At 47.6% G+C, this 117,633-nt stretch overlaps 1 protein-coding gene across 1 annotated transcript; it reads right to left on the bottom strand.

Moving 5' to 3' along the window:
• Positions 1–34,551: 34,551 nt before the first annotated feature.
• UCK2 (uridine-cytidine kinase 2) lies at positions 34,552–103,471 on the bottom strand. The gene is made up of 7 exons (XM_026517267.4): positions 103,090–103,471; positions 54,418–54,577; positions 53,283–53,379; positions 48,158–48,300; positions 42,184–42,281; positions 39,994–40,042; positions 34,552–38,761 (listed from the first exon to the last, which is right to left on the bottom strand). Exons 1-7 carry the CDS (start codon positions 103,186–103,188, stop codon positions 38,622–38,624), a joined length of 786 nt encoding a protein of 261 aa, XP_026373052.1. The 5' UTR covers positions 103,189–103,471; the 3' UTR covers positions 34,552–38,621.
• Positions 103,472–117,633: the final 14,162 nt, after the last annotated feature.

The following is a 117,633-nucleotide window of genomic DNA, read 5'->3' on the forward strand; positions in this document are numbered from 1 at the left end:
AGACTCTGCCTCGGCAGCACCACAGATCGCCACACCCCATGGACCTCCAGGTTGCTCCAGAATTGCTGGAACTGTAAGTGATAAATACTGTAATTCCCACCTTGCAGGGTTCTTGTGAGGATCAGAGACTAGTCTGGGCAATGCCTGGTACACAACAGGTAATCAAGTGACAAGTGACAGCCATTGTTGTTACAAGGTAGCCTCCATCGGGCCATACGTGGACACACAAGTGCCCTAACCTAGTCGCCATGGTGGGATCTAAGGGATGATCAGTAAGGCCTCTGCCTTCTCACCATGCCCCTCTAGCCCTGGCACTCGCTCTCACTCGCTCGCTCGCTCTCTCTCCTCTCTCTCACACACGCACACACACACACACACACACTCACATGCTAGTTGCCCCCACTCCCCGTATAGCGTCTGAAATTCCAACACTAGAAATTCTATACTTTATGTTTGGAAATATTATATTTGTCCAAGAAAGGCCCCAAGGAAATGAAAAAAACTTTATATGACAAGGTAAGCCTTCATCGCCTAATATCTAATAGAAGATTTGTAGCCAGAAGCAAACCTAGGAAATGGGGCATAGGATTAGGCCCACTATCCCTTTGAGAGGATAATGGGGAGACCCAGAAATATGCAAAGAGAATCAATTAGCCTTTAGACCTCAAAGAGGATGGTTGACCTTAGAAGTCCTTTAAGTCAACCTTCCATCATGTATATGAGGACGCTGTGTCCCAGGGATGTGAAAGAACTTGTCCACAGTCCCAGATCCATTAACAAGAATGTGGATTCCCTGTTCAAGACTTCCTGACCCCATTTATTGCTCTTCCTATACCATGCATCTCCTGGAGACTGAGATGGAAGGCCCCAAAGGCCATTTTTCTGGGGCCCACCCTGCACCACCATCCCTATCTCCTTCTCTCCCTGCCCTGGATGTTCTCATCCTACAAAAGTTCACACGCCCACAGCAATCTCCTTTCCTATATTATCATCATTGACAGAAAATTCTAGTAATTCAAAAAGGAAAGAAAGTTGGTGGAGAGTGGAGAAGAATGAAAAAGGGGCATCCCGCATGTACAAAGCCCTGGCAGGCCCCAAGGAAATATACAGCGGCTCTCACTTTCTGATTTGAGCTATTAGCAGGAATTCCAGAAATTCAGCTGCTAACAGCAGCAGAGGAAGTCTTGTCTGCTCAGCCTCCCACATCTGCTCCCAGGCTCCAGAAGGGGGAGACGAGCCCAGCCCAGGAGGCCTCCGAGCAGATGGTAGCTCTGCACCCTGCGGATGACTTCACCGGGGTAATTACGACTGATGAGGGTGTTGGGAAGCCTCCTTGCTGAGGATAATTAGTCAGGATAAATAAACTGTGCCCTGTTCAGAAGCCTGGGAGAGCATAAAATATTAATAGTAGTACCTACTGGTTACGGAGCACCTACTAAGCACAGGTACTTTACAAACCTTTTTTTGGTTAATCCTACCTACAACCCCATGAAGTGTAGGTTCTGTGACCCCCATTTTACATGAGGAAAAAAAACAAAAGCCTAGAAAATACTAAAGCAACATGCCCGGGATCACACAAGCAGTAGATAACAGCTTCAAGGTTCAAACCTGAGTCTGACCAAAGGGGGAGCCCATGGGTTTTCTGGGGTGCCAAACACATACCATGCTGCCATGGTGGTCTAACAACGTCTCTTTAACCAACACAAATCTAGTCGTTGTTCTGTGACAGACACTAAAATGGCCCTGAGCATCCAAAGACAAATAAGACACCATCCCTCTCCCAGGGGCTCACAGTCTAGAGGAAATATAAGAACAAAGACATCAAGAGTAATTGTACCAAGTGGGAGATTCCTTCACAGAGGTGGGTAGTTCTTTTCAATGTCCTCAAGATTCTAAAGCACCACAGAATGTTGATTAAATGTTGATAAATAATCAAATGTTTTTGAGACAAAGGAAGAAAGTCATAATAAACGCAGGAAAGAAAAAAGAGAAAAGGGAATTCTATATCTATGTGTGAGCACAGGAATCCCCAAACTAAGCTTAGAGGATATAAGAGGGCACTAGTCACAGCCACTCAGGTCCTGGGAGAATTGGCTACAATAACCAGGGGTTCCTGCCATAGCTCAAAAACATTTATGGCATATAAAACATAACTCTGCCTCCCTTATTTGACAAAAGACCCTACGGCTTAACTCATGTCTTCCTACCATTAGCCTCAAAAAGTCCTTAAGTCTCCCCATTGCAATAATCTTTCCCCTGAAAAGTAGGAAGCAGAACAAATTCATACTCTTGCCAGCTCCTAGAAAGATCTGCAAAGGTTGGATGGTCATCTTCCAGGATGGGACAGGCGGCTTCCTGCACTGAACAAGTCCAAGGATTAAGTAATCTATAAGGTTCCGTTACACTCTGAGGGTCCTGTGCTATGTAAGGTGATCCCAGGCAAAGAAAAAGATGACAAAAACCCAATCAAGGCTTTGCAGTTATTGGAAGATGACAAAGGACCGAAAAAGAAAAGGTCAAGAATGTAATAAGCCAATTGCACCTGTGAATCTATTTACTGAGGACCCATCATTTACCAGTCAGCAGTTTTTAGGAGCAGTGACCAGTAGAGACCAGAAATAGTCACCATTAAGGCACGTGCATTTTAATGGAAGGAGATAGACAATTAGCACATAACCAAACAAAAAAAAATGCAATAAAGTAATTTCAGGCACCACTAAATCCCAAGAAGAAAATAAAATAGAATAATATAGAGGCATTGAGAAGCTGCCTAACCAGAAAGCTCAGGAATCCATTCTCTAAAAGGTGACATTTGAGTTGGGTTATGACCGCTGAGAAAGAGGTAGCTCAGAAAAGATTTGCAGGGAGAATATGGCACAGGACAGAGGTAAATTAGTATGTTTAAAACCAATGCTGCTGGGGCACCTGAGTGGCTCAGTTGGTTAAGCATCTGCCTTCAGCTCAGGTCATGACCTCAGGGTTCCTGGTTTGAGCCCCGCATCAGTCTCCCTGCTCAGTGGGGAGTGTGCTTCTCACTCTCACTCTGCCTCTCCCCCTGCTTGCGCTCTCTCTCTCTAAAAAAAAAACAAAAACAAAAACTACTGCTGACCTAGGAAACAAGGGGGGAATGTGGAGAGACAGTTAGGTGGGAGTTGAATAATAAATGGTCTTACAGGTCAAGATAGAGTTTTATTTTATTCCCATTACAATGGAATGCTAGAAGTGTTTAAGCAGGAGAGCGACATGATGTGACTTATGCTATAGAAAGATAATTCTGGCTGTTTTGTGCAGTTTGGACCTCAAGAGCAGAGCCAGGAGGAAAAATTAAAATATTATAAAGGGGACTTAGTACGTTAAAAAATAATCCTCAATAATAAAGCAAAGTTTATCCCATAAACATAAAGAGAGTCCAACATTAAGAAACCTATGATTATATCATATCACCAGTTATACATGACAAAGGTGTGAAAAGGGCATTTGATAAAATTTGAATGCATTCTAAATAAACATTCTAAGATGTGATACTAGATGTGTTGTTCCTCAATATGATAAAAAGATCCTATTTCCAACTGACATAATTGTTGTGTATAAAATGTTAGAAGCCCTAAACAAAGAGGCCCACCATTTTCATTAGTTTATTATTTTGTTCATAAACTTCTAGACAATTCGATAAGACATGAAACAAATAAAAAGCATCCATTTGAAAAGAAGAAATTCATCATTATTGATAGACAGTGTATTTATTCTCCTGCTGAGAATCTATGCCTTGACAGAAGTCTATGTTCCAGGTGCTTCTGATATTTGACCTCTCTGACTCCAGCATATTAGGCGTGACATCTTTCTTCACATAGGTAAAGATAAGTAACCTTCCTCACTATGAAGCAGGGAAACTGAGATTTGAGCTTAAGTCTGTAATTACAAGGTCTGTATTCTTACACTTTGTTGCCAAAACATAAAAAGATAAAGCCAGAAGCTGCCAGAACTTTCTCTTTCCTGTGGTTCCCAGAGCTGTGAAAATTTCAGCTCACCTGCAGAATCAAGGTAGGGGCTAGAGCTCACCAGCAACTCAGAAGTCTTAGTGCCAGAGGAAGATGATATAGCTGGCAGTTACTTCCTTCCCTGCATCCCATGGGGCATTCCAACTGGGAAGAGGCCCCAGAACTTCAGCTGCTAAGTATAAATAATGCTGAGGAACTTCATTTAAGTGTGAGTCTCGGCCTTTCCAGGAAATATTTAAATTTTAAAGGAAGAACATTTTTTACCCAGATGAATCTATAATTGGTTGAACTGTGTGAACAATATTTTAACCGGGGAGGGAGGGGCACGGAGGCAGGTATCAGGGGTCTTTGTAGTTTCTACTGCCTCCTCCACATGGCTGCCAAAGTCACTTCCCTCCTACACTGGAAGAGGGAATAACCTTGACCCCCAACTTCGGAAGTGTGCCAACCCTGCCCAGAAGTCACATGTTCAAGGTGACTTGAAGAAAGAGCCCAGGTCCTTGAGCCTTGACTGTACAACCTGATTGGTCTCTTCACACCCCATAGAGATTCAACCCAACACTTAGGGATGCTAAGAGTTGTCTTAAACCAAGGTCCTGCCAGGACCACAGAACTTTCTCTTTCTATTTCTGATGACATCAGAGTAAAGTATATCTCTTCATATTTTCAAATGAAAACCTCAATTTAAGGAAGTGAGTCCTAGTGAATGGACTGACAGCTCTACATTTTTCTCATTTCTCATGAAATGCCAGTGTCAGGGGCAATGGGCATTCTACCAACTGCCTCATATCTGCTTGAATCCAAAATTGGCAAGCCCAAACTGGCCTCTTCCCAGTTGCCACTTTGAAGCTTTTCAATTTCTTTTGGATGTTTTCTTTTTTCCCCACCCTGAACAACACAATACCCACCTGCAGGCAGCTGCTTGGCCCTTCTCCCATTTCAGCCCTCCAGCATGTAGCAGGTGTGAAGCTTGGATATGGTAAAAAGGAGATGGAAGGAACAGATAGGGCATGTGGAGGGGGAGGGGAAAAGAGGAGAAAGGGAGAGGAGGAGTATCTGGAGAAGGGCCAAGAGGGCACCAACAGAAGACTCTGAATCCACAGTGTGGTGGTGGCACGTGGTATCAGCTGTGTCTTAGAAGCACAGGTCGTAGAAGTTTCTTGCCGTAGCCTAAAAAAGCACCTGTTGCTGTACCATGAGGGCCAAGCTGTTGCCAGTTGTCTCAATTCATATTCCAACCAAGCAGCTGAGCACTGCAGAATGTGGTACTTTACGGTCCTGGAATCTAAGGAAATCTGGCCTCCAGGAGGGCTCCCATTTCCTCCTGAACAAATCTTGCTGGGCACCCTGGAAGGAAGGCCCGGGGTGCCTGAGCAGCTCCTGTCCACCCCATCCAGTACCTTGGACAGCTCCCTGCCACCATGCGGCCCATTCCTTTCAGATTTCCAACAAAGCTAGGCAGTTTGCTTCTCTTTGAGTCCAGTCACATAAACAATAAAGACAGACAGACTTTAAAAAATAATTTGGGGCCACCTAATCCACAGGCAGTGTTGGTTATTCTGCAGAACAAGTCTCTTTAAACATGGCTCCCACGTCCCCCTCGAGTTGCCCCGTTTATCATTTATGACAAGATATTTATTAGCGGCACAGCAGTAAACAGTGACTGAACATCTGAAAACAGAGCTATAAAATCCTGTATATCACAACTCTGTGCAGGCAGCCAGCAGCACTGGGACGACCCTTCCCTCCCTGGCTCCAGAAACCACAGCAGACCTCCATCTGTACTGGAGTCCTTTACCCTGCTCAGGTGCTGAGTGGTATGATGTGGATGGCTCTTTCCTAGGTGGATTGACTTTGTCTCCTCCTCACTTTGTTTGCAGAGTCCCTACTCTGCATCAGATGCTGCACTCAGGGTCAGGACCTGAAAATGGCCCCAGCTTTCTAGGAGCTAATCAATCATAAGCAAGAGGCAGAAAGCCAATACCACAGTTGTATCCTTTGCTCTCAGAGGGAGCCAGCCCCTGCTTCTTTCTGTTTCCCATCAACCACCATGTCCCCTTCATCAGCACGGGCAACTGGGCCCACCACTGCAGCTGCTTCTAGTCTTCCAAGTTGCTCCAGGCTTGGTATGGCAGTGTCGCTCATGTCCCATGCCTCCTGCACCCCAGCCCCCCCACGCTGCAGGACCCACTGAGTCTCGCTGAGCCACTTTGTATACACACTGGCTGGCCCACAGGCTTCTTCTACAGGCAGGCAGGGAGGGAAGGTATGCCGCTGGCTCACACCACAACCACCTATATCATGGGCTCTGGCTTCCCCAGTAGCTGCCCACAGGGGCAGGTAACACCACCTGAGAATACAAAGGAATTAAGGTCTCATGGAGGAACGTTGATTGATAGCAGGATAACAGGAAGGAGACATTGGATCAATTCTTCTCCTTTCCTCCTCCCAACAGACTACTACCAGATTCAGTATTTCTTTTTTATTATATTTTTAAAGATTGATTGATCTATTTATCTATCTATCTATCTATCTATCTATCTATCTATCTATCTATCTATTTATGAGAGATGGGGAGGGCCGGGGGACAAGCAGACTCCTCTTTCAGCACAGAGCCTGACACAGGGCTCAATCCCAGGACTCTGAGATCATGACCTGAGCCAAAATCAAGAGTCAGATCCTCAACCAACTGTGCCACCCAGGCGCCCCAGACTTAGTATTTCTTTTTTTTTTCTTAAAGATTTTATTTATTTATTTGACAGTGATAGAGACAGCCAGCGAGAGAGGGAACACAAGCAGGGGGAGTGGGAGAGAAAGAAGCAGGCTCCCAGCGGAGGAGCCTGATGTGGGGCTCGATCCCAGAGCACCGGGATCACGCCCTGAGCTGAAGGCAGACGCTTAACGACTGCGCCACCCAGGCGCCCCCAGACTTAGTATTTCTGTACAACCCCTCCAGGGGTCTCCCATTTGATGGATCAATAGTGATGCTTCTTGGTTAAACGGTAGCCAGTTTGGTAACACTCCTCCTCCTGTTTGCCTTCCCTTCCTCCTTGTATCATTTCACTTTCCCCTCACTCTAACTTCCCTGGGGTTGCATTCCTGTGCCCCTGTGAGCGTTAGCTCATAAGTTTTGCCTCGGGCTCTGTTTCCTAGGGAACTCAGGCCAAAATCCTTCTCAATCATAAATGACCAAAAATAACTTCCTGACAACCTCCTCGCTGCCCTGCTCAGCCTGTCTCCACAAAGCCTGCTTCAGACTTTGTCTCAGAGTCAGCTCCCTGCTACAGGGTAGAAAGGAAACCAGGAACTTTTCAAATGGAGTCACAATGGAAGGTGAAGAAAGTTTACTCTTTGATAAATAGAATAAGAGCCTTTATCAGCCTGGTAGGCCAGGCTCCTCATGTCCCGAACTAGGAAAGCTAGCTTATGACTTACACACAAATTATCTTAAGTTCTCAGGGAGGATGATGGTACGTATCGGGGGAGAAGGCAGGGAAGCTATAAGGTTTCCTTCAATTTAGAGCACCGTGAGAAGCCACTTCCCAGCTGGCCTCTGATGGAGAAGCACTTGCATTAGTGGGTCCTTGTGACACGCTTGGCCCTTTACTGAAGATACAACAGTAAGATTGTTCCTGATTTTTAGGAGCTTACATTTCAGTAGAGTGCATCAGACTTCAAAATTAGCTATCCTTTGCATACAACCCCAAAACCTTATCAAAACTGATTCAGATCCATAGTCCTTCAAGTTCCTCTTGTGATAAATGGCATGCTTTTGCAATACAACAGTCCAAGATATAAGGTGAAGAGCTTGTCCACAAAATGGCCCATTGACTGAGGTAAGGTAAAGGCCATATTTGCAATGTGAACCTATTTTTAAAACATGTATTCTGTGCTTACTATATATCAGCCCTCTAGAGGCTAAAAACTACCATGATAAATAAGACAGAGATCCTGACTTCAAAAAGTTTAAGTCTGGGGGCACCTGGGTGGCTCAGTCAGTTAAGCATCTGCCTTCGGCTCAGGTCATGATCCCAGGGTCCTGGGATCGAGCCCCACATTGGCCTCCCTGGTCTGCAGGGAGTCTGCTTCCTCTCACTCTCCCCCTCCCCCTGCTCATGCACTCACTTTCTCTCGCTCACTCTCTCTCTTAAATAAATAAAATCTTTAAATTAAAAAAAAAGTTTAAGTCTGTTCCAGGGCACCAACACATTCAGTTTTAGTATGATATGTTATCATAATGGAAATGCATATTGGGAGCAAAAAGGAGGCTCTCTGGTCTAATCAGGAATGTTGAGCTAAGTCTTGAGGGATATATAAAAGGCAGTCTGATAAGAGGTGGTGCAGGACAAAGGAATGGTATATGAAAAGGCTTGGAAGAATTAAACCATTCCGGAGTCTCCTACCAAACATTGCTCCCCATGTTCCCCATTCAGGAGCCCCTTGCTGCGGCTGCCAGTGCTGTTACTACCCTACCACCAGTCACACCCTACGATGACTCATCTGCCAAATCTATTAGGGACACCACTTACCTCTGGCCATTTCTCCCAAAGCCTTCATGAGTATTTACTCTACTTGTACATGGAATAGTGGACAGGTTAGGCAGATAACGTAAGTGGCCTCCCACATTCCCATCTGCAACACTGGCTCCTCTGGGCAGTGACTGCCAGCCTCAGGGGGGAAGGGGATAAGGCAAGATACTGCAGCCTGTGACATATAAAAAAAATCTGAGAGAGCTTACTGGGAAGGACATGAGGGAACTGCTGGGAAGATAGAAAAGTTCTATATCACGATAAGGATGGGGGTTACAGGGGCATATCGATCTGTCAAAATTGAACTGGTAAAATTTATGCCTTTTGATGTATATAAATGTTATAACTGTAAAAGGATAATAAAATGGAGTGTAAGTTGAGGAGCAGGTAGAGGGATAGATGAAACAAGGGTGGCAAAGTGTTGATAATTTTTGACACTAGATGATGGGCACATATACTATTTTGTTTACTGTGTATATGTCAAGACTATATTCTCTGTCATGTGTGGCTATTGACATCTGTTCTGTTGGCTTAGTGCCTAGCTAGTGATTTGAGAGAGATGTCCTTAAACATCTGGAGGCAAAAAAGTAAAGTAAAAAAAAATTGTCTGCAGGGCATCTGGGTGGCTCAGTCAGTTAAACGTTCAGCTCTTGATTTTGGCTCAGGTCATGATCTCAGAGTCATGAGACTGAGCCCCACATTGAGGTCCGTGCTCAGTGTGGAGTCTGCTTGAGATTCTCTCCCTCTCCCTCTGCCCCCCCAACTCATGTGTGTGTGCACACGTGCGCTCTCTCTCTCAAATGAATTAATGAATGAATGAATGAATGAATGAATGAATATTTTTTTTAATTATCCTGATTTTTACATACTGGCTGTGTGTTACTCCTTCTGTACTTAGCCAGGCATTTACAACTCTGCCTTAGCCTTCTCTTCCTATAGGATGGAACCTAAAGGTTACCCAGAGGTGAAAGCTTAGAGTCTTCTCAGGTCTTTTCTGAGCATGTGTCTAACCCTGGGCATGCGTGTGGCCTTCTAGGTACCCTGGCAGTCAGGAACTTTTCAAAGCCCTTATTCTGTATCTCCTTTCCCAGCCTTTTCCTTTCTGGGATTTCCTATCTCTCCCTGCCTGCCCTCACTGGCATCTCTTGCAGTAGGTAGCTATAGCTAGTATATTTGCCTTTCAGTGCTTTCAACAAACACCACCCAGGGAAGCTGCTTCAGCCCTGAGAAAGCTTGAAAGCAGGAGAAACAAAAGCAAGCCATTCAGCCTATCTTCAGGAAGCCACCAGACAGGTCAAAACACACACCACAACCCTTTGAAAATAAGGTCTGCAGGGGCAACTGGGTGGCAGAGTTGGTTGAGCATCCAAATCTTGGCTTCAGCTCAGGTCATGATCTCAGGGTCATGAGACTGAGTCCTGAGTCAGGCTCTGCACTAAGCAGGTATCCTGCTTGAGATTCTCTCTCCCTCTCCCTCAGCCCCTCCTGTTCATGCTCTCTCTCGCTCTCTCTCAAATAAATACATATAGAAAGGAAAGGAAAGGAAAGGAAAGGAAAGGAAAGGAAAGGAGGAAGGAAGGAAGGAAGGAAGGAAGGAAGGAAGGAAGGAAAGAAAAGAAAAGAAAAGAAAAGAAAAGAAAAGAAAAGAAAAGAAAAGAAAAGAAAAGAAAAGAAGTTGGTCTGCACTGCTCCCTCTAGTACCAGCAGCCCAGTTGAGAAGTGGGGGTTGGGAAGTGGTTAACTTAACATAGAGCAGTGCTCTCTTCCTGAAATTCAGTAGCTTCTTTCTTCATTAAGTACTCCCCTAGTCATTGTAAGTTTTTTATTAGGGTTCCAGAGTTCTGAAAAAGTTGATTCTGACAGTTTCTGCCTGCTTAATCATTGCTTTAGTCAAGAAACAGTGTTTGAGTTCCCCATTCTGTCATTTTTGATGATGTCACTCCTGTTTATTCTGTAGGTGTTTCCGTTTTTCTATAATAAAAGGTTTTTTTGTAAAACCTTCAGGTAACTGATGAATTATAACCACTTCCCCTCATCCAAGCTTTCAAAACTCAGTAGTTTAAATGAATCCTGACTTCCTCTTTTTTGGTTTGAGCAACTTTAACTCAGTGCCCCACTGTGATTATTTGGGGTTAAAGAACCCTAGAACCACCAGTCATCAGCGTCCCCCCCAAGTCTCCAGGCACCTCATGCTGTCCTCTGGGTGGCCCAGGACACCCTAGGTGAGCCAGCTCTGTCAGCTCGTCTTCAGCTCCAGACCATCCGAAGTGACCAGGCATTATACAGAGCCCACAGACCAGGACAGATGGCTGGGGCCGGTTTTCTTCCCTCCCAACACCCCAGATTCAGCCCTCCTCTGCCCTTCTGTCTTTCTTCTCTTGTGAGAAGAAGCACACAAGAGGAAAATGAGGAAACTGTCCTACGGTAGCACATCTGCAAGCCCAAGGACTATTCATGGCTAAACAGTGTATAGATTTTGTTATTTTGTTTGGGTTTCAATCAGTGTGGATGTTACTCACTCCCACTTCTCAGAATCCCCACCAGACCCTTGGCAGATAGGCACCGAAGGAATCAGGCATTTCTCCTCTTGAACACATTCAGAAGGAACCTTTTCTAACAGCCACAAACAGTGCTAAGCAGCTGAGTACTTTTGAATGCATTCTCTCTCTTTCTTTCTTTTTTTTTAAATTTCCTTTTTCATTGAACCATTATAGGGGCTGTTTCTGGCCACCTAGAGGGAACTCTGGAACAAACAGCTCTCCATGTGCTTGCTTTTCCGAAGCCAGATGCATGCAGCACCTGGCAGCTGCGTGAATTGGGGAAAACAGCTTCTCGTCACACCTCTCTGCACTCCGCAGCCCAGGGAATCATGAGGGATTTCCGAAATGGTGGCACGGAGCTTGGCTTGGCCACCTCTTCCTTTTCATGGAACTATGAGGAATGTGAAATGCTGCCATCCTTTTCCTTCTGTACAGCTTCTTGGTTTCATCTCAGAACAAGATGGAAGTACGTTCCTTTTCACTTGTTAATTAACATATAACTCTATGTATCATGCGACTGTGTGCTCAAAAGAAACTTCAATGCCACCCCATTGCCAGCAAATTCAATCCAACATCTTTTCAGGTCTCAAACAAGCTGAACCTGACCTATTTTTCTGGTTCCGTTTCACGTTGCCTAGGGTGTTGTGATCCAGACAAAATCAAACATCGTCCATTTTCTGAAGTTGCCTTTACTATCCCTCCTGAGCAGTTCTGCTCGTGCCAGCCCCTCTGCCTCAGGTACCCTCAAGTACCCACTGTGCCTACTGAGCATCTAGCCATTCTTCTGGAGGTGGCGCTAACCCCAACCAGGCCAAAGCTCACCTCCACCTGACCTCCATAGCACTTTGGGGTAGGGGGTGGGGGTGCTCGCTTACTGACCTCCACATCCCGTTTCACAGTGCAGTGACTAAGCAGTCTATCTGGATCTTTCACTGTGTTAAAAGTTCCTACCAGTTAGGGAAGGCAGTAGGGCCTCTTTCATTACCGACATCACCTTGCATGTACTAGACACTCAAAACTGTTCTCGCAAATGAATAAATGTTCAGCAAAAAGAAAATGAAAGAGCACGTCCGTTGTCTCTCTTGGGCATCAAGCAGCACCCTCCCCAGGTAAAACTACACGAATATCTGCCTCCTTGCAGTAATGTATTTAGTGCCTGAGAAGCTGCTGACTTTAGTTCCCCATCCAGGTCCTGACCAGCCAGTGTAGTGCTCACAGAATTGACTGATCAATGCCTAAGGGACTAGAAAAACTCCTTTCCAGATGCACTGCCTCCTCTCTTGCTAATTATCTTCAGTGTCTCCTGAACAAATTGCTCCCTAATCAGTAACTTCATCCTCTGCAGAGAGGGAGCCTGGGTCTAACTTAAGATGTCTGAAAACCAGCTCTGTCCTTTCCCACCTCCACCAAGGACAGGGGAGCAGTCAATAGCCCCAAGAACGGGGCCTCGGCACTACGTGGGCTGGGCACACAGAAAGGAAGGCTACAAGAGCCCACAGGGAGCTCGGAGACTATCCAGCCCGATGCTCTCTTTTTAGGCACAAGGAAAATGAAGGTGGAGACTAGGGGTGGAGGGGCCCTTCCCCAGGGCCACGTGGCTCCATAGGGGTGGAAATGGGACCAACCAGCACCCTGGAGTCCTGATTCCTGGGACTGCTCTTGCCAATCACTATACCAGCATTCTCCCAAATCCGTGTGGCACACAAATCACCCAGCACTTTTGTTAAGAAGAAAGAATCATCAAAACTTTGTTACCACCAAGTTATGGATGATAAAGAATGCAGGCTGAAAAGTGACGGAGGTTTCATGCTTAGGCGACTGGAAAAGAAGAGGGCTTTAAACACAGAACAGGAAACCACAGGCTGACTCTGAATTGCGGAGGGGAGCAGAGAGGAGCTCAGTGTTGGACACGCTGGCAGTTGCCAACCAAGCCCCAAGCTGAACACTGCAGCAACACAAAAGGGCAGCAAAATGTTTTATGATCTAATTGTTAAAAACTAGACGAGGGAATGCCACGCCAGTGTTTCGGAGCAAAGCACTCCTGACGTTTGGAGGAGAAGAAACGAGCATGCTTACTGAATAATTAGCAAAGGCTTCTTGGAGGAGGAGGCAACGCTTGAGAGAGACTTTGGAGGAAGAGCATGTTGCAGGGGTGCGGCGGGAGTGAGGAGCTGGAGCAGTGGGCATCTGAGATAAGCCATCACCAACTAGCAGTCAGGGAGACTTGAGAAAAATGCTAGAGTGCTTCTCTTCTAATCGTCTCATCCCTCCCCTCCTCATGGTACTGCTTACACAGCCCCACACATTGGCTTTCCCCCACCCGTGGCACCCAGTGCCTGCTCTCAACAATGCCCCACTTGCACCTGTCCTGCCCTGGACAATACCTGTATTCCAACCTTCTTAGTCCTTCTTCCACATAAACCAGACCCACTCCACTTCTGATCACCACCTGGCCTTTCCAAATGGCTGGCTGATAAAACTAACACCAATGTGTCAATGGTAGAGAGTAACTCAATATTCCAATAATAACTAGTTAACAGTTACTGAGGGCTTCCTATGCGCCAGGGCCTGTGCCAAACAAAGGACATATAGGATCTAATTTAGAACTCACAATTTAGGGGGCGACTGGATGGCTCGGTCAGTTAAGTGTCCAACTCTTGATTTACACTCAGGTCATGATCTCAGGGTCATGAGATCAAGCCCCACATCAGGCTCCGTGCTGGCTGTGGAGCCTGCTTGGGATTCTTTGTCTCTCCCTCTGCCTCTCCTGCCTCCCTCTCTAAAAACAAAGAAAGAGGGCTGCCTAAGTGGCTCATTCAGTTAAGCATCTGCTTTTGGCTCAGGTCATGATCTCAGGGTCCTAGGATTGAACCCCATATTGGGATCCCTGCTCAGGAGGGAGTCTGCTTCTCCCTCTCCCTCTGCTGCTCCCCCTGCTTGTGCTCTCTCTCAAATAAATAAAATCTTAAAGAAAAAAAGAAAGAACTCACAATTTAGCACTTATAATAAATATTATTATTATTGCTGTTAAACAGAAGAATAAGTCAGGTGTGGTAGCCCAAAGAACGCCCCAAAGATGCCCACATCCCAATCCCCAGCACATATGAATCTGCTACCTTGCCTGACAGAAAGGGCTTTGCAGATGTAACTAGGTATCTTGGGATGGGGTGATTATCCTGGATTTGTTGAGTGGGCTCAGGGTAATCACAAGTGTCCTAACAAGAATGAGGTAGAAACATCCAAGTCAGGGAGGAGATGTGATGGTAGAAATAGGGACAGGAATAGTACACCTTGAACATGGAGGAAGAGGCCGTGAGCCAAGGAATGCAGGCAGCCCTAGACGCTGAAAAGGCAAAGAATTTGATTCTCTTCGAACACCAGAAGGATCGAAGAAGCCCCACGGACACCCTGATTTGGCCCCATCAGACCCATTTCAGACTTCTGACCTCCAGACTATAATGATAATAAATTTGCATACTTTTAAGCTACTAGGTGTGTACGACTTTGTTACAGCAGCAACAGAAAACTGATACACTAGAGTTTACACAACATTTGCACTTGAACAGAAATCTTTACTATCTTAGTGGCATTTCTTCCAACAGAGGAAATTTTTGTCAAATCTGTCAGGCCAGTAGGGGAGATGTGTGTGTCTGGTATCTGTCTTGTGGGTGTGAGCAGGAGGGTGTTGTAAGGAGGGGCTGTTGGAGTACTTGGCTATTCATCGAAATGGCAGCAGTCTGTTCTGCTGGAGAGAATTCCCCAGAGTGGCTAACACGGCACCCAGGATGCGATTCTGACCCCAGCACCTAAGGAGACCAGGCCAGAATGTCCCACGCAGAGACCTCACCCCTCACGGGGCTTTCTGGTCCTCTCACTGCCTTTCTACGGGAACCGGCCACTGCTGTCTTTGTTCTCCCAGAGCCTCTGTCAACCTGCCTAATTAGGATGGTGCAGGGATCAGAAACAGGAAGCATAAAAGGAAAATTGCCAAGCAGCTGGCTGCTCATTAGAGAAGGGCTGTGCCTATCACTCCCCATTAATGAATGAAAGGTGGGACTTGGTGTCAAACCTCAGCCCTAACAGTGCCTGGCTGCTTTCATTGGCCATGGGAAGCTCTGGGCAGAAGATGCTGGAACACTGCAAAAGCACTTTATTATACAAGATTCGCTTTGCATCCAACAAAGCAAAGTAAAGTTGCTCTGCTGGTGGGTAGCTGTGGGGGGAGGGGGGACAGGTACCTGAGCATTTTGCTTTTTGGAAAATATAATCAGTTACTGGGAAAAAGAAGTAAAATCTACCATATGACATGATGAGAGGTAAGTGATTCTTTACCTCTGTGGTTTCCCTTCAAACCCATATCCCAGTCCAATCATGAGAAAAACATCAGACAAATCTCGATTGAGGGACAGTCTACAAAGTATCTAACCAGGTCTCAAAATTGCTGTATGTACCGGCCGCTACAGCCACTGCCGTGAGAAAGCTCTGGCTCACAGCTAGAGGTCCCTCTGCACCCAAGGCCTCCAAAAACTGTGGTCTCAGGATCCAGGCAGGCAGTTCTCCTAACTTCAGAAATAACCAAAGAAAATGAGCACCTAGACATGACCTTGGAGACATGACCTTGAGGAGGTCGTTCCCTTTAGAGTGCCATCTCCCATCTGTAAAATGAGGCAGTCAGCTTAGGTCAGTGCTTGTCAATCTCTAACTGCAGATGAGTCACCTGAGGACCTTGTTCAAGGCAGATTCTGATTCAGGATATCGGGTGGGGGGGGGGGCTGCGTCTTTGTTTCTACCAAGTTCCTAGACGAGGCCAATGTTACTGGGCCACTGGCCACATTTTGAGAAGCAAGGGTCTGGGTCCCCCATAGTTCTCAAAGGGACAATTTTGCCTCATAGGGGACATTTGGTCATCACAACTGGAAGGTGGGTACTGCTGGCATCAGGTGGGGAGAGGCCAGGGATCCTACAACGCACAGAATAGCCCCCACAACCAGGAATTGTCTGCCCGACGTGTCAGTAGTGCTGATGTCGAGACACCCTGGTCTAGATCAGCGTGGTCCAGATCAAGCTTCATGTGCGCAAGTCCGCCCTATGACACGGAGGACTTGTCAAAACAGAGAACTGGGCCCTCCCCAGGGTTTCGGATTCGGCAAGCCGGGAGTGGGACCTGAGACTCTGCCTCTAGAACAAGTTTCCAGGTGGTGTCGACGCTGCTGGTCTCAGGAGGCACCTTGAGAACCACTGGCCCGAGCTCCTTGCAGCAACGCCAGGCCTTGCTTCTCTCCGGCCTCACACGGGAGGCAGCGACCCCTTATCTACAACGCCCCAACACCATCAGAACGTGATTACCAGGTAGGAATGGGCACAGTGCCCCGAGACAGCGTTAGCTCCCAAGGGAAGGCCAACTCCATCTTGAAGACTATTTCTGATGTATCCGGCCTCATGTCTAGGTAGGTCCACTTTTGAAAGAAACTCAGGACAGTCCTTCTCCTCAGGCTACAAACCAAGTATTGGAGGCCTATCTACCCCCAATTTTACTGCTCCCTCCAGTTTTGTTCCCCACAAGTGGACCATTAAATGTCAGAAACGTGCGCAGGGATTCGGCTAATCAGCAGAGTTGGCTGACCCTCGTTTACAGTCTGTGACTGAGAATGACACAAATCCTTCGGAGGGCCATGGTGGGGACCAGCATCTGAGGCAACATGTTACCGATACCTACTACGTGCCAGCACCACTGTCAGCATTGGTGCCACAGCCATGAACAAAACAGACAAAATTCCTGCCGGGCTGGCCCAATGGAGGCCCTCAAAAGTTTTCTGTTGAATTTACCCAAGGAAAATAAATGGGGGCATTAAGAGATCCACCAAACTCGGCCTCCAATCCACTCAAAGTAAAGCTCCAACAGGAGAGGCAGCTAACGCAGAGAAAATGGAGCCCAGCGAGGCCTTCTCTGGGATGATTTATTTTTAGTTCCATATGGTACAGGGCTATGGCTCTCTGAGCTTTAAATATTCAGGGTTCTGTGATGACTATTTCATTACCCCAAAGCAGTACATTGTAAGAGACAAGTGGCTCGGTGTGACCGAGGCAGGAGGTGAGGCTGGCTGGGGTGGGAAGCCTGGTCCTGCTGGGACCTGTCGAGAGCTCCTGGAGGGCAGGGCCGAGTCTGGCTCTTCCGGGCAATCACATGGAGCAGGACCCACTTTGTGCTAGGCACTGCTGGGTTCTGGGAACACGGGGTACTCTGGGAACGGGTGCTGAGTGACCAGCTCTGCAGCAGACTCCCAGAACTGCCCCAGGACCACCGATAGCCAGAGTCCTTTCTGGATGAAGTCTTCTAGAATATGGCTGTGAGCTTCTGGCCGGTCACCACAGCAGATTGGTCCGCAGTCTCTGCAGGCCCAACATCATGGGTTCAGTTCATGGGGCCAGCAGCCCTAAGCCAACCCTGGCCCTTGTCTGCCTCTGGTCCTCCATCACCACTCCCCTTCCAGAGCTTCACCAGGCCCCACCACACTGCTCCTCCATTACCTCTTTCTCCCAAGGTAAGACTTCTCCCACGTTCCGGGCCTTTCTAGCCACATCTTTTGATGCTTACTCAGCCTGCGTCTTTCTCTCTGTCCCCTCCCTGCTGTCTTTAGCTAACTAGGTGGGATCCGCTATCCCCAGGGCTGCAGTCAGTGGATGCAGGTTACCAGCGCAGCCCCTCCTTGCGACACTGACGCAGTAAACACAGAGAGCACTAAACCATAGATCTTCTGGAGATGATTTCTGAACCCAAGGAAACAACAAATGTGAAAATTTGCAGCACCATGTAAGAAACGTAGGAGGAATAAAGGCAGGAGAGGGGTGGGCGGCTGGAGAAGCATATGGGGGGGGCCTGGAGATGCAGGATATGGGGGAGGGGAGATGCGAATCTGCCCCAACTCTGCCACTGAACTCACTTCCGCTCCTAGACCCCGAAGCCATATTCTGTGGGTTTGGGCTGAAGCAGTCAGAGGAAGAGGAGAAGCAGGGAGGCAGGTGCTCTCTGCCAGGAACTGCAGCCCACATCCAGGGAGCGACCTCATCTGAGAGCTCACAGGGTCCAAACCAAACCCAACTAGGACAGCTGGCCCTCTGGAGTGCTCCTCCCCCCCCAGCCCTGGAGGCCTGCCGGAGTGCCATGGGCAGCTGAAGCTGGTCTCGGCCTCACAGCTGTCAGTGGCTGGAAATATCAGCCCTCCTGGGTCAGAGTGGTATCTTTGCAGCCATCCTCACGTTGCCACACTAGGGAAACGGGGACATATTTGAGAGAGAAGCAGGGCCTCTCCTACACCCAGCAAAGTTTTTGACTCCCCAAGTGCTCTTTTTCTGTTTCTTCCACAAGACTTCCCACTAAGGCCGCCTCTCATTTCTTTCCCGTTGGCGGTGGGAAGGGCTGGCTGGCTGCAGGGCCCCCTGCCTGTCTCTTTTCAGCGAGGCAGCTTAGCCTCAGCTGGGGCTCCAGCTAATGGGCTCCCCTGGCTCTTTCCCCAGCCCGAGCTGAAAGGCTGGGAGGTGTCCCTAGTGCCCTTTCTGCTGCCTCCCTCCCCCTAACTCTGGCCACCCTCCTCCACCCCGGCACCGGCACCGCGTCACTCCTCCCCAAACCGGATTTCTGTGACTTGCTCATTGTGTGAGCTTAGTTTAGCTACCAGATCTTTGGGCCTTCATCCCCTCGTCAGTAACTCACGCCAGTCACACCTGCCTCCGGGCTGGTCAGGGATGCTCAGAGACAGAAATGGCATGTCCCCGGCCACTCACGGATTCCTTCCACCTTCACATCTCATTCAGGAGGGACATAGTAGGGATAGAGTAGGGCCCCCACTCTTGGTCATAAATTCAGTCCATATTCTCCAACTCAGCTCTTCCAATAAATCTGATTTAAAACAAAACTATTTCATCTTCATTAGTTCTGAACTCAGGAGGGGCATCATTTACTTGCCCCCTAATGCATATCTTGTTGGACCTTCACAGCACCTCTGTGAGATAGGAAGGTATTAGTGTCCTCCCCCTTTCTCAGATGAGTACACTGAGGCTTAGGGATGGCGTGTCCTGAGTCAGGTCTCACAGTTAACCAGTGGCAGAGCTGGGAGTCACACCTGAACCAGCTAGCTCTGAGCCCTAGGCCGTTTCCATTTTGCCACCAACATGTGTGGGTAACATGCGGTCATCACACGCGTCCGGGGAGAACACAGTGGAGGACAGGCTCGGCAGGTCTGCTCTGGTGCTGGCTGGGGCACAGTTGTCAAAGGCACTGGGTCTGAGACACACAAATCCAGACTTCACTGGCCCTGGAGGCAGAGGCGTGGACAGCAACCCCAACCAAGGGGCAACACTTCACTTTTTGAGGCAATTTCACATGCAGTCCCCTTCCATTCATTCAGCCACTCAGGAAATACGTACTGAGCATGGCCATGTGCCAGACAATCTTCCCGACTCAGAGGACATAGCAGGAAACCAGACGAAGGCCCTGCGCACAAAACTTCGTGCGAGGGAAGACAAAGACCCAACGAATTATCCACACAGAAGGAAAGGTAGGCAGATGGAGTGAGACCTGTACATAGAGACCATCTCAGTTTAAAAATGAGACCAGGGCTGGAGACAGGCTGAGCGGTCAAGGACAGCTGCTCAGAGCACCATCTCCAGCAAAGACCCAAACGACGTCAGGAAATGTGACCCTCGGGGAAGAACATTCCAGGCAGCAGGGAACTGCCAATGCAAAGTCCCCAAGAAGGAAGCAATGCAGGGATCTAGTAGGAGCAAGTAAGACATTATGGCTGAAAACCAGCAAGGAGGGTGGCAGGAGGTGAGATCTTACAGCTGGGGGGCAGCGGGATGAGCCATGGGATATTCAGCCTTGTTGAGCACAGAACACATTTGAGTTTTATTCTTAAGTGTGTTGAGAACTGGAGGATTATGGAGCAAGTGAGTGGCTTGATTTGACTTATACTCTTTTTTAAATATTTTATTTATTTATTTGAGAGAGAACGAGAGAGCAGGAGCAGGGGCAGGGCAGAGGGAGAAGGGGAAGCAGACTCCCCGCTGAGCAGGGAGCCCAATGTGAGGCTTGATCCTAGGACCCCGGGATCATGACCTGAGCCGAAGGCAGCCACTTAACTAACTGAGCCACCCAGGCGCCCCTTCACTTATATTCTTAAAACATGGTGATGGCTGCTATGGAGGGACAGGCTGTAAAGGGCAAGAATGGGAGCAGGAACCCAGTCCAGTTACGAAGCCAGCTTGAGTGTGCCATGTGTATGGTGCCGGGTCCTGAGAGCTGAGTCCGCTCTGGAAGCGGCTCCCCCAACCCTGGCCAGGGACCTCTGCTTTGGAGACCCTAGAATCACCCCGACTGTCCAGCTGGAGGCCCCGCACCAGCCACAGAACCGCCCTTGGCTCCTCAGCCCTCCCTGTCAAGATGGCAGGCCAGATGCAGCATCTAACACTTGCTGTGTATTTTTCCGATGACATTTCCCCAGTAGTGAAAACACAGCATGCCACTTTAATGCAAGATGGGGGAACAAAGGCACAACTCCAGGGGAGGCACTTCAAATCCCTCCCATTCGGAGCCAGGCCTTATGTCCCACGGAGAAGCTGATGACGCTTCATTTCAATACATGTTCTTAAGCACCTGCCTGCCAGGTGCTTGCTGAGGTGCCAAGCAGCACATTGCAGGGGTCAGGCTCTTAGTGTGGTGCTGGGAAAGGGGCTGCAGGGCCCCAGGAGAAAGGGCAAGGATGAATCTAGATGGAAGGAAAGGGACGAGGAAAACGTCTTCGGTTCAGTGGCATTGGGTAGGGAGGGGACAACCGGGCAGGACCATGTGTGAACAGAGGCACGAGATGTGAACACACGTGCACAGAGAAGCCCGTGCCTGGGGGTCTAGTGTGACCTGAGCATCAACAGCTGCGACAGAAACAACTCCTAATTGCTGAGCGATGCGCCAGGCAGGCTCTGACTAAGAACTCGAGGCATTCATTCGCTCACAGAGTCCTCGTAGCAGGACATCCTGCTGTGAAGGAGGCAGGATGAGCAAGCAGAGGCTCAGAGAGTTGAAGGGAGTCGACCCAGACCACACGGCTCGTAAGAGGAGAAATGCAGATTTTTTTTAATAAATGTTTTTACTGAAATAGAACACACACAGAAAAGATTACAGACCCTAAGTGTGTATATAGCTGGATGCATTCTCCCCAAGAGGACACACGTAGTAACCACAACCCAGGTCAAGAAACAGAAGCTTACCAGTCTGAACTCCCCTCCTGCTCTCCCCTAACCCTTCCTCTCCCCCTTCCCCAAAGCTAAGCCCTTCAATCTATCCTGACTTCTGACTCCATAGATTTGTTTTCAGAGTTGAGATTTGCACCCAGGTCTGTGCAAACCCAGAGACCAGGATTTTAATGGGCATGACAATAGGTGGGCAGACTTCCCCGTCTGGTTGGGTCTGCATACCGTTGCTGGCATTGTTTTCCCAGCCACCTCTCCATCTGTGCAGTGCTCCTTACAGGCTCCTTGGTGGCCAGTGACAGACAGGTGACCCCTCTAAAGAGAAACTGACGTGCGAGCCGCCTGCGACCTGTCTAGAATAAGCCCCTTCCTGTGCTCAGGGACATGGCTATGTGCTAGACTGCAGGTCAGTGAGGTTTCCACCACTTCCCATCTTCAGGAACATGGGATCTAATGACAAGTATGTCCTTTCGGAGAGAGTAAATCAATAGCCCCGAGCGGTGTCCTTGAATAGATTTAACCATCTTCTCAAAGCCAAGGGTTTTAATTTGTGAGATGTAAAGATGTCTATAGTCATGGCAAAATAAAATACAAAAATTCCAAGGATAATAAGACTCATCCCGTACTCCCCCACCTCACCTCCCCCAGGTCTGTGTTCTGGTACAAAGCCAAAAAAAAGGAGGGGGGGTAAGCATGAACTTTGCTGAGAACATGATTAGCCTGGGTTCTTCTGAAGTCTTGAGTAACACAAGCCCTAACCCACCTGTTGCTCCCTTCACCCCCAGGCACATCTCAGCCAAACCCTCTACACACAGTTCCCTGGGCCTGGCCTTTGCGGACCACTCTCCTCTCGACAAACCTTATTTTTCCTGTGTCCTGTCACTCAGGACAAGATCAAGTCCTGACTTTCCTGGGCAGCACCCATCAGGTCCTGCTCCCCTCACCCGACTCCGTACCGTGTGATGGAAACAGTCTGAGGAGTAACACCCCGTCCCCTATAGACTGCTGGGAGTCCAAGGAGGGGTACCCAAAGGGGCCTGGCGCTCAGCCACGGAGCCACTTAAAAGAAAGGCGATGTAGTTGGAGAAGTCAGAGATGACAGCCTTCACAAGGCAGAGATGAATGCTCACGTCCCAGAGAGGGATGCTACTTGGGGACGCAAGACCAGGCCCGGAGGTGGAGAGAATGGTCACTGGCTGGGGAGGTGAGCAGGGGCCTAGAGCAGGATTAGCTTAGTGGGAGGCAGGGCCCTTGGAAGGACATGGGGGGGGGGAAGGGGGGGAAGCCAGAACTGAGTCTCTGAGACAGCATGACACAGAGGAGGCGGGAGGGAGCGTGGTGTAGAGTTTAAGCTTTGCCGTCAGAAAAGCACAGGTCAAATTCCAGCATCTCTATGCGCTGCTGACTTGATATCATTTCCTTAACATTTCCTAAACCTCAATCCCTTTCACGGGAAATGAGGTAATATAATCCACTTCACAGAAATCAAGTGAGATTTGAAACTAACGAATTTCAGCGACAGACATACAGTAGGGGCTGGCTGGATAAATGGCTGATGAATGAGAGGATTGGGAGAATGCTCAGTCACGCCCCCTGGTGGAGCCTTGAAGCCTAGCACATCGGAGAATGAAAGGAGCATTTAGGAGATGGTGTAACTTACAGGGTGTGCTGTGGCCAACACACACACATGCATACTCACACATGCACACTCACACACATACACACTCACACACATACACTCTCATACACCCACACATACGCACGCACACTCATACATACACACACACTCTCATACACACACATACTCACATAGACCCTCTCACACACTCTCCTACACTCACACATACACACATGCACTCTCACACATACACATATACACACACAATGTACATTCACACCTACACAGTCACACTCTCACGCACACTCTCACACTCTCTCTTTCACACACACAAACACACAGAAGCTACCCCTCTGCCAGATCCTCCTCGATGCTACAGCGGCAAACAGAGGCAACCGTATACTAGCCGCTTCTCCTGGTGCTCGCACGCACAAAATGCAGCCAAGAGAAGTCTCCAGATCTGAGTGTGTCCAGAAGCCACGTTACAGAACGTCTGTTAGTAAACTGGAGGTTGTTACTGCTGACTGAGTGATCCTTGCCAGAATAAGTAAATCTCTAACACAAAGCTGATCAGAACCGACTCAGAGGAAATGCTCTTCTAACACAGCCTTTCCTTTGGTGCGTACTCCCACCCCAGCAGGTCCCTATCCACATGCACACGCGTGCACACACTCACACCACAATATCTGCATGGAAATCTCACTTTAAGTGAAGTTTTAAAAACACTGGTTGTGATCGAATTGATAGACAGATGGTTTTTAAAAGAGGCTCTGGGGGCGCCTGGGTGGCGCAGTCGTTAAGCGTCTGCCTTCGGCTCAGGGCGTGATCCCGGCGTTCTGGGATCGAGCCCCACATCAGGCTCCTCCGCTGGGAGCCTGCTTCTTCCTTTACCACTCCCCCTGCTTGTGTTCCCTCTCTCGCTGGCTGTCTCTATCTCTGTCAAATAAATAAATAAAATCTTAAAAAATAATAAATAAATAAATAAATAAATAAATAAATAAATAAATAAGGCTCTGGTGGCAGAAGGACTAGCAGTCTCACTGGAATGTTCTCTGCTGTGGCAATAAGGTAAGCATGGTGACCCCTCTCCAGGCTATCCTCCTCTCCCTTCTTCCCAGGGGCCTTGCACAGGGACCTGAAACCTCCCATTGGCTGGAGAAGGAGTCTCTCTCCCTCAAGAGCGAGCAGGGATGGGAGAGTCCCCACAGCCAGTCGGCCCTTGTCACAACGGTCCTGAAAAGTGACTGTGGCTTTTCTTGTTGGGAGTTTGTTTCAGGGACTAGGGCAGCATCACCGTGTACCCATACAGCCTGGCTGCACCCCATCCCCTCTTCCTCAAGAGCCCTGCCTGGGGAAGGAAAGGCAGGCCCCTCCCCGGCTCCTGACACAGGCGCTCCTGCTGTGGGAGACACGCTGCCTCCTGAATGCCAGGCTAGATCCTTCCAGGGAGCATCAGTGCCTGAAGCTAATCCCAGCATGTCAATGACACGGCTCTTCTCTCCGCTCTGAGGTTGGTCGGAACCAGCCTGGCATGCAGCAACTGGCTATGGGTCTCCTCTTTTGGAAGAGTTTACATTCTACTCAACTCAGTAAATGCCCACAATGGACCCAACCTGCCCTGAAGGAATATTAGGGAAATGCATATGAACTATTATTTTAATGCTTCATAAATGTATGGCATTAATGAATTTTCAAAGCATTAACCTTTATTACTTAAATATGACACAACCCTGTGAAGCAGCAAGGACCAATCCTGTCACCCAAAAATAAAGAAACTGGGGCTTAGGAAGTAGTTAATCCAGGGTCATGCAACTAGTCACTCGCCAAGGCAGGCCTACGAGGTGTCTAGCAGGAAAAGTTAATGGGAATGCTAAGACATGTTCACACAGAACAACCACATAAGGGGTTGGATGAGACAGAGGTAGTGATGCCGGTACTGGAGGTTTCCCTCTTACTGACCAATCTGGGTTCCGCTGGGAAGGCATCAACAGTTTCTCCGTCTTGCAACCCCCTACATCCAGGAACCGGAATCATCCCTCTTTGTGGATGCTCCATTCTGCTCCATATGAGTGCTGTGTCTATATGTGAATGGCCACTGGCCGTGTGTGAGGTCCCTGAGGGCAGGGAGGGCTTGGCGCAGCACACAGTAAATGGTCAGTATTTTTTTAACTGACTGTCCTCCAGCTGTTCTGAAGGTTAAAGCAGGACTTGACCATGCTGTGGCTCACTGCTGCCATCTAGTGGCCAGTTCTACAAAACAGCACACAGATGGAGCTGTTTCCCCACCATCCTGCCAATCTGCCAGCAGGGCCACCCCGCAGCTACAGTCCACCCTTCTGGTCAGGAACAACTCACACACAGATTTTCACCACACTCTTTAAAAATATATGTGTATCTTGGGCGCCTGGGTGGCTCAGTCAGTGAGGCATCTGCTTCTGCTCGGGTCGTGATCCTGGGGTCCTGGGATCAAGTCTGGCGCCCTGCTCAGTGGGGACCCTGCTTCTCCCTCTGCCCCCGTTCCCCTCCACCACCTCCGCTCATGCTTGCTCTCTCAAAAATAAATAAATAAAATCTTTAGAAAAAATAAAAATATATGTGTATCACATGCTAGCACAGTGTCCGGCTCCAAAAGAAAAGTCAAATAAGGAAATCAGACAACTAAGAGGCATTGCTTATGTGGACGAATATATGCTAGAGCACATTAAAATACAGGAAAAGCACACTTCGCAATTCCTGATTTTAAAGAGCCTACAGTTTAATCTGAAGTCATAACACCGCAGCGCCAACATCCCGGTACACTTCACATACTTAGAGCAGTGGAAGTTTGAAAATTCCAGGTGACGTTTGACCCAGTAGACAAAGCAAAAACTTTCTGGAGCAAAAAATTTGAGAAAACAAATGGCATACTTTTATATATATATTTTTTTCACCATGATGATTCAGATAACCAGAGAGCCCTCTTCCTACAAAATACTTAGAAATTCTAGATAAAATATTAAAAAGCCCTGCTTAATGCAGAAGGGAGCGAACAAGAAAATGAAGACATTTTACAGGAGCCAAGAATAGGAATTGAAACATAAGGATAAGACACTGTAGAAAATCAACGGGCAGACTTGTAACATGATGAAGTAGTTTTTTCTGAAAGCTAAAAATAAAGTCAATGAAATTAAAAACTCGATGGTTACGTTTTGGATGGCAGACTAAACATGGCTGAAGAGATAATAAGGAAACTGGAAATAGATCTGAGAAACGTTGCAAAAATGTAGCCTTGAGAAGCTAAAAACGTGAAAAATAAAAAGTAAAAGACTCAGAGGAGAGAATAAAGGGTCCTACATCCATGCAACTATATCTCTAAAGGGAGAGAACAGAGAAAGGTGAGTAGACAACAGGAGAAAAGGTAGCAGCTATGATTTTCTAGACTAGAGGAAACACAGAGATTTTGCTAACTAGAAAGCACAAGTAGGATCATTAAAAATAAATCCACACCTCAACACTTCATGACAAGCTGCTGCAGAACATCAAAGACAAAGAGAGCTCTCTCTAAAAAAAAACCAGGAGAAAGTAGAAAAATATGTTCAAAATGTTGAGAGAAAATAGACAGCTAAATTGCCACTCAGAAGTGAAGGTAAGGGCCGCCTGGCTGGCTCAGTCAGTAGAGCATGCAATTCTTGATCTTGGGGTTGTAAGTTCAAGCCCCAAATTGGGTGTAGAGATTATCTAAAAATAAAATCTTTAAAAAAAATTTTTTTAAGTGAAGGTGAAATAAAGACATTTTCCAACAAAGCATATATCACTAACATCCTCTGTGGGGGAATCACTTAAAAGATGTACTTAAGGAAAAAAATCAAATCCAGAACAAAAAATAATGCAAAATGACATAGGAAGTAAAGGCATTTTAGCAAAATTCTGGGTAAATTTAAACAAACACTCTGACGGCATACAGCAATAATGATTTTTGAAAAACAATAATGATAACTAAGAAGGGATATAAAGGAGCAAGGTGGAACTAGCATGCCTAGCAACATAAACACGTAAGATGGGCGGTGTGATCAGAGTTAAGGCTTTCTAAAGCTCTTACATCGGGAGGAAGTGAGGGATTTTGTCAAGTCAAGCATGCTAATGCTTGCACATTAATTTTAAAAGATAATCACAAAAGAAAAATAGAGTGTGCAATTTCCAAACCTGTAGGGATAATAAAATTGAACATAGAAATCTCAAGAACTTCTGGTTAAACACAATAGGTTTAACCACAGTTCTGTCTCTGCTTCCTCCTGAAAACACCCTAAAGATAATATTGACAAAAATAAGTGAGTTCCACAAGATGAAACCCAGAATGCAAAAATCATGTGTATTTCTATAGGCTAGCAACAACACTGGAATTTGGAATTTAAAAAGAAAATACTATTTACAATAGCATCAATAGGAAATTCATAAAAACAAATCTGATAAAAGATGTACAAGACCAATAAACTGAAAACTACAAAACGTTGTTGAGACAAATCAAAGAAGATGAAAAACAATGGAGAGACAGACTTTGTTCAGGGGTGAAAAGACACAACATTGTTAAGATGTCAATTGTACCCAGATTAATATATGGATTCAACACCCTCCCAATTATATGGGGCGCCTGTGTGGCTCAGTCGTTAAGTGTCTGCCTTCGGCTCAGGGCGTGATCCCAGAGTCCTGGGATCCAGCCCCGCACTGGGCTCCCTCCTGGGAGCCTGCTTCTTCCTCTCCCACTCCCCCTGCTTGTGTTCCCTCTCTCGCAGGCTGTCTGTCAAATAAATAAATCAAATCTTTAAAAAAAAAAAAAAAAAACCACCCTCCCAATTATAGCCTCAGCAGAGCATTTTGTAGAAACTGACAAACTGATTCTAAAATGTACATAGAAATGCAAAGGACCTATAATAGCCATAACTATTTTGAAAAAGAAGAACAAAGTTAGAGGGCAAACACTACCTGATTTCAAGACTTGTTATAAAGCTGCAGTAATCAAGACAGTGTGGACGCCAAAATAGACAAAAAGATCAGTGTAACAGATTCCAGAAAGAGACCCACAAATACAAACAGCTGATTTTTTAGAAAAGTACAAAACCAATTCAAAGACGAGAGTCTTTTCAACAATGGTGCTGGAACAAATGGATATCACACGAAAATAAGGAACTTCCATCTACAGCTCACACCATAAACAAAAATTAACAGAAAATGGATCACAGACCGCCCTGGCCAGAGGTAAAGAAATGAACACTGTCTTCATGCTTGTGGCTGGGTCACCGACGTTGCCCCAAAGCCACGGTGTCTGAGTGGCGGCCACAGGCTTTGACTCCATGAACCCACTTCACTGTTTTCATCTGCTCTACTCTCCTTTCTGGCTGTGTACAGACACCTTATTTTCCTCGCCAACACTTGGCCTGAGTCAAAGTTGATCATTTCTAAATACCGCTTTGGCCTCGTTACACTTTGCACTGAAAATAAATAACACACTTTATGTTTATTATAGTTTTTACTGTTTCTAATTCAGCTTATATCTATTCTCTCCCATCATGTACTAAACCATTCAGCGGAGAAGGGCAGAGATTACACTCTCATTTCCCAGATGGAGAGCCTGGCAGGACGAGTGATAGGACCTGCCAACATCACGGGCAAGTTCAGACCAGAGCGAGGCCACCTGACTCCGTGCCCGTCCTGCACCGCCCGCCCTGTGCCAGAGATGGGGCCTGGCCTGCTTAAGACACATAAGGTAAGGGAACGCTTTTGTCCACCTTAGTCACCAGTGACTTGGAAGATTTGGACCTCACCCAGGGGTTCTTAGTCTGAGAATTAAGGACGGAAAGACAGAAGGGCAAAATTCAGGCAGTCTATGAATTTAAAACTTATTTCTTTATTTTCACTAGCCTCTGAAATTTTTGCATTTCCTTACATTATGAATGTAGACAACAAACCACAGGAGTATTAGCTGTACTTATACTTGTTTATCAGCAGTAGAAATCAGTCATTTTCATAATATGGTTGTTATAGAATGTCGAAGTATCATTTAGGTTTAGTAATTCTACATAATCAGAGGTAGTTCTGGAAGTAGAACCAAGGTAGTTCTTAGACGCGACTCAGGATCTTGTTATTTGATGGATTAATAAAGAAGCACATGTGTTACCATATCATGCATTTGTTTCTATATTTTGGTAACTGCGTTTCAATATAATTCATTTCCTGGGGCACCTGGGTGGCTCGACTCTTGATTTTGGCTTGGGTCATGATCTTAGGGTCCTGGGGTGGGGCCCCGTGTCAGGCTCCATGCTCAGCACGGGGACTGCATGAGATTCTCTCTCTCCCTCTGCCCCTTCCCTATTCATGCACGTGCCCTCTCTCGCAAATAAATAAATGAAATGAAAATCTTTTTAAAAACTATATATATAGAGGCACCTGGGTGGCTTAGTCTGTTACCCGTCTGCCTTCGGCTCAGGTCATGAGCCCAGGTCTGGGGATGGAGTCCTGCATCTGGCTCCTTTCTCAGTGGGCAGTCTGCTTCTCCCTCTCCCTCTGCCCCTCCCCCACTCACTTGTGCCTGCACGCTCTCTCATATAAATATCTTTAAAATTAAATAAAGGAAAAAATTATATATATATGTGTGTGTGTGTGTGTGTGTGTGTGTGTGTGTGTGTGTGTATAATTCTTTTCCTTCAGTGTTTTGGAGTGTTATTTCATGTAGGTAAAAACATTATCCTGAGAGGGGGTCCTTAGAAGGCACACTGCTAGAGGGGCCTAGGAACAAAAAGAAACTAAAAACCCTAATTGAGAAAAGAGAGGTGCTTTCATCAGCCTGAGTACATCCCAAGGGAGGGGGACACCGTACTGAAGGGCGTGCCAGGCACAACACAGGCTGTCCCACTGCAGATGTCCAGGGCCCCCTCGGCTTGTCCGCCCAACAGACTTCAGCTACAGAACCAGAGGACATGGTATCTGACCCCTTCATTTTGATGCCAGGACTGTCCGATACTCACTCTTTTCAGGTCTTAAAAAGCACACCATTAAGTTTTCAGATCCATTTTACATTACTAGATAATACCCACCCAGATCTCTCTCCTTACTCCATCCCTCTCTTCATCACAGAGGCATCAGAGTTGAGGAGACACCCAGAAAGGGGTGAGCTTCAGCCTGGGAGGCTCATAGCCCTGGGGCATGTCTCTACAGCAAAAGAGCCTATTTTGGTTTTGCTAAACCCTCCTCTGTCAACAGATGAGGCTACCCTGGGGGGCAGGGCTTTAGCAACAGCTGCAGAGAATTCTAGTTTAGGGATTTTCCCCACACCAGCCAGCCTCTCCCAGATTCCCTGAGCTCCAGAGAAGAAACTGCCTTCCCAGAACTCAGTGTTATCCAAGCAGCCCAATTCTGAAGACCACAAAAACAGCTACCACTCACGGGCACTTACCACCACGCACTGTCCTGCCACTCTGCCTACACACTTGCATTCAATACTCTGGGCCAAGCAGGGGGCTTTGCTCCTAGGTTACCACCTGCCCAAGACCACCCAGCTATTATGTGAAGGAGCCAACACTTGAAGCTAGGTTTGCTGACTCCAGAGTAATTCACCCCAACAGGCTGTCTCTCCTTGTAGCAGAAGCTAGACGACACGGAAATCATTAAACACAGGTGGAACCCCTTTCACAAAATTCAACTGACACCAACTCACTAAACTTAATCTTTTGAAAAGGCGCTCAATTTTCCCCCCTCATTCCACTGCCTTCTGCTGACCAAGTGAGTATGACTTAGGTCCTTCTTCCTGCCAAAAAGAATCAATCCAAGAGCGGAGATCCATCCAAACTTTTGCCAGCAAAGCTTGCCCCTGAGAAGCTCCAACACAAAACCCAGGAGAAGGAAATTCTCTTTTTTTAAAGCCCTAATCGAGTGCACTGCAAACCTAGTGCCCAGGTGGGAGGATCTTGACCCAGTCACTTTGCCTCTGGGCCCTGGTTTCCTTACCTGTAAAATGAAGGGCTTGGATTCCTGGTTTCCAAGAAAACTCAGAATTCTCAAGGGAGAGGCTGCATGATTTTCAAGATGCCCTCTTGCCAACTTTAACCACATTTCTGCTTTCTCTAGTGAGACTTCAGATAAGATGTCGGGAAGGGCACCATGACTAAAACGTGCCTGCAGATGACTACCTTGCCCACCCCTGAGGTCATCCTGAGGAACTCTCCCAGGGCAGCCATACTAGTTTCTCGCATCTCCTGGGGTAGGGGTCAGGGTCTTGCAACCTGAGGGCAGTGGCTGGCCTTGAATGAGCTTAAGGTAGACTCAAACCTTCTTTCCAGTCCCCACACAGGCAGAGAGGAGGAGCCGTACCTCACAGATGACATTTCTGGGAGAAATGGGCCCCCAAGTGCAATGAACACCACGGATCTGAACGGTCTGTATGATGAGATACACAAGGCCCCTGGTTTCCAGACCTGCCTGTGCATCTGATTCACCTGGACAGTTTTTTATAAAAGATCTTCTCCCCAGACCTACAGAATCAGAATTCCCAAGAACGGATCACACTGATCTTTTCAACAAACTCACACTGACTGTGATGACCGCCTAGGACCACCACTTCCAATAGGTTACAGCAATAGAGAAACCAAGAGGGTCCTTTTTGATGGGCTCTAATGAAGCCTCTCATAAAGACCCTCCAGGAAGAACAAAAGAAGAATCACATCAGCAGTCAGAAGTCTTGGAGTACTCTGACAACTTTCCTAAAACCACAGAAGCCACGCGAAGGACATTAGCCCAGCCACGCCGGCCACCTCCTGCGGCGACCCAAATCCCACCACTAGATGGCAGACACGCACCAGACAGCCTTACCTGGCAGGGCGCCTCCTCCCCAGCAGCTCTGGGTTAAATCCGTCCCCTCGGCGGTGAAACCAGAGCAGGACCGCATTCCTTACATACCTTGCAGTGGGGCCGAAGCAAAGTGTAGGTGTAGGGAAAGCTGGAAACGTCCGAAGGGAGTACCGCCATGAAAGTCGAGAATCTCATGAACTGAAAAGAAAGTACACAGCACTGATAAAGTGGAATCTTGAAACACGTGCAGCTGTTATTATCTTACATGACAGAATCCCAGACTTTTCCACATAAAATCCACGGAGACACGTGAGATTTGAAAGCAGAGGCCACGCTGGCTTTCCCTGGCCACAGGCGGTCAACACTGCACTGAGCCCCAGGCCATTGTCATTCTGCAACACATCCGAGGAAGCACCATCTGGCCCAAACAAACCCACAGTATCAAAAGGGAATGAACGCTGAGCAGGAACGGGACTGTAGGACAGTGAGTTTGTGTCAGGCAGTTTCATGTTCTCCAGCCCCTCACCTCCACTCATTTAATTGAGAATCGGTGTCTGGGTTTAGTCCTAATTCAAGTGGATTCATTTGGCTATGTTATTCTAGGTTCCCAGTGGATTGAAAAAATACCTTGAGTATATAGAAAAGCATAGCCCAAGATTTAGCAAGTGAGTTAACTTCATTCTAACAAGTGATCTGTTGAAACTCAGCTTCAAAAATAGAAACTTTAAAAAAAAAAAAAAAACAGCAACAAGAACAAAACGGGGCACCTGGGTGGCTCAGTCAGTTAAGCATCGGACTCTTTTTGGCACAGGTCATTGATCTCAGGAATGTGAGATCGAGCCCCATGTTGGGCTCCACACTCAGCCAGGACTCCCTCTCCCACCCACCCCCCGCCCCTCCCACCATGCCCGCGCACTCTCTAATAATTTTTTTTAAGCAAAAAATTCTAAACATCTTCCACCACCAGATGATGATAGAAATGCTAATTTTCCCACCCCACCCCCCAGGTCCCCTTCTCCACCCCTCCCCCTTCCAGGGAACCTTTAAGCAGGTTTGAACAGGTTTATTTTCATCTGAATGAAGGGAGGGTTTGACTAAAGCAGCACAGAGTCAAACGGGTGTCTCTAAGCTGTGGAGCCCAGGGTTGGATGGGAGCCGGTTGTGACAGAGGGCGGGGACACAAAGCAAACCGGCTAAGGGCCTCACTGGCCTGTCCCTCCACTTAAAAGGGAGCAGAACTGCAATCTGAGGAACGAGCTGAGTTCCAAGCAAAGCACCCAGCTCCAGAGGTGACCCACCAAAGACTGAGTGGGTGGAGAGCAAGACATAGGGGAAACACAGCTACACCGGCTTGTACCACTACCTGTGCAAGACACTTGCTCCGTGACTGATCATGTCTTCAGGGCCTGAAGAGGACAGTCATGCCTGACAATAATACCAGCTCTTGTAGAGGCACCTAGGTGTTATTCAAAAACACAGCCGGCTTCTGAGGGTGGATCCTCTTAAAGTTCCCTTGGATCTGCTACATTCCTTGATGGGTTTGCGCGTAACCGTGAAACTTGCGTCTGGGAACAGCAGAATGGCTCTACATTGTTAACCTTAAAAATAAAATTACCAGTTATTCTACCGGCAAAAGATGGAGTTATTTAGGAATACCAAAGACCTGCAACCTGGGAAAAAACAACTCCGCAAAAGCAGAGACACTACGGCAAAATAGGCGAGAGAGGTCGGCTTTTATAGAGGAAAGGGGAAGTCGGGAAGCCTGTTACCAACAAGCCCATTGGAGTAAACTGGGAGTGGGGAGTATAGTGGTCTCTCATTGGCTGAGCTGTGTAGGTCTCTCATTGGCTGAGCTGTGCGGGTCTCTCATTGGCTGGACTGTTGCTGGCGGGAGAGGAGGGAAGTCTTTTTCCTCCATTCGGGATAGTCAAGTACTCTCCCTGTGCAAGGTCCTCTCTCCCTGTTGGATTTGCAGTTGACACGGAGTGGTTCGTGGGTAGGGTGCGAGAACACCTGGCCGGACCTCCTAACTCCATTTTAGCGAGGTTTCCCTTTATTAATTTTCACAGAACGTGCATACGGGTGATTGGCTGGCTGGAAGGCAGTGGTGAAGGCATGGAAGCCAAGAACGCGCAGGGGGACTGGCGGCTAAGAAGAGCACAAAAGCCAGTTATTCTACAGTCTTTGGTGGTGGGTGACCTAGGTCTTTTAAAAACATGGAGGTAGCGGCACCTGGGTGGCTCAGTCGTTAAGCACCTGCATTCGGCTCAGGGCGTGATCCCAGAGTTTTGGGATCGAGCCCCACATCAGGTTCCTCTGCTATGAGCCTGCTTCTTCCTCTCCCACTCCCCCTGCCTGCGTTCCCGCTCTTGCTGGCTGTCTTTCTCTGTCAAATAAATAAATAAAATCTTTAAATAAATAAAAACATGGAGGTAATAGGGGGCACCTGTGTGGCTCAGTCAGTAGAGCGTCTGACTCTGGGTTTTGGCTCAGGTCATGACCTTGGGTCCTGGGATGGAGCCCAGAGTCAGGCTTTGTGCTCAGCAGCCAGCAGCGAGTCTGCTGGAGATTCTCTCCCCGTCCCTCCCCTGGCACACATGCATGCTTTCTCTCAAATAAATTAAGATCTTTTTAAAAAAATGTATTAACATCTGCATTGTTACGTATCAATATATACAGAGTAATCACACACTAACACATGCACCTGTGAGTTCTCTTGAAGTTGCTCACATTTCATAAACTTCCTCCACCCACCCGCATAAAGTTTTCTTCATTTAGAAGGTTGCTTGGAGATTCAACACGGCAGTTTAGGGAAGGGGTGGTGAATGGCCCAGAACAGGCAGTGAGGGAGGAGCTGGGCAATACGGAGCCAGAACGGAGCCAGAACATCCCACAGATCAGAAGCTTCCCAGAAACCTTGGCCCTGGGTTTTGGGGACAGAGACAGGGACAGAGGAGAAATGCACAAGTGCACTCTCACCAGCATTCCAGGACAGCTGAGGTCTGGGGTCCAGCCCCGCACCGCGAGGCTCAGCGACAGCAGGCTGCGTGCATTCAGCCTCCTACTCACATCCACTGAGCCGCTGAGCCCTCGCGCCCGCTGGCCTCCGTCACTGCTCCTCCTGCCCAAACACCACAAAGGAGACAACAATTGGCTCTTTTTTTGTCCAGTCTTTATTTACAGCAAAGTACATAGTATGTGGGCATTTTTGTAACTACTAACAGTAAAGGCAGGGTGGCAGAAAGAAAAGGAGGAAGAGCAAGCATCAGAAAGAACGAAAGAAAAAAAGCCTACGTCTTTATTTAGCTACTCACCCTGTTCTGAGGCAGGACCAGCGAGGCACCACCTCTAAGCGCAGCGAGGAAGCTGATCTGAACACCAGCCACCTGGCCGAAGGAGGGCAGCACGGGGCCCAGAGACAAAAGATCTAAGGGAACTCAGCTCCAGACTGACCCCAGTGCTTTTCCCAACCTGTTCTCTGCCTTGTTGTACCTGACGCCAAGTCTGTTTCCCCCACTCCGCCCTGAGAGAGGGTGAAAGGAAGTTACGAAAGTCCAGCGGGTCCTCCCCAGAGGCAGAGCCCTGCAATCCAGAACCTGCCCTCGCCTGCCGAACCCAGCCCAGGTCCTTGGTGCTGGAATCATTGACAGGCAGGTGCAAGACTCCAGAGCAGAAGAAAATACTGCCCTGCCAGAGGCTGCTACTTCCCTCCGCTGGCCTTAGGTGCTAGCACAGTCAAAGCTGCTAAATCCACGAAGTTGAACAAGGACAGCAAAGGAGGTAATACACAAACCGACTGGGCTCCAGTCCCTCCTGCTTCCCAACTGCTCTGAGGAGCACGCGCACCTTCAGCCTGACCCAGTGGCCTCATGAGAGACTGGCAGTCCGCCCTGGGCACGGAGACAAGTGTCCAGTGACAAGCCCAGGAAAGGCAGGACGGCGGCATCCACATGACCACTGGGCAGCCAAGACCAGAGCGGGCTATTGGAAGCATGATGGGCTCTTAAGGATGAACTGGAGACCTTCCCCTGCCACCCGCCCCTGGCCTGTTCTTCGGCGATTCCCTTGACTAATCCCTGCCTCTCCGAGGGCCTACACTATCCACTCCAAACCAAAGCCTCAAACACCTGCAAGCTCCTCCTAGACTCCAGTCTCTCTGTCCCTCCTGGCCTCAGGCTGCCCAAGAAAAAGAAACCTGGGTCAGCACGCACAAGTTCCATTAGCACAAAGGAGTGTGAGGTCAGGCCTTCCCACGACATAAAGCTTGGATGCTTGTTCCCTGAACACTTAGTCTATGGTTAATACCTGGGCAGGGGGAGGAAGAAGCAAGCACCACTGGGCAGCTCTGAAGCCACAGGACTCCCATGCACACAGACCAACATTACCCCACCCTGCTTGTCGGTACCTCCCCCCTGGACCGCAGAGAGGACCCAGAGGACTCGGGTCATGGTTTCTGGCCTAATGATCCTACCGCTGACTCTCCAGTGGAATCAGAGATCTAATGACTCTCAAAATATCAGGTCCGGAATTTGTCATATAGAAAGCTCAAGTTCAGATAGTTGGCTAAATGCTGAGGGGGCCACACAGGGGCAGAGCTTCTCATCCCTTCCTTGCCCCAGACACGGTGCGCCACGGAACCAAGGGAGTTGTCAGCATTGCCCAGTGAGCACGGCCCAGTGCCCCAAGCCAAACCACCAAGGATTGGTGATGTTTTTTTTCCAGGAGGCCAGGCAGCCCTAGAGCCATTTTCCACCTAGGACTGGGCTACTCAGAGACACTGGAGGCTTGGTCCCAACACCACAGGTAGATGAGGAAGCAGCTAAGAACGTCAAGGCTCAGAGATGAGAAGACTCCATCTTCCAAGGCAGTGGGACAGACAGCCAAGGCACTAAATGGTTTGGCACCTGGGAGCTTCAAGTAAAGTTGAATGTGCTACCCACCGAAAGGCCAAGGCTCCCCCAAACAGGCGTGGGCTGCCCCTGAGCACAGAGAGGCCCCATCAAGGCCAGAGGCCTTGGGTCCTCAGGATCCTAACCCAGGCCTGCCACCCACCCTTCATCTCAGAACCGTGCAAGGCATGACGAGAAAGAGAATACTGATTCTGAAGCATTCTAGAACGTATTAATCCCGGTGAGTACCGGCCTCAGACGTAGGCACCTCGGGAGCCTTCCCTTGCTCCAACTTTAGGGAGCTCCCTCCAGAGCCTGCAGCTGTCTCCTGAATGTCTCAGGGGTGGCAAAGCTCTGCCGGGGAGGAGGTCTGAGTTTTTGAAACAGCCAAACAGAGTGAGAGTCACATTGAGTCCAGAAAGGGGGAATCAAAACTGGATGGTGGTGAGTCTGAGGGACGACTGGGTGTGACTAGAGAGATGTGGTGTCAGATGTACCTGAATGGCTCCAGCGGGCTGGGAAGGCAATGGGGGGAGAAGGTTCCCCAAAAACGTTTCGGACGGTGGCAGCTGCGATGGGAAGGCTGCAGGCGCCGTCTGCTGAGCACTGAGATGGTCAGAGAAAAGAAGGCTCCGGCTCATCTGCAGTTAATAGTGGAGGCTTTAGGACTCTCACATCATCTCTTCTGGATCTCACTTGGTCTCCCCCGCCCATGTCCTCCACCCCTCCACCAAGAATCTTCAGGGATCTGTACTTCTCCCAAAGAGGAGGGAGCCCTCAGGAGAGGTGGAAGTCTCTCCCCCGTGACCATGGCCGTCTGCTTGGCTAGCATGCTGTTAGCGAGCATTCCTGCTGCAAGGTGTGTGCTGTCCTCACCCTGTCGCCAGGCCCTGCACCTCAGTGAGCAGAAACTACCACTCACTCCCCATGCCACAATGCGAAAGGCCATCGGCTGTCCTTCTGCCAGCAGAAGTCCTCCACCAAAGCCCAAACTCAAGAGGCCACCGTGGGCGCTGGAGGAGCCAGCGTTCCCTCAGACACCACACCAGGTACCGTTCTACTCTCTCCTTCCCCATCTTACAGGAAGGGAGCCCATCAAATCCCTGTCAGGGAAGGAGAGAGAGGCAGCTCTGGCTTTTGGAGAGACTGAAAAGCAGATGGGTCAGGAAGGAGTGGCTGAGCTACCCGGGCAGCCAGAGGTGGGGCACTGGGCAAGAAGAAAACACAGAAGACTTGTTCTCCTCATTGGGCCTCTTCCCTGAGTTTGATTTTTGAGCTGAGGTCTTGCCTAATTTCAACTCAAAAAAGAAAAAAAAAAAAAAGAAAGAAAGAAAGAAAAAAAGAAAAAGAAGAAGAAGAAAAGGAAAAAAAAGAAAAGAGTATCTCTTGTCGACACATCATTAAGCTCCAGCTCCAAGAAGATGGCATCTGGCAGGGGAGGGGCAATCCAAGGCTCCCAACTCCACTGTCCTCGAGCTGCACAGGCCTGGGAGCCATGAGCTGGGAGCCTCCCTTTTCTACTGCCCGCCTCCCCCCCACCCAACATCTGAGCCTGCCACCCCCTGGAATACAGCGGCCATGGCCCCTCGGTGAGACTCCGGCTCGAGTCCCGAACACTCAAGTACAGGCCCTCCTACACAATACTTACAGCAAACAGCTTTACAGTATTTGTACATTTACACAAAAATAGATCCTTTTATATATATATATGTATTTATAACTGGTTACACGTTGGATTCATAATTAGGCATCACCAGTAGTAGTTGGCACAGTTTGTCATTTAAGCTCAGGGTCAAATTCGGTTTCGTTTCGCCGCTCCAAAGCACAAAAAACAAACAAAAAAGGAAAAACAAAGGCAGGTCATCTCCATGGTGTTTTCTTAAATACAGCAAAGTCCTGGGAAAGCACATATACGGACGAACTGTGCCTCCTGCTTCCTCCTCCTGTCTCTTGAAGACAGGGGCCGGGCTTGAAGGAGACAGGGGTCAATGGGGCCGGCTGCTAGACTCCGACGACTGCCTCTTGCGTGAAGGGATGTAGCCGTTGAGATAGCCATTGGTCTGCCGTTTGGAGAGCCCTCCGTTCAGGATGTCCTGAATGTGCTGCACAATGAGGTTGATGGCCACTGTGGGGCAGAGAGCGGCCATGTTAGGGACAGTGCAAGGAGGAGACAAGCCTTCTACCAGGGAACCCACCAGCTCCCCGTCCCAAGTAGACTGATCCCCGCAGAAGGCTCTTTCCTCCAAAGGAAAGATGGGACTCTCTGTTCTTAGCGTTAGAAATAAATGATACATCCCAAGCAGTGACTGATGTTAACATCACCAGATATGGAATAGACAGAGCGCTCTCCCAGACGCTGCAGACAAACACACAACACAACATCTCTCCAGGTTGTATCAACTGAATCCGATCACGAGGAAACAAAGATGAACCCAAACGGAGGGCCATTTACAAAATAACGGGCCTGTACTCCTCGAATCTATCTTCACGTCTCTGCATGGGATGGCTGTTCCATGGCTATGAATGAAAATGCCCTTCTCTTCAAGAAATAACACAGTGAGGGGCGCCTGGGTGGCTCAGTCGGCTGGGCATCCGACTCGGTTTCAGCTCAGGTCATGATCCCAGGGTCATGAGATGGAGCCCCGCGTCGCATTCCACACTCAGTGGGGAGTCTGCCTGAAATTCTCTCTCTCCCTCTCCCTCTGCCCCTCCCCCTTGCTCTCTCTCTAAAATAAATAAATCTTTAAAAAAAGAAAAGAAAAAGAAAGAAATACATAGTGAAATATTCATCACTATGACGGGCTCCCAAATAGCTCAGCAAAAAAATTAACTGCTTAAATGGAGGAAAGTTGAAATTAATTAAAAAGAGAACGAGAAGGTAGGGACTTCTCACAGATCATGTCCCAGCCTGCCTCAGTCCAGAGGGACCCCTACTTCTCAGACAAGCCGAAACCAATCAATCGATCAATAAATGCAACCGGCTCTTTCGGAATGGCTACCTTGATGGCAGGTCATTCTAAATTAAGAAGAAAATGTGCTTTTGCTAAAAGGTGGCCTCGGATGCAAGGCCTCTTAGTGTCATTGCTGGGAGTGACAGCAGAGGACCGTCTCCAGCCCTCTGCTTTCTGCTACAGAAGCATGAGTTCCTGTTTGTCACCATGCCCAGACACACACATGCACAGGGGCCTGTTCCCAAGCCCAAACGTGTAGGCAGAAATCCCCTTCTGCCTCCCAATAGCAGACCAGTGGGTCAGCCACGTCCACGGAGCCTTGTTTGCTCACCGCATCATGTCCCAAAGTGTGACTGACATAGGGTAGAAGCTATGCTCCACAGGATGACTCCCCAGCAGGACTCACCTAGATTATCTGCACCTCTAGGAATGATCACGTCAGCGTATTTCTTTGTCTGTGGAGAAAGATATTCACAACACATTAAAGAGGAATCCCAGACAAAGTGACCCCAAGCCTCTCTTGAGGGGCTATGAGAAAAGGGTCAGCCTTCCTACCAGTGACCCCAGCGCGTGGCAGCTTGAGGCCGCAAACATAGTATTTTTTATCCCCTTTATCTAAATTACAATAAATCAGCTCTCTTAATTTCTCATTATTAATATTTTAATAGTGTTTAAGCTTATGACATGCACACAGAACGTGGTCTCTGAAACCGAACTCATCACTGCCTCCTCCCTACTAAGAAAAATATGAATTAGAAAAGACCCAAATTGAAAAGGAAAGTGGTTCACCTTGGACTTCTACACACAGTCTGAAAGGGGACACCACTGATCCTATCGCAAGGGTAAACCCAAGAAAAATAACCCCCCTGATGACCATTTTCATTGGCTCTGTTATCACACTTAAAAAAAAAAAAAAAAAAAAGTAAAGCCACAATTAGATATAGTCCCCTTTTTGTTTTCTTCTTTTACTGGGATTTTGTAGACCACTTTACAAATAACTGTGTTCTGGTGTATGACCCAAGTTTAGGATAAGATCACAAAAAAATGCCTTCAGCACATGGGCATCTTCTGTACTGAAACCGTTCACGTGCAACTGTGCCAGGCCCAAACCCAACCTGAACTAGGCAGACAATTCATCAGATCCGAGCTCCTGGCTTACACAGGAATGACCTGATCTTCCCTGAGCAGAGTGGCTGGACGGTGGGAACAAGCAGAAACCACCCAGAAAATATGCAGAATTTTAAGCTCCGTTACAACTAAGTAAAACAGCAGAAAATTGGCAGGTAACTCTAATTTATGTCCAATAGTAAGTTTACCTTGCGCTAGTATTAAGGTAAAAAGAGCAGGAGAAGTCCTCAGACAGATAGGTGAATGGACAGAATTTCCTAGCTTCTCCACTCCCTCTGCTCTCTGCCCAGAAACCTAATCCTGTGACCCAGTCCTCTCCAGGGGAATGAACAGGGCATCAGCGTTACTCAGGCTGACTCAGAAAGTCCACCTGTCCCCAATCTAAAACAAAAGTCTAGTCTGGTTTGACGCAAAATCTACTAACCGACTTGAAGGAACAGATAGTTTGAGATCATACTTTTCCAGGAGAAAGAAAGAAGTTCATTACTAGGAGAAACAGAGAAATTCCCACACTCGGCCTCACTCTACACCTCTTCTCAATGCCCTCAGATCCCAGTCTCCCAAAAGAGATCACCCAAGATCAGGCTAAGTCCCAACGTCTCCCCACTCTCTCTTACAGCTTAATTATAAATCGTTACGGAGTTAGACCATGGTGAGGCCAACCTGGTAAAGACACACAACACAGGTGCGGGCATCTCCTGAGGTAAACACTTCCTCTCAAACGACATCATCTCCTACGTCTTCCTCTACCACTACCCCTCCACCCACACCACTCCACATCTCTTGACCCTGGTGGCCCTCCCTCAACACTCACCTGTCGGTCCCCATGAAGCCAAGAGTGTTTCCTGTGCCGAGGGCTGATTCACTAAACGCTGAAAATTCCCCATATCCCCAACCTTCCTTCTCTGTAAGCCACCTCCCCAGAGAGTTCCCAGCTGCCACAGGAGGAATGATGAGCCTGTGCCAGGGCAGACGTATGGAAGCTTATTCCAGCATGGCAGGACACTTCCCACAGGGGAGCTAATACAGGGGCCAAAGACAAGCTTGGGGGGGGGGGGTGTGTCTCTCAATGCAGTGGCAGAAGAGATTCAGAAGGAAATACCCTGTTGCTGAGCCCTCCCTGCACCAATAACTGCAACCATCACAGACCTTCTGAAGATCCCAATGGCCGAGTCTATGCTTAGATATGGCGTACCCTCACACCTTGAGCCCACCAAGCAAGGAGTGCAGAGCTGGTTGGAGTCAGACAGCCGGACCCTGAAGGACCATTCTGACAAAGATGGCGGCCTACATCTCCCAGAAAACACAAAGCCTCAAAGGCTGCCCTTTCTTGGGACGGGAGGACAGAGGATCATTCAGAGAGGAATGAAATTTGGGCTGGGGGCTCCATCAACTTACATACCTTTCTGTGTGCAATTCAGTTTTAAATTCTAAATTCAACAAAAAACAAACCAAGAACACAACTCACTGGCAAGCAGAATTCCTCAAAGGCAGGCTTGACGAACGTAATGTACTGAGATAAAATCTGCTCAAGGTCCCTCCCTCTTTCGCTGATGTCCCTTAATACTATAAGAAAAGGAAAAACAAGAATCAAGAAAATGGTGCATGAGCCAACACATGTCCACCCTTCGTGAGGCAGACCAGGCTCACATGGACTCCACAATTACTCTGGATGATTCACAAGCCGGATTCCTGAGAGACTTGACCAAGAGCAGGTCAGCAGCAGCTTCAAGAAAAACAAGTTACATTTTTATTGCTATAGTCAAATTTGGCCATGACATAAGGATCTCTGAAGCAAAAGGCTGTCCAGCCTCAGCCAGCAGTCTTCTGGTTGCAAGCAGCATTTGACCCAAATAAAATTTCAGTGTGAACAACATAAAAAGCAGGACAGTCCTGCGGAGCTCGTAACAGGGAGCAGATGGGGCCCAGAGAGGCGGTGGGGCTCCCTTGTTCACCTGGATGCCGTCCCCTTGCACTTACTTACCTGTGAGCAGGGCACTGACCTACCGCTGACGTGCCACCTTATCATGCCTGGCTCCCGCCACATGCCAGCCCCTAGAGGGGTGGAGGGCAGGCAGGCGGTCCAGCTGTGATCAGCCATTCCTGCTAACCTCAAGCACGGAGGCTTGCAAATAGAAAACCACTCAGTGAAACATGACAACACCATGGTTTTGGAAATGGTGGGCTGGAGGTATAAAGCCACCCGGGTGGATCCTCGCTCACCATCTTCTACCTTCTTCATCTGGGACAGGATCATTCAGGGGCTTTCATCCATCCAACACCTTTATTATTGTAATAGAGTCTTTCGTCAAAAACCAGAAAAGGGCCTGACCATCCAAGGGACTGGAATCCTGGCTCTGCCACTCTGCACTAACCGCCCTGAGCCTCAGTTTCCCCCCCAAACTCAGTAGTGAGAGTCTGGAAGGAGAGTCTCTCCATCAAAACAGCCTCTCCCTACAGGTGTAGCTGCAAATCTCAGTGCCACAGCTGCGCCATCTTCCACCCCGATCCAGAGGGGACCCTGACCATCAGCAATCATTTGTGAAGGCTCCTTGGCTCCTCTTGACCATTTCTCAGGTTACAGACTCCGAAGAGGATGAACCTCACTGCAAACCAACTAGGGAATACTTGTGAGTGCATTTCTGGACAGCCATGTCTCTAGAAAATTCCGTGCGTCCACGCATACATGCACGCACGCAGGGAGGCAGGCAGGCAGGGGCATGAAAGAGGGAGGCTGTCAGGGTTAGGATTCGGGCTGGTGCGGAATCTGGACGATTAGATGACTAGAGGACCACATTCCAGAGGGTCAGGTGACACTGCTAGACCTCCTGACCCTTCTACCAGCCCCTCCATTTAAAAGGAGATTTCTCCGCAGGAACCCTGGTCACTGGTGGCTGGTGGTTCGTGTGTCAGGACTTGCCTCACAGCCCCTCCCGGCCCCCAAGGCTAGAGGAGGTGCCTCCCCCAGCCAGGAAATGGTGTTCTCCGGCATTCGGACATGGGTGGGGGGAGGGGCAGTGCCGGCGGCTCTGCCAGGGAGACGGGGCCACGGAGGAGGCCGAGCAGCCGCCACGTGGCTCACCCCCACAGGCCTCCGGAGCCCTGGCACGCCCGCTAACGGGCTCCCCTCGGCCAAAACATACAGCCAGTGTAGCCTCCAATTCTTCACGTCCCCAGATAAAGTACAAAGAAAAAAGGAAGCCAGGGCAAAGGGTATCAGAGCTGGGGGAAAAAACAAACACACGCCCGGCACTTGTACTTAGAAGCCCTGATGTGTTTGTTGCACAAGACGTGCTTTTCACACAAGTGCGGCCGGCGTGAGCAGCGTGAGCGCCGTGTCCTTCCCCTGGCACACACACACGCACACACGGGCTCTCACCCAGCTTTCCCGCTGCCCTCGGCCCCTGCCTGCGACTCCCTTGTCACCTGCAGCCCTGACAGCGCCCCCTGCTCCGCCACCGCGTGATGTATGCGCCAGGGGGCAGCGCGGGGAGCAGGACAGTCACACTGAGGCCACTCTAGGGCCCAAGCTACCCCTCGGTCCGCCATCTGGAGCAAGGCAGGCAACACGGACCGGGTTGCAATCCTGACCCCACTCTTACCTCTGTGACCTTAGACAGGTGACTTGACCTCTGTGAGTCTCATTTTCCTTAACTGTAAAATAGAGACACGATACACAGAGACTTCCTCATGAAGTCGTTACTCCAAAGACAGGGGGATGTACAGAAAACCCTTCTGCACTGTGGCTGGTACATAGTATGCGTTCAATAAACCTAAGTTTTGGCCACAGACTATGACAGTAACAGAATCTGGGAAGCTTCCCTGACAGAGCAGGCCCCTGGGAGGGCAGCGTCTGTGAACTCAGGGGAGCTCAGGGAGCAGGGCAGACCCAGCTGAGAGCCGGGGGTCCCGCAGAGCAGGGGAAAGGTGGGAGTGGGGGGTGCAGTGCGGGAGGGACAGCAGGGCACAGACACGTGGGAAGACATAGTGGAGAGGGAGAAACAGAGAAGACAGGGAGCCATCCTCCAGTTTCTACCCTGGAAAAGGAAACAGGAAATGGGTGAGAATGTTGCCCAGACATTGGGAATGTGCAAAATCAAAAGGCATCACCCACCTCTGCTCCCCGAGAGCCTTCTACTGAGTTATCACCTTGAACAGCCCGAGACCCCTCCTCGAGCCAAGGACAACACAAGGCCAGCCAGTTCACCACACCGAAGTGCCCTGCTCCTCAGGCGAAGTCAGGAAACAGGGCCAAGCCAAGGCCTGAGTCAGAACAAGGTCTTGGCACAAACCGGACACTCCAGGGACTCAAAGCCGGCTCCCTGATCATCACTCTGACCCGGCACACTTGCTTGGAAAGGAAAGGCCCTTTCTGAAGAGGGCAGAAAGGGCAGGAAACTACCCATCTGCCCACCTTCCCTATTTGGCTCTCACCCCCGCCCTTCCAAAGCCACCAGAGCTCCTCTGGTCAGCCAAAGCCAAGAACAAGATTTAGAAGGACCCAGAATAAATATAATTCCTCAATGGTTCAGTCAATTCACTTTAAAAATTCGTCGAGGAAATATGTTCTCTAGTAACAGAACAGATTGATTATCTCAAGGTCCACGGCGGCCCAGAAGCTATGGGAACTGGACACAGAGAATTAGAGCAGGAGAGAGAGTAGGCGTCAGCCTCCTTGGTCCACTGTCTCAGTTCTTCCCTGTCCCCAAATTCAAGGGTGGGTTAGAGTAAATAGCACACATGGAGGGAAGGTGAAAGCTGGAAGAAGCCAATACCCCTGAAGTATGAGGGGTTCCCGTGATGGAGTAAGTGTTTCTCCAAGGCTGCATGGCTCAAAGGCAAATCCCCCGTTGCACAGTCAACTCTGACCGCAAGGGTCACAGGCCCAGGAAGTGTGACACGCAGAGGGTAAAACCATGGCACTAACTCAAGTCTCCAGGAATGTTCTGAGGCCCAGCAGCTGCTCCTGACTAACCCACCCTCCCACCCCACAAAGCACATGCCAGGCATGTTTTCTGTCCTACATGGACAGAGAATGAACTTGTAGAAGCAGCGTGTGGAAAGGCCCCACAAGTCCCCCAGGAAAGTGACTCGCCAGCAGGTGACACGAGACAGAGGCCTGAGAGGGAAAGCCGCAGCCTCCCTGGGAGCATCAGGGATGCGACCGGAGAAACGCCACAGAAAGCCACCATCACCTCCTGTCTCCCACCCGTTGCGCCCAACGATCCCAGTACACGAGAGCAAGGGAGAATTATCTGTGCCATCGGCGCCATTATGATCTGTCTGAATTAGAGGCCAAGATCGTCTGACTGCCAAGGACTCTGAATTCTGTATTTCTCCAAGTTGGTTCTAGTTTCCTGTGCCATGGCTCGCCCGCCTTCCTCCCTCAAGCAGAACTGCACCCCCCGGACTTCAGGACCACCTGCTGACCGAAGGATGGGATCAGGCCCGAGACCAACTCCTGAGGACACGATGACCACTCAGAGGTTCTGACCAGTCCTGATGGAAAACTCAGGAAAACGGAACGTCTACCATCTCGGGCAAAGCAGACTCCTGACCTAAACACACTGTTACCAGCTAATGCACTGCTTGCTAGGCATTTAACCTGCATTACCGTTCATCTCACAACCCAGGGGTACTGATCAATACATAATCAACCAACACGAGTATCCCTACGTATGAGGTACAAAGAGGTTACAACATAACCTGCCCGAGGTCACACATCTAAATGGGGAAATCAGGATTTAAGTTCAGTTCATCTGACTCCAATTTCTCTCCCCCACATTGGGGCATCACGCTGCCTCGCCTCATTTGACAGACTCAAGGGGACACTGAGATCGACCAAGGCAGGACCTGGGTTTGGGGACCAAGGCGATACAACGAGGTCCTGGGGCAGATGCGTGAGGGACTATCGACTCAGGCCTTGATTATCTATTAAAAAAGACTATGCAACTCTTTCCTGGCCAAAGTCATGACCCTAAAAACAGGCCTGTCTCCTTCACCTGACTGGTAAAGAAACCCAAGCCTGGGAAGTCACATGAGCCCCAAGAGCCACCAAAGTCACGAAGCTAGCCCGTGGCAGTGGGATGAGAATATGGGCCTCCCACTCTCCTTTCTTCCACCGCAGAGCTCTACCCCTCCCCCACCCCACCTGGGAGTGGAAGTGTAGGAACAACTCACTAATAGAGTGTAGACACTACTCCTTGGGAGGACAAAACCCAGGGACTGACTTCTCTATATTCCGCTCGTTCCATTTATAGTTCTTGCAAAGACAGGACTTAAGTGGATAAAGCACGAATTTGTTTCATGAACCGAGAAGAGAAAATGTCACAGGCTTTGCAGTCAGGAGGCTCTGGGCTGGAACGTATAAAATTCTAATCTGCTCGTGATTTGCTCTGGGACTGGGAGCCACCCTTGTCACTCCCGGGGTCTCGTTCCTCTTCCACGAGACAGGGATTCGAAGACTTGCTCCCTTTCCTCACCTTCCATTGCTGTCTTCCTCACCCCCACCCCCACCCCCACGGCCCCCACGGGGGGCTGTCATTTTCCGACTCTGCTGGTACCGTCTCATCCCTGCCACCTCCTACAGCAGCCCTACCTGCAGTCTTCACTCCCACTCCCTCCATCAGAGTCATCTCCCAACAGAGAGCTGAGGCCCTTTCGCGTGCCCTGCTCAAAACCCCTTGGTAGCTCTCCCTCATCAACCAGAGGCCAAATTGGAAGCCACAGTCCCCGTAATCCGCCTCAAGCAATTTCCAGCATCTCTCTGGACAGCCCTCTAGGAACTCCAGCTTCCTGCTTCCCGGAACAGGCCCTGCGTGTCTGTATTTGCACTGTGTAATTTCTTGGGTTGTCAGCATCATCACCCTACCACATCCCCCATGAAGCCTCCTAATGCCCTAGTGGAAGCAAGGGCTCCGCTCAATGTCCTACAGGGCTGAATTCATGGGCTCCACTCCCCACCAAAGGGCAGCTGTCCCTCAGGACACCAGGTGTGGGGACCTTCACAGGCACGCCCTCCGTAAGGCCTGCAGAGGCAAAGACCAAGCGACTTTGCTCCGCAGCTGCCTGGAGAGAGTGACCAAACCTCCATAGAGCTTTCTGGAAAATAAAGGGCTAGAAGCAGGCTGGTGGGGACAAGCTGCCCAGCGCTGCGGGCACTAGGGATTCCTGCCCCCAGACATCCTAGTTAGCTCTGTCTTGATTACGATGCCTGTGGGAAAACCATAAAGAACTGGGCATTTAATCAAAGTTTTCCAGCAAAACCACAACATAAACTTCTGATTTCATCTCCGTGACCTCACAAGCCTTTCGTTATCCAAAACAGTGACTAATCCCTTCTCAGATGTCACCAAATGTTTGAGCAGCAGGACATCCTGGGACTGAACTGACTCAGCTGGACTGGGCCACCAACGGGGCCACTGGAGGCTTCTAGAACACACCTCTGCGGGAGAGCCGGGTGTCCGCATCTGTGTCCACGAAAAGCTTCATCTGGAAGAGGTCTCGCACCTCCTGGGAGTAGAAGGCCAGGATCCCTTCGAAGAGCACCACGTCCGCGGGGTACACAGTGACCGTCTCCTCCTTCCTGCAAAGCACACAGCAGATGACGGGCCGGACCAGGCAGGGTGAGCAAAGGGAGGACAGCGGTGTCTGATTCTGGGGTCCCCTCCCCGTAGACCGATAGCAGGACCAAAAGGGGGAAGCTAACGCAGCCTTGCAGGGCCCTTGGACCACCACTGAAGACCGACCAAACGGCCACCACGACCGGGGCAAAGGTCTCCTCTGGCTAACTCTTCTGAGCTCTCCCCATAAAGCAGAAATAGAAGGCAGTTGTCCCTCTCCTTGGAGTAACAAAACGTGCTGTTGAACGCACAACAGAGACAGACAGAAGCAGATGTGATTTCTTCTTTTCTCTGGAGGCGTCTCCAGGAATGCTCTCAGGCTCGGCATTTATGGAAGCTAACATTGAACTTTCACAAACAGAAACTCACAGTCTTCTCCCAACAGCCCCACCCCTCCCCTGTCCAGAGGCAACTGAAGGAGGCAGGAAGGGACCAGAGAGAAGGAGGCAGAAAAAAGGAAGTTGCACAGAAGAGGAGAGAGGAGAGGAAGCATCTAAGGGGAAGGAAAGCCTCCGGAGCTCCGTCTGGCCTGGCTCCACCTCCAGCAGCACGGCGGCTGTGCGTCCGGGGCTGCAGGTGCTCCTCCTCCTCCCCCTCCTCCTCCTCCTCAGTGAGGCAGGGGTGCGCTATACCTCTCCATCTAGCCCACAGTGTCTCCATCTGCTTCTGTCCTAACCATCACCTACTGCCCCTTGCTCGAAAGTCATTGAAAGGAAAGTAGTAGTTACCAGTGCAAAGTTTACTACTCATGCGGACATTGAGGAATAAAACCAAATAAAACAAATTTTTTTATGGTTCCTTAAGACAATGGGTTTTTCTGTGCAAACACAGGGAAGTCAGCAGCTGCCCACGCAAGAGGATGCCCTGAACTTCCCTCCTGTAAACACTCTTTGATTCCTTATTAGCTCAGACCCTTGGGTTCCTGTCTAAGTTCTAAGGCAGGCACTACTGAAGCGACTACCAAAGTGGCAGAATAATGAGCCATAAGAGACAACAGAAGAGGACCGGGTGAGTAAGATTAGGAGACTCTAGAACAGTGATGTGACGTGGATGCACACAGAATCATCTGGGGCGATTTAAAAAAAAATATGTATGGCCGCGGGTGCCTGGGTGGCTCAGTCGGTTAAGAGACAGACTCTTGGTTTCGGCTCACGTTGTGTTGTCAAGGTCGTGAGACTGAGGGGCAGCTGGGTGGCTCAGTCGTTAAGGGTCTGCCTTCGGCTCAGGGTGTGATCCCGGCATTCTGGGATCGAGCCCCACATCAGGCTCTTCCGCTGGGAGCCTGCTTCTTCCTCTCCCACTCCCCCTGCTTGTGTTCCCTCTCTCGCTGGCTGTCTCTATCTCTGTCAAATGAATAAATAAAATCTAAGAAAGAAAGAAAAGAAAGAAAGAAAGAAAAGAAAGAAAGAAAGAAAGAAAGAAAGAAAGAAAGAAAGAAAGAAAGAAAGAAAGAAAGAAAATAATTGTTTAAAAAAAAAAAAAGTCGTGAGACCGAGACTCTGTGCTGAGAGTGGAGTCTGCTTAAGATTCTCTCTCCCTGGGGCACCTGGGTGGCTCAGTCGTTAAGCATCTGCCTTCGGCTCAGGGCGTGATCCCAGAATCCTGGGGTCAAGCCCCGCATCGGGTTCCTCCACTAGGAGCCTGCTTCTTCCTCTCCCACACCCCCTGCTTGTGTTCCCTCTCTCGCTGGCTGTCTGTCAAATAAATAAATAAAATCTTTAAAAAAAAAAAAAAAAAGATTCTCTCTCCCTTTCCCTCTGCGCGCCCCCCCCCCCCTTGCACATGCACACACGCGCGTGCTCTCCCTCTCTCTCTCAAATAAATAGAATCTTTAAAAAAATGTATGCCTGGGCCCTACCCTGCGGGGCTCTGATTTCATTCATCTGGGGTAGAGCCAGAGTGCTGGTGTTTTATAAAACCACCCCAAGTGTTTCTAACAAGTGGCCAGGGGTGAGGAGCACCAGTCTGGAGGAATGTCAGCTACCAGAAAACAGGGCGCCTGCCCACCGTGGTTTAGGATAAAGAACTTAACCGGACAGAGTTCAGAAGGGAAATGGGTAGAAGAAAGGACCAGTGAGTGAGTAAAATTACAAGCCACCGTGGGCAACTGCCCTGCACGAAGGAGGGTGCAAAGTCTTGGCTGGGACGCCCAGGGCTCCGTCTGGAAAACATACTACCAGAGTCACCATGACCGTGCGAGGTGTACGTGTGCTGGTCAGGACACCTAGCGGAGAAGCATGAACAGGGAACAGGTGGTTTTCTAACTCAACAAACATGCCTCATCAATCCCGGGAAAGCAGGGAGAACGTAAATGTGTGCTGGTGTTGGTGCCCCAAGAACCTGGACTCGAGCCCTTCCCAAGGGAGCAGGTCCATCTCGGGAGGAGCACCCTTCAAAACAGCCCAGAGCTAATAACACATCTACTGAGGAACCACCAGCCCAGAACACACGAGGAGCCACGCTTGGTGCAATATTCTGTGCAGACGTTCAGAGTCTGGCTGGGAAGTCCACATGAGATACTGAGACTATGAGAGCATCTGAGATACCCTAAATCCAAGCCTCTCGTTTGGCTTATGAGGAAGGGCAAGGTCAGAGCAGGGTATTTACAGCAAACAAGAGTCTCCTCTTAGTCCAACATCTGTTTGTACACCCCCATGAAAAGGCGCGTGGATGGTCGGGAGCAGTAAACTCTGAACAGCTGGGTCCCTAACAAGTGGCCCTTGAGAGTGGAGGGACTGCTGTGGTCAAAAGTGGTCAGGAGAAGTTTCACAAAGAGATGGGCTGTGGGCCACCGAAAAATAGGGTTATAAAATATATGGTCTGAAAAGAATCAGGAGGAAGAAAAAGTGAATCACATCTAGATGGGGAATTCTGCTGCGGTTTCTTTTGTTAATCCGTGAACCCCTCCTGCTGCACAGGCTACACCCCCGCCCCCTTCTATCTGGTCAGGTCCTGCCTCCTGCCAACCACCGCCTGACCTCGGGCCCTTAGGAGTCTCTCACCTGGGCTACTACTCCAAGGGCTTCATAAATAACACTGTGGATCCTCTCTTCCTGCCACCAGAATGATCTGCTCCCACATAACAGCCGTCTGGGACTCCTTACTGCCAACATGTTGGAGCTCTAGCCGTCTCCTCTCTGGGGCCTGCCTCCTAGCCACTCTTCCGCACACTCACCCTCATCCTGCCACTCCTAACCAGATGCAATTCCCCACCAAGCTCATCCCTGAAATGCTTCCCGACCCGTTTACCTTGAAAATCCCCTTCTCCAACGACTTCTTATGCTTTCCAATATACAGCTTAAATATCGCCCCCTCTATACAACCTGCTCTAAATACTCCAGCCCTCCCTCCCTCCTTCACATTTCACCATGGGCCCTTACCTTAGTTATCAAGCTGCATTTTAATTCCGCAGCAGAGCTCCGCCCTGGACCTGAGAGCTGGCGGGCTCCCTGTGGGTCTCTTGTGGACAGGACATCACCCCCACTCCCTGCTAAGGCAAGAAACTACAATTCCCAGAATCCTTTTCCCTCTGGGTCCCAGGGTGCTTTGCCAATGGGAAATGTAGAAGATGAAACAAAACCCACATAATTTTTAGGGGACCTTAACAGCCACACAAGGCAACTTTTGCAGACACTCCACAAGTCTCCCCCCGCCCTTGGAGGCTGGGGCACAGATCTGGCAGCTTCTTAGACTTGCCACGGACCCTGGCTTCTTCTCCAATGCCTCAGACTACAGCCTCCCAGATCTTAGCTCTCCCAGCAGCCCCCTCTACACTCTTATTAGCTCCAATTCCTATACTAAACCTCTTTTTGCCTGCACGGTCTGTGGTGGTTTGATGCTGGAGGTGCATCTTGTTCTTTGAGTTTTCGGCACAGTAGCATCTGGTCCATAGTAGGACACGCTTCAGAAGATACCGGTGAGGGATGAAGGGGAGGCGCTAAGCACCCTGGCTTTCCAGCACAATGTGTTCACTCCCTTCCTCCTCCAACCAATCTTTGCCACACCTCAAGTTCTGGGAAAGGCACAGAACATGTGAGGAATCCCGCACTGATGGCGGGCTGAGATATGAACTAAAGGACACACAGGGAGATAAAGATGGGCTTCTAATTATAGAGACATTTGGTAGTGAAAGATGCATGAAATCTAATTTCCCATTAAAAAAAAAGAATTCCACTCGAGAGAATGAAAGAAAGGAACCAAGAAGGAAGGATGAAAAGCAGGTGGGAGAAACTTTCAAAACAGCACAGTGCTGAAAACAACACTTACTGACCAATTACTAGCCCAGAATAAGGAGCAACTACGCGTGCTTTAAATGCCATTCAGAAGTTTAGAGTCCGCCTGGGAAGTCCCCAAGGAGACAGAGTGAGCACAGAGTCCTGGGAGGCTCGAGGGAGCTTGGGAGCCTGGCCAGCAGGTGCGAGTCCTCTTGTAGCCTCATGCAACCACTCAGAGGGAAAGAAGATGAGCCCCGCCTCTAGACCTAATCAGGAGCATGAACACAGATCAGCAGAAAGGACTAACTGAGAAACTCTCCTGAGAGTTGAGCATCTGGTCTCCGGTGACCTCAGTGCTCTCACACAAGGTCCAACCAGGAGAGAAGAAAGAACAGTTTTCTTTGTTCTTCCTGTGTCCTCTGCCTGGCCCCTTTATATCTTATTCCAGGAACAAAGCTCGGGGCTGTGAATCAGGACAAGTGTATAGTCCCTCACCTCCGCCCAAATTCATGAACCTGTCCTTAGAGAGTTAGCAAAATGTGATGAGCGTACTGTTCCAGGAAGCGCCAGGTAAACTCCCCAACCCGTGCACACCCACAGCGCACGCTGCTGCCGGTCACAGACAGGCGGCCACGGGCAGGGGGTAGGGGAGAACGCAGCCTGCAGCCTGAGAAACGGGAATCCTCTGAGAGCGGCGAGGAGCAACGCCCAGCCCCGAACAGCTCACTTACCGGGAATGGGAAACAAAGTCATACACGGGAATCTGCACTGTCTTCCCTTCAGTGATTTCTTTGAGTGTCTTGAAGATGAGTTCATTGTCAAAGGCATCTGCAGGAAATCAGACGGTTAAAACGTTGCCGAATTTTAAAATGATTTCTCCTATAATTACCCACATCTATTTCCTGGACGTATACCACACCCTAGAGGAATATATACACCCCACCGAAAAAAGCCAGATCTCTACCCAAAGCAGAAGGCAAATGTCCTGGATCTCAAAACAGAATGTATGAATGCGTTCTGAGAAACTCACTTCTTTTTTCTACCTTTCCATCCCACCCTTGGCCTCTGCCATCTCTCTCCTCCAAGTTCAGCTGCTATCCTGAGAACTCGCACACGTTAACCTGGAAAGCATACGCGTGACTAGGGGAGCATAAGGGGCACCAAGTTTTGATTCCAACAGTTGTAAGAACCAAAACCAGTGACGCCTGGATGGCTCAGTCGGTTAAACTTCGGCCTTCGGCTCGGGTTATGAGATCCCAGAGTCCTGGGATCGAGTCCCACATCGGGTTCCCTGCTCAGCGGGGAGCCTGCTTCTCCAGCTCTGCCTGCTGCTCCCCATGCTTATGCTCTCTCTCTGACAAATAAATAAAATCTTAAAAAAAAAAAAAAAAAGAACCAAAACCAGCTAAAGGGCAATGTGCTCATCTGGTACTGTCAAGGCAAAAGTCACGCAGTCATCCTGGACTCTCCATGGTCCTTTCTGCTAATCAGTGAGTTTCATACCCTGCCATGTGCACACATGTGTGGGATGGGGGAGTCGGAGGGGGCCCTGGCTGCTTTAGATCAGAGGCAGAACAGGATGTGTTCGTGCTATCCTGTGTCTGGCCAATCTCACGTAACAGGCTCACATAGAGTCGCTCTGGTTCAGATGCAGATGCGATCCGTTATTTACTAAGCCATGCAACTATGCATGCGTTTCCAAAATTCCTTCTTTAGGCCCCACCATAACCCCGCAAGGTATTTATTCATCCCCCATTTTATCAATGGAAACAGATTCCAAGAGGTCAAACAACTTCCTCAGTGAATGAGAGGGCGAGCACATACACCCACACACCCACACACCCACACCCTCAACTCCTGACTCACCCGGGTGATCGAAATTGAACTGGCCCTTCAGGGCTTTGGCCTTCTGCTCCGAAGTGAGGACGCGGTAGAAGCTATCCTGGCTCAGGATGACCACCTGCTTCTGGCGACAGTCCACCTCATTCTGTCCCAGGAGCTGCACAATCTTAGCACAGACGGAAGACTGCAGGAGAGAAGAGAAGGCGGGGGATTAAAGGCTACAGAGTAGCTCACGGATGCACACGCCCCACGCAAGGGGCTTCTGGAAAAAGAATCCAAAGGCTACCATCTTGCATGATGGATTAGAAGGCTAAAGGAGAAAGACAGTTGGCTGAGAGGGGGTCCCAGAGTCTCTTCCTCCCCTTCCTAAACACAGCTTACTACTCGCAGGTATCTGCAGGGGCCTCAGCGGGGAGGAGGGCGGTAATTCCTACCGCCTCATCCATGAAGTCTTTTCTAAAGCCACGATTACAAAGGAGCACGAATTTATTTATCCCTGCTTGTGCCCTGGTATAGATAACACACAAAACTGCAGAAAGTGGAAAAGAAGGCACAGTGATGACGTGCGGATGGCTTAAAGGGCCTCTGGGTCATAAGTGCCTAGAGCACATGCAGAATCAAAAACCATGGCCAGAGAACCCGGCCAGTTAGCAGTAAGGCCAAGGTCAGGGCTTTGGTCCTACTTCCCTGGGTTACTTTTGCTCTAGTGCCTGGCCATGGACTAGTTCGCACTCACACTCACAGTAAGCCTGAGGGCTGCTTCACACACACACACTCCACCCCTTATGGAGTGCAGTGACATGGGACACAAAAGGCGACCAACACCAAAACCAAAGTGGGGTATCCCTGCCGCGAATGGGACAGCCGGCTCCAGATCAACTCAAACCTACACGCTTTGTGTCATGTTGCTGGCAATACACATATCTACCTATGATGTTGTGAAAATAAATGCTTAATTTAGTCCTCCTTGCACTTCAGGCACAGTTCTCAAAACCCTTGTATTTCCTATTTTGAGTGGAGGGGCACACCCGTCTTTGTTATGTTAAGGAGGAGGCTTCTGGAAAGAACCTAAGGGGGTAGTTGCCAGGGGGACCAACCTTGTGATTGGGTTAGAACTTTCAGTCCTACCACCCTGACCTCCAGGAAGGGGAGGGCAGAGGGCAGGAGCTGGAGGCTGAATCAGGGGTCAACAATGATAGAACCAGAAATGCGTGTGTCATGAAGCGTCCATACAAACCCAAGAGGATGAGGTTTGGTGAGCTTTCTGGTTGGTGAACGCCTGGAAGTGTGGGGAGAGTGGCCTGCTCAGAGAGCACTGAAACTCCACTCCTCTTCACACCTGGCCCTACACAACTTCTCTTCCACCTGGCCAGTCCTGACTTAAATCCTTTTATAATCAACTGGTAACCTTTTAAGTAAAATGCCTGCGTTCTGTGAGCTGCTCTGGCAAATTAATCAAACCCAAGGAAGGGGCAGTTGGAACCTTCAATCTATGGCCAGTCAGCCAGTAGCACAGGTGACAACAGGGACTTTCAACTGACACCTGAGGTCAGGGCAGAGGGGGTGGGGGGGGCGGTCTCGCGGGACTGAGCCCGACCTGTGGGAACTGATGCTATCTTCAGGTAGTGTCAGAATTATTGGGGGGGATTCCCAGATACCCTGCTCATGTCCGGAATTGCTTGTTGATGTGGGGAAGACCCTCCCCGCCCCACACGCTGGAATTGGAATTGGGGTACAGAACCTAAAATCTACCTCTTTTTCTCTGCCATAATACATACTCTTCATCAAAAGAAAAACATAAAAAACAAGTGCACTCAAAAGAATGAGATACTGAAGGACCGTATTTACCAACTTGTATCTTTCTTCCATTTTGTACAGATTAATTTAAAAATAAGAATGTCTACATTACAAAAACCCTACAAGCCATAGCTGAACCTCCTTATGGAGCTGGCTGACCTAATTACAAGAGACGATAAAAGTGGCATAGATAGAGATTTCTTGGGCTCAGTCTTGGGAGCTTGCTTCACAATAGAAGTTACTTTACCAAATGGTTTTAACAAGGAAAAACCAGGACACTTTATAAAGTTACATTTCTCAGAAGCTCTGTATTTGCTTTGTCGAAGCATAAGGAAAACTGGACATTCCTGTTGCCCTAGTCAATCCACACGAAAGTATTTTGCACAATATTTCCTATTGCACCAATTGTGACACACAACCAAATAAGGATCTTTGGACGAACAGTATTTTGACTCGATTGTTAATTATCTGAAAACTACTGGGACACCTGGATGGCTCAGTGGGTGAAGTGTCGGCCTCCGGCTTAGGTCATGATCCCAGGGTCCTGGGATGGAGCCCCATGTCGGGATCCCTGCTCAGCAGTCTGCCTGCTTCTCCCTCTCCCTCCGCCTGCCACTCCCCCTGCTTGTGTTTGCGGGCACGCGCGTTCTCTCGCTCTCCTGTGTGTGTCAAATAAATAAATCTTAAAAAAAAAAAAAAAAAGAAAACTATTTTACTTTTCTGACATTTTCACATATTAACAGAAAAGCATTTAAAACAGGATTTTTGGCACAGCAGCTATTCCAGGAAAAAAAAAAAATCACAGAAAGGTAAAACTTGCACATGACTTAAGCTGGATTCAAAAATGAAAATACCACAGTAGAATCAAAGCCTCTATACAATTATAAACTATACATTTTTAAACAGGTGCCAGCCCATCATTTCCTTTTCCTAACTTCCATCTGGTTCTTATATCCTAAGGCTACTCAGGGTCCAAGTCTACACCTGTAGCTTTTATTAGCAGACAGAATTACTTCTAGAAGTCCAAACAACAAAAATGAACAGAGGGCTTCATGGGACCAGATGTACTTATCTACTTGATTATTCAAATCGTGGTATTTTTTACTTCTAGCTAAAATCCATTAATTTTTTTAAAATATGAATAGCAATCTCACTACTACCAAAAAACGTGTATATAAAGAAGTTACATTACCTAATTTTGCAGGTAAACCATCATTTCTCTTAATCCAGGTACAAACTAGGACAAATGGATATAATGGCCAATAAAATCAGGTTAATGATCACATCCAGAAAGCCAGCGTTCATCACCATTTCTCATCAAGGATATATCTGGCTCTCTTGCTGGCCCACAGTGGTATCCCTCGGCTCCATGTCTTCATGGGCCTGTTTGGTGATCTTACTTTCTACAAACACACCATCACCTGTAACTGATTTAGTAAGTCAGGCCCTAGGCCACGTGTTCCATGACAACCGCCCTTGGTTGTCACAAGTGCTGTCCTTCCCAGATGTGGAAACCACGTGACATGACTTGCCTACAACCCTGCTTCCTTTAGGCCTCAACCTAAAGGGTAGTCAGAAGTCCCAAGGCAGGAGTCCTTTAACATAAACACCACTGTGTGAACAAGCAAACAACATCTGTCTCCAGGTTAGTCTAGATTTTTCTACTATTTTCGTCCTCCTGGAACTTGTCAAGAATGGCCTCTAAAAAAAATCTAGACAGCTGCTGAACCAGGGGCAAGAGGTACACAGGGGTTCATTATACTATTCCTCCACTTGAGGACAGGTTTGAATTTTCACACAATCGGGAGGAAAGAGCCCTACAGAGACTCTACCTTGCCTTGTTTGAAGTCTGCTTCTTAGGTCTCTTTCATTTTAATTTGCCTTCCCCCTAATCTTGCCCTCTTCAACAGGATGAAATGGAACTCCAAGGTGTCTCGTTATCTCAAGAAGGGAAATAATGACTAGGGTTGGAAAAGGCAGGCAGTCGGGAGCTTACCTACCGACACTAAGAGTGGGCAAGGGGCCAATCAGTGGGGTGGCCTAAGGGTTACAACGATTATGTCACAGAAAGACAAATACTGTAGGATTCCACTTAAAGGAGGTATCTAGAATAGTCAAATTCACAGAATCAAAGTAGAATAGAGGCTGCCAGGGCCTGGGGGAGGGGAGGAAGCGGGGAGTTTTTCAATGGAAATACCTTCACTTTTACATGATGAAGAAGTTCTGGAGATCAGCATCTAACATATGACTATACTTAATACTACAGAAATGTTCACCTAAGTATGGCTAAGGTGGTACACGTTACCCAATGTGTGTATCACCACAATTCAAGCAAGCATTATTATTAGAACAAGACCAAAATGGGCATTTTCTTCCTAGTTAGTACTAGGCTCAGTATTTTTAAATGATCTCACTTAGGACAACCCTATGTGATAGAAATGATTATCATACCCACTCCACTGACGTGAAGACCGAGGTGAAGACAGGTTACACGACTTGCACAGGGCACAGGAGGGAGAGCCAGGACTCAAGCCAACTGGTCTAACCCTAGAGCTCACCCCCCTTACTGGCTGCACCGACCCGGCAAATAGCTTTTGCCCACTGGAGCTGAGCTTAGTTTCAGTGACATCTCCATTCTCAGTGCAACGTATCCACAGTATATTCTGTTCCTGACATTTCTAGCACATTTTTCTAAAGGTGGGGAGGTGGAAAATAAGCCAGCCAGGACTGTGGGTTGCTGTCTGAATTTGGAGTGAAAGCCAGGTCGATATGAGGTTATCTTTAGAATAAAGTGGGAGATACAGATAGAGATAGAGAGAGAGATAAACACACAGAAACACACACACACACACACACACACACACACACACACACACATATGCAATAATCAGTGGAGGGGATCTGAGATTTCTTCACTTGTATGGCATTTGAAGATACCATCTCCTTTAATTCCATTACAACAAGATGTGACTATTTTATCTCTTTTTTATCTAATGAGGAACCTGAAGCTTGGAGTCCATCAGTTGAATGCCTTGTTCAAGGTCCCAGAGCTGAATCTCAAACCACAGCTCTTCTAACTTCCAATGCCCGATTCTTTTCACTAGTCCAGAACCGAAGCCCTGATATTCTCCATGAACAGACTCTACTTCCAGAGATCAGTGATGGGGGAAAGGAGACACGGAGGGAACTGGTTAGGAATATAACTCGGTTTTTTGTCCCGCTGCATCATGAGAGTCAACATAATGGTAAATGTCAAAGAATTTCAGAGAACTAAAGGCAGGGGAGTGACAGGCGTATTGAAAAGAAGCTGAAAGGACACACAGACACACAGACACACACACACACAACTGTTCGAGATGTCTGGAACCTAAACTGGAGTCTCTTCAAAAGACTCTAGCTGTTAGGAGCCGGTCACTGGGAGCCCAAAGGCTCCGTAGTTCTGAGAACATGCACGCATTCGACTCGACGATCCGGCCAGTCCCCCAGATGTGCTGAACAATGTGCCAGCCTCGTTTCTCAAAGAGACACACTTCCTATCCGGAAAGCCCCAGGAGCAAGCAGTCAACAGACCCTCCAGCTGGCCCTGCAGCTGAGTGGCCACAGGCTCCTGTCCTGCCATAGGAAGTATGATTTCTCTAAAGCGATTCTCATGGAGGAGGTGGCTCCGACGGCCCGGACACCATCTAACCGTGCTATTGCTGGTGTGTGTCTGTTCCACACGCACCATCGAATCCTTCAGGTCCTCTGTCCAGTTCCAATACTGCTGACAGAATAAAACTAACAAACAGGGCAATGGAGCTCTGGGTAACTTCTTTGTTAAGAGCCCTCCACCCTCCACACGTAGCTGCTGAGAAGCTGGACGGAGGCCAGCCGGAGAGCCCAGGAGGCCTTCAGGCTGGGTGGGTCCCTAGAGCAATGGGCTGGCATTTCGTAAACGCGTCCTTAGAGAAGAACGGACGAAGGGACGTGCTACCCAACATTTAGGAATCCCATCGAGGTGCTTGCCCCACTCTCGGTAAGCTGCCTCAGGATCTGGCGGAGGGCTGCTGGGATGGGGAAGAGCCTAGCAACCATCCAACCCAGGGCTGAAAAGAGCCAGCTCCAGGTGAAGGGTGTTCTTCATCACGGCCTCCTGGTCCTTAGGAATGCGTTGTGGATGTCCTTTAACACCTGCCCTGAACCTGCCACCGCCATTAGCTAATTAGCTCAAGAAGGCCAGGTGCCTCTTCAAGCAGGGGGACCCCATCCAGCTCCTTCACTCTGGGACTGTTTGCAAGTTACCCCAAACACTGCGGACAGCAGCTTTCGCTGTCACTCACATTGCGTAAGAAACATTACCACTAACTGACACGGTGTCCAGCACGCCCCCCAGACATGACATCACTCCTCTGGGGGCAGGGGTTGCCCCCACCCAGCTCTGAAGCTCTAATTTACAGGCATGAGAAAACTAAAGCACCAGTAATTTGCCCTGGGTAAGGTAAAACAAAGCTCGAACATGCCAACGGGATTCCCAACAGAACTGACCGCGTGGCAGCCACAGGGAGGCGGTATTCAGGGCGCTCTGGTAATGTCTGTAAGGACATCCATCTTGGGGGCCTGGGTGCCCCAGAACCCATGCACTGCAAGTGGGTTCTCCTGGCCAAAATACAATTACCGCCACCCCTTCCCCACACACACACACAAATACCTAAGTCAGAAATTCACTAAATTGTTATGTAATCTAAGAGTCTTAGGTACCAAAAAGCAGCCACAGGTCAATGCAATAACCTACAAGGCCCCTGGACCAGAGAGACCAACTGTGACTCAGCATTTGCTCCCTGAGCCTCGCAGGACTGCGCACCTGCAGGGCTCGCTCAAGTGTATGCCATGATTACCACAGAAAATGTATGAATTCATCCAGAAGACTTCTTTATCCTTCAGACCTGGTTTTTTTGTTTGTTTGTTTAAGATTTTACTTATTCATTAGAGAGAGAGAGAGTGTGTATGTGTGTGAGAGAGAGAGAGCACAGAGGGAGAGGGAGAAGCAGACTCCCTGCTGAGCAGAACGCAAGGTTCTGGCAGATCCCAGGATGCTGAGATCACGACCTGAGCCGTAGGCCAAAGGCAGACGTTTAACGGACTGAGCCACCCAGGCAACCCCCAACCTGGTATTTGTAAAAGCATAGCTTGCCCTTCTCATTCTTAAGATGAGCCTCCATTCCATCCAAAAGGACTCAGGCACGGACAGCTAGCTGCGCACCCCACTCTCAGTCCCCAGAATTTTAGCTGGGCACCTGGCCCTGCTTCCCAGCCTCCCTTGCGGCTCCTGGTGACTGTGCTAAGTTCTAACCAATTTGATAAGCAGGAGTGTAGAGTGGCAGCTTCCTGGAATCTCCTTAAACCATCAGGGTCCCTGTTGCCTCTCCTTCCTGTTGGGTGGAATGCAGACTAGAGAGCTGGAGCACAAGTAGCCACTTTGCAGCCCTGATATCATGGGACTAAAGGTAGTGGAGCAGCTAAATTAAGGGAGTCCCAGACTCCAATGATCACAGAACTGAGAGAGGAAGCACAGTGAGATAACTCATCTTGTTTAAACCCTGTCACTTGTGGTTTTCTGTCCTCTCCAACCGAAATGACCTTAATACCGAGGTCAGCCCTCACATACCCAGGATACCTCAGTGCAAATCTTCTCTTGAAAGCTGGGGTAATTCTCATGTCCTGGGCCATGACGCTGCCTTACTCATCATAGAAGCCATGAATATCTCATCAGCCAAGTCATTTCCATGGGAGTTTTAAAAGGCGGGGTGAGGAGGACCACTTGCCCGACCAAGGTCCCCAGACCACGGGCACCTCTCTGCCACTTGCCAGCATCTATGTAGCGAGCCTGAGGTATCAGAGCAGAATTCAACATCCTCCCCGCCTTTCAGCACTTGCTTACGCCAACAGGCTAAGCTCCACAGAGGAAACAGTACCTAGGAAGGGGAAACCCAGAATATAAACAGTACCAGATAAAAAACTCCCCACAACAGAAGCTCTCGGTTTTAATTCCCGATCCATACGCTGGGGCTGCGAAGGTAGTTTAGTCTAGAAAAACCCGGGTATTCAACTGCATGACAGAAAAATCCTGGTTGATCAAGAGTCACCAACATAAACGTGCTCCCAGGACTTTTCGGTGAACTGTCCATAGCAGTAAGCTCCATTCCTAGGAAAGACATTTTGAGAACTCACTGCTGGGTTCGGAAAATTTACATGTTTGACTCTGCTCTCGGAAGTCGTGAGCGCTTACTGAAAAACCCTATCAAGGGGCACTTATCAACTTAAACTGCTTTAGAGTCAACTGGGGATTAATGAACAACAGTTAACACTTAAGAGCTACACAGAAGGGGCGCCTGCGTGGCTCAGTCCATTAACCGTCTGCCTTCGGCTCAGGTCATGATCCCACGGTCCGGGGATCCAGCCCCGCGTGGGGCTCCCGGCTCAGCGCGGAGCCTGCTTCTCGCTCTCCTGCCCTCCCGCCCCTGCTCATGTGCTCTCTCGCAAATAAATAAAATCTTTTTAAAAAATTAAACTAAAAAAAACCAAAGAGCTACACAGAACAGGCCAAATGCCAGCACCTATTCACACGACCTTGCAGACACTCCCTTATTTAATCCTCAAACCAGCCCTGAGAAGGTGGGTGTTCGCATCATCCCCACTTAGGCAGCAGGAAATGGGCACAGGAGGCAGATCACACAGCTAGCCCAGGATCAAGGGCAGCGGAGCTGCTCCTGGAACGCGGGCAGGCTGGCCCCAGAACGCACGCGCTTCGGCACTACACACACTGCTGAGCCTTGCCACACGAGAGGGAGACCTGTTCCCTCCCCGAGGGCCCCAACAACCCTGCACGCACAGGTACAGTGCCAGCAATGAATACACAGGAGCTGCCGGGAGCAGAACGCTGTCCGCAAGACTCTGCAATTTACTCTCTGCAGGTTTCGCAAAGCACAGGCTTCCTTCGAAGTTAATTTTTCTTTTTTTTTTTTCTTTTTTTTTTTTTAAGATTTATTTATTTATTTGAGAGAGAGACAGAGAGACAGACAGAGAGAGTGAGCATGAGCAGGGGGAGAGGGAGAGAGAGAGAGAATCCTGAAGCAGACTCCCCAGTGAACATGGAGCCTGATGTGGGGCTCGATCCCAGGACCCTGAGATCATGACCTGAGCTGAAGTCAGGAGTCAGCTGCTTATCTGACTGAGCCACTCAAGCGCCCCCGAAGTTAATTTTTCTGATACACATTTTCCTAGGAGGCGGGCAAGACACATCACTTCTGATTCCCTACAATTCGTTCTCCGGGGAGAAAATGGTATTTAAGTACACGTTAAAGGAGGCCGGACGGATGCTCTGGGAAACAGGTGAGCCCCTGCAGGTGCGTTCGAGCAGAAATGAGCAAAAACGCTTTAAGACCTCGCCGCCTTGAAACAGATGCACACACACGGGCATGTTACGAACTGGCGAAACCCTTCGAGAAAGCAGCACAGAGGAAGGATCCTAACATTCCTGCCCTCTGACCAGCTATCAGACTTACAGTGGGATCAGTGACGGTTACAGGAAGATGATGTGTAAATGCGTAAGCGGGAAACAATACAGACTGGTGTGCGCGCCAGGACTGTCACCACGTAACATGCGGCTGAATGCCACGGGGCAAATCTGGAAGGCAAACCAGTCAAAACTGAAAACTGCAGTATTTCTTCCACATCATCTCAAAGAAAAAAAAAAAAAAGGCGGGAGGGGGAGGGGGAGGGGTGTGTCCCTGCTCCCCCTGTAAAGCCAAGTGTTCATTTCATCCACAGCCTGGTAAACAGCTGCCACAGAACAAAAGCCAAACATCAGGCAAGACAGGACTGTGCTTGTCCCCAAGCAGCAACGAGGCCTCACAACTGGGTTAAAATGATTCAGTACAAAACAGTGATTGATTCCAGGCTCCCCTCGCTGATTCTGAGCCTGCATACGGAAATTTGTGGGTATGTCTTTGTATCCCCCACAGGATAAGCACAAAAGGCACCCACACACACACACATACACACACACTTAAAACCATCTAGGCTCATTGCAAGCTTTGATGACTTTGTTGCTTACGAAGCCCCCTTGGAAAGGTGGGAGCAGAGAGGAAGTCTGCTGAAGGGTCAGTTCTTACCGCCTCGTGGTTGCAAGTGAGGCTGGATCTACTTCCTTCCCCCTTTTCTTTATTTGAGGGTTAGGAAACTGGATGAGAGGGTAAGACCCAGCAAACCAAGGCCCTTGTCCCAGGAAAAGGTGAGGATGTCTTTGGAAGAGGCATACCCAAGCCCGCCCACCTGCTGTAGCCTGGCTTACTGAGTGAGAATAATATGTCTAGCACAGAAATTAGGGCCCAGGACTCAAGTTCTTCTGAGAGAGAGACACAAAAAGAAAGCTGACACTCTCCCCCTTGTTTAAAAAAAAAAAAAAAACATGAATGGGATAAAGGAGGGCACAGTGTGCCAGTTGGGTCCTCTCCTCAATCTTTCCAAATTGAAGGCCACACATGGGTAAACGTTTAATGAAGACTTAACAGCACAAGGGTGCTTTGCTGTATCCACTATAGCTGAGTTAACTCTTCCTTCCCAGCAATCCTCCTCCACACTGTGGAAAACCAGAAGTCAAACTATCTGGTTATCAAAAGATTCTTTTTTTAAAAATTTCCTCTTTAGGTCTCCTCCAGCACCCAGGCCTAAATACAGAGCAGCAGGGAAAGGAAACTGAAAACACTGTGCCAACAACCCACTTCCCTTCCCTTTTGAAAGTCTCTTTTAAAGTGTCTTTGAAAACTCAACGTCATATTTATTCTTCATAGCTTTGAAGAAAAGGGGTTCAAATCCTCTATGAGCAGACTTCATTCTCGTGAGGCTCCCCTTCCAGGTGTTGATGGATTCATCGTTTATCAACCACCTCCTAGGCCCCCAAAACAACTCTGGAATCAAAAAATAGATCAAAGAACTCCCAAGGTGACACAGACCATGTGACTCCAGAAAGGATGGTGCGTTGACCACACTGAAAGTCGTCCTCAATTATTAGGGCCCATGTACTGCTGGAAACTAAGAGGAGTTAAAGCAAATATCCTCTCAAAAGAATGATTTTCTTTCCTTAATTTGTGGAACTGAAGCTACTATCAGTAAATACAGGCCCAACTTCTGTTTTACAACCACACAAGTATGTCCCACTGATCTGACAAAGGCACAAAGGCAATTCCACAGAGGGAGGGGAGCCTTTTCAAGAAATGGCACTGGAGCAACGGGACGTCCACAGGCAAAACTATGAGCCTTGACCTGAACTTCACACTTTATGTAAGAATTAGCTCAAAATGGACCATGGACTGGGGTGCCTGGGTGGCTCAGTCAGTTTAGCGTCTGACTTCAGCTCAAGGCATGATCTCAGGATCCTGGGATCGAGCCCCCTGTCGGGCTCCCCACTCAGTGGAGAGTCTGCTTATCCCCCTGCCCCTCCTCCCTGTGCTCCCTCTCTCTCTCTCTAATAAATAAAGAAAATCTTTAAAGAAAATCTATCAAATTTATTAAGGAAAAAAACAGGAGAGAGTCTTCAAGATCTAGTGCTTGGCAACATTTTCTTAAGCTTGACACCAAAAGCATTACCCATAAAAGGGGAAACTGATAAAATGAATTTCCTCAAAAATAAAATGTGCTCTGTGAAATATTCTCTTAGAATGAACAAATGAGCTATAGATGGGGGGAAAAATACTTGTAACACGCATGTCCAACAAAGGATTAGTATCTAGAATACATAAAGAATTCTCAAAACTCAACAGTAAAAAAACAAATAATCACAATTAGATTACGGGCAAAAGACATGAAGAGACATTTCACCCAAGAGGATACACAGCTGGCAAATAAGCACATGGGGATACGTTCAACATCGTCAGCCATTAGGCAAATGTAAATTAACATCAAGACGACATGTCACTACATACCTATCAGAATAGCCAAAAGAAAAAATAGTGACAACACCAAATGCTGGTGACAATGGGGAGAAAAGATCATTCATACAGTGCTGGTAGAAATGTCAACAGTTCATCTACTCAGGAGAACGATTTGGCACTTTCTTTCTTTTTTTATTTTTTAAAGTAATCTCTACAGCTAACGTGGGGCTTGAACTCATGACCCTGAGTTCAAGAGTCGAATACTCTACCAACGGAGCCAGTCAGGTGCCCCCAACAATTTGGCACTTTCTTAAAAAACTGAACACGCAATTACCGTATGACCCTGCCAGTTGTACTCCTGGGCATTTATCCCAAAGAAACGAAAACATGCTCACCCTGAAACACGTATACGAATGTTCACAGAAGCTTTATTCCATAATAGCCATATTGGAGACCACTCAGATGTTCTTCAAGGGGTAAAAGGTTAAGTGAATTGTGGTGCGACCATACCATGGAACACTATGTAGCAGTGAAAAGGAAGAAACGACCACCTGTATAAATTTCCAGGTAATTTTGCTGAAGAAAACGAAGGCAATCCCAAAAGGGTAAATACTGTAGGATTCCTTTTATGTAACACTCTAGAAAAGACAACTATGGAAACAGAGAGCAGGTTAGTGGTTGGCAGGGATTAGGGACAAGGGGGAATGGTAGTGCAGAGAAGGCAGGGGGCAGCAAACAGAGGGCATCCTGAGGGAGGGACCCTGCAGTGAGGAGAACGTTCTGTATCTTCACTGTATCAGTATCAATCCCCTGGTTGTGTTTTGTAAGCCACTACCATTGGGGAAACTAAGGAAAAGGTACATGGGACCCCTCTGTATTACTTTTTACAACTGTGTGAATTGACCATGATCTCAAAAAAAAAAAAAAAAAAGATCAATGACCATTCATCTTCTACAATTTGTCTTTTATAATACCAGAAATTCAAGCTCTCCCCTCTCAAAATTCTTTTTTCCTCACAAACCCCAAATAACTAATTGGTATGGAGTGAATGTGTTCCACATGTGGGACAGACATGAATGGGGGGGAGGGACACAAAAGAACACACTGTTGTGGGCTGAACCGTGGCCCCCAAAAACATACGACTATGTCCCAACCTTCAGAAACTCAGAATGTGACCTTATTTGGAATAAAGGTCTTTGCAGATAGAAGGTTAAGCATCTCAAGATCATCCCGGATTAGGATGGGTACTAAACCCAACGACAAGTGTCCATAAAAAACAGAAAAGGAGAAAATGCAGAGACACACAGGGAATGCCGTGTGAAGACAGGGGTAGGGACCAGAACCTATAAGCCAAGAAGCTCCAACAGCAGCCAGGAGAGAAGCATAGACCAGATTTGCGTTCAGAGCCTCCAGAAGAAACCATCACTGCCAAACTAGATTTTGGGCTCTGGCCTCCAGGACTGCAGGAGAGTAAAAACTGTTTTGTATATTAAGCCAGTACGCGTGTGGCAATTGGTTACTGCAGCCCTAGGAAATGAATGCACCTGCCATGTTTTAGTGGGCTCAAATTCTCTCTTTTTTTAATCACAGAGGCTGCGAGCACTTTCTTCAACTTCTATTTTTATATACTCCTGGACACAATTTTTTTTTCTTCTTTCAGAGGATACATGCCATAAGGACGTACCATTTCACTTTATAATCTTTTCCTGCAGAATTTTTCCTGGTGTTTCTGTTTGCTCTACCAGTGAACTATCGCTAGCTGGCATTATCAAGTTTCTACTTCCTCAAATATCCTGGTTAATCATTATCATGCATTCCCAACAGATCCAACCCATTTTTGAAGACTTCGACTATACTTTAAAGTGAAACTGCACAGCCTTGAACTTAATCTACGGTTTGCCTGGTGACCAAGAAGTTGCTTCTAGGTCTGGCAATGTGCTTTACGGCCTTTATAATGAGAACCAGGCATGCTTCGGTGGCTCAGTTGGTTAAGGGTCTGCTTTGGGCTCAGGTCGTTCAGGTTGTGATCCCAGGGTCCTGGGATCCAGTCTCGCATCGTGCTCCTTGCTCAGCGGGGAGTCCGCTTCTCCTTCTCCCTGCCACTCCCCCTGCTTGTGCTCTGACAAATAAGAATTTTTTTTAAAAAATTTTTCTGAAAATGAGAAGCAATTACTAGGCTGCAGATACGTAAAAATACTATTCAAGTGAGCTTTTGTGTTTTGATAGAAATGCCCAATAAACTTCTGAGCAAGACAGATTAAAAACAAACCAAGATAGACAAAAGCTACCCACTTACCAAAGTTCTAAAAGGCAAAAAATGGGTCCTCTGGAATCAGGCTGGGCACACAGGACCTGGCTTGGTTCCTGACACTGCTACAACCACACCAGGCAACAAAACCTCTCCGACTGTTACAACTGTTACCAGCTGTGAAGCCTGATATCCCCTCCACCAACGGGTGCTAAGTGTTAACGGGATGACACACAGCCGACCGTGGTTAACACAACAGACATGTTCAATAAAAATTATTCTCTTCCCTAAGACCCGTCAAATTTTCATTGCTATAAATATTTCTTGTTAACAGTCTATTGAGATGCTTTTCTTTCGTAATTCAGTTGAAGCCTTTGTGATTCATGCCCCTACATTTGCCTTTCTTCCTACCTACCAAAACTAAGAAACACCATTCTCTAGTGCAGAATTCTGTTAATTTGTCAGGGCTTTACTGTTCCCGTCTTGCTGATCTAAAACCTGAGCAGAAATTCTGGTTGATTTTTTTTTTCTTTTTTTTTTTTTTTCTTTTTTTTGCAGTTCTCACCCCAGTTTTTGCACTTACTTTTACTTTCGAGGTTGTCAGCTGTTCCAGAGGTAGGATCACCAGCCAGGTAACAAAATTTCAAAGGTAAAAAATAGCACCGAGTAGGCCTCTTCCCACCCTGTGTCCCCAGCACCTTTCTGACAACCTCTGGGCAGCCACTGTTTTCCATTCTGTACCCATCCGTTCAGAGGTGGGTCACTGCAGCTCAAAACCTGCAGGTATGTGAACTTTCCAAGCAGGAACACCTTCATTCACTCCCATATCTGAGACCATCCCATGGTGCATTTAGGAACACCTGCTCTGTATAAGCCTCACCGTATTCACAGGAAGGAACCGCAGCTCATCTTCCACTGATGGACATTTAAACGGTGCTCAGCTTTTTCTAAAACAAGCTTTATGGGGGCACCTGGGTGCTCAATTGGCGAAATGTCTGTCTTTGGCTCAGGTCATGATCCTGGGGTCCTGGGATTGAGCCCCACGTGGCGCTCCCTACTCAGTGGGGAGTCTGCTTCTCCCTTTCCCTCTGTCCCTCCCTCCTGCTTGTGCTAGCTCTCTCGAGCACACGGTCTCTCTCTAATAAATAAAATCCTTAAAAAATAAAAATAAAAACAAGCTTTATATAAGTAGGACAAGTTTCCAGTACTGGATTTGCTAAGGCCAACAATCTGCATTTTTTTAAACTTCCATATATAAGCCCAGACAGCCCCCCATCAATGATTCACATCTACCAGCCTCCTCATACCCTTTAAGAATATCTAACTTCATGCTAGCAATCTAATTTATTGCTCTAAGTGAGAATAAACATCTTTTCTATGCCTAAAAGCCTTCAGTTTTTCTTTTTCTTTCTTTTTTTTTTTAAAGATTTTATTTATTTGACAGAGAGAGAGAGCCAGCGAGAGAGGGAACAGAAGCAGGGGGAGTGGGAGAGGAAGAAGCAGGCTCCCAGTGGAGGAGCCCGATGTGGGGCTTGATCCCATAACGCCAGGATCATGCCCTGAGCCGAAGGCAAACACTTAACGACGGAGCCACCCAGGCGCCCCAATTTTTCTTTTTCTGAAACCATGCTGTTGATGCCCTATCCTCATTTCTCTGCTCAGTTATGGGTCTCTTATACCTGATTCTAAAAAGCTCTTTATATACTAAAAAAACTGGCCGTTTCGCATTGTAACACAAATATTTTTTCCAGTTTACGGTCTTTTTACTTTGAAGTGGTGTTTCCTGTAGAAAAATCTTAACTTATGTAAATTGATATTTTCTAATGTTTCTTTATCCTGTTGTAGTTAGAAAGGACTTCCCTACATAGAAATGTATACTAAATTCCCCTACGATGTCTTCTCTTCCATGACCCTCACACCCTTTCTTTGCCTTCAACTCCCGAGATCCTGCCTGGATTGAAGGAGGACCACGAGACGGCAGGAGGGCTGCAGGCCAGTGGCCCTCTGCACCAGAAGCTTCCAGCCAGACGGCCAGGGACACGGATGGCAAGCAACTGAACGGAAATGAGATGCAGCGCTGTGGGCTGTTAAGAAACTTCCTGTGCACATACAAACAGTTACAGAAAAACCTGCAGCTGTGTCCCTCTGGAATTCCTCCGGAAAGAGGCAGGCTCTGCTTTCAACCCTCAGGCCCACAGCTGCACAGAGGCTAAGGGATCTGGCCGGCGGCCCCACGTGAAGAGCGGGAATCCGCAGCAAGTGTGGAGTACGTCACAGACGAAGGCCACACGTAAAGTTACTTACTTTACAAGGTGTATTTCTCCCACCCCGTGCAGGATATTCTGTTCAGAGTATGAAATCCTGTTTCTCCCCACCACGGCAAATAGCTAAAACAAGCACACGCCCCCACCAAAACAAAACAAAACAACAAAACACCAAACTAAAGACTCATGGGGAGTTTCAGTCCAAACGAGCCTTCCATAAATGAAACACAAAACTGAAGACAGGAAAGTAAGAAGCACATTACATACCAAGTGTCTGTAATCTTACCTTGATGATCTCCTTCTTCCCCCCCTCCCCATCTCCCTTGAAATGGCTCCTGCACATTTCCAGGAAACAGCACTCAGTTCTCTTGGGAAAGCGTCCTCTAGTGTGCCGTCTCTCTCCAGGATGGAACGAGAAGCTTGGATCTCTTCTTCCCACATCATTTAAACAGAGACTGGCTCAATAACCCCTGTGAGTAGCAGCTAAGCATCTTCTTTCATATATTAAAATTAACTTTAAAATCGTACTAGGAAAACTGGATATTCATGTTGGAAAAAAATGGGGCTGCCACCCCACCTGTCACAATATACAAAAATTAACTCTAAATGGATCAAAGGCCAAAATTAAGAGCTGACACTATGAAACTCCTAGAAGAAAACACGGGAGGAAAGTGTCATGGCATTGGATTTGGTGATGATTTTTTGGATATGATGCCAAAAACAGAGGCAACAAAAGAAAAAATAAGATGCACTTCATCAAAAATTAAAAGCTTTTATGCATCAAAGGATACTATCAACTGAGTAAAAAAACAACCTAAGGAATAGGAGAAAATCTTTGCAAATCTCATATCCAATAAGGGATTGGTATCCACAATATATAAAGAATTCCTATGAGTCAATAACAACAACAAACCAATTAAAAAATTCACAAAAGACTTGAACAGACACTTTACCCAAGAACATATACGGACAGGCAATAAGTACATGAAAAGATGTTCAACGTCACTAATCATTAGGGATACAAATCAAAACAAGATGATATGCCTTTTCGCATCCATTTAGGATGGCTACTATCAGAATTAAAAAAAAAAAAAAAAAGGAAACAATAAAGGTTAGTGAGGACGAACCAAGATGTCCTCCAGGGTCTGGGTCAGAGGACTGAAATATAGCACCTAAAGCCATGACAGGGAAGGAGGGGGAGGAGGGAAAGACCTTACCATAACACTTTTTTCTCAGTTCCAGAAATCAATTCCTCAATAATGAACACTTAATTAAAACAAATCAATAGCCTGTATTACTAGTTACCAACTTCAGGCCATGCTCCTAAGGGGTACTTACTTCCTGGTATGGGAACAACACAAGCATAGACTTTAATCTCCCAGACCGAACGTCCTCTTCCAGGAAGATATAAAAGATCGCCCCTTGCAAGGACCTTTGCTCCTAGTCTTCCTTTGCTTCATCTCCCTGCTCCCCTTCCAGCCAACCACTCCCTTCCAGCCACATGCCAAGTATCTGGGGAAGAAACAGTGATGGAGAACTAGAGTTCTGCCAAGCACGTGGAAGCATTAAGCTTGGTCTCACCTTCATAGAACCAAGAATCCTGGCATGACTTCTGTCACTGCTGATGGGAGCCGCGTCTGATTATGAGTATTCTACACTTATTACAGCTGGGGTTCTCCCAGTTAACCATGCCCCTTCCTTCTCCAAGTGTTCTCACGGGCTCCCTGGCGACGATCACCAGTGTGCTCATTTCAGATCACTTTTACGAAGCTCTCATGGTAGACACTTTGTTTGAAGAGCTTCCTACTGAAATGGAATGCACAGCCAGTGGCTCGCTTTTTTATGTGGGAGAGGTTTAAAGAGACAATATGATACAAGCCTATCTTTCCACACGAAAAAAAAGTAAGGAGTATATAAACGGGGCTGAGTAAGAAAGAACGCCAAGCCCCCTTCTCTGCAAAACAAGCAAGAGCGGGTACATATGGGTGGCTCAGCCAGTTACACATCTGCCTTCGGCTGGGGTCCAGGGTTCGAGTTCCGAATCCGGCTCCTTGCTCAGCGGGGAGCCTGCTTCCCCCTCTGCCTGCCACTCCCCCTGCTTGTACACTCTCTCTCTCTCTGGCAAATAAATAAAATCTTAAAAAAAAAAAAAAAAAAGCAAGAGCAGAAAATGGAGAACTGTCATATCTCACCAGTGTTTTCTCCAGTGGCTCTCACTGCCGCACTCACCATGACTGCTGGGGGAGGCTCACCGCCTTGCCACCCTGGCAACACACCGCGTCTGGGACCCAGTGATCACGGGAAACCACTCACAGTGCTGCCAACGCCAGGCACCAAGAATTCTGCCCACCAGGCAAGAGTATGAAAAATGTTCAGCCTTCTAACTAATACTTCAACTTTCAAGAATCGATCTTAAGGAAATAATTAAAGAGGAACCCAATGTCCAACACTGCAAAACACTTGATGACAAGCTACACAGTCAAACAAGGAGGGGGTGGGATTTGTTAAATAGGTCTTGGCACACACAATGCTGCTGAGTCACATTTGCATAGAATATTTCAGAATATGGGGGTGCCTGGGTGGCTCAGCCAGTTAAGCATCTGACTTCGGCTTGGGTCATGATCTCAGGGTCCTGGGATCAAGCCCCAGGTCGGGCTCTGTGCTCTCGGGAGTCGGCTTGGGATTCTCTCGGGAGGGAGTCTGCTTGGGATTCTCTCTCTCCCTCTACCCCACCCCCACCCCATTGGCACACTCACTTTCTCTCAAATAAATAAATCTTTCTTAAAAAAAAAAGAATATTTGGTAATATGGGGAAATGCTCAGGAGATGTGAAGTTTAAAAAATTATGATACAAAACTATTTTTTTCTCAAGTTTTATCCAAAAACAAACTAAGTTTCATGGATGTATATACATTAAAGTTCCGAAAGAAATAGAACAGTTTCAACAAAGATTAGATCTGGGTGTAGGAAGAAGTCACTTTTTTCTTCTTTATACTATTCTAATTATTTGTTTATGCACCAAATGACATGGCTCAGGCAGCAAGAGGGCCAACCCAAAACTCCACACACGAGACGCTGATACTCATGCAAATCATAAAGACATTTGTGTCTGAAACGTTATTTTAAAAAATCAGGCTGTTTACAGTGCTTAAAAATGACTGCTAAGAGGAAAAGCCGTGCTCTCTGGGGAGGTTTACCATCCATTATCATTAGGATACATGGCGCTTGGGTGGAGATGGGGAAATGTCTGTGGTTTCCTCCTCTCATTTGGCACCCCGAGTATGACCACTGCAAAAGCCAAAGAATGCACAAAAACAGGTGGCAGATCCAGAACCGTGATATGTGGGGCCACTTACCTGGTAACTGGAAAAACCAACGCAGGAACTATTAAAAAATAAATGACATTTTTGTGTTATAAACACGTAACACATGCAAGGTGACTGCTGTGTTTGACAAATACATAATGTAACTGACATATATCCTAAATGCTATCTTTTTTTTAAAGATTTATTTATTTATTTGAGAGAGAGAGAGAGCACTCACATGAGCACTAGCAGGGGGAGGGGCAGACAGACAAGCAGACTCCCCACTGAGCAGGGAGCCTGATGTGGGGCTCGATCCCAGGACCCTGAGATCAAGACCTGAGCCAAAGTCAGATGCTTAACCTACTGAGCCACCCAGGTGCCCCTCATATGTGCTTTCTACGGACATTTGAGAACCTAATCTTTATCGATGACGAAACCAGTTTGCAATCCAGCAGTTAGGATGACGGGATGACTTCTATGCCTCCACGACTAATATTCTTCATTTCTAGAACATCCTGTTTGAGGTTACTCAGGCTCAGCCCTATCAAGGTCAATTCCAAAACTAATTTAGGTTTAGCTTGGGTGGCTCAGTCGGCTATAAGTGTTCGACTCCTGATTTCAGCCCAGGTCTTGATCCTAGGGTCATGAGTTCAAGCCCTATGTTACGCTCCACGTTGGGTGTGATGCCTACTTAAAAACAAAACCAATGACAACAAAAAAAAAACCAAAAAACTAATTTCAAATATGCTTTTTTAGCATCTGGTTCCAGCGACAACTCCCCAGGGAGGGCCCTGGCTTAAAAAGAAAGGTTTCCTTGTTTACAAAATACCCTACAAGTAGCCCCCAACTTACACACTGCCACCCGAAAGTTCACTGGCTGTGCAAGGCAGGAACACATTTTCCGTGCAAACGAGTAAGGATTAGGTTCCCAGCATAGCTTGTGATGTCAACTTGATCCATACTGCTGACAAAATACTGACAATCTATCCACAAAATTTAAGAAAACAATGCTGCTGCGATGGTCAAATTTGAGGAAAAAAGAAAGTCTGTACAAGTGAGTAAATGCTAGTGCTTGAGGATACAAAAGACCTCTATTTCTGAAGCTTTTTTCTTCAATGTGGCTTGTTCAACACACAACCGGCCCACCTCCCTCTAGACTGCTCTACTCCATGCCTGTCTGGCCCGCGACTTTTCTGTGTGTCCCCCAGAGGGACACCCTCAAGTGCATCACACCTCTTAGGGTCAACATACAAAGCAGACCTCTAGCACAGCCGGTGCCAGCCACAGGAAAAGGCAGTGCCCTCTGAATGGACATCCTGGAGCTGTGCACGTCTTCTCTTGGAGCCCAGAGGCTTGCATGGAATGTTCCAGATCTGGCTGCCGCAGCTGAGAACCAGACGGTAAGAAAAAAAAATCATCTCTAAATAGCTGAATGCCTATCAGGGTTCCCAATTTAAATAAAGCTTTGTGGTTTTTTTCTACCCAGGGAGATCCTCAATTATAGGTTATTTATGCTTTATTTTTACCCGCAAATCTAACAAGCTGCTCTTCCAGATTTCAAGTGAAAGGGAAGGTAACAATTGTTGAGTGTCTCCGTATGATACTATTTTATTCTCATTGAAGGTTTAAGTGTCTTGTCAAGGCCACTCAGCAATGACATTAAGACCTGTGAGCTGAACCGAGACCCCACCTACTGGTGGGGAAGTAGGCGGAGGCAGCATCGCTGCCAGCAGCCGGCAGCCAGCAACCACCTGACTGTACGATTAAGGCAGTTAAAAAAAAAAAAAAAAAAAAAAAAAAGGCCGACCGAAGTCTCAGACTGTAGCTGCTCCATTCACTAAACTGCTCCTTATGGAAACAAGGGTGCTTGGAATCCTTTTCAATCATTTCTCTGGACAACTAAGTCTTCGAAGGTGTCAGGACTTGGAAGGAGGCTTATCTGAAACACTTGGCCTTGAGGTTCCGGGCTCCTGCGGGTTTTACTCCAAAGGACCTCGGAGCAGTGGAGCTGTGGCCAGAGAACAGCCTGGGGACATTTTCCATCCCCGCCCGGGCTGCCTTAGCAAGGGCACGAGTGTCCGGGATGCAGCAGGAAGACACACTCAGGTGCAGGGCTTAGCTTCCTGGACTTTTCTCTCGGAGACCACTCGGAAGGAAGCGAAGATGGAGAATAAGTCACTGTACGTGAGCACAGAGACCTCTGGGAGCACAGAGCAGAGAACTCTCATGTTTTATTGAAGTATTTAGTGAGGATCTCTACCAAGGCTGCTGGGAGGGCTCAGAACTTTCCTTCCAATGGGCAATGACCTCCAAGTGGGAGTCATTACAGAATAAAAATGATGGGGACCTCCAGCCCAGCTCCCTCTATTCCCCACGGGCCACCCGATAATTATCAGTTTACCGAAAATGTAACATAATTTACTGACATTATAAAAGTGGTATCATGAAATTGGTATTATTTCCCTGCAGGCAAGATAGCATGATGAAGAGAAATTAGGCTGGTGTTCCAAAGATCTGTGTTTGCATCCAGATGTGGTTGGGTGACCTTGAGCCAAGTGGTTAACCTCCTTTGGCCTAAGTTTCTCCTAAGATGGCCAGGTAGGGGACACCTAGCTTACAGGCACCTCCTAAGTGGTCAATGAATCACAGCTAATCCCATTATTGCTTGTTGACGACATGCATTGTTTTGGGGATGCGTCTTTCACTTTCAATCCAGTTGACCCTGTTAACAGGGTGCTACTGAGCTCTGAAACGCAGGGGAAGGTTCAGAGATGGGACCCAGAGGACAGATGACACTTGCCTGAACGTTCGGACACACGTAACAAGGAGAGCAAATAAGAGGCGGCAGTAGAGGGCAGCTGAGGTTGGCCAATTCAGACAGCAGCTAAGGATGGAGGCCAAGAGTCTCCAACAAAGGAGGAAGGTGACAGCTATGAGCCTCTCCCTAGAATCCCACAAACTCAGGAGTAGCCACTGGTGTCAAGCTCCACTCTCCAATCAGCAGCAGCCTCCTCACAGGGAAGGATAGTACCCATTCCAACACCTGTCCCAGGAGGTTCAAAGTGCACGTGAAGAACAGGTCTTGGGGCACCTGCATGGCTCAGTCAGTCAAGCATCCGACTCTTGATCTCAGCTCAGGTCTTGATCTCAGGGTCATGAGTTCAAGTCCCATGTTGGGTTCCATGCTGGGCATGGAGGCTACTTAAAAAAAAAGGGAGAGAAGAAGAAGGCTGCTTCATATAGACCTCATTATAGTCCTTCATTCCCTGTGTCAGAACTCAGTGAGCTATCTTATCTCGTTCATTCCTCAAAATGTATGGTTAGTAAACAGGTTGTAGCAACAAAAAGCAACCTGAGGAGAAGTTATCCAGCAGAGGCCAATCCAGAAAACAGGATTCATGGTTTACTCAGCCCCTTTCAACACTCACTTTGCTAACAGAACAATCCCTGAAGGCCTCAGACAGACGAGTCCAGAATCCAGCACCAGCTCCCACAGTCCTCTTTGTTGCTTTGAACACAGCTGGAATGCCCAGAACACCTTCCCAAAGGTAAAGAAAGGCACAGGTGCAAAGTCTCAGAAACTCTCCCTCCCGCCAGTGGTCCTCTCCTGGGCTGAGGGAGGAGCACCAGGCAGGGAGTCAGCCCAGGAGCCACCTGCACACTCGCAGAGTCGGTGATGAAACCGGGACTACTGACTCAGCAGATCCCGCGGCAGGCCCAGACACTTCTGCTGCAAAGCCTGATATAACCTCCTTGAACTTGGCCGGTCTCCCCAGGGACAAGTTCCCAGGCCTCTCACAGCAGCTGGCTGCTTGTTTGCTCATCTGTCTGCAAAACTGAGCCTCGTGGGCAACGCTGGCAAGGGGGCAGACAGGGAACCACAGTCACTCACTGCGTGACACCCAGGGCAGTGCCAACAGACCAATGACACAAGCACGAGGTGCAGGAGGCAGGCAAGAAGAACCCACACATCAATCCCTGGTTCCACCCCTCACTGGCTGAGCCACCTTGAGCCGATTGCTTAACCTCTCTGAGCCTCCACTCCCTCCCCTGAAACAGAAGATCAATGCCTCACACCTCGGACAGAAGTAAATGGGCATCTTTTTTTTCTTTTTAGATTTACTTATTTATTTATTTATTTGACAGGGAGAAAGAGAGAACACAAGCAGGCAGAGCGGCAGGCAGAGGGACAGGGAGAAGCAGGCTCCCTGCTGAGCAGAGAGCCTAACTCGGGGCTCCATCCCAAAACCTGAGATCATGACCTGAACCGTAATCAAGAGTCTGACACTTAACCGACTAGGCCACCCAGGGGCCCCCAACACCAACCCTTTAATATGTGAGGCCACCACTGACAGCCTAAGGCAGAAGCCGAGACTACGTAGAAAGGACAAAGAGCTGGGGTAGGAGGGTGGGTACGTGGAATGACAGTCAGATGGCAGCCAGAGCAGCGGGTAAAGGACATATGAAGGACACCATTCACGCACCGCGGCCTGGCACCCAGGCCTGTCCGGCGGGGCTGGCGCTGCTGGTCCTGCCTTTCACCGCTGCTGTGGACCGGCCGGGAGCACACACTGCTCATCCCTCCTGCTCCAGCTCGAGCATCACCTCAGTCGTCTGCCGTCGTCCCCGGCGTCTCAGCCCTGCGATTCTGTCCCCCTCTGGGCGCTCCCAGCATACCCTCTGCTGCGTGTCACACCAAGTACGCAGCTGCGTGGTCACCGCTTCTATCCATTCCCTGTCCTCATCTCTGGATGAGGGATCCAACAGGCAATCCGGGTTTGCCGAAAGCACTAGGGACTCGGAGCGACACCCCGGGCCGCAGCTTGCCTACGGAAGGCGCCTCACTGGCTTCTAGCCCCCGGGACTCGGGGAGAACAGGGTTCAAGCACCAAGTCCTAGTTACATGGGCCTAAGACAGACACTTTCATTTCCACACCTTAGTTTTACCACGTATTAAAGGAAGGAAGAGGAATAAAGGCCATCATCTGCTTCACGTGACTGTGGTTGACCTCAGGATCACAAAAGAAAGCAGGTGTGAGAAGGCTAGTGACTGCTAGGTGCTCTCTCAGAGTCCAAACGCTTTCTCAAGCCCCAAAAAGGTTCTGTCTGCAGAGAACGAAGCCACAGCACAGCTTGGACTAGTTCTGAGTCTCATCCGCATCAACACGTGACCAAACGTGAAAAAGAAAGCCCCAGAGCCTCAGATATCCTCAGATACATCCTTAATTCTCGGGCTCTAATACTGGTCCCCGATGACAGGTGCAGCTGCTGAAGGAGTGACATTTGACTCTCAAAGTGTTTTCCAATTAATATATCTATTAAAGCCTTCCAGCTCCCACTGGATGAGCCCAAAGCTGGAGCCGGGAAGGCCAACAGTTAAATCACCACCTGGCGGACCAAACACAAGCAAGCTGACACGTGTCACAACTCCTCGTCTGCTCACTGAAGTCATTCCAAGTCTCTTTTCCTAAGAGACACCCCTCTGGCCAGCTGCAAGATAAATAAATATACAGAAGAATGTCAACTAAGAAATTAAGACCAAGAAACATGGGTGGAGTGGTTAAAAAGAGAAGATTTTTTTTTAAGCCTTTAAAGCTCATTGCAAGTTACTTACAGGAAAAAAAAAATACAAAAAACAAACAAAACTGACTTAATACCTCAAATGTCAGGTATTAGGGATACAAGAGTCACTTAATGTTTGCTGAATAAATCAATGCGTTAACCGTAAAGTTGCCTACTACTTCAGGGGACCCCAATCAGCTTAGTAGAAGCCAGGTTTCAAAGATGCAGGACCTGCTATGGCGCATACTAGCCGCGTGGGCACAGTAAGACACTTCTGAAGCCTTAGTTTTATCACCTACTACAGGTGGGGATGGTTATACAATTTATATAACCTGTAACATATTGTTTAGAACATATAATAGGCAGTATCTTCTGCACCAGAAGACACACACCACTTTGCCAAGGGAGAGTGCTTTATGAGTCAAGAACATTTTCATATTTATTTCCACATTTTTTATTCTCTCAACACCTTGGTGCCACAGACACCTGCCGTTGACAGAGAGGATCAGAAACTGTGGAGGTCGGGGCGCCTGGGTGGCACAGCGGTTAAGCGTCTGCCTTCGGCTCAGGGCGTGATCCTGGCGTTATGGGATCGAGTCCCACATCAGGCTCTTCCGCTATGAGCCTGCTTCTTCCTCTCCCACTCCCCCTGCTTGTGTTCCCTCTCTCGCTGGCTGTCTCTCTCTCTGTCAAATAAATAAAATCTTTAAAAAAAAAAAAAAAAAAAGAAACTGTGGAGGTCGCTGGCTTGCACCAGGCACACCCAAGGGCTGGGCGGGAGCAGAGTCATCATATTCTGACTGCTCTCCTCGGCGACTCTCACCTGTGTCCCGGGCTGGCTAGCGCGAGGAAACCGAGTTCCAGGTCTTCCCTGCCCAGGGCAGCTCGGGGATGCTGCACAGACTCGCCGTCCTCACCTCTGCACCCACCAGCTGTCCTGGAACCTTCATGCTCGACCTTACATGTGGCCCCTGCTTCTGCACACCAGTGTCACCACAGTGACTCCTGGCACGCCACCCAGAGCAAGGTTCAAAAAGTACATATTCTGGGGTGCCTGGGTGGCTCAGTCGGTTAAGCGTCTGCCTTTGGCTCAGGTCATGATCCCAGGGTCCTGGGATTGAGCCCCGCATTGGGCTCTCTGCTCAGCAGGGAATCTGCTTCTCCTTCTCCCTCTGCCTTTCCCCCCACCCCCGCTGTGCTCTCTGGCTCTTTCTCTCTGTCAAATAAATAAAATCTTTAAAAAGAAGAAAGAAAGTAAGTACACATTCTACTGCCCTACGTGAGTGTGACAGCAACAGAATGTTCAGGTGACAGAGGCTATGTGGGTCCCTGTTAGGACAGAAGAAGCTGGCGATGGAAAATGCAGGAACTGGGAAGGGTCTGAATATGTATGCAAAAACGGTTTCACTTCCTACCACGGTGGATTCTGTGCCTGTTAAGATGTGTTAACGGTGAGCCGTTCTGAAACAAGATGGCAAGGATGTAGGATCTGTTGCTATATATAAGCGCCTTATTTTGGGACATCTTTGCTGCAAAATAAATGGAGACTTAGACAGTGGCTGGAAACAGGCATTAAATGAGGATGAATTCAGGAAGCCTGACTCGTTGCAACGAACCATCCCATACTCAGGTCTGTTACTTCTAGAAAGAAGTCCTGAAGAGAGCTAGCTGGACCCTGCCAATTACAATCTATGTCATTCCAGAGATAAAGAATGTCTTTTTCAGGATGCCTGGGTGGCTCAGTCCGTTAAGCCCATCTTCAGCTCAGATCATGATCCCAGGGTCCTGGGATCAAGCCCCACATGGGGCTCCTTGCTCAGCGGAGAGCCTACTTCTCCCTCTGCCTATTACTCCCCCTGTTTGTGCACTCTCTCTCTAACAAGTAAATAAATAAAATCTAAAAACAAAACAACAACAAAAAAAACCATGTCCTTTCCATGTATTTATTTTACAACTGTCCACCCAACCACGACAGAACAGTTCAAAACAAAGAAAAAAACATAGGCTGCAAACATTCTGCACTATTTACTGCTCAAGGCTGAAAAAATGGGAATCCTCATCTCGCCCAGTGAGATACTTCACAGATTCTGTTCCTTCTCTTTTCAGTGTCCATGTGTTCAAGGTATTTAGCAAATTATTAGAAACACACCACAGGCCCAAAATGGCGTCACTTGGGCCAGACCAGGTCACCAAACCACAGCTTATGGCCTGGCCTAACCTAACTGCGGTTTCCACTTTCCCCAGAAACGAAGTCTTAACCTGTCAGTGATTTTCTGATGAGCACCAATGAGGGAATGTGTCTTGTGGGCCCTCTCCACCCCCCAAAGGAAGCTGTGGTCATCCACCTAGTAAGACCCCCAGCCCTTCCCCGATGGGAAGGTGACCTTGCCTGGAACAATCTTTTCTCTTGCTAATAACTTCCTTGCCCTCACCCCTTCCTATAAAAAAAAACCTTCTATTCTGTACAATTCCTCCAAACCCCCCTCGACTCGCTGGACGGGATGCTGCCCGATTCGTGAATCATGTAACAAAGCCAATGAGATCTTCGAATTCACTTAGTTGAACTAATTCTTGTTCTTTAACACATCTTCAGAAGAGAATTTATTTAACTTTTCAAACCCAGTTAAAATCTTCTCAATCATGTGCTCTGAAAGTAGGGTGTAACAAATGTTGGGGATCTACAGGAAAAACAGAAGCACAGAGAAGTTTGAATACTGGAGTAAAGAAAGGTATTATCTATGGACTAGAAAAGACATGGTGTAGTAAAGGCTAGTAGGGAGCTGCTTCAGAGTGAAAGGCAGAACAAAAAGCAACATAAATATAGGAAAAGACAGATTTTTTTTTAATCCAAACAGATTCAAAAATTACATTAAAAAAAAAAAGACTGGGGTGCCTGGCTGGCTCAGTCAGTGAAGTATGCGACTGCTGATCTTGGGGTTGTAGGTTTGAGCCCCACACTGGGTGTAGAAATTACTTAAAAATAAAATCTTTTTTTTTTAAGAGCGCAGGTGCACATGCTCGAGCAAGGGCGGGTGGGTCAGAGGGAGAGGGAGAGAGAATCTTAAGCAGGCTTCATGCCCAGGCAGGACCAAAATAAAATCTTTTAAAAAGCAAAAGACCAAGGGGTGTCTGGGTGGCTCAGTCAGCTAAGCATCTGACTCTTCATTTCGCTTCCGGTCACGTCAGCGTCCCGAGATCCAGCCCCACCACGAGCTCCATGCTGGGCGATGAGCCTGCTTGGGAATTCTCTCTCTCCATCTCCCTCTGCCACTCCCCCTGCACTCTCACTCTTTCTCAAAATAATAATAAAATAAAATAAAGCAAAACAAGACAAAATAAAACGCAATACTGAGTTAGCAATGAACTCTAAGAGAGGGAGTTAGGGCCTGGGGGCAGGGATACAGTTCACTGAAAAGGCCACAGGCACACTGCTACGGAGCTACACTCCACGGGTACAGTGCTGCACTGGTACGCTGCGAAGTGGCACACAGGTGACACCTGCACCAGGCACACCTGCACGCAGGTACACAGCTGCACTGGTCAGGCTAGTAACGGAGACTCACGGGTCCTAGAGAGACAGCACAGCTCACGTTCCCACGGCATGCATGCCATCACCTGAATGAACTGAACGACATCCCAGGACCTGACATCCCTTTTTGCAGGCCCGGCTCAGAGCCACGCCCAGGCTTTCTGTGGCACACTGGCACGGGGACTCTCAAGCCTCCAAGGCGCTCCGAGGTCCCTGGGCAAAACCACTCCAGAATCCGCTGCCTCACTGCTTCCTATGTCTCCGTCAGGGCCAAAGGGAAGGCAGACGTGAAAGCGGAGCTCCCGTTCGCGCTTCCCAGAGAGCACGGAATTCTGACGGCACGTGCGGCTCCGCTGAGCTGGCTGGAGGCGGCTCAGGACCCCAGACGCTACAACTGTGAGGGAAGAAACGTTACAAGAGGAAATCTTTACCTTCCAGTGAACTCGACACAAGTGCTCTCACAAGCAGACATTCCAAAAGCCCTGCGTAGCCAGAGCCTTGAGCTTGCGTGCCCATGAAGAGCTCTCAAGATCACTCATTTGTCCCGAGTTGTGAAATACTCCAGAAGGGACACACAGTTAGGGTGTGGAGAGGAAAATGAAGAGGTTCCGTGACATCACTAGTACCTAAACGTGGTAAACACCGGGCGACCGTTCTGGGGCATGGAGAGCGCTCAGGTTCTCCGCCATTCCTACCATTTCTGGGTCCCGCTCATCGACTCTCTTACCTGTTAAGCCAGTCAATCTCCCTGAGTCATGCTGCTGTGAATCACACTTACTTTATCCAGAAGATGACAGAGTTGCAGAAGCTTATGACTTGCTAGTAGCTATTCAGCAAAACGCAGCCAAGGCTGGATGACGAGTATGGAGCTGAGGCACCGCACCAAGAACAGAGAAGAAAAACTACCTCGAACAAGGAAAGTCTCTGCCAACTCCCTCCAAGGGATGGGTTTTCCTGTCGAAAAGTAGCTTTTCCAGTTTTTACAGATATTCCAGATTCCCTCACTACCAGGACCCTGTACAACTGGCCACTAACTCCCAACACAAAAACTTTAGAGCCAAAGAGAGGAAAAAGAACTGTTTGACACAGAAGTTCATTTCATTTTCCTGTCAATGTTGGATCTCGTAGTTCTGCTTAAAACTATACTTAGAACCCAAGCACTGGCTTTCTCCTCTCACTTCTGCACCACCTACCCCACCACCCTGCCCTGCCCCCTTCCCCCGAAATCTCAGAGGCCAGAAAGTCCCAGAACCAAGTTCACTCGAGGATCACCACGACATTAGTGCCATTAGCATGGCTCCAGAAGAGAAACTCTGCCTTGTCATGGGTTCCCCCCCACTCCTTCCCGGATCCAGAACGCAAGGCTTTGCCTCCAGTTGTGCTTCTCAGAGCAGGACACTTGACCTCCTCCATCGGGTTCACCGGTAAACACAAAACCACAACTCCACCTTTTTCCTCATCTCCTGCCCCTCCCCCCACCCTGGTAACCTGTACCAAGTAAATCAATATGGACATTCCAACAAGGAGAATCTGCCTAGTCCTTCTGTTGAGGGCACTTTTAAGACTCTGCTCTTCCCCGTTATCATCTTACTTACTTTTCATAACCACATTAATCTGCCTTTTCCCACACTCGGCTTATTTTGTTCCACGTCTACCGAGGCAGTCCCATCTCTGTGCCTTCCTGTCACCCACCGTGGAGCTAAGGCTTTCTATCCACAGATGACATCAGCCTAAGGATAAGAATGTGAAGGGCAGCCAGTCCAGAAAGCTGACGCAGACCTAAGGATCTTCCACTGCTTCTCCAAACTCCCAGTCTATCTTAACTGTCACATTTCTTCTGGAAGTTTAACTTCTACCAGTTCGTCGTAAGATTCTAGGATGGTTATACAGACGATTGAGTTGAAACTGAACATCGGAGGAGAAAAACGAGCGCATCACAAAATGACCTAAAGAGACAGCAACCACATGGCCAACTTTAACTTCACTCCTAATTAAAGGCAAATCGACAATTCCCCATTCTGGTTTTCTTCAACTCAGAGCCACAGTTCAAATGTTCGATAAGGTCCAGGCACTCCACACATGAGTCCATGACTCAGCTGTGAACAATATTTATGTGATCGTTATGTAAAACGCTACATGTCGCTCTAACCGGACTTGATATAATCACAGAAGAAGAGACGTGTGGGGAAGGGGAAAGTTGTCACTTAAAACCTCACCATCTACAATACAAAGTCAATAATGAATGCCTGGTATTGAGAGGCAGAAATCAGAATAACGCCGTGTGAATGTGATATGGAGACAAATAAAAGGAGAAAAGAACAGAAGAGCTGAAAGTGGTGGTCTCTGGAAAGTGGGAAAATGGGATGGGGTGAGGAGGAGAGCCAACTGGTTTACAGCCTCACACGGGTGGGGGGGGAGTTAGTGGTCCTGACTGTTGTCAACATCTTCATAAGCACTAACACGAATTGGCTGTTTCCCATTTACCAAACAGCATTTCAATTGCTTTCTTTCTTTTATTTCATATAATCCTTCCAACCTTTGAGAGGCAGGCACTATTCTGCACCCATCTTACAGATGAGGAAAATGAGGCACACAGCAAGTCACTTGCCCAAGATCACTGCACTAGGAAGTGGCTGAGCTGAGGCAATACTATCTTTTTATACCATATACTTTATTTTTAAAGATTTTATTTATTTATTTGAAAGAGAGAGATGGAGCACGAGCAGGAGGGGGGCAGTGGGAGAGGGAGAAGCAGGCTCTCCACTGATCAGGGAGAGAGCCCAGTGCGGGGCTCAATCCCAGGACCCTGAGATCATGCACTGAGCAGAAGGCAGACGCTTCACCAACTGAGGCACCCAGGTGTCCCACCATATACTTTTTTAAATGTCTACCAAAGTAGTAATATACAGGTTAAATTTTTTTTTTTTTAAGAGACAGGGAGGGACAGAGAGAATCTCAAGCAGGCTCCGTGCTTACTGCAGAGCCCGAGGTGGGGCTTGATCTCACAACCCTGAGATCATGACTTGAGCCAAATCCAAAAGTCAGATGCCTCACCGACTGAACCACCCAGGCGCCCCCCCCCCCAGGTTAAATCCTTCATCATGTCCTGGCACACAAGCACCAGCATGATAGAAGGCTCGGATGCGGACAAAGCACGTGTAACGGTGCTGTCACACCAGAATGTGATTATTTAATTCAAACTGGTGCCCCCCATCGCAGGCTGAGCCCATATATCCCCCCAGTTAGTGAGAACTCCTGTGTCCTAATGAAGAAAGTCCAAGCTGCCCTCTCCAGAGTTTTAGTCATACCCTCCTCATTTGGCTGGTTCTAGAAAAAAAGATTTCTCACCTTTAAATCAAGCCAGTTTCCAGGATTCTTGCAGCCTGAAACTGACAGTATGTTAATGCTCATATCAAAGACGGCTCTTTGCTGTCCTCACAGTTCTGAGACGGGCACTGCCCCAGCAAAATGTGCACACTTGACAAAATTCTGCACCCAAGTTTCAAGAGACTGACGGCGCTTCTGAAGCCCATCCACGGACCCCACGCTAAGCTGAGAGCCCCTGCCCTACAGGACAACCCTGTGCTCCCACTGGAGAGGAAGAAAAGGAAAGACAAGACTTCACCACCTTCCAAATACTGCTATAAAATATTACGAAAGAAGTTTTAAGCGGTCTTTTTTCTCATCAGCCCAATTACAGGAACCTAGAAAAGATCACAGTCAGTAACCAGGATGCTCAGAACTCCCAATAAGGTATATGCACAGAATTCAGTGACACTGACTCACAGGGATGACATCTACCAGTAGAAATCAACAGCAAGACATGGCAACAGCCATCTGCAAGAGCATCCGTCTCTCCAGGATCCCGCGGATGAGGCTAAAATGTTTCCCGAATCTCAAGAAGACTGACATTTAGGTAACATAAATTGACCTCAGATCCTGTTAATTGTTGCAGAGTTAACATAATGTCACACCTTCTAGGGACGGGGTCCACAGGGAGTCATGGAGGAAAAAAATATGTTTCCCAAGAGGGGCAACATTTATGTAAAAAAGACTACCTGTGGATAAGCGTATGTTTGTAATGGAAAAGAGCTTTTTTTGGCTGGGGAAAACCACCAGATTGCATGAGGATCCGTGATGCAAGGTTACGCGCAGACTCCGTAGAGCAGAGTGGACTCCAGCGAGGCGGCTACGGCCTGGATTCCAGTCCCACCACTTAGTGCTGCCTGCACGGGACAGTTACTTCACTTCTCCGGGCTGCAATCTCCCCATCTAGAAACTGGGGACAATCCTGGTAATTTAGCCCTCGGGCCTCTTGAGCAATTAAAGGAGCTAGAATGTGTTAAACACTTAGAATGGCACGTAGCACAGAGCCCGTGCTCAGGAAGTGAGCTGTTAGAAGTAGACGGATTTTGAAAGGAAACAGATAATCAACACACATATAAATATAAATTTCAGATGGCATTAAATTAGGAAAGTAAAATAAGGCAGTGGAATGCAGAGGTTCTCCACTAGTATTGTGCCAATGTTTTGCAAGAGCATTTATCACTTTTGGTTGAGAAATACCATTGGCAAAACATGATAAAAGTTATTTCTAATAAATTAAAAATCTGCGCCACCCCTCAAATTACCTCAGCTCAAACCTGAAACTCAAACATCTGCCTAAGAGCCCAATAGCTACGGTTTTGCTGTAAGTGCAGGGTTCGCTTAAAGCGGAGTTCTCCACCATGAAATATAAGAACTCCTCACATGAACTAGTAGTTTTTAATCTCAACAGGTCAAAGTCTTCCGCACCAGTCCTGTGTTCAAAGCAACGGTGACAGTCCGTCTGCCACCCCTCCGCCCACGCCTACCCCCCCTGGCCCTTTGCACACCTACACACTCGCGGGGCCCAACTCACAAGATAGGCCAAGGCAGAGGGCAGACCATTCCCAACACAAACAAGTGTGTCTCCTGCAAGAACACTTCTCACCCATGCTAGCCTAACCTCCAACTCTGCGGAGAGCAGCCACCGTGACGATTAGGAGCATTATCGACCAAGAACTAGATGTGAGATTAACTTTTCAGATCTCAAATTCAGATGAAAACCCTGAGATGAACAAAATAAAAGCAAAAACAAAAACAAAAAAAACACCACCACCAACAAAAAATAAGCCAGATGATCTCTATACGTGACCCCATCCCACGCTCATAACAAAAACAAAACAAAACAAACAAAAAAACACATCCTTACGCTCCCTCAAGTATTTCTGAGCACCTATGGTATTCTAAGCCCGGTGGGTAGAGAGATCAAAGATGCTGCTCTTGGGGCCCCTGGGTGGCTCAGTCGGTTAAGCGTCTGCCTTGGGCTCAGGTCATGATCCCAGGGTCCTGGGTTTGAGCCCCATGTCGGGCTCCCTGCTCAACAGGGAGGTCTGCTTCTCCTGCTCCCCTTGCTCATGCTCTCTCTCTTGCTCACTCTCTTTCAAATAAATAAATAAAATCTTTTTTAGAAAAAGATTTAAAAAAAAGAAAGACACTGCTCTTAAAACTCACAGTCTCCTGGAAAGACAAACAGTAGACAGCAACACTCAGGGCTGCAGAGAGGAAAACACAGGATAGAACTCCCGTTCAGATTGCAGGGGACTGAGAGACACTTCCTCGGGCTTTGAAGTGACCAGACAAAGAGGAGGGGACAGTGTGTCAAGCAGAAGCAGCAACATGTCCAGAGGTATGGAGGTGAGTGCTCTGAGATCTGGGAACAGGAAAGAGTTGACAATGAGTTTTGGGAAAGGACAGGATGGTATGGGGAGGGCAGCAGGAAGGAAGGCTGGAAAGACCAAGCTAGAAGGCTGGGGGTTGGGGAGGGCAGGCAGTGCTGACAACAAGACCGAAGGTGACGGAGAACCACCCAAAGAATTCTAGGGGAGTGACAGGCTTGATCACAGCTGCATTTTTTCGGAAGATCGCTCTGCTCCAACAGCAATGTGGAGAATGTTTTGAAAAAGGTTCAGACTGGCAGCTGGGAAATTGGCCACTGGAGAGTTATCCAGGCAAGACATGATGGATGCAGAGAATTGAGGTTCATTTCAGGAGAAAGCAGAAGAACTGACTGGACCCGGGGGCCCGGATGGGTGAGGGAGGATGCAGGAGCACTGGCTGGAGCCGGTTCCTGTGTCGTGCCTTTGTGCAGACAGACAACACACACGGTGCAGGTCTGTGTGTGGTACCAGATGGAGTGACACATGACTGCTGAATGGATGGGAAAGGAGCCCAGGAAAGAGCCCAGGACAGGAAATCACGTGGGAGTCATCGACGGATGGAGGATCCAGGGAAGAAATGGGAGAAAACCGCTGACCTGAGCAAGGGTCCTGAGGCATGACGCAGTCACAGGTGGACAAGAACCCAGAGAGATGGCTGAGGAAGAATAGGGAGAGAGGCAGAAAGCCAGCCAAGAGTGGGGAAGTGAAGAAAGTTCCTTGGAGGAAATGGTCATTGTCAAATGTTACAGAAAAGTGAGACCCTTACCAACAGCTTTCACAGGACATGGGGACTAGGGGACTACTGGTGACTTTGCTAAGAAAAGCTTTACCACAGCCATTAACACGGTCCCACTCCTCTTGACCTCTGACAGAGCTTACTGACTGCATGACTTGTGTGGCCCCATCACGCCTTCAATAAGCAGAACGAAAGTCCTTTCTGTGCAGCCCTTTCTATACAAAGACGGACAGGCTGCGATCCAGGATCCTGGAATCCAGCAGTCACTGATCTGCCAGCTGACCACAATATAAGAGGATGAACACTACCAGAGAGCGAGGGGAGGCCATTTACTTGGTTTTGGGAGACATTTATTAAAATCCGCCACGTGGTCAGGTACTATGCTGGGCCCTGGGTTAGCAGAGATAAGTCAGACCCGGACACGTAAGCGCCACGAGGTCACGGGCTTTATCTACTGCACTGTCGTATTCCCAGCACCTAACAGAGTGCCTGGCCCTTCGTAAGAAATCAGTGAGCATTTTACTGGATGAGCAAAATGAACGGAGGACATGACCTGTTCTTTCAGGGACAGACAAGGGGGAAAGCTTTATTTTTTTTTTAAAGATTTATTTATTTGGGGGCGCCTGGGTGGCTCCGTTGGTTAACTGTCTGCCTTCAGCTCAGGTCTTGATCCCAGGACCCTGGGATTGAGCCCCGTATCAGGCTCCTTGCTCAGCAGGGAACTTGCTTCTCCCTCTCCCTCTACCTGCTGTTCCCCCTTGCTTGTGCACTCTATCAAATGAATAAATAAAACCTTTAAAAAAAGAAAAAGATTTGTTTGTTCTAGAGGAGAGAGAGAGACAGAGAGAGAGAGAGAGAGAGAGAGCAAGCAGGGGCAGAGGGAGAGAATCCTCAAGCAGACTCCCTGCTGAGTGCAGAGCCCCACCCAGGGCTCGATCTCAGGACCCTGGGATCATGACCGAGCCGAAGGCAGACACCTAACGACTGAGCCACCCAGTCGTCCCCATGATCACTGAATTTATTATAATGTATCTTCTATACAAGACCAAGTTCCTAGAGTCACACAAGTCTTGGTGACCCCACAGCCACAAAACAGGCCCTTTTCTCTGCTAGGTCATCAATCCGCGGACGGAAGGGGCAGTGAGGGCAATGACGACAACGGGCTACCTGTGGTGCTGGTCACACTCTATTCCTTGACGTGGCGAGTACTTCCACAGGTGTGTTCACGTTGAGATAGTTCCCTGAACCACACTTAAAATCAGTACACTTCCCATAGGTTCCATTTTTAATTAGGAGGGTTTTTAAAAAGGAGTGTTAGTGAGCCGCTCTTTCTTCCCCTCACCACCCATTAGAAAACAAGTCCATTTAACTCTTTTCAAGAAAAGGTCCAACTTGACAAGCGTGGAAGAGGACTGCTAAGGCCTGCAGCAAGCCGGTAAGGAGAGAAGAGACGCCTTCCGCCCACAGAAGGGAGCGGCCAGGACCGGACCAGCGGCGGGCGCCTTATCAGCAAAGAAGGGCCACTGCCTCAAGCAAGTTAACAGCACGTCAACACGTGGAAACCAAACTGTCCGAACAGGTTCCCATCGCTATCAGTGACCCCACACCTGGACACATCAAGCTCAGTGTCCAGGACGCTGCGCTGGTTAGAAGTGAACAGACAGCAAGACGGCCCCACACCGCCCAGAGCACAAACCATGGTCTCACCTGCTGCAGAAATATCACAATGGAGAAACTTCGCACGCCTTTTCTCATTGCGTCCTCCCAGCAACTCTCCTCCCAGACACTATCTGCTTTTCCCAGATGTAGAAACAAGTTCAGGAGAAACAGATTAGAAGTGCTCGAGCTGGGATGTGGACACAAGTGTGGCTGACTCCAAAGCCCATGTTTGTTCCACCCCATCAAGCTGTCTGGATTTTTGGCAAGAAGGCATTTTCCAGAAGAGACCTCAGGAAGCCTTGATTCTATCACATACAGACCTTAAACCCCACCAAGACTGCAAAAGGAGCCTCGTGGCAGGCCTGGTTTAGCTCTGCTTAGAGGACACGTCCACAACACGAGCTTTCGCACGTCAAGCATGACCTCTCCTGATCACGGCTTCCAGAAACCCAATGGCCCATCCAGCGTGCACTCAGGCCTGCATCCTTCATCGTGAGCCAAGCACAGCACTAATGCATTTCCTTCCAGGGGAATATTCACTGCCTCTCTTGTTCAAATACTCTGTGTTCAATACCATGTGTCAAATACTATTCTGTCCTGTCTGTTTTCAAATATTTACTCTACCAAAGAAGCGGAGAAAAATAAAGCCACTAACTCGTCAAAACAGCATGTTTTGCCTCAGGAGAAAAAATCAATAGGTCCAGGAGATATGCCTCACCCTAAACAGCAAGGCTCTTGGCCAATCTCCTCACCAAGCTCAACACATGGAGAAAGTTCTCTTAGACAACCAATATGCCACAGAGAAGAAACACACCCTCAGAAGCCCCCACAGAGACAAAGGGCAGTCATGCCACAGCTGCTTCGATAAATGTCCACTGGTTCCAGGGCACCCGTTGGTGGAGATGCAGATGCCAACCCGTGAGCCACATAGATGGGACAGGCTACCCCTGGCCCCCTGGGTATATGCCCCGGGTTCTGAGTTCTATTCCTGCTCAGAACTACTTCTCACCAATCCTGTCATAAATTGACTTGGATAGTAAAGACGGTAAGGACTCCAGTTTACTGTGGTTGCATTTCTTTTGTCAAAAAAAGAAAATGTTTTAAATGGCAGCATCTCAGATCTTAACGCTGCTGTTTTACAGCAGAAACTGAAGTTTATAATACATGTAATTATGTATCATCTGTGTTGAGGAAAGGAAGAACATTAATAATCCCAATGGGACAACAGCTTTGGAAAGTGTCTTTGTCATGTCAAATCTCTACAACTCAACAAGGATATATCCAATTCCCTATAAGCCACACTCAACTTCAGAAGCTAAAAAGCAACCATGCCCCCCACTCGTAGCTCTGCTTAGCACTTTCCCAGCTCCAATCCAAGCTATAGAAGGCCTAGTATGCAGACTAAGGCAAGCTGCCCCAAAGCAGAGATAGCTTTTCTCCAAAGATGATGGATCTGTCTTCCCCTAAGATAGGGAAAATGACCATTTTGGCTTAAAAGATCTACTCTTCTAGGGGCACCTGGGTGGCTCAGTAGGTTAAGCAACTGCCTTCAGCTCAGGCTATGATCCCAGGGCCCTGGGATCGATCCCCATGTTGGCAGCGGGGGGGGGGGGGGGGGGGGGGTGTCTCTGCTCAGCAGGGAGCCTGCTTCTCTCTCTCCTCTCCGCTCCTGCTCTCTCTTGCTATCTGTTTCTCTCTCTCGAATAAATAAAACCATAAAAAAAAAAGATCTACTCTTCAAGCATTTCTTGAGTTAAAGATCCAATTCATATTAATAAACATCTAATCAAACAAAATAGGTAACAACCGTAATAAGAATTTGGTAAGATGTGAAGGTTGCCCTCCAGGTGATTTCATGTTTTTACAAGAGTACCATTCAACAGGCCCCTGAGCCATTTAGCATGGACACGAACACTGAGCTCTGGGATTGACAAAGTGCCAGTAAGCCTATCCAGGTAAAGGGACCCCAAGAAGTACAAACATGAACAGCCAAGGGACAACTATCTGCATCTATCTCCCGGCAACAGCCAAAGCAACCAGGTTTAAATGCTGAAAACTAATATTAGAAGAGATAATCGAGCAAAGAAGGAACACATTCTTCAACCATTTATTCAACAAGTATTGAGTGCCTACTGTGTGCAATTTTATTTTTTTTAAGATTTTATTTACTTACTTATTTGATTGAGAGAGGGACAGCACATCAGAGAGAGAGCAAGAGAGGGAGGGAGAGAGAATCTGAAGCAGACTCCACGTGGAATGCAGAGTCCGACACGGGGCTTGATCCCACGACTGTGAGATCAGGACCTGAGCCCAAACCAAGAGTCAGGCACTCCACCGCCTGAGCTACCCAGACGCCCCTGCAATTTTTTAAACAATGTGACTATGAGGAGGTGAGAGAGCCAACCATATCGGTATCTGAGGGAAGTGCTCTCCTGGCAGAAGGAACAGCCAGTGCAAAACCATCTTGAGGACCTTGTGATCTTTGCAAGGACTTTGGCTTCTCTGTTGGGAGTCAAGTGGGAAACTACTGCAGGGTTTTAAGCAGAGAAGGGCAATTACTATGCAACTTTCACTTGAACAGGATCACTCTGGCTGCTGTGAGGAGAGCAGAATATACAAGGACAGAGGCAGGATCTCCTGCAATGACCCAACTCTGGGATGTTGGTGGCCTGGACCAAGGTGGGGGGGAAGCAGTGGAGGTGAACAGGGACAGACAGCAGATGTGCTGTAATGGGAGAACCAACAAGCCCTCTTAATGGACTGGAAACCACTGGAAGAGAGTAAAGAATGACTCCAAAGTTGAGGTCTGAGCAACCAGAAGGATGAAGCTGTCAGCAGCTGAGCTGGGGAAGGGTGCACGCTGAACACATGTGAGGGGAAGATGAGGAGTTAAATACTGGCCATACTGAGATTCCTGTTGAGATCCCAAGAGAGAATGGCAAGGAGTTTGAGAAAGAGGTCCTTCCCATTTGGCTATTCAACAAATACCTATTGAGAACCTACCTAGACTTTTCAGCCCACGTGACAGCTTCAGGGAACAGCAAGGAAAAACAGTCTCTGATGGTGCGACTCAGTCGAGAAAGGCAGACAGGCTCAACCAGCAAGGGCAACACAGGGTGGGGGAAATCCTATGACTGAGGCCTGTCAGGATGTTCACACACAGAAGAGGGACACCCAAGCAATGCCCGGGAGGACTTCCCAAGAGAGGCCATGAGAGGACACATACAGAAAGATGAGCAGGGGTTATCCAGGTAAGGAAAAGGTAGGTAGGTAGAGGGAGGGATGCCAGGAAAAGCAGCAACATCTATGAGAAGACGACACAGGGTCCAGGATCTACAAGAAACCCAGTTAATATCCAGTTGAAGTGAACATTGGCACGCGGCAGGGGATAACCACCTTTTAGGACCCCACCAAAAGACCACAAACGCCAAACACATTATGCAGGTGCAGACGGGAGAAGTACTTGGTATGCATGACCAATGGCCATAGAAAACAACTATAGAACACTTGAGGCTAGCTACAGAACTGAGAAATGCGAAGGGATGGCAGAAGCCTATCTTGGAGATGAATATACAGACAGCTAGTAAGTAACTGGCAAAGCTAGGCTGGAACCCATGTTCCCTAAATTAGTGGCCATAGGAAGGGGCAATGTGAAATACTACTGGCGATGCTACAAAGTGAATGGCTAATGACGTAACAAAATCCTTTTACAAATCTGAAGGTCTCCAGCTTTCTGCTTTTGACAAAATTACAGGAGGTGGGTGGCAAGCTGACTGACTCATCAAAATATACTGGGTTCTGACATGTATCTTCAAAGGTAAAAACTGAGAGACCTTGATATAACAAAAGCCCTTCCATTCCCATCTTCTTATATCAACAGGGCTTCTCGAAGTTTCTATCTATACAAGAGCAAAATCTTATCTAGCATTAAGTAGTAATAATCCATCAATACATGACATACTCGGGTGGGGGAGCTCCATCTATCTCACCAAGTTGCTTTCCAACCAAAGTCTACCTTTTATGTTTAAGAATTTCTCAAAATGTTTATCTGCTTGTTCTGATTAACTTATGGCAATAACCATAGTAATATAATCTGAAAGAAATTAACAATGAAGAGACTTACAACAGGAAATAAAATCATTCCAATGTACACATGCATTTTTGTTGCGTAAGGATGACGGAATGATCAATGAAAGATTTTCAAGCATAAAAATAGATGAGATTAAGTTAATATTCTGTGGGGGAAGTGGAACTGAGGTGTGATTTCACAGAGGAAAAAAATGAAGCTTTCTGGCTCAAATAAGAGCTCATTCATGTGTTTTTTAATGGCTAACAGTAGGCCAAATTATTACAGTATTCAGAGCCCACTAGATACACTTAAAAGAATGTAACAATGACTATTTCAGAGTGTCAATATTTATGTCAGAAATATATCCTTTGCAACTCTTCAATCAGGGTGAAAAACACTTACGGCAAAAGCATGCAAGGGGATAAAGAATACTCCAAAACTTGTGTTAGCTGTTAGAGGATGCAAACATGTTTTGAAGACCAGAGTCCAAACCACAAGTCAGGATTCTTAGCATCCCATTCTACTCCAGGCTCTCTCTCCAGAGCCTGAGACTTACCAACCTAGGTAGCCCTCACCCTCCACTATGGGGAAGGAGCCCATGCAAGAGACATCTGCAGAACCCGGGGCTTCCTAGAGGACCGGCCAACTGCGGATGTGTGTTGGGATATGACAGAATGGCCCTTCAGCTAAGGGGAAAAGAAAGGCCAAAATTTCACACAAGATAGCACACTTATGGACTGACTAAAGCAACAAAGACGCACAACCCTACTTTACCTGCACACACCAAACTCTTAGGGCTCTACAGTCTTACAGAAGTCCTCTAATGCTTCCACAAGTCACACAAAGGGCATGGGGCAGAACCTTCTATCGCTACTCCTGTGAAAAGGAACAGCCTACCACAAATGAGGTGGGGAACCACCCGGGGCAGAAATAAAACTGCTGGCCACCTGCTCCACAGGGTACTCAAGGTTACTATGTAGGGGAGGTCAAGGTTACCATAGGAAGTATGGGAGGTTCAGAGACACTCTTGATACTTTTCCTGCAGTTTCAGAGCTTGTAACCATATGGAAATAACCGCTTTTCCCCTATACTATGGAAAGACCGTTTATTACAGCCAGGTAACAGAGCAAACAGATTTTTTTAGAATTACCACTTTCTCCCATCATCCTTCAAAATTCTCAAAGCATACATGATCCACTTTAGAACCAACGACCCCATATCCCATCAACTTACTGCTCAGGAGAGGCCTCAAGGTTCAATGCTTTCTAGGATTCTTTAGACTTTTCAGGTTGTATATTAAGCAGTCTACTGATGGTAATTTTATGATTGTAAATACTTGGGCTTTCTCTGTGTGAACTTTCACGTGCAATTAACTTCTGCATGCATGTGACCTAAACACAGATTAGTGTTTTTTGTCAACACGTCACACCTGTTACACCTTTTATTTTGTCTTTTAGAAACTCCTGTCTTTGGGGCGCCTGGGTGGCTCAGTAAGTTAGGCATCTGCCTTTGGCTCAGGTCATGGGTCCCGGGATCGAGCCCCGCAACTGACTCCCTGCTCAGGGGAGAGTCTGCTTCTCCTTCTGCCTCTGCCCCCTCCGCCTGCTCCCGCTCTCAAATAAATAAAATCTTTAAAGAAAATAAGTAAATAAAGTTTTGACTTTCTGGTTTTATGTAGAAGTGAAGGAAAACAAATACATTTATTAAAGTTAGATGATCAAATTATCTGTTAGAGATCTGAAAATGTTTCCACTGTTGAGCAACCCTGTTGCCAAAAACTATGTATGCACCTATCAAACATGTCAACACAAACTTGTAAAGACTTGTAAAATATTCCAAATAAGGACTTTCAGTGGAGTTTGAATCCACTAGTGAAAAACCTTTAAACGGAGCACAGCTGACGGACGAAGGTGATAATTTTCTAGCTGGTTGTGGGGCATGGGACTATCGTGATTTGGAAAGTACCGAAAATGGGGAGTTTCTTGTTCCTGGATCTTTTAAGGAGATAAGTTTCTCAAAGACGATGATCTTTAAATCGGGATTCAAAGGACAAAACTCAGAACCAGACCTTCAGCCTTGTAGTCACCAAGACTAATATCACCCAGATCATGCAAGATCCATGAATCACCATGTACGAAACAAGATTTTAAAAATAAAACACTCTTTAGTCACAAACAAAAAATATTTTCGTAACAATCAAAAGGTTTTATCCCCTTAAAGAAACTCCCATTTTAAGTGTTTCATTTTTCTCAGTTTTATCATTTCTATTTTTGTTTTAGTTATAAAGATTATACTTATATAATTCATATATAAGTATCCATGATCTATTATGATAAAGAGATCAAATGCTTTAGTAAGTTGGCTTAATGATAAAAATGGTCTGATGGAAAAAAAAATGGTTTGATGGACAAAGCATGCACGTAGAGCATGCCCTCCAAGCTTTCTCGCTGGTTTCAAACACTGAGACGCACTTCCAGAAGACCTCAGAGATCTTGAATCGTCCAACAGGACAGGACCATCCCAGAGCCCACTCACAAGAAAGGTCAGGCCCTCAAGAGTGAAACTCCCCAATACAATCTGTCCTCAGCCCAGAACGTCATAAAAGCAAGACTCAACAAAGAAATGAGGACATCAGGCAGCAAATCTCGGCAAATGCTAGCGCGAGCTGGAGTCAGGTGACCACAGAGGGTGAGCATCAGAAGCCACACTTCAAAGACAGGCAAGCGAGGAATGAAAGAGAAGGCAGCTGACCACAGGCCCAGCTGGGGGACGACATCAGCAGAAGAGGAACAGACTGGGCGCCTCAGGACGCGCTGCTGCTTCTTCCCTCTACCAGGCATGGTGCTAGGCGCTGGCACCACGAACGGGAGAATTTCCCACAGCGCCAACAGTATTCCCGGGGCAGGGGGAAAGCCAGGCGGGCCGGGCAGCCGGTGTGGCTGCAACAGAGAGAAGAAGCAAGCGGTCAGCAGGGCCAGCTCACGTTGGGCCTTGATGGCCATGGCAGCAGTCTGGGGTGGTAGAGAGCACACAGCACCAGCTCTGAGAAAAACAGCAAGACCACACCAGTCCCAAGGTTCTGGGAGCACCTAACAGAAGGAGGGTGTGGAATGAACAAGGCTGGCCAGATGGGGGACGGCTGCTGAGGTCTCAGGAACAGGCTGATGGAGCCAAGGAGACACAGGCCCACAGCACATTCCAGAGCGCTCCCAAAGCAGATGCTGAGTCACGGCCAAGCTGAGCTGAGGTGACAGCCCACACCTCTGAGGGGATTGCAGTTTTCCTCTCCTGGTCTGTATTAGTCATACACAGGCAGACCAACCTCCCCCAAAATACCTCAGAGTACTGGTTGCTGCTTGTGAAGACAGCTCAGAACAGACACAGATTTAGGAAAGGAAAAATCTGGATCCCAATCCAAGTTGTATCACTTACCAGCCACGTGACGTCAGGCAAGTCAAAAATCCCAACCTCATCTTCCACTGTTACCAATCAACGGGGAACACACCTGCCTGACTTCAAAGGGAAGAGATATGCCAACCTTTAAAGATACACTAGCTTGGGGGCACCAGGGGGCTCAGTCAGTGGAGCTCGCAACTCCTGATCTCAGGGTTGCAGGTTCGAGCCCAATGCTGGGTGTAGAGATTACTTCAAAAAAAATTTAAAAAGAAAGATCTTTAAAAATGAATAAACAAACAAACAAACAAACAAACTGGCTTGGTGGTGAAAGTGGCTTAAGCAAGTTTTAACTGTAAATACTAACAGAGACTTTCTCTCAGGTATCCTCATAACCTGACTTCTCCTCAAAAGCACTTAATACGGGGACATCTGGGTGGCTCAGTCGGTGAAGCGTCTGCCTCCAGCTTAGCTCATGAGCCTGGGATCCTGGGATCAGTCCCCAAGTCGGGCTCCCTACTCAGCAGGGAACCTGCTTCTCCCTCTGCCCCCTCCCCCGCCCCGTCCTCCCTCTCTCTCATGCTCTCTCTCAAATAAACAAAATCTCTTAAAGAAGACAAAACGAAACAGAACACTTCATACAGTATTCAGCACAATGACATTCATTCAACAAGAACCTACTCAGTACATATTAAATAAACGCTAGGCTCTGAATAAGCAACACCAATGTATTAGGGTTTGGGCGGGCTTTTTATATTTGGGTCCCTGCAACATGAATAACAGCATTAAAAAGGGTTTCCGCTGTGGCTTCAATTCCTCATTCAAATAGCCTTATGAATGAAATAATAAAAGAGTAATTACAAATTTTGGTCTGCCTAACTCAATTCGACGAACACCAAACACCAATGCTGTATCAAACACCGAAAAGGGCAGGAAGGCCCCACTACCAGATACGTGAGATGCTCTTACAGAACTTCTATTACGTGGGGGAACCACACTACGAGGCAAAATGTGGTAAAATTATGGAAGCATTCGAGACAAGAACTTCTGACTAAGCAAATGAATAACAGAGCTCCCTGGAGGAAGTATGTGCAGAACTAAAGGCTCAAAAGGATTATAGGTCATTCCCGAGAAGGCCCAGGGCAAAAGTGTAAATGAAAGCAGTTCCAGATATGTCTCTGTGCATTGGGGGGGGGGGGGGTGCGATAAACAGACTGGGGCCACATTTGGGGGTCAAGGGGATGGGCGCTGTGCTGAAATATTTGACCAGCAGTCTGGGTGATAGAGATGGCCCGAGGTTTCCAGAAAGGAGAGTGACATAATCAGAACCACAGCCAGGGGAGCCTAGTCTGATGGAGGTGGGAAGAAGCAGATTGAGAAGCTATTTTAATCGGCCGAGGGAGAAGTCACAGCAAGAAGGAAGAGGGAATGGCACCCACTGTCATGGACACAGATGCAGTCAGAGAAGTGTGCTTTTTCTCTCTTCCACTGGGACTTCCTGCTCCTGTCCTTTCAGAGGAAACACGAGAACCTGGTTTTGAACATAGATCATAACGACTTTCTCAACCCACTACAATTTTCAGCTGAGTTTTTAACAATGGCTTGCCATGGCAGCCTGGCAAAGTTGACTCGCAAGTTCTAATTCATCTTCACTTCTAAAACAAACTAAAAACTGTGATCTACGGAGCTGCAATCACTATTTTTGCCTTGTACAACCAAAATAATTTAGTCTGAAGAGACAATACTTGGACTTGGGGAAGCCACAACACTGAGACAAATTAGAGCCCTCAAAAGCAGCTGAACAGGGAGTTGTTTTTTCTTATAGAAGAGGGATGGGGGAGGGAGGAACAATTTAGATCTACAGGGCTGGGCCCAGGGTAGAAAGCAATCTGCATTTCCACTTCCCTTTGGATCAAGTAGTTCTGCAACCATTCCACAGCCATTTCCAAGCAGCCCCTTTCCAAGGTGAAGGTTGTAAACTAAGCCCATCTTAGCCTTACTTTTCCTTAGTCAATTTTTCCTTAACAACGCAACAGCAGGGAATGAACTGCAGAGAACTGGCTCGGCCGCTAAACATATGACCTGGATACATTATTTTTCTCATCTCTAAGTGATGAGACTAAGTGTTGGACTCCAGAGACTCTGAGGTTCCTTCTAGCTCTAAAATTGTCACTTTTGATGATGTTCTGAGACCCTCTGGCTTCTTCCAAATTCTTTTAACAGGCGCACAATAAACACCCAGGGAGCAGAGGATCGATCTTGCTTCCAGATCCTCTTGCACTACTATGCTCAGACTTCCAAAGGCCTGTTGATACTGATGATCCTCTAAAAGGAAAAAAAAAACTTTGAATCTTTGAATTCCTTGCAGGAAAGGCACTAAGGACTGGAATAAGAGAACTAAGATAAAACTGCAGCACATAGACTACAATATGGAATTACAAGAAGTCCTATGCTCCTTTGGACTTTTTTTAATTAAAAAAAAAAAAAGACTAAAATAATCTTAAACAATGACGTAGTATTTATCAGTGCCCAAACTGTACAACATGCTTTATGAGGTTGCTTTTTTTCTCTTCCAGCTGACTTCTTGCTCTCTCTAGACCTGTCCTTTTGGAGAAAATACAAAAACCTGGTTTTGAAGACAGACCCTTTCTTGAGTTTCTATCATCTTCCTCCTTGATGAGAACCCCAGGGACAGAGGTCACTACTCGCATCATGGCTCACCACTAGCTCCCATCTGACACATTACAGAAGTTAACACTTAAGACTTACACTGAGAATCAACTGAGACCAGATGATGACTGAGGGCCACGAAAATAAGGAGAATGGACTTATTTCTCCTTTTAGGGTCTCAGTTTAGACTTCATCATTTAGACGATTGCCAAGGACATTGTTTCTAAATGCCACACTCATCTGCCAGTTTAAGTCGCCCTCCCCCCAGGAGGACTGGACCTCAGGTAAATATTTGGGACCAACTATGTGTCAGATAATCCTGCTAGGAGCGCTGGGAATACAGCCACGAACAACAAAAATGTCCCATGCAACAGGCATATGCTATGGAAAGATGGGGGCAAAGATAACCCTAAAAGAACAGGGAAAGCTTCCTGAAAGAGCTGGCATCGTGGTTTTGCCTTTAATGACTAGTAACAGCACAAGCAGAGAACACCAGAGAATTTGGAGGAAAACAAAAAATGCTTTCAGCCCGGGGCAAATGCCACATCAGCTTCTGGGACCTAAAGCGGCCGGACTCGAGCCCCGCGGGCTAGAGAGACGAGATTAACTTGACCGATCCAGAAGTTTCGGAGCGCCAGCTGCCGGGTTTGGGCCCCACGCGCTAAGGTAGCCCAGACCTGGACGGGAAACGTGAAGCCAAAATGGAGGAGGGGCTCCGGAGGAGTCGGCTCGGGCGCGAGAACCTCGTGGCTCGCTCCTCATGGCGCCAAGCAGCCTTCCTGCTCGGTCTCCCGGGCCCTGGGAGGCAGCATCCCACGTCGTCAGACGCGGCGCGCACAGCCCCAGCTCGCAGGCTCCCCCGGAGGAAGGAGTGCGTGCTCCCACCGCAATCCGAGCTTGCTAAACGCCCAAGGAAACAAGCACCCACACCTTCAACGCAGTAAGGGGAGCGAAGAAAGAAACATCTGGGAGGGCTCCACCCTTCCCCACCTGCAGAAAAAGCCGGGGGTAAAGCTGAAAGAGCATTTCCCTAGTTTCTCCTGGCCCTGCTGATACAACAAAGAAAGGCACGTAGGGGAGTTGAACACCCAGAGAATGACCCCTTTCCGTGGACCCAAGACGCGAGACACCGAGGAGCATGGAGCCAGCACAACTTTCTCATGCAAGCCGGCCACGTTTCCTCTTATAACCAGAAAAAAAAAAAAAAAAAAAAAAAAAAACAGAAGCCCCTACTATTAGCATTCCGTTGATGTCACCGCACCTAGTTGGCGCTCAGGATTTTCCCCAGAAACCCCTGCAATCCCCAGCCCAAGACGGGCTCCGGTCCGCGGGACGCCGCCTCGCGCGTTCTCGCAGTCCTCCAGGTCCGGCTTCCCGGCTTGCCCCGCCCTGGGTACCCGGGACCTCCAGGAGGGGCTGGGGGGAGGGGGCGCATCGGGGGTTCGCCGGCGACCCTGCCGAAAGCCCTCTCCCCCACCGTCGGACCCGCAAAACAATAAGCATCCGCTTTCCCTGCCAGTCCCGCACAAGGAGCCGGGCCACGAGTCACCGCAGCAGAGAAAAAGAGCGAGCGGGAGCGCGCCAGCCCTGCGCCCGGTGGTCGGCGTCCCCCTGGGACCTCGATGACCGGAATCCCCGCCCGCCCGCCCGCCTGGCCCGCAGTCGGCGCGGGGAAGACTGGGCGCTGGAGCGCGGCCAGGAGCGGAGGCGCGCGGGCCACGCGGTGGCTGCAGCAACTGACATGGCCCGCGGCCGCGCCACATGCGCCGCCGCCCGGCCCGGGCCCGGGAGCGCGGCGCCGCGACCCCGCCGTACCTTGCCGCTGGCCGTGCCCCCGCTGACGCCGATCAGGAAGGGCTCGCCGCCGTTGGGCTGCTGGTGGTTCTGCAGGGTCTGCTCGCTGTCCCCGGCCATGGCTGGCGCCGCCCCTCCTCCCGCTGCTGCCGACGGACGCACGCTCCCCGCCCGCGCCCGCGTCGGGCTCCCCCGCTCCTCGCAGCCGCCGCTGGGCGCTGCCCGGGTCCCTGCGAGCCACCCGGAGCTCGGCCGTGGGGCTGCCTTTCCCGGAGGCGCCGAAAGCCTGCCTCTGCCCGCAGCGGCCGGCTCGGTTTACAGCCCCGGCGGAGGTCAGCGTGATGCTGCTGCTCCAATCCGGGCGGGCAGCGCGCTGCTATTCGCCGAGGCGGAGGCGGCGAGGCGTCCGGCCCCAGCCTCCGCCCCTCCCGGGCCCCGCCGCCGCCGCCGCCCGAGGTCTCCCGGAGAGGTGTGAGCCCGGCCCTCCTCCCCCACCCGCCCGGTTAACCCTTTCCCCGGCGACCTCCGGCGCACCGAGGGAATGGAAACACGCGCTCGGCGCTTTAATTTGGTGTCCTACCCCCTCTTTCAAAGGAGATACAAAGCTTCCAGGGCAGAATGCCAACGCCCCAGGTTTGGGAAGCAATATTCGAACAAGCATGGAAGATTAAGACGAAGCGAAGAGTTAATGTCATTTGCCCATTATTCAGGCTAAAAACTTGTGTTTTCCCCAAATGAAAAATTTTCCCCCTCCCGTTTGCCAAAATATGTCAGACGCTGGCTTTAAATATTTCCTCACTTGGAAACACCATCCTCCTTAGTAGGCGACTCCCTAGAGTCCTTGTCCCTAGAGAAGGGTAATGGGGGGGGGGGGTATCTGAAGGGCGCACTCCCTCCAAAACGCAAGGCCCTTTCAAACCATAGTTTGACATCACAAATACTGAGGTTCCTGTGGAATTAGGATTTATGGAAACATTAAAATCGCAATTAATGCCATTTTGACCCATTAATACCTTTAAGTGAACTGGTTTTTCAGAGATGGGCAATTAGTCACTTGATTAGAAAGGCAGGATCCGCTGGTGACTCAGAGCAGCCCCCACCTCTGGAGGCAGATTTCTCCATTCACATGCAGTTCCACGAGCAAGTTACATAATCTCCCTGTGCCTCAGTGTTCTCATCTGTTACATGGGAATAATAATGGCAACTCCACCCTAGGATTGTTGTATTAAATGAATCGTTATATTTAAAGTTCTTAGAATAGCTGCTGGCACAGTCTAGGCCCTGTGTAAGAGTTGGAAGAGGCCCCTACAAGGCTGGGACCCCAAAGGGAACTTTTTTGGGGGTGCGTGGGGGGAGGTAGGACTAGATCAGTAGCTTCCAGCCTCTGCCCCTGTGAATCTGGAACTGATGACCTGATGGGCTCCTACAGGCTAAAAGAGAACTTAAGTCAATAGCATTCTTTTCAAACTTAGTTACCTTAAATTCAGAATGATTTTGGGGGGAAAAATTGCTAAGAATATTAGAAAGCACCAGTGTTCTTTTCACTTTTGAAATATTTTATGTCCCCATCCAAAACCAAACTCCACAGAAGCTCAGACAAGAGGCTGAGATGGAAAGAGTGGCTACCTGGTTGAGAGAGGTCAGCTAGAAGGAGGGTGCCTTACCACATGGCTGTGGGGTGGGTGGGTTTTAGCTGATTCATGAGGCTGCCTCTTCTCCCCAACGTCTTTTCTCCACTAAAGAGATCTAACAGTCTTCAAAGACTTTTGCAGAGCTCTTTATAGCCCAAGATAAAGCCTGTTGGAACTTGGGCAACTTGATAGACCCAGAGCTAAGGGGATATCAGGTAGCTAGAGACAGGAGGATAAGAGAATGCCACATCCTCTATGAACTTTTCCCAAATCCCCACCTTCCTTCTTTCTATACCTTTTTTCCCAAGATGTTTCATCATAAAAATTTTCAAACATTGAAGTATTTTACAGGGAACAGTGATATAACCACTATCTAGAGTCTACCATGAACATTGTACCATACTTATCACACTAGTCATCTACCCACCCCACTATTCAGCACAACATTTTTATTGGAGTATGTATTTGCCTTTTCCTTGTTAGTTTGAAGTGGCTTACTCCAAACTGGTTTATACTTTTCTTTTTTTTCTTTTTTTAATTACTATTTTCCCAGCACCTAAAACAGTTTCTGGCACATATAGGGCCTTCACAAATATTTGTTGAACAAATGAAGAAACGCCATGTCTCGTTTCTACATTCCCAAGGCCCACTGAGCAGAATGACAGGCAGGTAGGAAGCATTCAATACGTGTTCACTGTATTGAAAGAACAAATGAAGAATATGAAAGAGGTCAAAAAGTACCAACAAGTAAACTTCACTGCCACCATTTTGGAAAGAAAGGTGGTATTCCCTAGATGGTATTTACATGGTTACTACTCTTATTTTCAAATGTTTTCTTTTCCTTGCATTCCAAGTGACTGTCCACAGCTAGTCTTGTATGTGCATCTATTAACTAGTTGAACCAACTCATTAACTGAGCTAACTGGTTACATTTATCTGTACCTTGTTTAAAGATTTTATCTTTTTTTTTTTCAATGTAATTTCCACCCCCAACGTGGGGCTTGAACTCACAACCCCAACCAAGATCCAAAGTCACATGCCATACTGAATCAACCAGGCACCCCTTCTGTATCTTGTTTAATAATTTTGACCTCTGTGTGTAAGTTAATATACATAAAAGTGCCCTGAAAAAAACAAAAGCTCTGTCTATAAAGCTAAGGCCTAATTAGCAAGGACATGCAGCTGTACTCCGCACTCCCTGTTTTCGCTCTCCTCTGTCCCTCGGGCTGCCTCACCTCCAGGTAAGGAAGTTACCCAAGTCCATTTAAATGAAGAGTGTTCTGAGCACTGGTGACCTCGACAAGGACTTTTGTATCTCTGCTCTCTCCAGAGCCAGGCAGGCCGTCTGCGCTCTTCCCTGTGCTGTGTCATCCTCACTCCAGAGCCTGGTCACCAAATCCCATGGCTGGGGGTGTTCAGATCACGTCTGAGTCTCCTGTAGCAGTTACACTGCAGATTCTCAATCAAGTGATTTCCAACTGTCCTCCTTCCCCTCCCACCAAGAAAAAAATAATCAAACGTGTTCAATAAAATCCGGAGTTAGAACAGATTCAAGGAAATACTATTTTCTGGGTATGTGTGATCATTTTCGTTCACATACAGATTTCCGTCTGATCAAGTTCTGGCCTAGTTAACATACGGGGATGAAGTCAGCAAGAGTGTGCAGCTACGGGCAAAGGAGACATTGTTGCTCACCGTCCTCGTCTGCCTGCCTTCCCTCTAAGCGGCTGTAGGTCCGCACTAGACAAGGAACACAACATTGTGTCTCCAACACAAAAGTTTGACCTCTAGGTGCTTCACAAACCATGGTTAATTCTCTAATTGCTTATCCCATTTCCAATCGGGGGGGGGGGGTTATCAAACTTTAGCTTGTCTCCCAAATATTGTAGTTGCCTGTATTGCCTTTTATCAATCAGTATAATGCTTGGACAGATCACAAACACTGTTTTGCAAAGATGACTAGATGATATTGAAGAGCTCCTTACATCTAGCTCTGGGATTATCTGGCAACATGATAGAGCTCGTCTCAAACCCCAGCAGCAGCAGCAGCAGCAATAGCCGGGAACACGAAAGCTTAGACCCTATCCCACAGCTAAACTCTGTGTGTGGAGCCCAGCAATCTGTTTGATAAGCCCTCCAGGTAACTCTCAGCACCCACCCAAGTTTGAGAACCACTGATCTAGTGGAAAGAAGACAATGAGCTCTAGATGGGAAAGCAAGGTTTACACCCTTGCTTTGTGACTGCTTTGTAACCTTTGGCAAGTTACTTAATTTCTATGGACTTCAGTTTCTTCAACTGTTAAATGATATGTGGCTTGTAGGTTGTGAATATAAAGACTATATATTGGTATATAGCGGTTGTTAAATTCCCTTTCTCCCCCTCTGTTCAATCACAGATCACAGCTCTTACCGTAAAAGTCCCACCATTTAGGGATTTGGAGCTCCAAAGGTAAGAATTCCTAATCCCCAAGGTCACTTTAAGGTAAAAAAGGTAATATCCAGAACAGGCAAATCTATAGAGATAGAAAGTAGATAGGTGGTTGCCTATGGCTAGGGAGGTTAGGAAGGAAATGGGCGTGGCTGCTAAAGGAATCCAGGACTTCTTCATTTATCTTTTTAAGTAGCCTCCACACCCAACGTGGGCTTGAACTCATGACCCTGAGATCAACAATCAGTGTTCCACCGCCTGAGCCAACCAGATGTCCCCAGGATTTCTTTTTAATTCTTTAATTTTTTAAAGATTTGCTTACTTATTATTTTAGAAAGTGTGGGGAAGAGCGGATGGGGGGGAATCTCAAGCAGGCTCCCTGCTTAGTGCAGAGCCCTGCATGAGGCTCCATCTCACAACCCTGAGATAATGACCTGAGCCGAAATCAAGAGTCTGCATATAGCCCATTGAGCTACCCAGACACTCCTCTTTTTTTTTTATTTTTTTTTTTAAGTTTCTTTTAGAGAGACAGAGCACAAGAAGGGGGGTGGGGCACAGGGAGAGGGGGAGAAAGAGAAGCTTAGGCAGGCTCCATGCTCAGCACGGATCCCAATGTGGGGCTGGATCCCATGACCCTGAGATCATGACCTGAGCCAATCTCAAGAGTCAGATGCTTAACTGACTGAGCCACCCAGGTGCCCTGCTCTTTTTAGGTAAATGTTCTAAAATTGACTATCTTGATGGTTGCACTTTGATTATCATAAGAACCACTGAATTGTACAATTTATATTGATGAATTATGTGGTATATGAATTATATCTCAATAAAGCTGTTTAAAAAATAGGTTTCAACCGGCAGGCTAGAAGAGGAAAGAGATTTTTAGGAATTGGGAGCAGAAACGAGCAAAGGCACAGAGAGACTGAGAATTAAAAAGACAGTGTCAGAAGACTTTATAATCTATAAAATATTACATAAACGCAAATTTTCTTAATTTTGTTAAATTCAACATATGAATTTTTGTGCATGCAGCTTTCTCCTGCAACAATAATAGTGATATGAGGGCCTTTATTTTTTTTTTTTTTGGAGGGGAGGAAGGGTAATGGGAGAGGGAAAGAGAATCTTAAACAGGCTCCACTTCCAGTTCGGAGCCCGACGTGGGGCTCAATATCATGACCCTGAGATCATGACCTGAGCCGAAATCAAGAGTCAGACCCTTAACCAACTGAGCCACCCAGGTGCTCCACAGGCCTTTACATTTTAGTTGGCCCAACTTCAGAAATCCCATATGCCCTAAGAAGGTTTCCCAGACTTAGAAAATGTTCACATACAGATTTTTGTTCCATAGAGATTTTCCGATTTTGTCTCCCATCCCCATACCAGGATACATTTTCTAACAAGATGCTATGAAAGTAAGACTGGGACATCATCAGCTTACTGGTCTCACCCAGCAGCAACCAGCACCCAGTAAGCAAGCTCCTGGCAACCCCATTTCATTCACTCTCCTTGTTGTAAGCCATTTAGCTTCATCCTGTTCACAGGGCTTCTCCCAGACCGGGATCTGACCCTTCGTTTCTTTTCCCATCTCCAGACTAAACCCTCGCTCTCTCACTCTTCTGCAGTGACTTCCTTCACCTCCGTCAGTGAGCTCCCAGGTCATCTTCTCTGTAAATGACCTACTTCTCCCCCCCTCACCCTGCCCCGGCACTAATGCCCTTTCCATCACACCGTAAGTCACACACTGGAGTTGGTGATGAACAGGGGTGGGACGAAGGTTTGACAAGGGAGACTCCAAGGGTGCAAAACATAAGGAGCAAGGGCCAGTGTAGGGGGAGCCTTGAAAATGAGCCCCTCCTTATGTGTTGGCTCTACGTGCCTTCCTTGCTTCACCCCAGCCCCAGCCCTGGTGATTGCCCAGAGGTGAAGCAGAGGCTGGGGCGGCTGATGGCAGCACCCCCAGAGGAGCGGTCAAATTCAGTCTGCTATTCAGACTTGTGGGACACGGCACAAGGTGGCACCTGGTATTTAGACTGGCTTGTATTTAGACTGGTGGCCCAGGATGGCAGGTTTGATGGTCCTTGAGATGATGGGCTGAAGCGCCAGTTGGTGTTGGAATTTGGCCTTCACCCCATCTGCTCTAGACGAGCAGATCCAGATTAGTCTGTGCTCAGGGTTCAACTAGTATTTTTCTTTCTTTCTATTCTTTTTAAGTGGTATTTTTCTGTAAAGTTATTTTGGTATGCCAAAGGGAAGTCTCCCCAGGTCATTAGGAGGGAAAATTAGTTCAATTCTGCTTTGTAATGAAATTACAGCTGTTCCTGGTGGGAAGGAGACCTAAGGCTTAAAGGGTGGAAAGCTAGTGTTTCAGAAATATTTTTAGTCACAGACTAAAAAAATGAACAAAAGCAACAGATTCCCCAGGAAAACACGTGCCCACACAGGCACACGAGTAGAATTTTGAGTGTAACTTACTCAGACCCTACGTCAGCCCAGTTATCAGTCAGCCAGGAGAGGAAGTAGGGGTGAGGGCAGCTTCAGAGGAGAGCATCTCAGAAGTGTAAGCTCTTCTTAGGGAATACGGGCCACCTCTTAGGGAATACGGTCAAGCACGGGGGCTCCGGGGGCATGGTTGTTGCACAAACAATATGCTCAAAGGCATCCATCTGGATGTCCCATATTTCAGGATCCTCGATTTTTATCATGAAGGCCCTAACATTCTCCTAACTGTCCTGCCTCGGCTGACCAGTGCAAACAACTATGGAGCTCTAAGGCTCTACCAATTGGTTTTTCAGCCTGCCACTCAAATGTGCCTGCCCTCCTGCTGCAAGAGAGAGATCAAGGCCTCTTTGGAAGCTACCAGAAGTGTTTTAACTCTCACTTAACCATTAACTACTTGCTAACAGTAGAGTATCACTACAACTTAGTAACAACAAGCCAACTCCACTGTCTTTGAAGGCTTTGGGCCCCCATATATTTTTTTAAAATATTTTATTTATTTATTTGACAGAGAGCGAGCACAAGCAGGGGGAGCAGCAGGCAGAGGGAGAGGGAGAAGCAGACTCCCCATGAAGCAGGGAGCCCTGATGCGGAACTCGATCCCAGGACCCTAGGATCATGACCTGAGCCTAAGGCAGATGCTTAACCCACTGAGCCACCCAGGTGCCCCAGGTCCCCCATATTTTTGAAAGGCCTGAACCCTTGCGCCTGCCACAAGCTTTCTCCTCTACCAGGACATCTTCCAGGTCACCACTAGGGAAATCTACCAACTGAGGCACCACCTTGTGCCACTGCCCCATCGGGGGAGCAGATGAGCCAGTCCCAAATCCCCATCTGACCACCTATTTTCTTGGACCACTCTTGATACCATTTGCTAATCTGAGCCCCTTAAGAAGCCCATGCCAATAGGTGCAATGGGGAAGTGGCTGTGAGAGGAAATAGGAAGGAGCCAGCAAACCCTGGGAGAGAGGTCCTTCAGACCACAATGTGGGCTTGACTCTGACACAGGGAAGGGTAGGCAGAACCATCCTAGACTACGATGCAGACTAAGAAGGTTCAGCCAAGCTGTTGTGAATCCTTAAGTCAAAGCTGTTAGCAATCAGAAGAACCTCTTGTCTCCTAGGAATGGACCTGCCTTACTAGTCCAATGACACAGAGTCCTTGGCTGTGAGTAGCCTAGGGGAAGCATGGCCACCGGGCAAATACAGCCATGCATTTCAGAGCACATTAGCAGGGGCTCTTGGTCGATGATTTTCTTTGTAGGTAGAGGTCTTTGAGGTACCTCTCCCAGCCATCACATACTGAAAGTGAAGTACTGAATTATGCAACTAAAATTGTTGAATTATCCGGGTGCCTGGGTGGCTCCAACCGTTGCGCGTCTGCCTTTGGCTCAGCTCATGATCCCAGCGTTCTGGGATCAAGCCCTCATCTGGGTCCCCTGCTCATCGGGAGCCTGCTTCTCTGTCTCCCTGTGCGCCCCTGCTCCTGCTCTCTCGCTCCCTATCTCAAATGAATAAATAAAAATTAAAAAAAAAATTGAATTATCTATTGGGGAATGCATCAAAGATCCAGCCAGCTCTCAAGTCTCCCGCCTTTTTTTTTTTTTAAACAATCTCGAGGTTGGTTTTTGTTTGTTTGTTTGCTTGTTTGTTTGTTTGTTTCTCAGTAGGCTCCGTGCCCAGCGTGGAGCCCAACTTGGGGCTTGAACTCACAACCTGAGATCAAGACCTGAGCTAAGATCAAGAGTCAGATGCTTAACCCACTGAGCCACCCAGGCACCCCTGTTTGTTTTTTTTACATTTATCATGCCACAAATTCATAGGGACTGGGTTCCAGCAGCTCAGGCTCCTTCCCATTGGCTCACTGGCTCTCACAAGTGCTCTGGGTGGGGCACCATGGCACTTCAGTTGAACCCAAGTACCTTCCTCTTGGGTTTCCCTCTTTTTCTAATCATTTTCCCTCGCCCGCTGCAGGAAGCTAGCTGGCTCTCTGAGTGCTTGATATGCTCCATACGTACATGAATTCTCGTGGCAAGAATCTTGCCCTTCACTTGTTTGTCTACAACAATGCCAACAGCATGCTGGGTAACACCGTGGGCTAACATTTGTGGGGCATTCCTTTTTGAACAGTGCCCATTCCCTGACGTCCACAGTATCACCTTTTCTTGTAGATTCGCATGTATGTGGCCCAAAGGAACAACTCCATATTTTCTAAAAGGCCAAGAGAACACGTTGCAGGTACCTCTCCTCTTTCCCTTTCTGTTGGTCTTTTGGGCAACTTGCTGGAAGATGGCGGCTCTGGCCAAAAGGCTATCTTTTGCTTTTCTCTGGGCTCTCTTGGGTCTCCGAGGTCCCCTCCACCCATGTGTAATAATATCCTAGTTAGCCAAGAACGTGTGAGGAGTTTATCTCAGCCATTCTGTGTCTCTCTCACTTCCAGGATTCCCCTACTAAATTTCTGAATGCTTCACCACTTGTTCTAAAGCAGAACCTCATGGCTGGCAGAGCTGCCTGAAGGATTTCCCCTAATTTGTGCCTAAGTCCAGTGCCCATTGCTGGCAAGGCTGTGGGGCTTTGCTCCCCACATGAAACGGACTCTGACACCTCTTGCAAAACTGAAAGCTTCCCAGTGAAATAAAACACAACAAAATGAGATTCCAGGCTCTGATACTTTCACCAGTGACTGCCACCCAACATCAAAGGAAGGCTAATACCAAGATTACACAGACTCTACCAAAGAGAAGACGACGATGAAAATCTTCACAACTCATTTTATGAGACCAGCATAGCGTTAACGCCAACGTCTGACAACATGTTACAAATATAGAAAATTAAAGGCCAGAGTCTCTTATGAGAACATTTAAAAATCCTGAACACGATTTTAACAAACCAAATCTAATCCTACATCACGAACCAGTTTTATTTAAAAAAATGTAAGGTTAGTTTAATATTTGAAAAATCCATACTTTAAATAATCTAGGTCTGGCTCCAAAACAATGTGCAATGATCATTCTATCTTTTTTTAAAGATTTTATTTATTTGTGTGAGAGAGAGAGAGAAGGGGAGAGTACAAATGGGGGAGGAAGAGGAGCAGAGGGAGAGGGAGAAGCAGACTCCCCAATGAGCAGGGAGCACCACGCGGGGATGGATCCCAGGACCCTGAGATCCTGACCTGAGCCGAAGGCAGACGCTTCACGGACTGAGCCACCCAGGCACCCCGATCATTGTATCTTTAGATATGGATAAATCCTGTGATAAGTAAGATAAGGTAGGGCCCTTCATTACCCCTCACTATGAAAAGAACACTTGAACACCCTAAAGCCGTATTTCCCAAAATAAATGCCTTGAAACAGTGGTTCCGGGAGGAAAAAAGATATCGGGAACACCTAAGTTTGGAAAAACCTGCGCACCACTGTGTTTACTGTGTTCCCACTTAACTTCTTGGGGAGTCCCAATGTCCGTCAGCACACTTGGCATCCTGGGAAACACCGCAGTTAAGAAACTTACCTCTGTTTGTTTAAACCAGTGTTTTACCAAAGTTACCAAACCAGAGAATCCTTTTTTTCTGGTTTGCCTATTATGAAGGGGCAGAACCAGTGCATGGTGGAAGTTACCATAAGCAAGGCTTCTCTGTAGTAACCACGTGTCAAAACAACAAATTATCTCTTACAAGGAAATAAACAGTATTTTGCTACCTTGGAGGAGGTCCTAAGAGACCTATTTACATGGAGAAGGATATTTATTGACTTTAGCTTTATATTAGATGTCTCATGTTTAATATAGTTATTAATAATTTATTAGAATTGTTTTCTGGCTTAAAGAGTTGTACTTAGTACAAAACAATGCAGCAATTTTTTTAATAGAATGTGAACATCCTCTTTAATTCCCTCCCCAAGAGCTAATCGTCATTAGCAGTTTAGTGTTATTATTCAGTTTTGAATATTCATTTGCGAAGTTTTTTAGAATAAGTACTCACCCGTGGAAGAGTTGGTCAGTTTTTGCCATCTACTAAAAAATGCACATATTAATATTGTAAAAACACTGAAGCTTTCAAAATAAATATGAAAATAGGGGCGCCTGGGTGGCACAGCGGTTAAGCGTCTGCCTTCGGCTCAGGGCGTGATCCCGGCGTTATGGCATCGAGCCCCACATCAGGCTCCTCCACTAGGAGCCTGCTTCTTCCTCTCCCACTCCCCCTGCTTGTGTTCCCTCTCTCGCTGGCTGTCTCTATCTCTGTCGAATAAATAAATAAAATCTTTAAAAATAAATAAATAAATATGAAAATAAATAGAGCTTTGAAAAATATGTGGGACAGGAGAATATTAAAAGTTAAATACACAAGAGAAGATTAAAGAACAAACCCTCAAGAAAAGAAGGCTGAAGACTGACATAACTTCCAACAAGAAATAGAACTCAATGCAGATATGAAACAAAGGGATAATTTATTTATTTTAGGATACTCAAAATATTTATCTTTTGATTGCTCTGACAGTATCACAAAAAACAGTTTCCACTATGGTTATTATAAATCAAGATATGCTTACACAGGAAAATATTCACAGTCCCAAAAGAGAAAATGAATAAAAGACATGGGTAGTTGATAGTTATAACCGTAGGGGAGGTATCTCTCATCCGTAACAACACAGGACTTGGAATGAAATGAAGATCAACAGAGGAGGGGCCTCCAAGTGTGTCATTCTGTTATCTGAAGCACCACTGTTTGTCATCAGAGAAGAAATCAATTAGGCATTCATGTTCCCCTCTCCACTGGTGGTGTTTTTAGGGATTAAGTGGGGTTTAAAATGACAAGACAAAGAGTTTTGTAAATAAAACCGTCTGAATGAACAGACCAGATCAGTCTCATGGCCATTTAATTCACAACAGAATGTCTGACAATAACATCCATGGCTATTTTGTGGAAGGATCTCATTTCCTCTGTGCTGACAACTTAAAAGTTTCAGGTGCAGTGCCAACAGTTATATTTTCTTGTAACAGCTCAGTCTGAAACATCATAATGTCTTTATCCTGTTCTCAATCCTGCTATCAGGTCAATTTCACTTCCTCCTGTGGCTCTTCTCTGGCTTTAGTGTATTTTTCCTGTGGTATGGACGCAGAACTACCAGATGTGAGATCTTGTTTTGTTTCATTTACAAAGCCATTCCTAATGATCCCCCATTTCTGTCGGTTTTTGTGGCTGAAGAAGGAATCTGGACCAGCATGTATGAATAACAAGATTATCTCTGCCCTTCCTTTCCTCAACTTAAGTGATAGTCAACCCTCCTTTGGAGACAGAACCAGACCAGCAAATCAGGAGACCTGGCTCATAGTCTGGAATGATCAATAATGAACTATGTAAACTTATACGTTATTTAAATTGTATGGATTTCAATTTTTTCATCTATTAAATGATGAATTTATATAATCGTGACATTGTAGACTGTCACTTTCTCTACATTCTTACTCCTCACAGGGACTTTTAGTAGACTATTCTTATCTTGGCATTTCACTTACTGGAATTGTTAAGTGTCAACTACGAACACAAATATTTCACCTTAAATGTAAATGAACCTTAAATGTAACATGCACTTCAAACCTTAAATGTAACATACACTTCTCTATCAATGTGTAGGGAATGTCTCCGTTGTGCATTTTAAAGCCCCTGCTCTTTACGTCCTAGCTCTAAGTTAGCACTGTATCCATCCCTTCATTTATACATTCTTTCATTAAATATTGAGTTCCTATTATGTGCCAGTAAGACAGGTATCATTCCTACTCTTACTGAGTTTACAATCCAGAAAGAAAAGAAAAACATTACCTCAAGATAAAGTAATTTAACTAAGTAATAACATTTATAAATTCTCCTTTCCCTAGAAAAGTAGCTATACTCCAGCATCTCTGTATCAGTAATACCTTACAACCCAGGAAAAGATTTCCCAAATTGCTTTATATCTCCTAACAGTTGGGAACGGTTTCCCTCCTTCCATATGGTAGGTAGTAAACAACAAAGCATTTTCTCCAAGTGTTGTACAAAAGTGGCCTGACATAGGTAAAATGAATCAAATCCAATATAATTTATCCATTGTTCCCGAAAATGTTTCAGCTGTATTCTACATGGAATACTCCACGAACCAGTCTACTGCATTTGCTACAAAGGAACATAATTGGCCAATACACACAACAGTGTTTTGCGTATTTAAGAGAGTAAGGCTTCACTGTTGCTGTTATTGTTGAATACTTTTATTTATTTTTTAAAAAGATTTTATTTATTTATTCAAGATAGAGAGAAAGAGAGGGAGAAAGAGAGAGCGCTTGCTGTACAAGCAGGGGGGAGGGGCAGAGGAAGACAGAGAAGCGGGCTCTCCACTGAGCAGGGAGCCCCAGGCAGGGCTCCATCCCAGGACCCTGGGATCATGACCTGAGCCAAAGGCAGCCTCTTAACCAATTGAGCCACCCAGGTGCCCCTATTGAATACTTTTAAATCTTAAACTTAATGGTTTTGACTTTTTAATATCTCCATTACATAATACAGAATTATAGACAAATTAGAAACTCTTAAGTGAGTAAAAAGAAAACAATAACCCTTAAAGTCTGAGTCAGAGATAACTACTATTAACAATCCAGTGTACAACCTCTGGGATGTTCTCCCCTTTCCTTTCTTTTATTTCTTTAACAGATTTCAACTGTACAGATTTGAAATGATCATAACCCTTATTTTATAACACATTCTCATCACTGACCCTCTTTATTTATTATTTATTTAATAGGCTAATAACCATCTGCCACCCTATGCAAGATCTAGAATACTGACTATAAATTACAAGTTACTGTCAATATTCTAAATGTTTTCCTATGCGTAAAATATATATACAATTTTTTTAAAAAGGTCCTTTTTAGCCAAGCTTTTGTTTTTAAGATTTTATTTATTTATTTTAGAGAAAGAGTAGGAGAGAGAGAGAGCGTGTGCGAGCACACAGGCTGGGGTGGGGAGCAGCGGAGGGAGAGGGAGAAGCAGACTCCCTACTGAGCAAGGAGCCTGACCACAGAGAGTGCTGGCATCATGACCTGAGTGGAACGCTTAACCAACTGAGCCACCCAGGCGCCCCTTAGCTAAGATCTTATCAGCCAAGTCCCCATAGTTAAGAAATAGCACTAAAAAGCTAAGTTTGCCCTAATACATATTTACCAATGAACCAAATAGTCACACAATATATTGTGAACTTGCAGTGAAATCAATATACATTCATATAATTTTAAATACTGCACAGTATTCCATTGTACACATTTGTTATAATGTATTAAACAGTCCTCTTTTTTAGCATTTAGATATTTTGCTTTTAAAAAATTTTTAAATTTAAGGCTATGAAAACATCCTTAAAAATGCTTCTTGGGGGGCGCCTGGGTGGCTTAGTCGTTAAGCATCTGCCTTTGGTTCAGGGCGTGATCCCAGCGTTCTGGGATCGAGCTCCACATCAGGCTCCTCCGCTGGGAGCCTGCTTCTTCCTCTCCCACTCCCCCTGCTTGTGTTCCCTCTCTCGCTGGCTGTCTCTCTCTGTCAAATAAATAAATAAAATCTTAAAAAAAAAATGCTTCTTGGCCATCCTCTGATTTTTTCCTATTGTTGGATCAAAGAGTATGCACACCTTTAAGGACTTTGATACACTGATAAATTACTTTTAAAGTTTCAGCTAATTTAGGCTCCAATGGTAGAGGCTCCTGATGCCAGAAAACATCAGGCAGCTGGAAGTTGGTGCAGTGAATACAACAGGTTAGACCCAAGGGTGGGCAGAGCACAGGCAGAATCTATTATGCTTTAGGAAGAAACTGTCTATGGATCATTTAATTTGGGATATTTTGGCATATTTTAGGTTGTATGTGCAAGAGTAACCATAAAATCCACAATGAATGAGGGGCGCCTGGGTGGCTTAGTCAGTTGAGTGTGGGACTCTTGATCTTGGGGTTATGAGTTCGAGCCCCATGTTGGATGTAGAGATTACTTAAAAATAAAATCTTCAAA

This window comes from Ursus arctos, unplaced genomic scaffold, assembly GCF_023065955.2.
Source record: "Ursus arctos isolate Adak ecotype North America unplaced genomic scaffold, UrsArc2.0 scaffold_2, whole genome shotgun sequence".
Classification (NCBI taxonomy): Eukaryota; Metazoa; Chordata; class Mammalia; order Carnivora; family Ursidae; genus Ursus; species Ursus arctos.

Bases quoted from the DNA above. Each gene is read 5' to 3' on its own strand.
- UCK2 (XM_026517267.4), bottom strand. From the start codon at position 103,188: ATGGCCGGGGACAGCGAGCAGACCCTGCAGAACCACCAGCAGCCCAAC. The intron at 48,301-53,282 runs GTAAGTGAGCTG...TGTGCTTTGCAG, and splicing joins GACTTTGTTTCCCATTCCCG to GAAGGAGGAGACGGTCACTG. The intron at 40,043-42,183 runs GTGAGTTGTGTT...CTTTCTCCACAG, and splicing joins TTGAGGAATTCTGCTTGCCA to ACAAAGAAATACGCTGACGT.